We start from the raw sequence: 113132 nt of genomic DNA, 5'->3' as shown, positions 1-113132 counted from the left end.
TAAAAATCAGTTCAACTAAATGTCTTTATTATGAGAGGAATACGGTGAAAATAAATTTTGTGGTTACAAATTTTTTTAATTAAAAATTAGTTTTTTTTTCCTTTTTTGGCTTCCTCGCATATGATAATTCCTCATAGCCAAAATTCTAATACCATAGGCATTAAGGTTGGTTGAACCAAGTCAGTGGAGTTTGACAGTGACCCACAGCCACTTCTGATTTATTTATTACAAAGACAGTTGCCATCATACACTGTACATAAATATGAACCTCCTTCTGTCATTCCCTTAACCCTAATTTTTCTTTTCAGAAAAGAGGTCTCTTACTTTTATATTGACATCTCTATAATCAGCTTTTCCTTTTCAACAGAAAAGAAAAACATTTTCAAACGAATCAAACATGATTAAGAATATATAATAAGAATTAAAGAAAAGAAATTGATGCAAAGTTGAAGAGAAAATGCACTGAATAACACTAAAAGAACTACCTGATTCCTGCTGCTAAATTGGCTGAAGAAGCCAACATTTAATGCTAATCTTGTGGGCACAAAGTATAGGCTCAACAAGCCTATATAAATACATGGATTTGAAATTCAAGGCATGCACAAAAAATTATTTTTCCAGTTTTCTTGTTATTCCTTTTCAACGATAACAGCATATCTATATTTTTTTGCATATTTACAATAATTTTTTCAGTGTTTTTATGTGTTTCTCTCTTTTATTTTTCTTTTTCTATTTGGGGGTATCATGGTGCTTGAAAATCTGACTGTTTTGTAGTATAGGATTGGAAAGAAGATGGAAGAGATACCTTGCAAATAAGAGGAGACGAGAGAGAGAGAGGAGTAAGAATTCTATTAATTCACAATTCTAATTTTTGGTTCTTTAGTTTGTATAAGACGCTTGGACCCAAACATGCATTCGAATAAATTCCTTCTAATAGTAAGCAACTCCAAATTTCAATATTTTTTCCGCTTAGCTTTTAAGCTTCTGCTAAATTAGGGCACGTAACTCGCAGCTAATAGGTAATGAAATAAATGTAATAATGTGATAAAAAGCACTTCCGATATCATTTATGTTATAAGTTTAATCCTCCGCAATATAAATTTCCTCCGAATCAATCCCTTTTGCTTTCGAAAGCAATAAAGAGATTAATCAGATTTATTAAAGACCGTAAAAATAAATACAGGTCTAGACATCTCATGAAATTGTAAATAAAAAGTGTGGCCGGAGTCGTTTAAAGATAAAGGTAACATACATGCATATTGCTTTCTTATGTTAAATGCATTTCTGTTGACTCACACACAGTGTGAGTTTATAAAGCATAGGCAGGGTGGAGGTATCTGGAGACCTAAGGGTCCACAGCTCTCTAAGTAATTCATTTTTTTATATATATAAAAAAATAAAATCATTTATTTCACGCTCAGGTATATGGATTAACTCATACACCAAACTATTTAAATAATAGTTTCTTAGTTCAAATAATGTATTTATGATCGTTGATTAGATAAAATAATAACACTTTGAAAAAAAAAAAAAAAAAAGACTTACATCGATAAGCTTGGTATATAGATGATTTCATACATTTTGTCCAACCCTGCAAGCAAGTTTTATTCATAAAGAAATTATATCTTGATCCCTCAAAATATAAAAAATTATATTTGACCCCTGAAATTTTAAAAGATTTCATTTGGACCTTTAAACAATTTTTCTTAGCTCCGCCCTTGAGTATGTCAGTGCATTTAACCTGCATCAAGAGTGCTTCGAGCAAAATTGATTTATGCACTGTAAAAATAACTAGTCAATTTTTTTTTTGTTTGAAAATTAAAAATATTTATTCCACTGATCATACGGTTGCATGAATGATAATTATTATTTTTCATCTAACTAAAAAGATCTATAATTGATTTCAAAAGTTAAAATAATTAATTACGAAAGAAATATATTAATATTAAAAAATTATTTCACAATCAATTTTTTTTATGTTCACACATATATGTAGTAATGAGATCATATAAATACTAAAATATATCGAATAAAAAATTTAGTCATACTATAAATTATATATAATACGTGAAATATGGCGTGAGGGAGGAGTACTAAGGGTGACCCATACGAATTTTTTTTAAAAAATTGTGCATTAAAATACTGAAAATTTTTAATTTTACCTCTTAAAATAACGTATTTTTTCAATAATTCCATTAATATTTAAGGAATTACTTGGTGCATTAAACATCTATATATATGTAATAAGAAAACAATATATACAGCTAAATGCATTGAAAACTTTCCTCAATTACTCAGAAATTCATATATTTGACCAAATCAAAAGTCAGAAAAAGAGGAAATAATGTAAAAATTACCAACTTCTACGAATTTCCCAATCAAAGAAAGAAGGTGCATTGTATGTAATGAAGAAACCAAGTCATATAGTTGATTTAAGAATAGATATTTAAGGAAAACATTTATATAAAATTGAATTTATTATTTTTAACCACAAAGTTGTTGGGAAGGTAAAAACAAACCTTAACTATAAATTCCTGTCGTGGGCTGATTACTTACTAAAATGGACAACCTAATGAAACCAGCAATACACCAGAAGGAAAGGAATGTCAATGTCATGTCAGCTCTCATTAATTAACTCTGAGCTCTTCTCAGCTTTGATGCAATGGTTCTCTGACGTGCATCAGAATCGAGTACACATTCAGTATATATACTGCAAATACATGCATTTTACCACAAATTCCTCTGTCGTTTTGATCAAATATAGACTATAAATATTTAAATTATCCCCACAACAATATATGTATGTGTGTGTTTCATGTCGTTTTGGTGATGCATGATTTACAAATGCATGCAATTAGAAGTCGCAAATACATTATGCATTAATGAAAAACTAACTTCATATGGGGTGAAAAAACCAACTTTGAGGAGGAATTTCAATAACAAACTACCAACTTTTTGTTTTGAAGGCAACTTGATATATATAATTTCTAATTGGAAGGAAAAATACGCCCGAAATAGTCTTTCATAAACCTCACTCCATGGGAGAAAAAATAAATAAAATCACATGGCCGTTGCGTTGTAACCATTGGCACTATCCATGTATTAATTTGCTAATCCATATATAATTAAATTGAGATTAGTTGAATCAAGACATACACTTACAAAGTAAACTAATAGTTAGTCATTAACTGCCTTTCCTAGCTACCTATAAATCTAACCTGCTAATTCTCAGACTTCTAATTAATGTCTCTTTCGTCTTGTCACCATTCCCATGTAAGTTCTTTCTTTCTCTCTCTCTCTTTCTTGAACATTTCAATCTGTAAAACCAATGAAAAAGCTAGCCTATGAAGTTGACTCGTCATGAGTCATGACAAGGTGTAATTACTCAAACTCGATCATTATCATGGTTGTCTTCACGGTGTCGATTCTTGTTCTGCCTCTAGTTTTACCACCGTTGCCTCCGCCGCCGGGGATTGTTCTTTTTGTACCGGTCATGATCTTGTGCCTTCTTGTTCTCATGGCCTTCATGCCATCTCAAGTTCCAGAGCTTTCACTTTGATTTTTCTTTCCTTTTTCCTTCTCATTTTGTGGGCATATGTTTTATAGTAATGTAATTTTTGCTTTCTTTTAGAGTGTCTGTAGATGAATAAGATTGTCTGAGGAGTAGAGGTAGGTGTTCAATTTCTTGAGAGTATGTAAAGAGGTGAGCTTTTCTTTTTCTTCTTCCATGACTATAGAGGTAGACTTTTTCTTCTTTGTCAATTTAATTACCACTCCGTTCTTTTCCTTTCAATTTTCATGTATATACAGGAATTTTTGTTGACATAGAATATATACGATCAGACACCCAAAAGAATAGTTAAGAATAGCCTAGTAATAATGTTACATACAATGGAATAATAGACATTCAGAATTAGTTAGGAACTCTAATGATAAGTTTATTTATAATCTAATAATACATTCAAATTCGAATTTTCTCTGAATTCTAAAAAAAAGACATTGCAATAGGACAATGAGGCACCAATTGCCGTATAGAACTAAAACAGGATTGACTTGTTTCAAGGCGAAGCCAGAAATTTAAATTATGTTGTCGAATCTATGACCGTATATTAAAAAGGGAAAAAAAAAAATAGAGGTACCAGTTGTTGTGTAGAATAAAAATACCATGGGCAAACGAGCTATGAGTCAAATAAAATAACCGGTGAAAGATTCTTCAAATTGCTGCTTATTCTGTGGGAGAAGAGGCAAGTGGGGGTAAAAAAAATGGAAGATAAAAACAGAAAAATGTGAGAAATTTATATAAAGAGTAAATTCTTTTGAGATAATTTCCAAACCACATCCTGTTTTCCAGGGATTTCCATTTTGGAGGCTATAATTTTTTTTTTTTTTAAAGTAAGGTACATCTTTCAATAATTAGAAGGATAGCATAGAAAGGGTTTTCATCATATATGGACTTCATGAAAATGCGCAACTAACGTTTGTATTTCATCATATATTGTAATAATTTCTCGTAATGTCTTGAGCTGGATTAGACGGTTCTGGTAATAGGATCTGAATATCAGTAATTTATACCAAAAAATTATATTGTGAGGGATGAATTGTAAGAGAAAATTTTGATATTCAACATTATTTTATATCAAAATTAATGAGTAATAATAAAGATTAATTTTTAAAAAATTTGTTAAATTTTTATGAATTGACATACTGCTGCTTTATAATAGAGATTTGACATGTGAAGAAATATTTAGGGTATCAAGTCATAAACTTTAATTTTCAAAATAAGACTAGCCTCGTATATGAAAGTATGAAAATACTCATAAAAAAAACAAATATAGTCCTAAATGATTAAATACAATATTTCTGTCAATTTTTATACGTATGAATTTCTTTTTATTGAAAAGAAACATACAAAATAATTATTAATTTCAACAAACAAATCTTTTAAATTACCCTTTATTCATTGCTTGTGTGTGTATAAGTCAATCAACTAGATGATAGAGAAAAAAAATTTTCGAGTCACTCAAACAAGGGTAACTCAATTCTTTTAAGTTTGAGGAAAGATTTTTTATCAATTTAGTAAACGTTGATCTTTCTATTGATAGAAAAGCCTTTAAGTTTTAAGGGTGCGGCAGAATTAAAAAAAATCTGACGTACGAATTTTCATATGTAAATTTGGTACTTCATTTGAAGGCGTCACATCTCTTTTATTAGGGCTCGCACTTAAAGCGATATTAAAATTTATTGGTCCAAAATTACTAATTCGCTAAATCAGAATCGGGGATTCATTGAACTAACTCCCATAATAAAAATGTGTAGCCATAAATGTGACTAATGCTCAAACATGTAGAAATTAGACCAAACAGTATAGATGGTGTCGGTGGAAAAATACAATGGTATCGAATTCCTAAATTATAATTGGTTAAAAAACTGAAATTTTCATTTTGAGAACTCACCGGAATTGATATATTGGATTCCGATGGAAGCAATGTTGGAGAATGGATGGATCAAAAATCAAAACAAAAAGCTTAGTTAGTTTGGTTCAGATGGAAACTTTGGCTGCCCCTACTACCTAAATGTGAATCACATGTGGGTGAGTAAGAAGTTGTGGCAGCCTCCCAGGTAGGAAATGAGTTGTTTTCGACAATGGATTCCGACAAGATATAAGACACTCTTGTTCTTTACCATACATTGAATCTTGGACAAAGAAAAGAAAATGCGACGCCCACTTGCGTTGCTAAAATCAAACATCATCAATTTCTATTTTGTTACTAATTGTAGGCTCCAAGATTTGTATCTTAAATTCTTTGAAGACTTAAATAGCATAGATTTAACATTGTTAGCTATTTTGAGATAGTTCAACGGAACCGTTCTTTAACTTACAATTTCGGAAAAAAAAAAATTAAAATTGGTTCTTTAATTGTAGTCCAATTAATATAAGAGGATCTCTATTTAAAAAAAATTAATTATAAAATCATTAACTTATGATTCTGTTAACACTGTGGTCTTTCTGTCCGAAATAATCTTTTTTTTTTTAATTGTCAATCAATTGAGAAATTGATCCCTGTATTATAATTAAATTAACTATGGGGTTCTTAACTTATTATACCAATTTCGTTTAACGCTTTAATTTCTTTATTTTGTACGAAATGACCAAAATATCAACTATAATTTAAGGATTTTTTTTCCTAGTTTAAAAATTGCAGCCTTAAAACTTTCATTATTTATAAATTGTTCACAAATGAAATTAAATGTGTAAATACATTGTTTTTTACAAAGCATTATTTTGATCATAAATTCAATAATTCTTACACCATTGTCCTAATTGTTAACGTGGAATTGAGTGACTAATATTTTATCTTCAATCTCAAACCCTTTTCTAATTTTATAATTTCTTAGAGGCATGAAATTCTAAATGAACTTTGAAGAGTTAATTAGTAATAAATTATAATAAATTTAATTTTAATAGAGGGAATTATTTTATGTAAATCATTAATTAAAACTTATAGAAATTGGGATCAATAACTCATATTTTAGGAAATCTTTATCGGTTCTTTAGTTCATGCCTATTAGATGAGAAGTAAAATATTTCTCAATTTTATACTAATTAATTTAAATTGTAGTCTCCTTTTTTCCTAATAAATTTATTTTATTTTATCATTTTTTATAATTAATTCATTTTATTTTATCATTTTGTATAATTGAATTAAACCGTTATGAAATCAAACCCAAGAACCTAAAACCAAGGAACTAGAAAGTAGAAACTTCTAACTAAATCGAATCACAACCATTAGTTAAAAAGCTTGAATCGGACCAGATGTGACCCAAAAAATAAAACCCCACGCCTCTCCCCTCCTATCCTTTCTGGCCAAGCTGCCAATCGCCGAGCAACCGAACTCCTCCTCTGTTTCCGGCTAAAACTTGCTGCCAGAGCCACCAAGACCTTCCCTTCTTAGCTTAGCTTTGAGTTCCTCTATTCCTAGTCTTGCCGGGAGACAGAGAATCGAGGCAGTTTGATCTCCAGGAAATTCCTTGCCGTTTCTCGACTCCGCTTGACTAGGTGAGTTAGAAATCTTTCCTTTTAACGATACATTTTCCTTAAACAATTGCCAGCTTTTGTTCAAGAAATTGTTAAATTTTAAAACTAGTGATTCAAGACTACTGTTTATGTTTAAAATTTTGGGACTGGGCTACAATTAGCGATTATGTTATGAAAATAACAATGAATTTGAATTCCTTCTTCATTTCTTAGTAGTCACTGCACTTAGTTCAGAAATTTTTGTGAAATTATGAAAATTTAGGAATCCTCAGTTACTGTTCTTGCGATATAATTTCGGGTTGTTGCTAAATATAGATAGAATTGATACTATAAATGACTTCTCTACTAAGTAAAGGATCAAATTGATAAACATATTGTAAATATTAGCTAGAAATTTGAGAATTCCTTATGTTGGCAGCAGCCATGGAAGGGGACTGCGGCAACTTGAGTTAAAGCGACTAGATTTATTTCATATACGTACTAATTATTAACTCCTAGTCGAAATCCTATTAGATAAAGATTCAATCTGGAATTTTTTTTTTTTAAAAAAGAAAAACTGTCATGGTTTAAGTAGTTGAGATATGAAATAGTTAACGTAAGGGTGTATGCTTAAGCATAATTTTGATTTTAGCATATGAATGTAGTAGTGCTTAATTTAGAACTTGATATATATAAATAAGAAAGAGAGGGGGGGGGGGGGGTGTTGTTTCTACTTAAATTAAATGTAGATGATTGAAGTAAAACTGAATACCTGGTTCTTGGTTGTAAAATGTGATAAAATGATATTGGCTAAGGATAATCGTGTTTAGCATGAATGAAATAGAGGGTGGGAAATGGAGAAATAATTATTTTTGAAGAATCGACGGCGGATAGGATTCTTATTGAGATTGATTAGCCCGATGGATAGGCAATGTGCTTTTATATGTTGATTTCTGTGGATTTAACAAGTAGATAGTCCAGTTTTTAAGGGAGATTCTCCCCAATTTTTGACAGAACCTTAGAAACTTTAGTTGGAACTAGAAATTAGAATTCTGATTTTTGTGGGTGTGTGTGTGTGTATTGATTTATTTTCCTTTGACTTATTCCTATTCCTTCCTATAGATTGTCCAAATCCATAGTATTGCATTCATTGGCAACATTCTTAGGATTGGACTTGAATGAAAGGAGTTTAATATCTGAATTGTAATAGGGGAAACTACTAATTTGAGAGGACAAATTGAAGTCTAGGGCAAATGGGAATACATGGCATAGTCATTTGCAATCTGAGGAATTTTATTTCTTTCTTTTCTTAGAATTATATTTCTTTTGTTTTTCCAATTCATTCTGAGTGAACATCAATTGTAAATCTATTAATATCAGTCTTTCATCTGTTTCTGGTTCATTTAATGCATGTGTTTATTCCTCTTCTGTTCTCCTCTATTTGAGCTTTACTGTTTTTCGTTCTTTGAAGTTGTTCACTGCTTTTTCACAAATGTAGGATTTCATTTGTACCAAGAATGCAATTGTCCTTATGATCTGCCTACTAGCATTTTCACTATTGATTGAGTTGGGAAATGCTATGATGCATTCTTATGATCTGCCTATAACCATATAATTTGGACTCATGGTTCCCAATAAATAATTTATAGGCCAGAATATTAAATTGTTTTTAATTAACACGAAGAAAAGGGCTGTGCATTATTAATTTGTGCATTACCAAATTGTTGCTGGTTTTTGGTCTATCCAGTTTGGTTTATTTCTTTTTTAACTCTTATGGGCCTAAAGTTCTTTATAAATGAAACTTGATTTTATAAATGAAACTTGATTTTTCTTGTCTCCTTTTAACTTGATGGATTTTGGTCCAGAGTGGTATTTTGGGTGATAATGAATAAAGGTGGAGTAGCAGGAGCTGGGGTTGCTGGAGCAGGAAGTGGGCCAACAGCAGCAGCAGCTGCGGCAGCTGCACAGAAGCAGAAATCCTTGATGCAGCGGGTGGAAACAGATATTGCCAACATCGTTGACAATTTCACACACCTTGTCAATGTTGCTAGGGTATCCTTTTATTCTTTGCTTTTGTTTTTTTCTACCTAAACCTCTCTAATTGCTTCGTGACACTGTTAATTTCCTTTTCTTTTTCATTCCTTTGCTTATTTTGAACAAAGACATCTTCTCTTTTGTTTTTTGAATGAATTAATGTTGCTTTTGTACTGCTTCTTGCTAGGATATTTTAGTTTTCTATTACTGAAATCTTTTGATTCCGATCCATCTGTGCCTCCCTATCTTGTTTAATCTATGAATGATTCGTTCGTAATCATTGAGAAATGAGCTTAAATCAATTGTGGGCTCTTAATCTTGTATGCTTGTTAATGGGCACATTTCACTTGCTGACCTTAAATTGTAAAAAACGGCTTTATTTTTTGTGTGACTTAAGGTCCATTTGTTTTGCAGAAAATATTTTCCTGGGATTGAACGAGATGTTGCACTAGCATATAGGCATTTATATTGGTAAAATTTACATAAAAGCATGCTGTTGATTGCAGGTCAATGAGCTACCTGTTAGAAATTCACAAGAGGCTTTCATGATGGAAATGCGTGCGGCTAGAATGGTAGGAGCTCTCTCTCTCTCTCTCTCTCTCTCTCTCTCTCTCTCTATCTCTCTGATGCTTGTGTGCGCACACACCGGAAACAATGACAAACCATGTAGCATACTTGAATCTAATTGAGCATGTGCTTTTGCAATCTGGATGTAAATCTTTATCAAACTTGAAGTTTTATTTGATTGACCTTCATGAGATTTTTGTCGGATTTAAGAAAGTAAACATATTCGAGGATGTAAAGATGAACTTGGCATTACATAAAAAGCCTGTTGAGATATATGTCTAAATGCAGTGATGCATTGCTTTGTGGTTAATTTTCCTCTCATGTAAAAGTTTCATTTCGAGAGTAGTATTGTTGTTGATTGGAAGTTAAGGATTTACATCTTAAATTAATATGCATGTAAATTAGATTGTGGGTTGAAGACAAACTTTCTAAAACTACTATATTTATCATTCCTGAATACTTTCTACAGTTGTTAGGTTATTTGTCTTTAATGATTCTTCCAAAACAGGTTCAAGCAGCCGACTCTTTGCTCAAGTTGGTGTCAGAGCTTAAGCAGACTGCAATTTTTTCAGGGTTTGCATCTCTTAATGACCATGTAGACCAAAGAATAGTCGAGTTTAACCAACTAGCAGAAAAAACAGATGGTATGTTGGCTAGAATTGGGGAGGAGGCTGCCGCTAGCCTTAAAGATCTTGAATCTCACTACTATTCCTCTGCACAGAGAACAAGTCAAACCTTGCAACCTTGAAACTATGGGTCTCAATGCCTGAAAAGAGATAGATTGCTGCTCATCTACTGTCAAATCAGATTTTTTTTTTTTTTTTTTTTTTTTTTTTTTTTTTTTTTTTTTTTTTTTTTTTTTTGTCCATGTATAATTGTTACTGCAATTAGGTGTTTTCCAATCAGTTTTCTTCTGGCTAGGGAACTCCCATTCAGTTGACTGTATCATGTACCCAATTTTATAAGAAAATAGATATTCAAATTACTTTGTTTTCACCTACAAGTCTTTTATAAGCTCTCATGAGATTGTCAGAACTTCTTCAACTCAGCTTTTAAATGTTGTTTAAGGCTACTGAGATTGGTAGTCATTTGGAAGATTGTTTCTGTGATTTTAATTGAATAGTTCAATGCTTTCATAGAAATTGACTAATCAAATTTGCTTGTAAAGGATTATCTTCCCCCATTCCAAAATAAACTCTTACATTTACTGATGACGTATGAAGGTAAGCACCTGGTGAGGAGCTTTTGTGTTGGAAGATATGTTTTCTCCATTGTGAAAGGTTAGCAGAGCAGCACTTGTGAGCTTGTGAGCTATAGTTTTAGAGGTTCTTGTGGTTTTTGAACATTGGCTAGAACTTCCCAAAGGGGGCAGTTTATGGGGGCTTTGAGCTACAGTTGGGTTTACACTTGTCTTGGAGAAATATAATCTAATGAAAGATGCTCTTCGCTCTACATAATGAATTAATAATTCTCCGTTTTTCTATTTTATGTTCCCTATCACCCAGATTTGCAATAATAAAATCTTAGGGTTTGAGCAAAGTCTTTAAAGATCAAACCCGAGTCACCTCTCTCTTAGGTTCAACTCATAATTGGGACCAACAGGGGGTTTCATGGTTCGGGTGTGATGGTCATATGTAAAAAAATCAAATTAAACCAAAACCATGAAAAAAAGTACTCAAAGCTGAACCAAACATATAACGCAATTTGATTTGATTTGGTTCGATTTGGATAATATATATATATATATATATATATATATATATCACAAAGAATTTTAATTTGCATCAATTTGTAAACCTTAACAATAACAAGGATGGTCGTAGTCCTTCACATTAATGCCTCATTAACATTTGCATTTATACTCTTAAAAAAAAAAAAAATGCATTTGTTAAAATAATATTTTATTGCAAAAAACATAAAACATAAGAAATATGGGAGAATAAAAAATCTTTACGCTGTATAGCCGGAAAGAAATCATATCTCCTGATTATTTTATTATTTTATTTTATCAAATCACATAATTGTATTTATTAGTTTTTGTTCTTTTTCCCTTGTTTCTTTGCATGTGATTGTGAATATGAGAAACTTCTCACTTTAAACAAATATGTATGCAATTACAAAGTTTTTGCTTTCTTGTGTGTTTCTAAGTAGACGGTGTCCACTCATGAATTAGGTAAAGTGCACCTTCTGAAAATCATTGAAGCTTCGAGGGACAGTGACCCCCTTCTTGCCCCAACCCAACCATAATATCCACTCTTTTAAGAAGAAAAATCTAGCATCAGCTTCGTATCTTTTCTTTTGTTTTAAATGTCTTCACAAAATCTCTCTTTTTTCTTTTTCTTTAATCATGAAAATGGCTAAAGGACAGATGAATCAAATATATAAATTATATATCTCTCTAAATTATTATAATAGCTGACAATTCTAATGTGTAAAATCTAAATTCCGATTAATATCGAATATCGAATACCGGGTGGTTTAAAATATATATATATATATAGTAAATGTGCAACAAATTCAATTTTTTGGTAGGGGTTGGAGGGCAAATTGCCCACCTTACCCACATTACGTTTGTCTATATACGGCCAAACAATAATAAATATATTAACAATTTTATTTTGTATTTACAAAAAAGAGAATACTCAAATCACAAAAACATATACATGATATTCTTTACCTACCAAATCGAAACCAGATTATATTCTAAACAATGGAAATAATATAAAAAATAAACAGAATTCTTTTTTTATTTTTTTGGATTGAAAAAAAAAAAAAAAAACTCTTTATTTACCAAGGATTGTAAACAAATAAAGGAGTTAATTTCGCTGCGAAAAAGAGAAATGTGTTAATTATTTTTCATGTTTGATATCAGGAAAATTGTCAGAGAATGATGCAGTGAAAGTGTTTCCCTCCAGAAAGACATGCATGAACGAGAATGGAGACGCAATTTCATTTTGACACGTGTATAAGTGTGGGCTCCGGCCACGTTTAAAACGTGGGAAACGTGTGGGCTTCCCTTTGAAAATTCTATAGCTTCCGGCTATTTCGGTGGAGGAGGAAAGCAACCCCACACATTCTCCTATATCGCTGCTTTTGGTGCAGTGCATTTACTAATAATTTAATATCACCGCCGAATTTTTGACTCTCATGCAATTTGTGCGAAATTTCCTAAATAAATACATAAAATCTTTTAAGATAAATTTCACAAAATTTTATAAGATTAAATTAAATTTTATTACTTCATTTGTTCCAAAATATTTATCACATTTGAGAAAATAGTTTGAGAAAATAAGTTGTTCTAAAATACAAGTCACATTTGTGGTTTCGAGAAGTGATAAATATTTTTTTCCATGTTTACCCTTTTGTATATTACCAATAATTATTACTTCAATTTAATGATTTTCTTAGAGAATTAGTATTAAACTAAAGGTAGTATAATCATTTTTACTCAATAATTTATTGTGACTATACAAATTTAATGGTTTTCTTAAATGATCTAAAATTTCAAATGTAATCAATAAATGATTGAATTACTAAAAATGATGTATATTCTCATGAAAACTTTATCTGCAAGGTCAAAGTTTCGATATCTGTCATTGAGAGATTTGCACCTAATATCAATTCAGCCCGTGAAATATAAATATATACACTCAAAAATGAAAATAATACTAAGGCTATGTTCGACAATAACTTTTTAAATAGTTTTTTACGTTTTTTTTATAGTATTCAATAATGATAGTGTTATTTTTATAGTATTTTTAATATAATTTTTGTTAGGATTTTTTGTCACGACCCATTTCCGTGGGCCGGACCGGCACTAGGGCCCAGGTAAGCTTAAGGCCCCCGAGGCCCGTAGTAAGCCTGAAACACTAAAAATTTACTATCTCAATATAATATTAAACATTTAGTCCATATGATTATGAAAAATAAACCTCAAGATTTTATTAAATCTCGGCCCGAATTTATCGGCTACAACATTCCACAGTTCGGGCCTAATTAACAATGCATCACATTTACAATATGGATTCACATAATTATCTCGTCTATAATAATAAACGATTAAAAGTATACAAATCCTACAACTGCGGAGTCACTAACTGTTAGTATACATAGTAAAATAATTATGGATCTAGGAAAAATTGTTTATTGCCCTGCGCCGAAGAAACATAGCCTAAATCGGATTAAAGGAAAAACCTACTTCCTGAAAAATCAAACAAGACATGTGAGTTTTCTAAGGAGTAATAATTATTGCACAATACACACAGTCACACAAATGTGTACACATATTAATCTAGTCATCCGACTAGTTATATGCTCACGCAGCCAGTCACACAAATGGCATATCACCAGCACTCACAATCATAACATCTTCATATAATCACATCAAGTGGAAATTAGTCAGTGGCGCCACCTGAAACCCCAACGAGCCGTCCTCACACATGGCTCGCCCTCTCATACATGTGCACCAGGGAGCCGATCCCCCATACGGCCAACTGGTTTAATCCTCACTGACCAGTCCTCTCATTGTATTTCCATTCTCTCTTTTCTTTTCCATACCAACAGGAGGCAACCCGGTGGTCTCCATCCAATCTAGATCATCAAGTGCTCACAACAGGAGGCCACCCTGCGGGCTACAATCAAATCTAGATTATCAGGTGCGCAACAACAAGAAGCCATCCTGTGGTTTTCCACATAATCCATATCATCAGGTGCACACGGGGGCGCCGATCTCCCATTTTCTCGGCCGACGGTCAAATATCATATAATATTCGGATCCATATCACAAACCGTCCTCACAAACCCACGGTGGTCCACTTCATCCCAATTCCACACAAACAAAGCATAGCATTATCACAACACAATTAATCAAACATTGCAATCAAATGCAGACATATTAATCAATTAAACATCGTAATGCAATGCACAATTAAACATCCAAAATCAATGCAAATAAATAAATAAATAGTATTAACAATAATCAACAATAATAAAATAAATAACAATATTAACAATAATAATGAAAATAAATAAATAAATATGTAAATAATTAAATGAATAATAAAGATAGTAAATAATCAGAGCACTATATTTATTATATACCAAATTATAGAACTAATCTAAATAAACTTATTAATTATGTTGTTAAATAAAAATTTAGTCTAATTTTTATCAAAATTTCGGCAGCACCTCCCCTAAAAATTGAACTATCTACCTGCTCACATATCACAATATCATTATATCTTTATCAATCAATGCACACAGCCCATCCGTCGGGCAATCAATCAATTTAAAATCCCATCCTCCTTCCATAACAACAATATCAACACTCAACCAAAAATTTACAAACTAATTCTAATAATATCCATATAAGATCATTTATTAAGTCATTAATTAATTAAATTATTAGCTTTACGGTAACTAATTTGTTAAACAGCTAAAACATATTTTTAACCATCACTAATTATAACTACTACCTATTCAAATTCGATTTTTATATCAATATCGAAAATGGCTAGGCCTCCCAAATCTTAATTTATCAAATTTCGATTCTAACCGTTAACCAACTAAAATTCGCCTTACTTCTCTTATGCACAATCGGCTAGTTTTAAACTAATGGTTATCTAGTTAACTAATTAACTAATTCTAATTTATTCTTTCTCCTCAAATCACCTAATCATAATAATAATCATGTAATTTATTTGACAATGTTCTAAACTAATTTACAATTACATTATTCTAAAGTCCTAAACCAGTTAACAAATCATGTTCGCTATCCAAATACGCACACTAATCAATCTAATTTATTTACAAAAGACTATAAATGTTCATATATTTTTAAGTTAATCCAATAAGTTAATTTCTTGTTATTCAATTTAGTCTATTTAATAACTCAATTAAATTCATTAACCAATTAATTCTACATATATAAAAATTGAGAATTGAGTCTTAGAACGTACCCATTGGGAATCGGGCGACGATTCCATGATCAGCGCGAAGAGAAGAGGATTCTGTCTCTCGGGGCCTCACCGGAGTGCCGCCGGCCGGTCACCGGACCGCCACCGCCGACCGCCGTGCACGGTGGTCGGAAAATCGAACTTGCCTGAAACTGAGCACTCTTTACACCATTAGACTCGTTTTTCTGCCAGAAGTCCGATTCCGGCGTCGGTTGAGCGAGATCAGTTCCTCTCGTTGGTTGAAACGGCTCGCCAGGGCATAGAGTCGCCACCAACGTTGCTGCCAATCCATGGAAGAGAGTCGCACTCGCCTGAATCGCAAGCCGGAGAAGGAGGGAGTGAGATCAAGCGTGGTCTGTGGCGAACTCGATGGCGCTGAGTTATGGCGCTGCTGTCGTGATCGAAGGAAGAGGGAGGAGGGGCTGTTGCGATCGCAGCTTCCAGCGACAGCCTTTCGCGTTAGAGTTGAACGGAGAGGCGCTGTGACAAGACCGGACTTGCAGCGGCGAGGAGACATCGGCGAGAAGCTCAGGTGGCTGGATCCGGAAGGGAAGGGGAGGAGTCGCGCGCCTGGAGAAGAAGAAGGGAAAGAAAAGAAGGAAAAAGAAAAATCTAGGACATTCCGGTTTGATTCGGATCGGTTCGGTCCGATTTAGTGATTTGGTCTCATTTGTTTGGTTTGCAGGTTTTTTTTTTTTTTTTTTTTTATTTATTTATTTTTTTTTTCTCAAGCTGTTTGTGTGGTTTTCGAAAGGTCAATTTGGTTTTAAAGTCCAGTTCGATTTATTTTAATTATTTAGTTTGGTTCCATAATATTTTCTCCATTTACTCAATATTAATAATAAAAATATTAATAGTAACAATATTTGGTTTTAAGATAATTAATTCATACATATTCATAATAAGTTAAATTAAGGGGTTTCGTATTATTTCTCAAAAATTTTAATCATTCTCAAATCGACAATTCCGATGATGTATTTGGGCTTAGGCCCAACTCACAAACTTGGGCTCGAATTGAGATTGTTTGATATATATATAGCCCAAATAGTTGAAAGTCGATATTTTTGATTTATTAAAAATTCGAAAGTTTTCGAAAATAAAAATTCGGGGTGTTTCAATCTCCCCCCCTTAAGACAATTCGTCCTCGAATTGAAATCTAACAGGAGACGGTAAGAATGGATACATAGGGAATTCAAAGTCATAAGAAATTACTTCCATCACTAGGGAGATAGCTCAAGAGTGGATAATATGAACCGAGGAAAGAAAAATAGTCAGGTATTCTAATTGTAATTCTATCGCCAACCATCCTATTTAGTACCTCCTAGTTAAAACTTACAAGAACTTGAGTTCATTACCTAAATCTCCAATTACTATTTTCAGTCAGCTACTGAAATCTTTAGAAAATCTGTCTTTAAATAAAACTTTTACAATAAAACCGGATTTATCAAGAAGATGCATAATATATGTCATCTATTTTTCTTAAAATTATATAATTTCCTTTGAAGATTTAAATTTTCATTAAGCATTCCTTTATGAAAACCTAACATATAGTTTACAAATACAAAACGACTGAAATTTAATTTACTTATAATAATAAGATTTAACTCGTTTAATTTACATATATTATTACTAAAACTTTTCTTTAATCAAAAGTTCAGAAACCACTACTTTAATCCATAACTTTAAGAAAAAATCGTCTTGTAACTTTCATTGTCTATTAGTATCACAGGGCGACTTGGGCTCACTCTCTTAGTTCTACCTATATGTGTCTTGTTTTCCCTATAATATTCTTATTATAGATGGGTGCAATTATTAGATAGCTCATGATCTAATGACCTCACTGTACCGCCAGTTATCATGCCTCTATAAAGATTTTTAATGCTTTTAACTTAACTATCAATTTCGCTTTAACTTAATCTGTCAAGTTGCCCTAAAACTTATCAATAAAATTGATTTTCGTAATAACACCTTTTGCTAATTTACATTCCAGCTCTCTTAACTCTTTCTTTCTAATAACCCTCCTTTCCACCTATGTTGCTTATCAGTCCACTATGAAGATGGTAGAGTACTCTTATTAATTATTTCGTCTGTTAATTATCGTTAATCGTGATCCATCTAATCACCAACATTTCAATCTAAAACTTATTACTCACTCTCAATATACGCTTTCATCTAATACACAGCAATACTAATGTCTTAAGTCCTAACCTAATGCTATCCTTTCCATTTATTTTGCAACCTAGCTTCTAAACTAGAATTGTCTCCTCAAACCTTTCCAATGTTTATGTTCTTACTTAGCCACTAACTGTCTACTTTACTTAATATCATCATCACCACTTGTCTTATTCTTCTTTTCAAATCTTTCTAATTTTACTATCCTCATAATCATTTCATTTTATGATCTAATCCAATTGGCCCCGTGATATAAATAGACAACTTTTTAAAAATAATTTTCTATATGAATAATCAATTTCACATTATTTATCATAACACAATTTTGAATTCAAAATTAAAATGGGGTTTTAAATTTAAAATGTCAGGTAAATAAAATGAAAACAAAAATAAAAGGTTTATATTTTTTGAATAAACTCTAAAGAAATTCAGTAGCTGTGTTGAAAACTAGACACAAATTTCTAATTACCTCAAAGTTATTATTTATGTTCAGGAATCTACCATACCAATAAAAATCCTGCTTATTTTCTACACTATCCTACTCACTGACAGGAATAGAGTTCACATGAAAAGTGGTGTACTGGGTGATCAGGCCAATCCACCACCATCAGGTATTACTCTATTCCCTAGCCTAAGGGTTGATACCAACTCTAGCCCCTATAGGTATTGCGATGGATTTATCTTATTGTCTATTTTTCACTTCAAACCTCTAATTACTTCCTTCGTAATCATAGATCTACGCAATAAGTGTGGATTTTCCCACCTCATAGGGTCTAGTGCGTCCACCATCCCTAGGGAGGAAAGTCACAAAGTTTCCTTCCTTATGTTGGTTACGGCCGATCCCAACATAAAGAAATTTCCTATACTCCGCAGTTGTGTCCTAAAACCTTAACCTAAGCTCTGATACCAACTTTGTCACGATCCATTTCCGTGGGCCGGACCGGCACTAGGGCCCAGGTAAGCTTAAGGCCCCCGAGGCCCGTAGTAAGCCTGAAACACTAAAAATTTACTATCTCAATATAATATTAAACATTTAGTCCATATGATTATGAAAAATAAACCTCAAGATTTTATTAAATCTCGGCCCGAATTTATCGGCTACAACATTCCACAGTTCGGGCCTAATTAACAATGCATCACATTTACAATATGGATTCACATAATTATCTCGTCTATAATAATAAACGATTAAAAGTATACAAATCCTACAACTGCGGAGTCACTAACTGTTAGTATACATAGTAAAATAATTATGGATCTAGGAAAAATTGTTTATTGCCCTGCGCCGAAGAAACATAGCCTAAATCGGATTAAAGGAAAAACCTACTTCCTGAAAAATCAAACAAGACATGTGAGTTTTCTAAGGAGTAATAATTATTGCACAATACACACAGTCACACAAATGTGTACACATATTAATCTAGTCATCCGACTAGTTATATGCTCACGCAGCCAGTCACACAAATGGCATATCACCAGCACTCACAATCATAACATCTTCATATAATCACATCAAGTGGAAATTAGTCAGTGGCGCCACCTGAAACCCCAACGAGCCGTCCTCACACATGGCTCGCCCTCTCATACATGTGCACCAGGGAGCCGATCCCCCATACGGCCAACTGGTTTAATCCTCACTGACCAGTCCTCTCATTGTATTTCCATTCTCTCTTTTCTTTTCCATACCAACAGGAGGCAACCCGGTGGTCTCCATCCAATCTAGATCATCAAGTGCTCACAACAGGAGGCCACCCTGCGGGCTACAATCAAATCTAGATTATCAGGTGCGCAACAACAAGAAGCCATCCTGTGGTTTTCCACATAATCCATATCATCAGGTGCACACGGGGGCGCCGATCTCCCATTTTCTCGGCCGACGGTCAAATATCATATAATATTCGGATCCATATCACAAACCGTCCTCACAAACCCACGGTGGTCCACTTCATCCCAATTCCACACAAACAAAGCATAGCATTATCACAACACAATTAATCAAACATTGCAATCAAATGCAGACATATTAATCAATTAAACATCGTAATGCAATGCACAATTAAACATCCAAAATCAATGCAAATAAATAAATAAATAGTATTAACAATAATCAACAATAATAAAATAAATAACAATATTAACAATAATAATGAAAATAAATAAATAAATATGTAAATAATTAAATGAATAATAAAGATAGTAAATAATCAGAGCACTATATTTATTATATACCAAATTATAGAACTAATCTAAATAAACTTATTAATTATGTTGTTAAATAAAAATTTAGTCTAATTTTTATCAAAATTTCGGCAGCACCTCCCCTAAAAATTGAACTATCTACCTGCTCACATATCACAATATCATTATATCTTTATCAATCAATGCACACAGCCCATCCGTCGGGCAATCAATCAATTTAAAATCCCATCCTCCTTCCATAACAACAATATCAACACTCAACCAAAAATTTACAAACTAATTCTAATAATATCCATATAAGATCATTTATTAAGTCATTAATTAATTAAATTATTAGCTTTACGGTAACTAATTTGTTAAACAGCTAAAACATATTTTTAACCATCACTAATTATAACTACTACCTATTCAAATTCGATTTTTATATCAATATCGAAAATGGCTAGGCCTCCCAAATCTTAATTTATCAAATTTCGATTCTAACCGTTAACCAACTAAAATTCGCCTTACTTCTCTTATGCACAATCGGCTAGTTTTAAACTAATGGTTATCTAGTTAACTAATTAACTAATTCTAATTTATTCTTTCTCCTCAAATCACCTAATCATAATAATAATCATGTAATTTATTTGACAATGTTCTAAACTAATTTACAATTACATTATTCTAAAGTCCTAAACCAGTTAACAAATCATGTTCGCTATCCAAATACGCACACTAATCAATCTAATTTATTTACAAAAGACTATAAATGTTCATATATTTTTAAGTTAATCCAATAAGTTAATTTCTTGTTATTCAATTTAGTCTATTTAATAACTCAATTAAATTCATTAACCAATTAATTCTACATATATAAAAATTGAGAATTGAGTCTTAGAACGTACCCATTGGGAATCGGGCGACGATTCCATGATCAGCGCGAAGAGAAGAGGATTCTGTCTCTCGGGGCCTCACCGGAGTGCCGCCGGCCGGTCACCGGACCGCCACCGCCGACCGCCGTGCACGGTGGTCGGAAAATCGAACTTGCCTGAAACTGAGCACTCTTTACACCATTAGACTCGTTTTTCTGCCAGAAGTCCGATTCCGGCGTCGGTTGAGCGAGATCAGTTCCTCTCGTTGGTTGAAACGGCTCGCCAGGGCATAGAGTCGCCACCAACGTTGCTGCCAATCCATGGAAGAGAGTCGCACTCGCCTGAATCGCAAGCCGGAGAAGGAGGGAGTGAGATCAAGCGTGGTCTGTGGCGAACTCGATGGCGCTGAGTTATGGCGCTGCTGTCGTGATCGAAGGAAGAGGGAGGAGGGGCTGTTGCGATCGCAGCTTCCAGCGACAGCCTTTCGCGTTAGAGTTGAACGGAGAGGCGCTGTGACAAGACCGGACTTGCAGCGGCGAGGAGACATCGGCGAGAAGCTCAGGTGGCTGGATCCGGAAGGGAAGGGGAGGAGTCGCGCGCCTGGAGAAGAAGAAGGGAAAGAAAAGAAGGAAAAAGAAAAATCTAGGACATTCCGGTTTGATTCGGATCGGTTCGGTCCGATTTAGTGATTTGGTCTCATTTGTTTGGTTTGCAGGTTTTTTTTTTTTTTTTTTTTTATTTATTTATTTTTTTTTTCTCAAGCTGTTTGTGTGGTTTTCGAAAGGTCAATTTGGTTTTAAAGTCCAGTTCGATTTATTTTAATTATTTAGTTTGGTTCCATAATATTTTCTCCATTTACTCAATATTAATAATAAAAATATTAATAGTAACAATATTTGGTTTTAAGATAATTAATTCATACATATTCATAATAAGTTAAATTAAGGGGTTTCGTATTATTTCTCAAAAATTTTAATCATTCTCAAATCGACAATTCCGATGATGTATTTGGGCTTAGGCCCAACTCACAAACTTGGGCTCGAATTGAGATTGTTTGATATATATATAGCCCAAATAGTTGAAAGTCGATATTTTTGATTTATTAAAAATTCGAAAGTTTTCGAAAATAAAAATTCGGGGTGTTTCATTTTTAGTACTTTTAATTATTTTAATTTGTTTTTATTTAGTTTTGTTTATGTTTTTGTGTAAAACTTCTTTGAATTATATTTTAGTTGATATTGAGGAATTTTGTAGGATTTTTATAGAAAACCAGCTTAAATCCTATTTGGGCGCTGGGAGAGTTCTAATTGGAAAGAAATACAAAGTTTAAACAGTTTCGTATGTCCAAAAGATTTCTTTTTCAATAGAGATTCTCGCTTTCCTAAATGAAAACGAAGATATTTCACAAAGTCTATATAAATAGAGAGATTAGTCATAGACAAAAAAGATAATTCATTGTATATACCATCTTTTTGTTCTATTGTTTTTCTCTCTCTAAGACTTTTAAGAAGATTTGTGTCAAGATTCAAGGAAGCCGTCCACATTATTTGTTGACTAGTTTTCAATAACATAGGGTTTGAACTAGCTTTAGAAGTTAATGCAGTGTTTTATAAAAAAAAGTTAACTCATATAACATTTAGCTTTTAGCGTTTTATAAAAAACTATTAAAAAAACAACTAACAACTACCAAAACAACAAATTTTGGCGAGCTAAATCCTAAGTTTTAATTATCCTAATAGTTCATCATGTATGGTTTAATATTTGCTGTGAAGATTTTAGAAGTTGGAAATCTCACTATTTTTTTTCTATAGTTTATCACTCTATAATCTCAATAAAGACAGACTAATTGTTATAAACATGAAGAAAAGCAATGAAATTGAAACATTAACAGCCACCACATGTTGTAAATATAGCAGCAGTGTACGTTACAGGTTAACTGAACCAAGACATAGAAATAAAGTTTGAAACTAATTGGTCAGTAATTAGCCACAGCTAGGTGCAAATTAAGAATATTAATTGGAGATTTAATGCTTCCAAACCCTAATTACCTTTGACTGTAATGTGCTCTCTCTCTCCCTCTCTCTCTCTCTCTATATATAGCTGATATAGTAATACTATACCATTTTACAGATTCTCACCAAATTTTCAATTTTAGAATCAAAATATATCTACTGGGTTTCCCCTTAGGAGAATTTTATATATGTTTACCTTTGCTTCCATCCTTTTTATGTCTGTTTTAACAATGTTGCTTCTTGTTTTACCGTTGGTGTTGCCTCCTTTACCACCTCCACCTTTGATCCTTCTCTTTCTACCAGTTTTACTTATGTTCTTTCTCATTTTCTTGGCCTTTTTTTCTTCCCGAACACCAAACATCACACTCTACTCTCTTGACAGAACTCTCTCCCTCTGAACTTCTATTCTCGACTCAGGCATCGTGGCAATTACAGTAGGTTTAAATATGCATTGGATGAACTGAATAATCTCTGTTTTGTTCTTTCTTTATTGATATTGCAGTTAAAAGATTGTATATGATATGCAAGAAAAGAGTTTCTGTATATTTATAATTCTTTTTTTTTTCTTTTTTTTAAATGTTCATTGAATTTATGAAACATATTTCGTGTATTTTTCTTTTTTTTTTTTTTTTGGTACATTGGAAAGACTGTTTCATGTAATTGGAGACTTGTACAGAGATAGTAGATAGATAACTAAGTTGATTCAAGTTTTTACAGTTTAATTTTAAGTATATTAACTGTTCATTTTTGTTTTCTTTTTCTTCTTTTGTTTTTTTAAACTTTTGAATTTATTGATGTTTTTAGTTAAAAAGATGAACTTGACTTGTGTTGGCACATCGTATGCAAATTAATTAATTAACTTTTACATTGATTAGAAAGAGGCTTTCATTTCATAATCAAGATTTTTTATCCTATATATATATATATATATATATATATATATATATATATATAAAAGCAAAATGCAAGAAATTAAAACAATAAAAAAATAATTTAAAAAGAAAAAGAAAGAGAGAGAGAGAAAGGGAGGAAAAGTTGGGTTTTAACTCTTACGATGTTATATTACTAATCAAACACTCAACTAGTCAGCAAGAAGATAAAAAAAAAATTAGAGCTCAAATGTTTTTTTAAATAATAGTGAAATTATTATTTAAGATAAAACCAAAAAGACAAGTAGGATACTTGAGATTAGAGAGAGTGTTTAAATTAAACTCTATATAAACTCCATTTTACATTTTTTTTTTTCTAGAATTTTTGGTATTTTATATAATTCTTTGTGGTATTAAATGATAAATGATAATCGATAGAGGGTGATAATAATTAAAAGTTTAAGAGTTTTTTTTTATCTTTCTATTTCTTTCTTTTGAAATTTTTGTTTTTATTTTCTATTGAGCTAACTAGAATTTTTTCCATGTAAAATTGGATTATTTTATCCCTTTAATTTCTCTATCTATTATTATTATTATTATTATTAAGATTTTATTGATTTAAAATTATTACACAAATATCATATTTCATTTTTAATTCACAAAATTATGTAATTTTAATATTACAATAATAATTAAATTTATAATTTTTAAACTACACAATGCATGGACAAGTAACTAATATATAAATTTAAAATAACAGAAAAGCTGCCATTATTTCATAAAAAATATCCGTAATTTTTTTAAGAGTCTATATATATATATATAAGTTTAAATAAAAAAAACAAGGATGAAATGAGATTAAATATATATAAAAAAAATTTAAAAAACAGTCAATTGATCCTTTATATATATATATATATATATATATATATAGTTACATGATCACTAGGCACGAGATTTCGAGAAATCTCTTAATAAGCCTTCCGAGAGAATATATTCATGATTCAAGAACTTGACACACGCTCTAATTCAAAAATTTTACACAATAGGTTTAAAAATTCTTCCCACTTATATATATCTTACTAATTTTAATTTTTCTAAAATAACATATTTAAAATAGAGAATTAAAGTTGTTTCAAAAGAAAATGACGAAATAAGAAACTAAACTATAAATAAATTGCAAAAAAGATTATTGTGTAAAAAATTTATGAAGTATAAAAACGAAGCAGTTAAGGAATGAAAACTCAAAAATTTCATATATTGTTCAAAAAATAAATAAAAATAAGAACTCAAATTTTATCTAGCTAGGAAGAATTTTCACAATTAGTCACAATTTCACAATATAAAAATAGGATCTATCTAAATAAATTTGATATCACATAAATTTCTAAGAATATAGCAGCCTTAGGCAGCTTTGGTAATGCAAAGGCGGCTCCCTTGCTTGTTAGACTAAGGGGGCCAAGCCAAACTTACTTCTTCAATTTGGCCAAAATGCATTTTTGACCGTTGAATGGCATTCGAGCGTCCTTTGTTTTACCCAGCAGGAAGGAAGAAAGACCAAAAAAATGGAGAGATTAACCTTCTTGGAGCCAAACCAAATCAATTGGCAGATATTCAATAGAGGCATTCTAATAGACGTTGGCGAGTTGCCTAACCTGAATAAGTCCATTATTTTCTTCTTCCAAACCCATAGCTTATTTATAGCACTACAAGAAACATCACTGAGAGCTGCCTCTTGACCCAAATAAATAAAATATTGTTGGATATATAAAATTAATTATTAGTTGAGAAATCTAAAAAAGGGGCAATGACCAGTGCTTTTTATTAATAATGGTATTAGTTCAACAATTGACAGAAAAATCTGAAACTGGTTGAATTTTACATCTTCCGTCACAAATTACTATACAAATTATCTACCACCAGGGAAGCTGAATCCTTGTTGATCTGGGTGTTCAGTACTCACAGGTGAATGCCGTCTTTTTTTTCAATGATGAAGCCTTGTGTCACCCAAACAGTGAAGCATTTCGGATTTTATTCCCTGATAATTACTTAAATATTCCAATTCTCGAATCACATCTTGTATTTGACCTGTACACGTTGTCGCAGCGAATTTTTGGTTTTCGGAGCTGGCCATGGAGTTAGTTTGTGTTGATATCCCTAGGCAGCAGATTGCAAAGTCACTTGCCCTGCAACTGTTGCCTGATAATCTGCACAAGCTTCTGGAGTGTCTTCTTCACTAGGTGGAACCAATTGCCAAAATAGTGGTAGATATGTATCCCACTCCTTTAGAATAGCAGCACCTTTTCTGCTACCAGTTTTTTCCTTCACCAGAGATGCATTTAAAGTTAATAAAACAAAATGCTGATATAGCAGTTTTTAAACCAAGAAATAGAAAGAGTTTTGAGTCTATGGATAATAGCTTTTTGCAAATGGGGTTTTATGAACCTAAAACTGATTTTGAAAAAAAGTTCATATTGAAAACATTTTCCGAAATGTTAATAAGAAGACTATCGCAAAAAGCTATATCCATTGGCCAAAAAGATTTATCCTAATTTTTAGTCCAAGAACTACTATCAGCAGCACAAATTTTAAATAAGCTCTTAGGATTTTGCAATTATTTTGATATTATAAATAATAATTAGAAGTCTGCAAGATTGATTGACTGTATGAGGTCTCAGCATACTAATAACGTTTAGTTCAGGGAACTTACAACATGAGCTTCAATTAGGCTCTTTAGCTGAATTTGACCAACAGGAGCAGTCACTCGTTGGACCTTCACTATTTCTTTATTTACCTATTCAAAGAAAACAATATAAGATTTCTAAAGGGAAGATCAATCCCATGGATTTGAAAGAAAAAAAGTTTGTAGTACGATAAAGCAATTTAAAGAATATGATATGATATTGCACATGTAGCAATAATTTACAGCCATAATCATAATTTCTTTACATAACCAAAAAAAGCAAAAACAATCTGACTGCATATGCATGTCTGAACTTAAAATGCATAGCCACATAATATGAATAGCATAGACACAAAAATGAGATTAAACCCAGGCTCTATGTGGGATTTTGAGAGTGGGGATGCTATTCAAAATTGGTTTTGATTTTTTTTTTTTTTTTTTTGTTTAATGTTTTTAGAAACTATTTTCGGAAAACTATGATTTGGGAAAAACTAAAGAATCTAGCATTCCCTAAATTATAGTTTGCTAAGCCTTAAATATTCTAAATGTTGTTTAACTATGGAGGAGAATAAATACAACTGCCAGGACAAAGCCATGGGGTTCACCTCCCAATTGTCTAGAGTTTAAATTTTTAGCATCCTCTTTGAATATCTTAACACTACGAACCCTTTTGCATAAATAGTTGAAACATGAGAAGCAAAATTGCCTAGAGTTTAGATGTATAGCATCTTCTTTGAATATCCAAACACCATGAAGCCTTTTGCTTAAATAGTGTGAACATGCGAAGCAAATAACCAGCAGTTTTCCCATTGAAAAAGTATGCACACACACATTTTTATGTGATGTTTGCTTGCAAATTAGCCAGAAATATTGATCTACATGCCATCTTAAGTAGACTTGACTTGGACTACCTAAAATCTGCATGTTACTACATTACATTATGATAGATCCAGCTTTTGGGCCAGAAAAAACATAAGCATGTCGCATCTGTCTGCATGCTCACTTATGTATGATAATCAGTATACAGTTCCAATTTGGACCACTTGAAAGAATTCTAAATTACTATTGCAAAGACGCATGTCCATCCATTAAAAAAAGAAGCCTGATTTATGAGCTATGCTCCTACACAATTCCTAAAATTACTACAAGGAATTAAAATAGAAGACAATGGAAATTGGAAGCAAGATCCATTATCATGAGATCCCCATATATAAACCACAAATATAGTTAATAGTATTCTCAACTTTACAAGGGACAGACAAGAATTGTCTATCTCCTCAAGAATGAGTAATCTCTAGTTAAGAGGACTCGGGAACAAGGGCAAAAGACAGCAACTTAATCAATGTACCAAGTGCTTATCATACTAGATCACAATCTGCCATCACAGTATTGCTTTTGAAAAGGGTCCTCAAGCAGGTCATGTGCTTGGCCAGGCATAGTAAGACTCAGGCCCAGTCATCGATTAGTGAAATTGAGTTTATTTGACAGAAAGAGAGAAGCTAGCCATTAAATGGTTTGACTCAAAAGCATTGAATTATCATGCTCAGACCTCCTGTTTATTGTTTTTTTGGGACTGAAAATGTTCATGTGGTTCTCAATAAATTGATATAGAAGTTTCATTCTATATATTAAATAGTTCGGATTAGATAACTTTTGTACCACTTCTGACCATGAAAAAAACTACCACCAGAATAGGCCATTACATGATTTAAAGTCCACAGCATTCATTATGACACGTTGCAGACTACTTCACAATTAATATTGTCACCGGCTAGAATTAATGGAATCATAGAGTGCAAAAACGATATTACGGAGTGAGAAGGAAAGTATGGGTTGAATCTGTACAGACCTTGGGCATCAGTGTATCATCCTCATCAAGAATGTATGCCAGGCCTCCAGTCATCCCAGCAGCTACATTTCTACCTACTCTGTAATAAATAAACAAGACAGTGGCTCAAAATTCTAAACTGTTCCTATCTTTTGCTTGATCACAACAAATAGGCAAGGTAAAGAGTCACTCACTTTCCAAGAACAACCACGCAACCACCAGTCATATACTCACAACAATGGTCCCCTGTGCCTTCAACTACTGCTTCAGCAAGTGAATTTCTGACAGCAAAACGCTCCCCAGCTTTCCCTCTAACAAATACTTGGCCACCTGTTGCACCATACAAGCAGGTATTCCCAACTATAGTTGCATCCTCAGGGCAAAACCCAGTGTTCTCCTCAGGAGTTACAACAACCTCTCCACCAGCCATACCCTTACAGCATTCATTATTTCTACTATCAGAAATCATATTCAAATACTAGGCTTGACGGTTGGATAATAAGATTAGCATATCATTTCAGTTTGACTTTTATGACTGAAATCAATAACCAATTGGGTTCTGAATTTATATTCCTACTTATCAAACAGTGAATAGAGATAAATTTGATCAAACCTTTCCCACGTAGTCATTAGCCTCTCCAACCAGTCGAATGTTCATTCCAGGTGTCAAAAAGCATGCAAATGACTGCCCTGCACTCCCAGTAAACCTGATGACAAGCAAAGTACTCATTTAGCTTGCATTAAAACAAAGAAGGACTACCTGTTATGCATTCTCTAAATATTATGCCTGCTATCAAGAAGCCACTACTTACGTAATGTTCAGTTGTCCAGCAAAACCTGTGTCCCCATATTTCTTTGCAACCACACCTGCTACACGTCCACAAACAGCACGGTCCACATTGTATATCTTTATCGTTTTATTGACAACTTTTTCATTCTCAATAGCATCTGAAATCTGTAAAGATAAAAGGCATGTATCTTATAAGTTAGGCAGCATGTGAGCAAAGCATTTTGCAGAGATGCTAGCATGTTAAATGGTGAAAACTAATTAGCCATGAAGGTAGTTGACTGATTCAACAATTAAAGATAAACAAGCAACCCAGATAGTTGTGATCTTTTGCTTATTAATTGCATGCTTGGGGTTTCTCTTAATAACAAGTTCATTTCCTATTTTTAGCAGCAGGTTTGCTGTCCATAACAAAATAGAGGGGCCTTTAGCTTATTACATTAGGTCAGATCTGTAAAATAACTTAAAAGTCTAGGTTTTAACAATATATTTTCAGCAGCAGTGACAGAAATTCATGCAAGAAAAAACTATATTTAAATGACATCTTTCTATTACATTCTCCCTCTCAATGAAAATATCAATAAATTAAAGGTTTCCTGGAAAATAGCAACTTTACATAGCCATGCTAATGGTACTACTTGACTTCAGGAATTTCTCTCCCTCTTCTACACTGTAATCGCCACACCAAGGCACTCTCCACAAGGAGCAAACGCTATAAACTAAACACTTCCTGAATAAATTAGCAGCTTTGGTTTATGGATCTGTCTATATATATATATATATATAACTGCATTCATAAGGAAAAATTTTCCAAGATTGCTAAATTAGTAAAAACCTAAAATTAAATATTTATTACCTCTGGATCTGCAAGTAAAACATCATCCAAAACAGGACCATTACTATGAACAACTTGATTCCTGATTTCAGTGCTGCTCAATTTTGGTAATCCAACACTCTGCAAATTGAAGTGATATTACTGATTTGCAAGAAAAATGTCATCCCACAACAACAAAAACTGATCACAGTAAGATAAGGTAATGTTTAAATACTTACTGAAAGAATATAACCGAGATCAAGATGCTGAGTTTTCACTAGGGAAATATCACGGGGTCGCAATATATCTGTTCGTCCAATAATATCGTCCAACTTCTCATAACCCAACTGTGCTAGCATGCCTCTTACCTAGCCAATATAAGGAGTATAGATTAACTTGAAAGATAAGATTCAATGAAAATCAGGAGCAAACTCTGGAATTTGTTTATAAAATGCCAAAACTTGAAGGCCAAAAAGTAAACATCAGCAGATAGAGGAAGAACATCAGCAGAGAGATTACCTCCTCAGCAACATACAAAAAGTAATTAACAAGATCTCCAGGCACACCGGGAAAACGTGCACGTAGTTCTTCTCTCTAAAGTGAATTCAGTTCAAGGGATTAATTACTGGAGGAAAATATATATCAACTACAAAACATAATATAAGGTTTTGTTATTACCTGACTGGCAACACCAACAGGGCAATTATTTGTATGACAAATGCGAGCCATAATACATCCAGTAGCAATCATTGCAACAGAACCAAATCCATACTCATCAGCACCCATTGCTGCAGCCATCATAACATCAACTCCGCTTTTGAAGCCACCATCAACCCTAAGAATTACCCTTTCTCTGAGTCCATTTGCAATGAGAGTCTGTACAAGATTATCATTAATCAAAAAGCACATTGAATAAATCTATAGTGAACCACAGGGAGCCACATTTAATTCACACTACACGTGTAATAACCTGATGGGTTTCTGTAAGCCCAAGTTCCCAAGGACCACCAGCATGCTTAATGGAGCTTATAGGGCTAGCTCCTGTTCCACCATCATGTCCTGATATCTGCAAAGCCAACTCGAGATATCATTATTGGCCTTTGTGTATGCATGAAAATGCTTTTGGTGCTTCTTTTATTTTTGAGGTGTGTCACCTCCTTTTATGCCGAAATGCAAGTAATAGAGACAGATAAAGTACATAATCATTTTGAGGGGAAAAAGTTTCTTTGATGCAAAGGAAAAGGGATTGATGGAATATCCACACATAAACTTCTTGATGTACACCCTATGTTGAAAAATGTTAAGTGATAGGGCGGGGGAAAAAAAATAAAGTTATGAAAGAACTGAAAGAACGACAAAGTGGGATAGAGGTTCCTATTTACCATTTGCTTAATGAGAAACATTTTCTTTTTTGACTAAAATTCTTCCACTTTAACACTAAAAGTTTATTTTTTTGACTCAATAAGCAACATTTCCAAGAAAAGGAAAGTCGCTTCAAAAAGAAACTTGAATTGGAAGTTTAATGTATTCTCTCTTCATTAGTTACCAACAACTTATTTTACACTTGTCAAGACTAGAATATCTTGAGGTGACAAAGAGCCAATGATAACATATATTAGAGCTCCATAGAATAGAAAATAAATCATTAGTAGATACCTGTATAATATCGGCATTACCCTTGGCAACCCCAGAAGCAACTGTACCAATACCAGCTTCCGCCACAAGCTTGACAGACACCTTAGCCTTAGGATTCACCTATTTGTTTAGAAGATGATTGGATTATTACTGAAATTCAGGAAATGTAGTTTTATAATTAAGACAGATTCAAGATAGATCAAAAATTACCTGATGAAGGTCATAAATCAATTGAGCAAGATCTTCAATGGAATAGATGTCATGGTGTGGTGGAGGAGAAATAAGTGGAACCCCAGGTTTAGAATTTCTCAACCTTGCAATATATGCACTAACTTTCTTCCCAGGCAATTGGCCACCTTCACCAGGCTTGGCCCCTTGAGCAATTTTGATTTCTAACTGATCTGCATTGACCAAGAACGTCGGAGTGACACCAAAACGTCCTGAGGCAACCTGAAGAAGATTCAACCAGTTTCATAAAGCAATTGTCATACCAAACTTTCACATTGAAAAAGGCACTCACTTAACCAGCTTCAGTGCAGACTTCTTGCATATGACTATGTCAATCAAATGTTTTAGCCATAGACTTGCTATCATGCTAGCAATACTTATTTCCTACGAGTTGCATGTGGAGTTACAGAACTGATTCAAAACTCAAAAGCATAAGTTCATTGTCAAGACCTGCTTAATGGCACTCGTAGCAGTATCACCATTTTGAAGGCCCTTGAGATGTGGCAATGTCGGGGAATAACCATCAACAACATCTGAAAGTGGACTCCAACGAATCGGATCCTACATGAAAACAATACTGTAAATATCAACATCTGTGGAACATCAATATAATACAAAAAGGGGGAAAAAAAGAGTGATATTATGATTGTGCATTTAATGTTGATGCATATGCACGCATATGCATATATCCATAGATATAGCAGTGGCAGAGATAACCTAGTGCAGTGCCTCTGCCTATGCCCTACCCACCTTCTCCAGTTGCATTTACAATTTGCCACTCATAGGTAGATATACAGATAGATGGACAGGAGACTACCTCACCACCTTCCCCTGAATTAGACTTTCCACCTATCCTGTTCATTGCAATGGCAATTGCTTCATGAGTCTCCCTTGAAATAGCCCCAAGTGACATTCCACCAGTGCAAAACCGTTGAACAATGGAGGCAGCAGGTTCCACCTTTCCAACTGGAATTGGAGCCCGATCACTCTTGAACTCAAAAAGATCACGAAGAACCTGGCGACATGCTTAAAGATATCATTTTAATAACCATAAGACGAAGGCGGGAAAGGAAATAAGTGATAATCAGACAGGCCAAGCAATGAAAACAATTAATTTCATCTCACATTCACAGGTCGGTTGGCTAAATGCTGCTGATAAATAGAATATGCACTTTCACTCTTTTGCCGTACAGCTTTGTGGAGCAATTTTGACATCTCTGGGTTGTTTCCATGATACTCCCCTGTTACATATTAGCGTGGGTATATAGTCGTCAGAATACCTTAAGATTATTAAAATTAAGAGAAAGAAAATTTAAAAATACCATTAACTTTTATTTTAATTCTAACAATTTAGATATCAGCAAATATAATTGCAGCGATCTAGTGAAATTTAAAGATATATGAATCACTACTAATATTTGTTTCCATAAAACATGACCTAAAATTTCAACCAGGTTTTCAGAACGAGAGTTTCAAAAAATAAGCCTTACTCCTAACTTATAACCAAAAATGGAGTAATCTAAGGCCGATTTGATAATAAATGAATTCCATAAAACTATGTATTCATTTGAAATTTCACATTTTCATATTTGGTATGAAAGAAGATGCTCATTTTGCTCCTCTAAATTCAAGTTTATTGAGTCCAACATAACTGAAAGACTCTTATCATTTATGACTGAATTCTATTCTTCAACTTCCTTTATACCAAAAAAAGGGATTTATTGTGGAACGCATTTCTCAACAAGCATACCTCCAGGCCTAGATTGTATAAACCCAAAATTTTCCAGTCTTTTGGCTGTATCCTCAGAGAAAGCCTTCACCCAGAAAGATAGTGACTCCCTTGCCAACTATAAGAAAGTAAAGATCCAAAAACATTAAAAATAAAATAGAAATACAAAAAAAAAAAAAATGCTAAAATTGATGGAAATAGAATCTTAATATCTAAACTTAATTTAAAAAATGAGCTACTGACAAACAATTCCAAAACCAAATATGCTCTTCCATTTGTGGTCACTTTTGAACTTATCAATAGTGTTTCTCCCTAACATGTGATCTTGATATCATGTTATGCTCGTATCAATTGATTTACTTTTTATGCAAATTAGGACAAATCAAGTTTATTAAATCTTCTAGAAGTAATTTCCTGTAGATTTTAATAATTTGAAATCAATCTTGATTTTCTTTTCTTATTATACAATTTAAATTTTATTATATTTATGACATTCTAATATAAATTGGAAATCTTTGTGTAATTATTATAAGGAAAAAGAAAAGGTGAAAGAAATCTCTTTCTGTTTGGTTATCATATCACCATAAGCATTGACATAAGAGAGAAAAATCAATTAAAAATTTTACTAAAAGTTAAGCCAAGTTTTACAGACAGTTGATAATTAATTAAAAAAAAAAAAAAAAAAGTGGATGAAATTTCAAACATGCATATATTTTTTTTGGTCATTGGACCTCAAGAATCTACAATAGCATATTACATGTAAGCAAAAAGATTACTCTCGAATTAACAGACCTCACGGCCGTGAATTCAAATTAAAAGCCCATAGTCTGCACATGATCCTCATACATAAACTGCACTATCAAGCTTGTGTCCATATGTAAAGCAAAGTGCAGTGTTTCCTGATCAGTAATTCTCCTGTACATTAAACCAAAGGAACTAGAACCTATTACCTCTCGAATCTAGGAACCTAAAGAGAAGTGTTTTATATGACCAAAAGGGTATGTCCTTCTACCAAAGATATCAAATTCAAATCAGGCATATATAAGTTCTGATGACATGCTGATAGTCCTGGTATTGCAATCCACTTATCTACCTTTATTACTGTTATTTTCAAAAGTTAACATAAACTCTTAAGGGTTTTTAGAATCTGCACTCAGCTGCAAACAACAATTCAGTACAGTATTTTCTTTTTCTCAAAGTAGTTGTACCACACTGATAAACTCTATCCCCCAAATCAGCATAAATATTTCACAATCATGAATGTAAAGAAAAGAAATGTACGACTCTTAAAGGCATAAGTTCACATCTAGATTCTTAATCGGGATATGAATGGGGGAAAAAAAATAAAAGCAGCAATTTGGTAAATCTTATAAAGAGTCCCCAGTCTATGACTTAAGATTTGATTGCAAGCATAAAATTCAGAACATCATGCAAATGAGAATCTATATTGGTGATACTGTTAGACATGAACAAAATTCTTTGTTTTTCCTACCTCATCAAAAGTTGCTCCTCCAATTTTGGACACACTCCCACAAAATGCTAGATCAACAACCTCCTTCCCTAATCCGTAAATCTCAAATATCTGAGCACCACAATAGCTGAATATAGGAAATAAAAAAAGTCAAACTATGGAAAATGGGCATATCTGTAAATTGATAGGAAAAAAGAGATTCATAGAATATGAAATTTTCAAATTGTACCTTGAAAGCAATGAGATGCCCATCTTGGAAAGGATTTTCAGAAGACCGGATTTAACTGCCTGGAAGCATAAAGAATAATCAGTACAATATACACCACATATATTAATGTTAAATGCAGAGCTGTATCACACTTTTGAAGCAGAAATATAGAGTCCTAAAGGAATGCTGCTGAAATCCTAATACCCTGCATACCTACTTATCAATCCCATAGTACATATCATTTGAATAAATCTTAGTTCCAAATTATATCAATAACCATTAGCACACCAGGAAGGCTGTAAACAATTCAAAATATCAGTTCTAAGTTATATCAATAACCATTGGCACAACAAGAAGGTTATAGTAGAAGAATATTGAAGTTCTGTAGTTCTTATTGCCTTCAGACTTGTTAGGAAATATACTGTAATATTAACAAAAGTACTTAGTGAACAGAACAAATTACAATGAAGTTAAAGAACTGTTTTAGGCACTGAAGCTTGGTTTGAACAATGTAAATACCATTATTTGATGGATTTTTATGCTCAGCTACATTTATATCCTATTACAATGATCATTCATCAGCCATTACCAATAGAATAGCAAAACAGCTGCTGCCAGTATAAAATAGGCTCTCTTTTTGGCTGGCTTTTCCAGCTTTTATTGCTAGAAACTCCCACTTCTGCAGCCATCATTTCTAATGTTATTTCTCATCATCCTCTAGCTAAATCCCCAAACTTTTTTGCTGCAAGAAATCGCAGATTGATTTCACTTTGGAACTGTAGATTTAATGTGGGAAAATATTTTTCTGTGTTTGATTCATCAATAGGGACACATATATATACACATACAAGATACTATAAACCTATTAAGAATCTAACTCCTAATAGAGTTCTATTTACAACTCCTAATAGAGTTCTATTTACAACTAATCCTTAACACTCCCCCTCAAGTTGGAGCATAGATATTAATCATGCCTAACTTGTTACAAAGATAGTCAACCCGGGGTCCGTTTAGAGCTTTTGTAAAGATATCCCCTAACTGTTCACTTGTTTTAACGTGTCCTGTAGAGATAACACCCTGTTGTATCTTTTCACGAATGAAATGACAATCAATCTCGATATGTTTTGTTCGTTCATGGAATACTGGATTTGATGCAATGTGAAGAGCAGCTTGATTATCACACCATAACTTTGCAGGCAAGGATGACTTGAAGCCAATTTCCTCTAACAACTGACGAATCCAAATTAATTCACAAGCAGATTGTGCCATAGCTCGATATTCTGATTCAGCACTCGATCGTGAGACTACATTTTGTTTCTTGCTCCTCCATGATATCAAGTTTCCACCTACAAAGACACAATATCCTGAAGTTGATCTTCTATCAACCTTCGAACCTGCCCAATCCGCATCTGAAAAACATTCAATGTTCAAATGCCTATGATTACTGTAAAGCAGGCCACGACCTGGATTACCTTTCAAGTAGCACAAAATCTGTCCCAAAGCTTCCCAATGGATAACAGTAGGAGAAGACATAAACTGGCTCAAGACGCTCACAGAGTAAGCAATATCTGGACGTGTTACGGTAAGATAATTCAATTTGCCCACTAACCTTCTATACATCTCAGGATCATCAAATAGCTCACCACCAATTGAAAGTTGCATATTTGGAGTCATTGGAGCACTGCATGGCTTGGCACCCAACTTTCCGGTTTCCTTCAGTAAGTCAAGGACATACTTCCTTTGAGATAAGAAGATGCCTCTCTTACACCTAGATACTTCAATACCCAAAAAATACTTCAACAAGCCTAAGTCTTTTGTCTGGAACTGGGTCTGGAGAAATGATTTGAGTGATGTAATGCCGGCTGAATCACTCCCTGTAATAACAATGTCATCAACATAAACCACAAGTAGAATCAAACCAGTCTTAGTACTTCTGAAAAATACAGAATGATCAGAAGTACTCTTCTGCATGCCAAATTGATGTACCACATTGCAAAATCTACCAAACCAAGCTCGAGGACTCTGTTTTAGGCCATAAAGAGATTTTCGAAGTTTACACACTTTACCCGACTCCCCCTGAGCAACAAAGCCTGGTGGTTGCTCCATGTAAACTTCCTCCTGAAGATCCCCATGAAGAAAGGCATTCTTAACATCCAGTTGATGTAAAGGCCAGTCAAAAGTAGCTGCTAATGAAATAAATAAACGAACAGAAGACAATTTGGCAACAGGAGAAAAAGTATCAGAATAATCAAGGCCATAGATCTGAGAATAACCCTTTGCAACTAATCGAGCCTTGAGACGAGCAACAGTCCCATCAGGATTCACTTTAACGGTGAAAACCCACTTACAACCAATAGCTTTCTTACCTGCCGGGAGAGGCACAAGATCCCAAGTACCATTAGTATCTAAGGCAGCCATCTCCTCTTTCATTGCTGCACACCAACCAGGATGGGACAAAGCTTGGACAACAGTTTTAGGAATAGAGACAGAGTCTAAGTTACTTACAAAACAACGAGATGAAGAAGAAAGATGATCATAACTAACAAAAGAGGAAATAGGGTAGGTACACTTGCGTTTACCTTTTCTAAGAGCAATGGGAAGATCAAGGTCTGACTGGGGAGTGGATGGCACAGGCTCAGGTTGAGTGGAGAGAACCGGATCTTCTGTTGAAACGGCAGGGGGAGGAAGTGAGTCAAGAGTTCCTGGTCTCCTGGAATAAACCTGTTCAAAACGAGGGCGTGTAGATGCTGGTGCAGGAGCGGGAATAGGAGCAGCAGACACTGGAGTAGGAGCAGGAGCAAGGTCAGGAATACGAGCAGAAGCAGGAGAGTTATGAACTTGCTGGATAGCATAGACTAAAAGGTCATCATCCTCCCCCTCACTCTTATATATAGAAGAAGGAAAAAATGGAGTATTCTCAAAAAATGTGACATCTGCAGAAATAAGATAACGGTCAAGATCGGGAGAGAAACAACGATACCCTTTTTGATGCCGAGAATACCCAAGGAAAACACAACGAAGGGACTTTGGATCTAATTTGGAAACCTGCGGACGAACATCACGAACAAAACAAGTACAACCAAAAATACGAGGTTCAATGGGGAATAGAAGTTTAGAAGGAAACAAGACATTATAAGGAATTGCACCATTAAGCACAGAAGAAGGCATGCGATTAATCAAAAAACATGCAGTAGAGACAGCATCAACCCAAAAATGTTTAGGGACTTTCATTTGGAATAAAAGTGCCCTAGCAACTTCAAGAAGATGTCGATTCTTTCTTTCTGCAACCCCATTTTGAGAAGGAGTATCAACACAAGATGTTTGATGGAGAATACCATTTTGTGACATATAAGATTGGAAGGAACTAGATAGGTATTCTTTAGCATTATCACTGTGCAATATGCGAACAGAAGAATTAAATTGAGTTTTAATTTCAGCACAAAAAGAACAGAAAATAGAGAATATCTCAGAACGAGTTTTCATTAAAAATAACCAAGTAACACGAGAATAATCATCCACAAAAGTTACAAAATACCGAAAGCCAGTTTTAGAAATAACAGGACATGGACCCCAAACATCAGAATGAACTAACTCAAAAGGGGATGAAACCCGTTTATTGACTCGAGGAACTAAAGGTAAACGATGATGTTTGGCAAATTGACAAGATTCACATTCTAAACTTGATAAAGACTGAAACTGCTGACACAACTTCTTTAAAGTAGACAATGATGGATGACCCAAACGACAATGAACCTCAAGAGGAGATAGAGCACCAGCACAAGCCAGAGATAATGAAACGTGTTCATCCAGAAGATAAAGGCCACCAGACTCACGTCCTCTACCAATAATCCGCTTCGTCAAAAGATCCTGAAACACACAATATGTAGGATAAAATTTGACACAACAATTCAGCATACGAGTAATTTTGCTAACAGATAATAGATTAAACGAAAAACGAGGCAAACAAAAAACAGAAGACAATGGAAGAGATGGAATGGGATTGGCAGTGCCAATACACTTGACAGGAGATGTGGACCCATCAGCTAGAGTAACATGACGATTAAATTGTTTAGATTCTTTTAATGAGGATAAGAGACTAGGGTTACCTGTCATGTGATCGGTGCAACCAGAATCAATGACCCACTCTGATGAGGTAGACATAAGACAAGAAGGAGGAGTACCTAAGTTGGCAGCAGCAGCAATTGAGGAATTAGTAGACTTAGAGGAACGGTATCTAGAGAGCTCAGCATACTCCGCAGCAGAAATTGTTACATTATTGTCAGAAGAAGTAACTGCATAATCTTGATGTGCCATATTTACCCTTGGTGGCTTATTTATTAGTTTCTTGCAATATCGTTTAGTGTGACCAGGTTCATGACAATAATGACAGATAAGAATGCTTGTCGCCCGAGTGATTGGTCCATTACCACGGTTATTTCCTCCTCTTCCTCTGTTTCCTGGCTGTCTAGCTACCTGATTATGACTCACAAGGGCACTATTATCAGAAGGGGAAGGTGTATGAGAACCTTCAGTACGGAGCAATCTAGCAAAAGTCTCCTGAAGAGAGGTAACATCACTGCCTGAAAGAACTTGTGATTTGGCAGTTTCAAAAACTGGAGCAAGACCTGCAAGAAAACTCATCACAGCCATTTGTTCTCGCTGCGTTTGTTGAACCTTAACATCGGGACTAAAAGGCAATAAAACATTAAGTTCCTCGTAAATCTTTTTAAATTCCATGAAATAAGCTGTAAGGGTCATATCTCGTTGGTTAGCCTGATAAAATCCTTTGCAGACCTCATACATACGAGACAGATTACCTTTTCCCGAATACAAGAATTCAAGATATTCCATTAATTCTTTAACAAACTCACAATGATTGATTAATCCAACCACTTCACTGTCAATAGAATTGCGAATCAGTAGGAATAACTTAGCATCTTCCCTGAGCCAACGTTGCCTAGTGTCATCAGTTGGTGGATCATCAATTAAATGATCATCTTTTTCAACGCTTCGCAAATAAACTCGAATTGTCTTACTCCAATCTAAATAATTAGTTCCTTTCAATTTATGTTCTATGATCTTATTCATTGCTGGGATTAATTCAGTAATAGTAGTTTTAGAATCTGTAGTTGGAGGATCCATTATTAACAAAAACTAAACACCCTACCAGCAACCCAGAAAGAGATACCAAAAAAAATAGCCTTTCAAAAGCAAACAGGAGCAAACAGTAACCTGAAAACGCCAAATTGACAAAAAAACTGAGAACGCTCCTACCAAAACTTCGCCGGATCGGAAAAACAACCACCTGAGTAGATTGCTAAAGTTGAAACGAAGCCAGAGAACTATTTCCGATCGCCGGAAATAGCCGGACGCGCTGCCACGCGCCGGCGCGTGGTACTGTAGCAGAAACACAAAAGCGGCGCGTGGGGCCCACGCGCAGGGAATCCGGTGACCGGATTTGGAGGGAACGCCGATCGGCAGCTGGGGAACCTTCTGAGGTAGGTGGTGAGACAAAACGGTGACCCTAGAACTGTCACCGAGACCGACAGCCGCTGGAATTTCAACGCAAACGGAAAAAAAAAAGGTTTAACGAGCCAAAGGCTCTGATACCATGTAGATTTAATGTGGGAAAATATTTTTCTGTGTTTGATTCATCAATAGGGACACATATATATACACATACAAGATACTATAAACCTATTAAGAATCTAACTCCTAATAGAGTTCTATTTACAACTCCTAATAGAGTTCTATTTACAACTAATCCTTAACAGGAACAAAGTGAAAATCAAGCCAAGACTCAAGACCCAATTAGACACTTTCGTTATGGTGATAATATAGCTTGGCATCAGCAATAATGAGCATTATATGATGACAATATATTAGCTATTGTACAATACATTAGCTGCAAACTCAACTGCCCAACAAACTTTCTTCTTCTCCTTTTCCATGTTTTTTAAAGTATGATCGTGAAAAATAGCTTAAATTCTCTGGTTAACTAAAATTCTAACCAGATTAATGTGAGTCTTATAAATGATCAATGAGCCTTAAGACTTAGATTTAAGCTTGTGACTACAATAACAAGAAGTAAGCCTTAGTCCAGATTAGTCGAGGTCAGCTATATGAATCCTTTGTTTTCAATATCAGCTCGGATCAAATTTATCAATGCAAAGTAAAGTATAAGTCGGAAAATAAATTTCAAGCAAGAAAAATAGTCAAAATCACCAATTCTCTTTTTGAAAAAAAAAATCCACAAATTGTTATTAGAATCCTCTAGTTCTCTGCATCAAGCAATTCTACATTTCTATCCATTAAGCTCGATAGCATTTCAGTTCCAGGCATGACTGTACCCACATGCTCTGTAAACAAGCACCCTAATTACTGAAAAAAAAAAAAAAAATCCTAAGCACACACCACATGACAATTTTCAAGAACGCATTCGAACTGCTAGATATCTAGTCAAAGAAAATTACAAGACTCATATTACTAAGCAAGATACATCCTAGTATCTAATTTATCGTTTAATCAAAGAGATAATTTAGTTGTTAAATTCTATTGCCATTTTCCTGAATCATGATTGAAATGAGCATAAAATGGTAGAAAGAAAAGAAATATATGTTCCAGGGAAAAGAATCATTTCTCAACACTACTAACCTTGCAAAAGTTCTTTTGAGCCTGCTCAATTGTTACAGTAGGCATCTTTCCATTCCGCATCAGATTCACAGTTTTATTACTCAGCCGCCACTGCCGGCAAGTCTCCAATGCCAAGTATGGACATACAGCACTGAAAGATTATTTTAACATCAGATAGCTGTTCATTTTGCATGACAGCCACTAGCAAGATAGTAACTCTAACTGCAATATTGCTAAAACAAGAAAGGAAAGTGCAGGAATAATACAGCAACATCAAATTTTATGAAGATCAATACAGAGCCTCACAAGATCTTGCTGCAGAATAGATGAAGTTTCAGAAGAAGTAAAATAGAAGCAATTTTTGTTATGATCAAAATATACAAGCTCCAACAAAGCATAACCAAGTCCCAGTGAAAAACTAAATATTCTCTCTTTCCCTTAGTAAGAGAAGATATTGTGAGAATTGGCCTCAGGTCATAGTATATGTCCTCAAAATAACTTTGAAAGCAGTTCTATCAACCCTCGTTTAGCAAAAACAGAATTCAAAGACCATGATAAAACAATCATTTAGAAAGGTTTCAAAATAAAGAGGAAATATAACCTTGCACCATATCCAATCAAACAGGCAAAGTGATGAGTACTGAAGCACTGAGCAGTATCTGCTATGATAGAAGTTGACATTCGCAAACCATTCTGAATAAGATGCTGATGAACAGCACCAACAGCAAGAAGAATTGGAATTGCAGGCCGAGTTGGCTCCTGAAAAAGGGAAAATAATATATCATTCAGTATTGGAAATACCATGTTAAGTAAACTTCCTTACAGGGTTAGGAGAAGGAAAGAAGGATCAACATAGATCAACGTCATTGTGAAATCTTCAAAGAAGAGAAGACCACAATGGCAGTCACAAGTGATATTATAAAGCATCATATACTCCTCAATCTGTGTGCAGAGAGAGAGGAAAGCATGAAGATAACATGATATAAAGAAAAGATGCATCTGGCCGTTTATGGTGCAATGAACATTTTATACTCAATAAATTGAAAACCACACAAATTCACCCTGGCAAACAAGTGACGCGTAATGATATTACTAATGTTTCTGGATAAGCAAACGTAGCATTCAACCTTCCAATGTTGCAGATAGCAGAGCAATTTAAGAAAAAAAAAAACAAGCACCAGCACCTATGTGTACCCAGCCTCCATTTGTGCACACACAACAATGAAAATAGATTGCTCTTGCAAAATTATTCTCCAATGAATGCTGAATGATCAATGAACAAAAAAAAAAAAAGGTTGATAGAACTTAAAAATTCAGCAAAAAGCAATTGATAGATAAAATGAGCATGAGTGACAAATGGACAAAAACCAAGTACAAGAAACAGCAATTGTTAAACAATCATTCAATCACTTAAAAGTATGCTCTTATTCTGATAGTAAATACTGTCAATATTAACTTATGAATAGGTTTGCATATTGAAAAATACTGGAAAGTTTGTGAAGTTACAGAGAAAAGGATGAACTGAATGGAACTCACCAGCTCATCAGACCGATCAGATAGAATAAGCAGTTGGGAACCATTTCTAACAGCTTCATCAGCAGCTTCACAAAGCCTAATTAATGTTCGTTCTAAAGTACCCTCAACACCCTTACGTATATCAAAAAAAATGGGTAAGACTTGAGGTTTTAAATAGGGATCCTTAAGGAGTGACTCAAGCTCTCCTTCATTCAGTACAGGACTAGATAAGATAACCTGATATAAAACAATAAATTATCAATTACATACCCAATAGAGGAATAGACAAGCAGTTTATTTCAACAAAAGCATTATGACGGTCATTAAATTAACCATGAGGTAGAAAGGATAATACAAGCATACCTGCGAAGCATTTTCTGGACCAACTTCCAAAATGTTTCCTCGCTTCCCAATATTGACTTCAAGAGACATGACTAATCCTTCCCTAAGAGGGTCTATAGCAGGGTTTGTAACCTGTGCACATCCAGTAAATCACATGAAAAAGAGGAACCGGTTTGAAATAGTTTAAGCTTGTATGGACAGCTTGTTACATTCAAAACCAATAAATAGAAGCAAGACTTCTCAAGAACAGGATTATATGTGACTTATTAAAATTTGCAAAAAGAAGTGCTATCCTAATTATGAAGAAAAATAACTCAAGGGATAGATAATTTATAGTGAACTTTGTTTTGAAGAAATATGGCATATCTTATCTTTCAGTGGATTTGGAAGAACAACACTCTATCCACAGTTCCAATCAAATTCTCAAAAGACTTAGTAAATGAGAATAACACAGATCAGCGAATTATGTGTGCTCAGATGCTCAATCAATGCTTTTATATATGCTGAATTATAGTGGCAGGTGGCTGTGTCTGAGAATTTTAGGGAGAGGATATTACAATAATACTTTGAGCAGCAAATAAAGATACATTAAGTTAGCACGTGTATAACATAAGTCCTTAAAAAATTTATCCTCAACATCAAGTAAGAAAAAAACACATTTTTAAGTTTTTGAACAATTTGAAATATTTTACCAGCAAATGTAAAAGCATTTAGGAAAAGGGAAAAGCAGGAATTTCGAAGAAACCTGTGCAAATCTTTGTTTAAAATAATCATAAAGCATATGAGACTTTTGGGACAATATTGCCAATGGAATGTCATCTCCCATGCAAAATGTAGGCTCCTTCCCTTGTGCAGCCATAGTTTCAATAACCATTTGGACATCCTCACTAGAATAGCCAAAAGCCCTGTACCATGAGAGTACAAAATAGTGAGCACTAAACAAGATGGTAAATGTAACAGTAAATACATACACTACCAATATACAATGCTTAGCAAATAGCCACTGAATGCTTGAAGATCTTTATTAAAGATATTAAAATATGGTGATGACAAATTGAAAAAACAAGGACCATCACTGCCTCTCTTTGTGAGATATAAGTTCACATTGCATTTGGCTCAAAAAGTGCGAGAGGAATAAGGGTATGAAAGTGAGAATTGTAAGTTCAGTTTACAAAACTAAGAGAGGGGAATTCTTGTGTCCAACTACATGGAATGTGAAATAATGACAAAGAAAATAAATCCAAAGACAAATCAGATGTGAATGCCCTTAGTATCACCAAAAATTATTGCTGACTACTAAATTATTCCATAATGAATTTTTATGCTCCACTTAGGCTTTGCTTGGATGAGGTGAGGAAAGGTTTATTAAAGGTAAAGTAATATAAGGTATGGTAAAGTAAGGTAATGGAGTGTTTTATATTTGAAAGAAAGGTAAAGTAAATGAAGGTTTAATAGTGTTATGTTACTTAGTTTGAGATAGTAAAGTTACATATGAGACAAAAATACCCTCCCATGAAAGTTGTCATTTTAGATATATAAATTGGTTAGAACAACATCTTTTAATAAAACATTAATTTATGATTATTAAAATAAATCTTCTCGAATTAAATTTCCAATGACATTAAAATAAAAATATTTATTGAGAAGAAATATAAAGAGCACGATTAGGAATTTTTAAAAAATAAATATAGGCAACTTGGGAAACAAAAAATTTTAACCCTTCCCACCAACCCCCCAATTTGGTGGGTCGAGAACTTGAACCTTATGGAGGTTTTTATCACCTCGAATAACCATGAAAATACCTCCCCCTCCTCAAACATTAACCTTACTTTACCATACACTCAAAAACCTCCAAACAAACCCTTAGGTTCTTGGGGGAAAAAATTGCTTTTTATTAGGCTTAGTAGATACTAGGTAAATAGTGTTGTGCCACCATCAATAACAAAGTGACTATTTTACTATTTTATTTGTTTAAATTATATCTCAAAAGAAAACAATTCCAGCATAAAAACTTACTATATCTAGCACATCTCAAAAAAGAAAATGAAGCAATTAAACTTACTGTTGGTGACGCAAAATTGCTTCATTGTCCATAATTGTTGCTGAGAGGAAGTTTGCAGGCTTTAAAGATCGTAAATTTTCACTCACCCACTTCCCATATGGATTTGATAAAGCCACTTTCTTTTTTACTTCAGTATTCTCATAAACCTGCAAATTCAAACCCTTGAGAAATTAAAATAAATATTTGCAGCCTACTATCCTTCAACCTTGGAGATAATTCCAGAGGAAAATCAAACTATAAGACTATGTAACCCTTGTTGCCTTTTGAAACATCCAAGACTGAACTGTTTAGAATCCAATTAGATTAGCACTAAACAAATAATAGAAGCTTTAACCTATACCAAACAATTTTCTACTAAGCTTAATGTGCTGCCACCAACTATAACAAATGAGAGCATGCCTATACAAAGGGATACTAGAGCCCAATTATTTTCCGTCCTGCAACACAATTTGTGTCATTACAGAAGCACCTAAAATGTTATTCTGGGGATGAGAGAGCCAAAGCCCGAGTAATGCAGGTGAATTTGATGCAGTGTGATGGTTCACTTCTTTAAAATGATCAATTGATTCATATCACATCAAAGTAATGTGCTCAAAGATATTCCCTGTATGATCTTTCCATCCTATCACTTGCACATTGTACTCAATAACAGCATATTTACACTCCCAGAATCAAGAATAAAAATGATTTCAACACTGAAAAATAGGTGATAATAGGACCGCATGTATTTCAAAGGCTAATGAAATATAAATCCATTTCATTTTGAACAATAGAAAAAAAAAAAAAATTAAAAAAGATGCTCTAGAAGCTGTAGGGGAAGGTCGGTAAAACAGACATAATGGTCATAAAGACAACTAAAACCCACCAGAAGTGCTTCCAATGTTATTACCTCATAAATATGCCAAAAATTAAAAAATAAAAAAGAGGCAAGCAATACAAACCTGACCGCCAAGCAAATCCACGGTTATCATCATTCCTGGACCTAGACGTCCTTTCATAGTTACTTTTGATTCATCCATTGGGATAACACCAACCTTGACAACAAAAAGTATGGTCAATGCCTGAACTACAAGGACTGCGAGATGAAGGGAACAGCTTTAAAATAACAATGAGAAAGAATAGTGATAGGCAGTTTATTAGAACCACATAAAATGCATAATAACAAAATATTAAGATATCTTTTCCACAGAATCAATCTCACAGAGGGAGCACAAAGCCAAATGGATTTTTCCTTAAAACTATTTCATGTTCATATAATTTCCTAGCAATTATTTCAAATGTAATAATTCCCTAGTTTAAGAAATCAAGCAACGATGAACCAATTCCCAACCCTTTGTTTGAAATAAATGAATTTGAAGTATAGAATTCATTTATAAAATGATAGAATTTTGTTTAGTTATGTTGAATTCCAATTGAAATTATGGAAGTAGAAGGAAATTTTCTTTCATACCAAACAAAAAAGCATGAATATTGTGGAATTCCATTATAAAAAACATAGCTTAAAAGTCAATTTGTATTCAAAACAAAGCTCATTTTATTCCCAGAAGATCTGTAAGCATTGCCCATATAACCAGCACTGTATTAAGTTATGTTAACCTAGCCATCTGTGTAACAGATTTGGAACAAATGTAGGCAACATAAAAAGCACTTCAAAAGCTGTAATATAGCTAAGCCCTGTACCATTCTCAACTGGCATAAACATAAGTTTTAGTGATGATATATAACCAATAAGAAATTTAGTCTGATAAAATTGTACAGATAAAAGACCAGACCTTGTCTGGGCTTCTAGTAAACCCAGCTCAAAATATCCAAAACCCAAAATAAGTGAATGCTGTGAATATCAGTCGTAAATAAATGTTGAAGGGATCATAGAACTACTAGAGCAAAACAATATAATTTAGGCCCTTATAAATTGACCACTAAAAAATTTTATAAAAAAAAAATTCAACCAATTTTAAACTAACTAATATAAAACAACATAATCACAGGACCACAAGATAAAATTCAAGATGAATCAAAAGCATCAAGAGAAGAAACTTGAGCTCCAATAAACACTATAATTTGGAGCCGGTTTCCTTCAAATTCACAACACATAAAGTAATTATAAGTCAAACAAGAAATAGAACACACCTCAGATGCAACATAGACAAAATTGTCTACCGTCCGCCAATACCTAGCAGGACGAAGTCCATTCCTATCAAGACAAGCGCCAACTGTTTTTCCATCACTGTGCCATTTAGAGAGAATAGCAACAATCAGAAAGGGGAATGACACCTGGGAAAACAAATATGCAACTAAACAACAGAACTTCTTGAAACAGATTAGCCTTCTAGGCCACAACATACACATGCACACACATAAGCACATGCATGAAAACTATACATATACATATATGTAGGCGTCTATACATATGCAGTAATCTGTACAACTACACCTGCGTAAGTATGAAAAATAAGAAGAAGAAGAAAAGTACTACTTAAAATTCTAGAGAATAAGACTAATGTTTTGTTTGGATGGGTGTAAAATATGGGTGGATGTAAAATAAAGGGTGAAAATTTCTTGGGATTATCAAAATCCCTTGTTTGGTTTGGGTGAAAATATGAAGGAGGGTGTAAAATAAATTTATTTTACACCCACTTTAGCCTCATTTTCGCTCCATTTTGGGAGGAAAATGAATAGTGCCATTTTACACTCTTATTTTACTTCCTCCCGCTGCCCAAACGTAGCATAAGCATTAAAGTATATCATTGCTGATCCCAAGGTACTTGCATGAGCATTCTTACCATGCACCATTATACTAATAAAAATGTATAACACCTCATTGTACAAGAAAGAAGAATGTAGCATGTGTTCTCACTTGATTGTTATAGAACAACGAAGAATACATTATATTTGACACTTAATTTCACATATGAATTTTCCCATATGCACTTGAGCAATAATATACATGTTGTAAATTTAATGTGGAAAAATATTTTCATCTATTTGATTCATCAATAGGGACACATATATATACACATACAAGATACTATAAACCTATTAGGAATCTAACTCCTAACAGAGTTCTATTTACAACTAATCCTTAACACGTGTAAATCCATCCATATGAGCAAAGTTTGTTAAACTTGCTTTTTCAAGTAAAATTGGCATGGGGTCCATAAAATCGAAGACCTAGTGTTTTAAGGAGACCACTCCTTCTAAAATTCCATGGGAAGCACTTTGCGATTTTAATGATTTCATCCATTTCACAAGTGATTTTATGTCGTCACAAATTATTTGGAGTGATTTTAGTAATCTGCGATTTTATGCACGAGTTAGCTCGGTTTAGGCAAGTGGGATTGCAAACTCGTACGATTGTACGAGTCAAATCGCGATTTTTGATAACCTTGCATATGAGCATAAACACATATCTCAACCTAATTTAGCTTAAGACGGATGAATTCAACCATGATTGACTTTTTATATTAAGATGTTCCCAAATTGTAATCCACTGTAATGGTAATTATACCCACAGGAATACATATTAGAACCAATATGTAATGGTAATTATCCCCCAGTCTTCAAGAGTCTTTAAAGCTAAAGTACACCAAGCACTTTTAACAACATTGAACAATTTCAACTTGTGGTTAGACCCCTCAAAAATAATATTTTTGTAGTGTCAAGAACAAGTCGTTAATATCACTTAACAACCTAACAACAATCACTTCCACTATCATATTGAGAACTTAGAACTACAAGCAAGCCCGATAAAGTGTTACCTAAATAAGAGCAATGCAGGTCCATCCCAAGCTTCCATCTGACCCTTGTAATAGTCATAAAAATCAACAATCTAGGGAGAAAAAACGATTCAGTATTCCCATATGTAATTGCTAAAAAATAATGAAAAGGTATAATTTAATTAAAATCAGCAAGAAATGCATTTTACATATTAGATAATACTAAGGAAAAAAAACACAGCAAGGAACAATTAGATTCAATTTAAAAACAAGAGAAAGAACCAACAATAAATAGATTAACATAGCAAGAAAATAAATAAAGGCCAAAGATCTACAATTTGGTGGAGCTAAGAGAATGAGAAGGGATCTTTCAGCTAAGCCAAATAGATGATTTTATGGTTTAGCATTTAGAAAGAAAATTTGAAAAGTAACCAAACAGATTCATCTGATTAGAAGAAATATTAAGAAGTTCACCAAGACAGGACCTTCTATCCAAATTTTACCTCAGGATATTTGATCATCAAAGTTGGATGATTCTTATATGCCTCTGGGACAAGTATCATTAGAGCCTCCTCAGGATTACGGCCACTTCTTATTAATAACTGAAGAGCAAAAAGTAGAAACAAGTCAAACTTAAAAAGCGATATGAAATGATCAACAAAAAGATATCATAGACTTACTAACCCTATGTTACTAAAGTAGACTGCAACCTCTCTCCCTTTATTGTGGCTGCAAACCCCCGCATGTAGTGTTAATAGTTAATTACCCTAGTGATTTGATCTATTAAGCATACTCTGATAGGAAATGAAATAATTGATTTTCATCGACCAACTATTTATCTAGTATGTCTACAAGTAAATGTTCAAATAGGTGTGGTCAAGTTTACTTCTCCAAAGTACCAAAAGTAAGGAAAACTCTTTTATTAACATAAAATTGTGAAGCATTGAATTCTAAAAAGAGTTTAAAACAACTTAAATGGGGTATGCTGGCTTCTTATGGCCTAATTCTTACTATGTTTTCCTCATCCAATTGTAATATCTAATAAAGCATATAGATAAAACAACAAACAAGTTGCAGTCCACTCATGCTACTGAAATATGTAGGAAATTAGATAAGTTTTCTTAAGCAAACACAAATAAGAATAACATTAAATATAAAAGCAGTAGGCCATACTTCTGCTGTGCTATCTAGATTTGCCGAGTCTGATCCCTTTGGGTTACCAAAAGGACGGATTTCATTCTCACGACCATGCCAAACAGGAGATTTTAGGGAGCTTTCTCGAGATTGCATCCAGTTCAAGTTGCCCTGTGTATACATTTTATAACCAAAATTAGGAGACTTGCATGAGTTGTAAATTTGCCAATTCTGATGACTAGTCTAGAAAATTTTTATAACCTGTATGGTATTGATCTCTCCATTATGACCAAGAAACCGCATTGGTTGAGCAAGTGGCCATCTTGGACTAGTATTTGTGCTATACCTTCGATGGTATATGGCAAAAGGTGATTTATAAAGATCACTCTGGAGATCAGAATAAAAAAGTCCAAGAACTTCTGAGCGAAGCATTCCCTTATATACAATTGTTTGATTAGACAAAGAACAGATGTAAAGCTCATTCCCCCAACTTTCTGATGTTGCAGCCCTTTCAATCAACTTCCGACAGATATAGAATTCTCGTTCAATGTCATCAACATTCTCTTCCTTAATAACTCTAACAAATACCTGCTGTATGTTGGGCATGGTTTCCTTTGCATAATACCCAACCACAGATGTATTTACAGGAACCGGCCTCCATCCAAGCACCTCTAGGCCTTCTTGTTTAAAAATATTTACAATAACTACAAAAAATTTAAATTTTACAATCAAACAACAGATAATAGCCATGGAAGAAAGGAAAAGATGCAAATTATACTTCAAAACACATATACCGACCACATAATGAAGCAAATACATATATTACTTATAGATTTTGCATATTAAGGAATACACATACAAATTTTTTATACTTCCACACATTAAGGCACACCAGATTTGGCTGCCAGAGACACTTGTCATCGCCTGAAAGATGGTCCTTTAGGAGTAAGGTTCATTGATAAAAATATATTACATTGACACAGGCAACAAGACTCACATATCAAGAAGAAACAGAAGTGAACTTCGAAACAAAACCAAAGGAAAACGACATGCAAATAAAAGTAATAAGAGGTATATAAAACTAAACCAAACCTAACAAAACCAAAGGAAAATGACATGAAAAGAATAATAATAAGACGTAAATAAAAGTAAATCAAATATAAGGTTTTATTAAACAAAAATTAGAGGAGATATACATCAAATAGGGATTTACTGCACATGATATAAAGCTAAAGTCCGCAACCTATGTCAAATTGGAAGGAAATAACTACTATTAATTCACAAATGTAAAATTGACCGGGCTCAAACCTCTTTATATAATCACCTTTTTTGGCTTCTTTCATAAAGTTATCATCCCTGGGCAGGAAAACCATCCCGACACCAGTGTGCAATCTATCAAAAGAAGCAATCCCTTGCTTGTCAGCCCAGTTATTAAATAGATCCCATGGAATTGAAGTCATCACACCTGATCCATCACCAGAGTCATTGTCTGCTCCACAACCGCCACGATGTTCCATACAGCCAAGAGCTGTAAGGGCATCCTTAACAATTGCATGTGATGCTTTGTTTTCCAAATTAGCAATAAATCCAACTCCACAAGCTCCTCTTTCCGATATTATGTCATCTAAGTTAGCAACCTGAAGAGAGCAAAAATAGAGTAAACAGAAGCAATGAGCATTCGTCATGCAAATATTACAAATGGATAATTACCATTAAATAAAAGAAAACCAAAATCACATCACGATGGAAGATTGTGACAGTAGTAGTAGAAAGTTTGCTTTCATGGCATTCATGTTTTACAATTGTTCTTGAGATAATTATATAATTTGACATTGTTGCGTTATTATCTCTTCATAATATAAGTTATCAAATGATTCTTTAACAATTAATCTCTTATTCAATTCCATAATCGATTTTTTTACAATATTAAAAAATTAAAAACCAGTTAAAGTTTAGAGATACTCCAAAAGTTTCATGGAACACTTAGATACACCTAAAATATATAAAAAATACAAAGGTTTTCAAAATTTACAATGAAGACTATACTTAAAAGTCGCTTTGTATTTTAAATTTTAAGGTAAACAGTTAAAAATCGATTAATATTTAGAAATACTTTGACAATTTTAATGGGGTTACTTTAAAAATTTCTATGGGGTCACTACTTAAAGAACTTAGAATTTGTGTATGGATTTCCTCGTCAAAATGGCCAAGGTTGAAATACCTTCTTAGAAGTGTTATTTCTGTCCTGAATAGGAGTATCAGGAACATGTGTCTCTGTAGTATACTGCTTAATGTTTAATCATAATGCAAGCTATTAAGCACCATATTTTGCTTTTTCTAGTTGTAATTGGCTAGATTCATGCAGCTTTCACTATTGTTCTAATATTTCTCCTCAAGAAACATAATTCTGGACTAAACCAATTACAGAATTTAGCAACTAACTTCGCATCCCACGTTCAACTATAACCCTGATCAACTTCATTCAGCTTTTATTTAAGGTCAAAATTTCTATCATCTGTTGAATTAAAAATCATCTTTTACTACTTCAATCTACACCATTAGATCTATCTCTCCCTTCTTTTTTTTTTTCCATTAACTGTGTAAAGCAAGGGGCAAAGCCTCTATGACAGCTTCCCCCGCTCCTTTCTGAGGAGAGAATCTTTACAATACAACATTCAATTTCATCTAGTTGAATAGAAGGTAAAATAAAACATGATGCACTAACACACTAAAGCTTAATGCATAAAGTCCATTTTGGTAACACCTATTTTTGGTCCCTAAACACCAAGGTTCAATATTCAAGGAAGTTATTAGCATTCAACACTCTTAAGGCTCAAGTGGTAAATGCCATGGCAGGGTCATATTGTTATAAACTTTTAATGAACATAGTCAAGAATAATTTCATCTCCTATTTTCTTTTTCTCGTATTCAAGGGATAATTTTCAAATGTAGAATCTACTCCAACTTCAGCCACTTCCTTACTGCCTAATCCAAAGAATGGAGCAACTAACTTGTTGTAGTCATACATATGCACTACTTCACTCACTTCCCTCACTCTTATAGTTCATTATAAACCAAAAGTTTATGATGAGTGTATTTTTATTTGCTTTATGGAAAGCTAGTAAGAACTACACACACAAACCCCATGATTGACAAAGATCACCTCCAATCAATGAACCATTCAAATCTTAGAATTTCTGTTTCTTACTTTACAATCATAACTTTCACCCCTTTCGCAACTGAAAATTATAAAAATTAAAAAATAAAAAATAAAAACTTGCAGACCTAGAATAACAAAATATAGTTCAATAATTTCACCTGCACCACTCTCTATTTCTACACTGTCAAAACAGTCACCAAAATTAAAGTACTGCAAATTCTGGGATATACCGTCTGAAACGCATATAACTATGTGAATTTGCTATTTGACAGCAGTAGCTGAAACCTTATGATATTTGGATCCTATAGGACTGTTTGGTTAGCATTTTTGAAGTAAATACATTTCTTATCTTTAAAAGCAAAACGTGTGAATAAAAAAATAAAAAAAACTCTAACAATCTTCACTTCCAAAAGCACACATAATGCGTCCAAAGTACAAACCAAACAAAAGTCATTGCATAAGAAAAGGAAAAAAAAAACAGGTAAAATTCTGAAATATTTCCGGTTCTAAATGACATTAAAAGAGCTCCAGACATTAATAAAATATACAAATAAATAAACGTGTAAACGAACAATTCCAATTCATGTCAAAGCTCTCTCTCGCATGCAAAATATTTTTAAAGAAAAGCCATACCTTCGGTTCCAAATCAGGTGGAGACACCGATTGAGTACCAAGAATCGCTTTAACTGAAGACGATTTTTTACTAACAAATCGAGATAAACTCGTTGGCGCAATTGAAAAAGAAGAAGAAACACCAATTCTCCTTCTACTTCGTCTGGATTTAGAATATAATCCAACAAAATCAACGAACAAGTGATTTTTACTATTATTATCATTAGTAGAACCAAGAACTGAGCTCGGCGACTTTGCAGAGTAGAAAAGAAGCTGAGGAATGGGAGAAACGGAAGACGATTGCAGAGCCATTATCAAGATAGAGATAACAGAGGCTTTTTTTTTCTTTTTTTCTTTTTTTTTTTTTTATTTAGAGAAAGAGAAGGAGGGGAAGAGGGATAGAGAGAGAAGAGGATCGTGTGGAGAAGAATGGAAATGAGTATTATAGAAATGGATGGATGGATAGAGGACTGACTGGAACCACCCGCCTCTGTTCTGGCGTCTATTTTCCTTTTGTTTTTGGTTTGTTTGGCTCTCCCTGTCTGCTTAACACTTCTTTTTTCTACTACTCGTAGTTGTTTAGGAGGGACTCTGAGGCTGTGATCCACTGTGTCATTGTCAACTGCTAACCTCTTGCACTTTCAGTTTTTGGATTGGCTATTTCTTTGTATGAAAGGTTATTTTTAGTTTGCTAAATTCTTTTTTTAAAAAATTTTTTTGATTTTTTTGTATTCTTTCTTTTTTTTTTTTTTTGGTCAATTATTTTTATAATATTAATTCTTTTTTTAATTCACTCAAGGCAAAATTGACTAAAATAACTCTTAGGATGAACAAGCTTTGGTTTGGTTTAGTTATTTTTTTGTATAATTGGTTTCATTTTGATTTTTATAATTTTAATTTGGTTTGATTTTTATTAAATTCAAATATTTTCAAAGAGACCTAAAAACAAATTGAATTAATTCAATTTGATTTTATACATTATTCAATCCGATTTATATTTTTAAAAGTTTTTAGTTATATGACTGTTAATTCATTTGCTTCAAATATATTCTATTGAACGCTAACAAAGAAAAGAGTTTAGATGATAGTACAACATAAATTTTTACCTTTGGTAAATTAAAAAATACAAATTTATTAACATAAACCATATATCTAAAGTTAACATTATTCACTGAGAGAAGATAATTCTTCGGCCACAAATAGTTGAACCAAACGGATCATATGTTTTAAAACTTTTTGGTATAAGTTTATAGCTCATTTGTATTTATATTATATTTAAACCTTGTGAATGTTATAAAACTTGTCAATTATTTTACACGTTTCGTGTGGATAAAAATAAAACTAATTGAATAATTTTTAAATAAATCTTAATGAATAGTACTAATTAATCCTTGTTTTACATTTAAATAACATGTCTTTTTTCACTTTTCCAATTTAAGAAAAATAAAATTTGAAGAGTAGGTTTTTTCTTTTCCTACCATTCCAAAACTAGCTAGTTTCTTCTCAATTGGTAATCTTCAAATAACTTTTTGCCTCAGAATTCAAAATTTTCTCCATTGATTATTCAATTATTAAGATTTTTTTTCTTTTTCTCATAGTTAGAGCTATTATCAATATTAGAGCTACTATCTACATTGGAGATTATCTCAAGAAAAAAAAAATTCTCATCAATAATATCTCAAACAATAATCACCTACATACAATCATAGACTAATAGATATGGACTCAACCCTACAAAAATATCAATATTGTATAAATAAGCTATTTATAATATTGTATAAATAAGTTATATATAATACACATATAGTGTATATTCTAAAACAAAGCCATAGCAGTACACGTGACTACTTGTGCTTCTACTTAATGTTAGTTCGCTATGCTAGGAGGCTAAGTGCATTGTAGGTAATAACGCTAACGTCAATCCTTGGTCTCAATCATAAAAAACATATAGTTGATAACTGATAGAAGTTATTAATAACTCAAGAATTAATAGCTAACATGAGTTCAATCAGTTGTTGATTCCATCAATTATATATATATATATATAAGCTAGTAATTGTTATTTAGGGCTAGTTTAATTTAAGTATTTAAATTAGTTGATAACTGATAGAAGTTATTAATAACTGGCAACTGGTGGCTAACAGTGGCCAGTTGATGAATGTTAATATTTCTTAAATTTTTGATAGCGATTGCAATTTAAATGTAAATTGATTGTTAAATCTATAATTATTTTCATATGTTATGATGTACAATGTATACATCTTTAAATTTTTTATGGTAAATATATTATTTTTATTTTAATCCACTATATAAATAAAAATATTAATCAATTTCTTTAAGTTATTATTTTTAGATAACTATAAATAAAATGATAAAAATATTATTTTGAAAAATAATTTTTATAGTAATTATTTTTATGAAATTAATAAAATTCAAATATAATATAATGAAAAAATTAGCTATCAACTCATATGCAAAAACTCCAAAACATACATAGTTGATAGATTCAATTGAAGAGTTTTATCAACTATTGATTATTGATTAAAAAACTTACTAAATATATGCAACCTAGCTATTGGTTGTAAATCAGTTATCAACGGCACGAATCAATTGAACCAAATATCCTCAATATCGTTGCCAAACACATATAACATAGTTGTTGGGAATAAATCAAATATCAATTCTATGAATCAGTTAAATCAAACATCTTTTCAGAATAAGAACCGACTATAATAAAAAAAAAAAAAAGAAAGCCCAAGAACAAAAAATCTACAAAATCCGTTGCATTTAGTTTATCCCAATTTATTGTTTGAAAAAATTGGACTTGTCAATTTCAAAGACGAGTTCATTCTAACCCCATTCGTGAACTCCTCTCTCTCACTCCTCATCCACCCCATCATTTTCTCCTTTGTTTTTTTCTTATTATCACGAGTATTCATATATTTTAGTTGGTAATATATTGCATAGACATCACATGCTTCGGTTCACAAATGTAATATTTTAATAGTGGAGAGTATTGAAAAAAAAAAAAAAAAAGGTCGACTTAGAACTGTTTGGAAGGAAATTATCACTAAGGATCTACGGTATTTAGTCTTTGGATATTAATAAGGATATAGCTACAAACAAAATAAAATGATCGCAAAAGATATATGTTGCATACCTAATTATTTGTTGTATATTTCATGCTTTGTTCTATTATATTAATATATCAAATGATTTTTAAATTGTTTTTCAAAATTTTTTTTCTGACATATTTTGCTTTAATGAGTTATTCATGTAGCAAACCCTAATTAGTTTGGACACAAATTTTGATTGTTGTTTTTGTACTGAGGCTATGACGTTACAAAAATCATTTACAGAATTCTAATGTAGCTTCTTATAAATATTCTATTTTTTCACCTAATTTTTCCTCAAACGATCATAAAATTTGTGTTTTATTTAAAATTCATGACAACTTCATTTCAAGGTTTAGAATAATGAAAGCCCTCAACATTTTAAATTCAAAAAAGTGGAAAAGAATTTTTTTTTTTTTTTCTTTTAAAGCAATGGCAGAAAAAGGAAAAATTACAGCCAGTGTAATTGCCAAGAACTACTAAAAACGACAGCACTATCATAGTTGGAAGGCCTGCTGGAACTGGACCTTTCCTCTTTAATATCCCTTCGAAGAATTAAAATCACATGTGTTGCATCTCACAATATAAATTTGCATCTAACGTCGAATCGACGTTTCATTTAAGATTGACTGCACGATCTCCTAGGATTTACAGAGACCACCATAAAATTCTCACATGATATATTTCTCTCGTCACTAATTATAAAAGAGAGAAAGTAAAGCGACTTTTTAGGACGGGACATTGATACGGGAATCAATTGTGGCTTGTCAGTGTCGGGATGTATTAAAAATATATAATTTGCCAATAAAAACAGGACTTATGTAATATTCGGTTGAACCGAACTGAAGCAATAGATAGATTAACCATTATATTTCTTAGTTTCTTGTAGTAAAAAAATAGTAACGAAAAATATTTTTATTGTGAAAGCAAAATAATAAAATTTTCGAAGTTAAAAAGACCCGTTTGAAATAGATAAATTCCATGAAATTTTGTGAAATTCATTTAAAAATTTAAAATATTGTGTTTGAAATGACAAAAAATACAGATTTAAATTTTATGAATTGAATTCCGCGGAATCGAGTGTGTCTAACTCAAATTGATGAAATTTTTAAATGAATTCTATAAATTTGACTATTGAAGTATTTATTGACAAAATTACCCTCCACTATATACTCAACTATTTTTACTTTTTTTTTTCTTTTTATTTATTTTCTTTGGAAAATTCCAAACTATAACAATGTTTTTTTTTTAAATCCAATAATGAGGTTAGTTTATATTTTTATTTTATTTTCTTTTTTTATTTTTGGAAAATTTCAAACAAGTGACGTTTTTTTTTTTTTTTCTTTTTGAAGTTTAGTGATAACGTTAATTATTATTACTATGAAACTATAAAAACTGAGTATCAACAATTGTTTTCAAATGCAATTAAAAACAATAATAACATTCTTAATGTTTTTTTAGTTTCCAAATTAATTACTTAAATCAACAATATTTTTTACATCAATTAAAAATAATTATCATGATGAATGTTACTGCTTATATAATTAATTAATTAGTGTGAAATATTAGTGTACTTATTTATATGAAATTTATTCTTTATATTTTAATAAAAAATGACAAATTATTATATTGTTGTCACGACCCGTTTCCATGGGCCGGACCGGCACTAGGGCCCAGGTAAGCTTAAGGCCCCCGAGGCCCGTAGTAAGCCTAAATTATCCAATATGTCTACCTATCTTTTCCAATTTCATCAAAACAGTAAACCCATATACAAACATCTGGCCCAAACTCAAATAACACATAATGTATAACCAGGGCCTATTCACAATAAATTATAATCACGTTATGGGCTTACTGGTTCACCTGCAGCTAATTACCTAACATTTAATTTATAGTGTAGTGCGAACAATAAGTCCAATATTAATACACAACCCTATAACTGTGGAGTCTAAAAATAATCTGATAACGGAATAATTTATACATCCAAAATTAAATAACATGAATATAAAGTTTACATTTGTAACTCTGCGGAGAAGATTGCAGAGCTTCAGTCGAATCAGCTGCTTCCTAGTACCTGGGAGGTTTGTTGGGGGGGTGAGTTTTGCAACTCAGTGAATAATAATAAATAATACACACCACATACAGTCAAGCAAAATGCACCCTAGTATACTGAATGAACACACAACAGTCAATCATATGACATTACATCAGCACCCACAAACAATATCACCTTCAAATAATCACATCACGTGGAAATTAGTCAGTGGCGTCACCTAAACCCCCGACGAGCCGTCCTCTCAAACAGCCCATCCTCTCAAACATGTGCACCCGGGGAGCCAATCCCCCATATCTGGCCGACCGGTCTAATCCTCACTTGACCAGTCCTCTCAATATTTTATTTTACATTCTCTCTTTTCTTTTCCATCTCATCAACATCATTTCATCAATTCATCAGGTGCACACGGGGGCGCCGATCTCCCATTTACCCGGCCGACGGTCCAATTTCATCAGTTCATCAGGATCCATATTTATCGACCGTCCTCACAAACCCAGGGTGACCCACTTCATCCTAACTCCACACAAACAGAGCACAGTATATACACAGCACAAATAATCAAACAATTCATTTATCATAATACACCAATTTCATCCAAATGCACAATTATGCATAAGTATAATTATAGTGATCATAACATAATATATTTGAGAAAATACAATATGTAAATATATAAAAATGTAATGTTATGCAAATGCAGTGTTGACATGCATTATTTATTATTACTCACAGTGATGGAGAGCGAAGTTCTAGCTTTGATTCTGTCCTGGAGGAGCACTAGATGGACCCGGGCGATCTAAGAAAAAGAAGGACACAGCAGAAAATAATTCTATCAGACAAAATATTTCTTTACCACTCTAAAATTTTTATTTTATATTCTAACTCTTCTACGTAATTTAATCTCGAGATTTAATTTATTTTCTATAATAAATTTATTTTTCTACCGAACACTATTTTCTTTATTTTCTTTTGACTTCTATTTTATTTCCTACCGAAATTTATTTTATTTATTTATTTTTTTTTATACCGAATTTATTTTATTTTTCTACCGAAATTTCGGCAGCATCTCCCCTAAAAATTGGACTATCTACCTGTTAAAATATCAACAATTTCACAAATATTCAATCCATACGGCCCATCCGTCGGGCAATTAATCAAACAACAGTTTCCCATCCTCCTTAATCTCAACATCACCACACAATCCAATTTATACATTACAATAACATTATATCTAAGCTACCTTAATTAAATCAACAATAAAATTATAAAGCTATTAACTACTCACATTTACCAAATTGAATTAACTACAAATAATAAGATTAATTTCATTATCTAACATTTCTAACATTAACTTAGCTAGATTAATTAATTACAAATAATAAAATTAATTTCATTATCTAATATTAATATCTAATACTAATTTAATTAACTAATATTTCATTATCTAAATAACATTAACATTAACACAATTAATGTTAATTAATTAACTACTAATAACATTAACTAAATAACATTAACTAAATTAACGTTAATTAATTAATTATTGCTAGATCGAAAATTCTTACGCGTGTCGGGTTAAAAAGCAGTAACTGCCGGTGGTCGAACTCGACTGGCAGTGGCGGAGAGAGGTGGAGACGACCGATCGGCGTGCTGGAAAGACGGCAGAGCTGCTGTGACGCCGGCGGAGGCCCGATCTGTAGTGGCAGCGACGGCTTGACAAGGCTGTGCTGCTGCTGTAGGCGCGACAGAGGAACAGCAACGCGATCTGGCCGAGGAGACGAGGAGCTGCTGCGTTGCCGAGCTGCAGTAGGGGCGGTGGCCGAGTGGCAGTGGCGCGCGGCTCTGCTGCGTTGCCTCTGTCTCGCCAAGAACGCAGGCACAAGGAAAGAAAAAGAAAGAAAAAGGAAGAAAGGAAAGAAGAAGAAGGAGAAGAAGAAGAAGAAGGAGAAGAAAAAGAAGAAGAAGAGGGAGGAGTGGCGGTGGCGCTGTGGTGACAGTGGCGATGGAGTGGAGGTGCGCTGGTGAGGGGGAGTGAGTTTAGCGTTGGAGATAAAAGAAAAAGAGAATTTTCTAGATGGTTTGGGTCGAACCGGTTCGATTCGGCCCAAATCATCGATTTTTAACTGGTTTTCAAATTTTTCAATCGGTTTTTGGTTCGGTTTCTCATAGTAGTTGCACTAAAATATTAATATTAATTTCCAGGCTGTCGGTTCATTAAATTTAATTGGAAAAATTTTGAAAATAAAAATTCGGGTTATTTCAGTCTCCCCCCCTTAAAAAAATTCGTCCTCGAATTTTGAAAATAACAAGAAACTAGGATGCAACAATTGTTTACGACAATGGTGGCTGTACTTCTCACATAATGCTGTTGAGCAGATAGAAGGATGAATCAAGAAGATGAGATAAATATTTTTAAGTTCGTTAGTCAGACCAGTAGAATTAATTTTTATTAAATTATGAAGACAAACCAATGGGAAGAAAATTCAATTTATAGGGAGGGTAGGATGATTATGAGATGAATCTAGCCCCAAAGTTACCTACCTTATTACCATAGTTAATTTAAACTTGAGTTGTACTATATCTATAAGTCGTCAAGTCAAGTCAAATATTCATTACCTAAAGTACAGATTCGACACTAGTATTCACCTTTACACGTAAGAATTTTAATCACTTATAACCTCTGCTTAAGTAAGGGTTATTAATCTCATTAGCTCTAAATCATGTGTCCTTACATTGATGTATCGTCATTTATTCGCTCACTAGCTATCATAGGCAAAGATCATCGCTCCATAAGAAACTCATACACAAACCAAGTATTTAACCTTACTTATATAAGAATCCGCATATTCAATCAAATTTACTACTATCTCAATTTGGACTCCTTATTTTAAAATTCAAAACCTACATGCTGACTCATCCATTTTCCATCAACTCCAATTCCATATATTTGCCCTCATAATCATTGACGTTGTTCATAATTAAGTAAGATGATTGCTGCCAATTCAAGAAAGTTTTCGATTCTTATCAAATTCTGCTATTAAGTACTATTTGATCATTTCCAATTAAAGAGAACAAATTCTTGCCACTACTACAAGCTTATTTCAAACAAAATCATGACATTTCTCTAGCTAAGTAAGAGATCAAGAATGTTAAACCCATAATTCAACTCCTGATTAGACTATGTCCTTTGTCTTATGTTTATTCTTAATCTCATGAATACCTATGAATATTCAGATAATAATATCATTGAGTTATTCCTTTTCTCCAAGTCTATCATCTCCAAGATTTGTACAATTTATACCTTTACGTTCTACTAAGGACATAAATATAATTTTCCTTCTTTATCCAATAAAACAAGTAACTTGCAAAAGTTGCACTAATTAATAGAATTTCCTTATTTTAATTGCTTTACGTCAAGAGATTAAATTTATTCACATTCGTTGTCATCTCAAGCTAAGCCCCCATGATCTTTTATCAACTCTTATTCCCAATCATTACTATTTCCCAACTAGATGCTATCAAATTACATAAGTCAAAATTTTCTTATCTCTCTCTCCAGTAGAAAGTCTATCTTTCTGAATATAAGTACTAAGTTCTTTCATCATCGGGATTACAATCCTTAAATCATTATCTATTTGTATACCACCAGACATTCAATAACTTCCTACCTTTGATCTCTTTTTAGAATATGAATTTACTATATATGAACCACAAAGTTCTCAAAACTTACCTTGCAAGGACCCGATTAACTCAACTCATAAGGTTGGTTTATAACATTATCAATTATTTATTTAATATTCTATTAGAATTATCACCGATAGTGATGACTATTTTAAACCTAAAAGCCATTTCCCTACCTTCAATAGTATACATGTTCCATCTTTCTACTTTTAATAATATTTCACTTCTTTTTGTCTAACTACCTATTCTTAATTACTTATTCTAAAGCATCTTTTGAACTTTCTCAACTCTTTTTTTTTTTTTTTTTTTTTTTTTTTTTTAGATCTTAATTTAATTACATCATAAAATTACTATTCATGATCATTTAATTTCTTAACATTCACATTCTCTCTATACTCCAAGAGATAACAAGAAACTGTTTAATTATACAAACATTATTCTCCTCTGTTCTTTATATTCAAATTATATTCAAGCTATAATTTTCCTAATATAATTATCATCGAATATAATAGCATTTCAATCCCAAAACCACTAATTTCCTTTGCTATCTTTTACTTTTATTTTATTATACTTGGTCCATAAGCTTAGTCTGGCTTATTAAACATTCTACATGTACTAAGATCTTAATTATATCACACATGGATCCATAACTCTTTCATGACTGTAAACCACAATTTTTCTACACTCATGAAATCCCAAAATATAGAGGTCTTTATCTTAAATCCGCTGATGTATCATTATTTTTATTTTCATCGAATCTTGTTACCCATAATCCCTAATTTATTAAACCTCTAATTACTGACTATCCTCATTTAACTCACATTAATTCATACTCTTCACGTTTCTACAATTGATTCTTTTCTTAATATCCATACAATAACAGGACTAGATCCATCCTTACTTATCTAATTTACTAGTATTATATCAATTAAATAATTGGACAATTATCTCTCCATGTCCGATGTCATTCACCAATACTCTTAATCATCATAGCCCAATATTTACATAACGTAAGTACCTTAATTCCCTTATGGAGTCCTCAGATCATAGAATCTCCCATTAAACAAAATCATTGATTGTAATTCACATACCATCGAGTGTGCAACAATTATTTTAAATATCAAAAGCTAAATACCATTAGATTTAATTCTTACTTGTACCATATTAAACCATAAGATGCCACAATCCACACAATATCCATTACTAAATGCATACAGAGTAGAGTAATTTGTCTCTTACTACGGATCACAATTTACGTTTCTTATAACCACAATAATTTATATGATTCCCTATATTCATACACTTGAAAAGGAATAGTTGATGAATGCTACAATACACTTTACTCCACCAAGCAGTAATTACTTCTCATAATTAAAAATCACTTGGTATAATAATTCCACCAATATTATTCTTTATGAAAAATACTCATCTCCAATTATTATAGCAAATCACACCAAATCCTTCAATATTTAAATCTTATAAAAAATCAGTTATGTACTTATACTAATTAATGTAATTATTCCATCCAGAAAATATTTACCCCAATAACTATAATAAATTCCACCAACCAACATCATGTAAATGTCACCAAATACATATATTAATTCAAGGCACCAATTAAATATATTCTAATGTCCTCAAATCCGAATCGTTTAGTTCTCTTATTAAATAAAACTAGCAACTAATTCTCAATTCTGCAGGCACACATATACACGCACTCATGCATCTTTTTTTTTTTTTATATGTATTCTACATTCAACACATATTAAATAAAATAGTACACTTACAGTATTTGACTTCAATTTATTATTCATATGCAACTTATCTTCTTACATACTTAAATTATATATGACTATTATTTATTCCATAGAAGGATTTTTGTTTAAACCGTCTCCTAGCATCATTAACTAAATCACATCTCTAACGAACAAGGATGCAAATTTTAATCATTAAACAACTTGACTTTAGTCTGGTTGCGAACAACGCTGAAGGGAAAAGCAAGGAGGACAATGTCAAGACATGACAGGAATTACTCCGCAGTTACATCTAAACTTATAAACTTACGCTCTGATACCACCTTTGTCACGACCCGTTTCCATGGGCCGGACCGGCACTAGGGCCCAGGTAAGCTTAAGGCCCCCGAGGCCCGTAGTAAGCCTAAATTATCCAATATGTCTACCTATCTTTTCCAATTTCATCAAAACAGTAAACCCATATACAAACATCTGGCCCAAACTCAAATAACACATAATGTATAACCAGGGCCTATTCACAATAAATTATAATCACGTTATGGGCTTACTGGTTCACCTGCAGCTAATTACCTAACATTTAATTTATAGTGTAGTGCGAACAATAAGTCCAATATTAATACACAACCCTATAACTGTGGAGTCTAAAAATAATCTGATAACGGAATAATTTATACATCCAAAATTAAATAACATGAATATAAAGTTTACATTTGTAACTCTGCGGAGAAGATTGCAGAGCTTCAGTCGAATCAGCTGCTTCCTAGTACCTGGGAGGTTTGTTGGGGGGGTGAGTTTTGCAACTCAGTGAATAATAATAAATAATACACACCACATACAGTCAAGCAAAATGCACCCTAGTATACTGAATGAACACACAACAGTCAATCATATGACATTACATCAGCACCCACAAACAATATCACCTTCAAATAATCACATCACGTGGAAATTAGTCAGTGGCGTCACCTAAACCCCCGACGAGCCGTCCTCTCAAACAGCCCATCCTCTCAAACATGTGCACCCGGGGAGCCAATCCCCCATATCTGGCCGACCGGTCTAATCCTCACTTGACCAGTCCTCTCAATATTTTATTTTACATTCTCTCTTTTCTTTTCCATCTCATCAACATCATTTCATCAATTCATCAGGTGCACACGGGGGCGCCGATCTCCCATTTACCCGGCCGACGGTCCAATTTCATCAGTTCATCAGGATCCATATTTATCGACCGTCCTCACAAACCCAGGGTGACCCACTTCATCCTAACTCCACACAAACAGAGCACAGTATATACACAGCACAAATAATCAAACAATTCATTTATCATAATACACCAATTTCATCCAAATGCACAATTATGCATAAGTATAATTATAGTGATCATAACATAATATATTTGAGAAAATACAATATGTAAATATATAAAAATGTAATGTTATGCAAATGCAGTGTTGACATGCATTATTTATTATTACTCACAGTGATGGAGAGCGAAGTTCTAGCTTTGATTCTGTCCTGGAGGAGCACTAGATGGACCCGGGCGATCTAAGAAAAAGAAGGACACAGCAGAAAATAATTCTATCAGACAAAATATTTCTTTACCACTCTAAAATTTTTATTTTATATTCTAACTCTTCTACGTAATTTAATCTCGAGATTTAATTTATTTTCTATAATAAATTTATTTTTCTACCGAACACTATTTTCTTTATTTTCTTTTGACTTCTATTTTATTTCCTACCGAAATTTATTTTATTTATTTATTTTTTTTTATACCGAATTTATTTTATTTTTCTACCGAAATTTCGGCAGCATCTCCCCTAAAAATTGGACTATCTACCTGTTAAAATATCAACAATTTCACAAATATTCAATCCATACGGCCCATCCGTCGGGCAATTAATCAAACAACAGTTTCCCATCCTCCTTAATCTCAACATCACCACACAATCCAATTTATACATTACAATAACATTATATCTAAGCTACCTTAATTAAATCAACAATAAAATTATAAAGCTATTAACTACTCACATTTACCAAATTGAATTAACTACAAATAATAAGATTAATTTCATTATCTAACATTTCTAACATTAACTTAGCTAGATTAATTAATTACAAATAATAAAATTAATTTCATTATCTAATATTAATATCTAATACTAATTTAATTAACTAATATTTCATTATCTAAATAACATTAACATTAACACAATTAATGTTAATTAATTAACTACTAATAACATTAACTAAATAACATTAACTAAATTAACGTTAATTAATTAATTATTGCTAGATCGAAAATTCTTACGCGTGTCGGGTTAAAAAGCAGTAACTGCCGGTGGTCGAACTCGACTGGCAGTGGCGGAGAGAGGTGGAGACGACCGATCGGCGTGCTGGAAAGACGGCAGAGCTGCTGTGACGCCGGCGGAGGCCCGATCTGTAGTGGCAGCGACGGCTTGACAAGGCTGTGCTGCTGCTGTAGGCGCGACAGAGGAACAGCAACGCGATCTGGCCGAGGAGACGAGGAGCTGCTGCGTTGCCGAGCTGCAGTAGGGGCGGTGGCCGAGTGGCAGTGGCGCGCGGCTCTGCTGCGTTGCCTCTGTCTCGCCAAGAACGCAGGCACAAGGAAAGAAAAAGAAAGAAAAAGGAAGAAAGGAAAGAAGAAGAAGGAGAAGAAGAAGAAGAAGGAGAAGAAAAAGAAGAAGAAGAGGGAGGAGTGGCGGTGGCGCTGTGGTGACAGTGGCGATGGAGTGGAGGTGCGCTGGTGAGGGGGAGTGAGTTTAGCGTTGGAGATAAAAGAAAAAGAGAATTTTCTAGATGGTTTGGGTCGAACCGGTTCGATTCGGCCCAAATCATCGATTTTTAACTGGTTTTCAAATTTTTCAATCGGTTTTTGGTTCGGTTTCTCATAGTAGTTGCACTAAAATATTAATATTAATTTCCAGGCTGTCGGTTCATTAAATTTAATTGGAAAAATTTTGAAAATAAAAATTCGGGTTATTTCAATTGTACATAATAAATATAATTGGTGTTTGTTATTTATTTTTGTTAAATTATTATGTCAAGGGTTATAAGAAATAAAGACAAATGCATTTTCATTTATGAATTTATTCCACACATATTTTTGTGGAATTCAATTGAATTTCTTATTTTAAATTATAACTGTAACACCCCTTCCCGGTCCACCCGTAAACCCGAATGAACCGGACCGAGACGCTACAAACTGGTTGACTGTATGGCCTGACATGCTGAAATCATAATGTATGTTGAATATAATAGCATGCTGATACTGTTTACAAAAATAATGTACTTTATATTTACAAAACATGATACTAGTTTACAAAATGGAATGGGCCCAACTGTGTGCCCTGTACATGCCATAAAAAGGAGAGACAAAAGGTACACATTAAAATGAGTAGCTACCCTGAAGACTGAGTCTTCTACAGATGAACTGCAGCAGTTGTAAGCTGACTCTCTATGGTCCAAACTCAAAACCTGCGAGTTAAACAGGTAACTCGCTGAGCAAATAAAGCTCAGTGGATATCTCAACAGATAAAAAAAACAATTAAACACATACATGTATAGAAAGAACCATGTAAACATATATGGCACATATAAGCTCACACATCATGATACTTTCATGATACCTTAATTATCTTTTGTACTGTTTATAATACTGTATAATTCATGAAATGTTATGTCAAGATATCTGTATGGCTCCATAAGGTTATAGTGAAACCGAAGTGATAAGAAAAACTGTATGAAACTGGATGAATACTGTATGCTTGGCTGCTATGGCCCATATATAATCATATCCACTCAACGGCCTGTAGCCGGAGTATCAAACTGTATGAGGTGCAGATCTGCTATCCTATGTCGCGACATAATCTTATCTACATGGTTTCTACCTAACCTCAATGGAGCATAATGTTGGTATGTCAATAATATCACACAACATCATAGTCATAGTTCATAACTTCATAATTCATAATGTTTATTTGGTTTCACATCATTTGCATGCTTGAATGTTGTTTTGATACATGTTCTAATGTTGTATTTGATGTTAAAATGATTGGAGGCATATAAGTGAAGCAAAGGAATACAATTGCATTGAAAAAGAAGGCCAAAAATGCATGAAAACACAAGTCGCGAGCGCGCTTTGCAAGGTCGCGAGCGCGTAATGCACTAGATGAGAGATAGTGAGTTATCGGGCACAAGTTGCGAGCACGTACCTGGAAGTCGCGAGCGCGAGAAGTGCCAAATGAGAGACAGTGAGTTCCCAGGCCAAATTCGCGAGCGCGCGATGAAGGTCGCGAGCGCTTACAGGCCAAGGGCCAAGTACGCGAGCGCGTAGTTCAAAGTCGCGAACGCGAGAAGTGCCAAATGAGAGTCAGAGACTTTGCGAGCACAAGTCGCGAGCGCGCACTTGAAAGTCGCGAGCGCGAGAAGGCAACGCGAACTCGTCATGCAATTCGCGCGCGCGCTTCTAGCCTGCACTGTCTGTACTCTTTTGGTCATATCTCTCAATATACAACTCCAATTTGCATGATTCAAAAACCCATGTAAAGCTAACACATAGAGGAACAAATAACTCTTTTATGACACTTCCTAATTCCATCAATAAATGGGGTCAAAATCAAGATGAAGTTACTGGTAAAATTTCCAGCAAAACCTGTGTCAACATAAACTCAATATTCACTTCATTTAGTCACTTCCTCCCCTGTTCTCCCCTGTTTCTCACCATTACCAGTCCTCCCACTCAACATGAAGCAATATATGGTCTCACTAACAACACACCACACAATTCTCATGCAAAGAAAATGGAAAATAACAAGAGATATCAAATCTTTGCTCCAAAAGCTTGAGCTCCTCTTTAACTTCTTTTTTCTACACTCCTTGAACTCCCTTCACCTATAAATAAGAATTCTTATGAATTCTAATACAATAGCACCAAATGATTCAATTATGAACTTCAAGAAGGTTTACTTACTTGGATAAAAGAGAAGTTGAAGTTAAGGCTTGACTACCATTAAAATTGAAAGTAAGGTGGAAGAGGAAAGGAAGAAGATGAAGATAAACATGAAAATGGGAAAGTGAAATGGGTATGCACGGGTAGGCTATCAAAAATCAAAGGATTTTATGTAAAACTTCCTAAATGGTACCTCAATTGTAAACAGGCTACAACTTAATACCCAAGCTTGATCTTTTAATGCAAATCACTCCTCACCCATATGCTTTGATCTTTTCTCTCTATCAAGTAACTCCACTTAATAACCCATTCTACCCCAACCGGGTTGATTCAACTCGACTCAACTCGACTACTCGACTTGGAGTAGGATGTCACAATAACATACCAAACATGACAAATTCATTTATAGCCATGATTCATTTGGTTCAAAAGAGCTGTAAGGATTTGCTTTTTTTAACTTTGTTTGGAAAATATCTTATATTAGGGAAAAATATTTTTCAAGTCATTTTATTTTTTATTATTTTATTATAATATTAAAATTAATTAAAATATAATAATTATATGTGATTTGTTTGAACTTCTTAATTATACTTAGAGTGGGAGGTTTTAGGTCGAACTTCTCAACCACGAGTTTTAATAAATTTAGTGAGTAAAAGAGAGGATTAACCATATTGTGTAGCCTATAATGTTCTTTTGACTCGTTAAACTTCTCAACGGATAAAAAAAATAATTAAAATATATTAAAAATTTTAATTTATAAAACTATAAAAATATTTAGAATAATTAAAATTTTATAATTTAAAATTTATTATTAAATATGAAACAATGTTGCTCACTAAATTAGTGACCGGTGGAGATGGTTAGTAGGGATCGGTGATTAGTAGTGGTTGAAACTAAGGGTATAAATGAGTCGGCCGATTCCAAAAAAGTTCGGCACAAATTGAACTTGAGCTTGCTCGTTTAGTAATCGAGCCGAGCTCGAGCCTGACAATGTTCGGCTTAAAAGCTCATCGAGCTTTATCGAGCTTTTATCTATACATATATGTAATATCATTTTAGATTAGTGGAGTCTCGAATTGAGCTTAAACTTAAAATTTTTCAGGTTGAACTTGAGTCTGAAATTAAACTTTCATCGAGCTCTTTTCAAACTCGTTGAATTTCAAGTTGAGCTAAATTCTATCGAGCTGAACTTCAAGCCTGCCAGTTCGAGTTCGACTTGACTCAACTCATTTACACCCCTAATTGAAACCACTTATTAGTGAATGAATAAATAAATGTGTATTTTTAAAATTATAACAAATTTATAAATATCTAAAAAATGTTTCCCTTTTTAAAATGGAAAGTCTTTTCTTTTAAAATAATTTAGTTCTCTTTGGAGTGAAAAATATTTTTCATTGGTTGATTTTTCTGAACAATCTTAATATTAAAAAATCAGAAAAATATTTTCCAAATAAATTATTTTGTAAAAGCAAATGGAGGCTCAAATAGAAATTATTGTCCGACATCTACATGTACGACCTGACAATAATTCAGGTTAGAATTCCCCTACGGTGATTAAAAAAAAAAAAAAAAATTGAATGACGTCTTGAGTTGCTATTGGTCTACTATCCCCTTGTAATTACAAATAATAATAATGCATAGCTGTCCATGTTAGAATAAAATTAAAAAAGAAAAATAAATTAGTTCCACATGTACAACAGAATTGAAAACACAATTAAAAAAAAAAAAAAAGAGAGAGATTCCTTGTGGTAATTTACTCTTTCAAAAATAACAAGAATACATGCCACTATCCATGTGTTTTCCCTTCTCAATTCCATATCACAAATATCATAGCTCTTGAAGATGCACATATAAGTTCATAAATCTCCCATCTAACCAGCAATTACTTAAATATGAAAAGTTTGTAAAGCTCACCTTCCTGCTCTCAAATGTGTACTGTGAAGCAAATTGATAAATGTGTGTTATGGATCAAATTAATAAAAAAGACAGAAATGTGGATGGGGACATCCCATCTAGTCAATAATCATGCACCTTATTTTGTGTTATTGTCTTTGTTTTTCATCCTTTCATTCCCCCAACCAAATCTGCATGTGTATGTAATGGTAATTTTCCACTAAACAAAAAGGGTTTTTATAACAATGTAAATCAACTAGTTAATAAAAAGAAAAATTGAGACAGTGAATAAAAAATAAATGAAGATATATACATATAGAATACATGTGGTTTAACTGTTTGAGATTAGTTGACAGCTACTGATAACTAATGGCCGGTAGCTATTAACTATTCATCAAAGCCTTTGCTTGCAATTAACAGAACTTACAATCATGCAATGACATCAACTTACCATTGATAAGAAAAGGGGTGAAAGGCTTTTCAAATTTCAGATAAGGATATGCCTTGTTGCCAAAAAATGAAGGCTCGCCGTGTAACATATAAGATCCTTATTGCCCATCCACCAATTCTTTTGTAGTAACATTACAAAAGACACAGATACTAGCAGCAACCCATGTTGCTCAGAAGTCTCGTTTCAATCAAATTACATGCTGTTCATGAATCCTGTATGTCTCTTCTCACTCTAACTCTCTCACCTTTAAAATGGATATACTTCCATCTACCCATATACTTCTTAAGAACCAAATTTTGCTTGTCTTGCTGGTCCAAGTCCTTGAAGGCACGCGTGACTCTCCTAACAGTATCTTCATCTGGCCTTACACCCAATTCTTCCATGTCTGCAAATACCTGAGTTCCTCAAAAGTTAAATTTAAGTTCGATACCATTTAAATGAAGAATGTATAAAGTTTTCATTTCTTATTAACTAGTTTAAATGAATGAATTAGTTACACAGAAAGGTGTCAAAAATATTAAAGGGAAAAGGCTGAGATTTTATAAATACCTCTATTATGTCATCTGGCATGTTATGGTGATCATACAAAGCAATCATCCTTGAAAATAAGCGCTTTGAAATAGAACGTGTATGAGTGTGCAGAATCATATTCCATAATGATTTGGCTTCATCTACTCTATTGTCCACATCAAATGCCAGCAGAAGGGTATCATATGTTCCCATTGTGGTTCCTTGACCTTTGCTTAACATCCATTTTGCTACCTGAGTACTACTAGAGGTTACAAGCCAATAGAGTCATGTGCATCCAACATCATAAAAATAATGTTAAGCATTTAATAGTAAACTGGCAACAGCTGATTTAAGAGGGGAAAAAAAACAAGTGGATAAAATTCTCTGAAATGATATTCAGTAAGATGGCCCATGCATTTTCTTTCACAACAATATATTCATAGTGTCATACTTGAATTACACGCAGCCATTGACTCCTTTGCCTCAATATTTTTAAAGCTTTAGCTACAGCAATCAATGGAAACTCTGTCTCCCAAGCAGTCCATTTATCTAGTGCCCCGTAAACAGCCTCTTTCTCCTTAGGAAGTTGAGAAACCTATAATTGTTAACATACCAAGAAATATAAGTTTTCCGACAGGATGCTGTAACTCCTTTCTTTTTCAATCCTCTTTTCTCTCCTGTCGAGGTTTTCAATAAAACTCATTTAAATGCCCAAGCATGTCTTCTCATGAAAACTTCAAATGTGAAATATGAAAATGATTAGATAAACTTACAATTCTAACAAGATTCAGTGCCTTTTCTCCAGATTTAGCAGAGTCTCTTTTCTTCCACAAGTGTTGTGTTACTTTTCCAGCCTTCTTTACTACTTTCCTGCATTTATGCTGGGATTTCTAAGTGAAACAATTGTTACTACCTAAAACAACAATTACAGCAGCAACAGGACACATTCCATACGAGATAGTCAATCAACCACAGAGCAAACAAGCAAGGTAGTGAAAAGAAAAGCAACCAAAAAGCTAAACCAGACACATGAATAAAGGATAGTTTGTGGATGAGAAGAAATGGAAATTACCTACTCTTATCAGCTTTGGAATCAGGTTTTAATTGTCTACCTTGATTGGAAAAGTTCTTGACATAAGGAACAACTCTTTCCTGCTCATAAGAAAGTAAAATATTTAATGGGGCGCGTCTTCCTTAAATAAACCACAAAAAAAATTTTAATTTGCTTTTGCTGCGACGCTAGCAATTCCTATTTGTCTTCGAATTCACAGAAAAGCTTTCTCTCGTGTGCAAAACCTTCTAAAGAAATTACAAAGAAAAGAAAAGAAAAGAAAAGGAGTACCTTGGATGTCAAATCAGGTGGTGAAGCCGAGCGACTGCCACGGGTCTCTTTCACTGAAGGTGGTTTCTTACTTACAAACTGAGACAAACTCGTTCGCGAAATTGACGAAGAAGAAGAATAAGAAGAGATGGCAACAATTCTCCTTCTAATTGGCTTGGATTTATAATATAATGCAACGAAATCAACAAACAAGTTATTCTTATTTTTGTTATTACTATTAGCCCAACCAAGAACTAATCTTTGTGATTTTGCAGAGTAGAAAAGGAGCTGAGGAATGGTAGAAACTGACGATTGCAAAGCCATTTGTGAGAGAGAGAGAGAGAGAACGGAGGAATGAGTTTGCAGTGAATGTTTTTAGCTGGTCTAATTTAATGGGCTCAAGTAAGAATGTTTAAAGCAGGCCCACTTTTGACCTGGCCCAATTAAGGAAGGAAGGACGAAATCCAATCAACTACCCTAAATAGCTGTGGGGTGAGCAATAAAGTTGAATCGAAGTGATTATAGAAAACCACCTCACTTTCTGTGGTGGTCGATCACCGTATATAACTAAATTTACTTTTTTACGCCGAAAATAGTTAATTTAACTCGGGATAACCGAATTCGAATTCGAATCGAAATCTATTTAGTTTAAGTTTGCTTAGTTTTTACTCTCCATCCTAAAAATACAGTATATCTTTCTTTTTTGGTTTGTCTTCAAATATAGTTCATTATTATTTTTTGTATTGTAGTTAGTAAATTTTTGAATAATCTATTATATTCTTATTAAATTACCTTATTTTCAATAACTCTTATTAATTATTAGTTATTATTTCAATACTATGTGTTATTTAAAATGGAAATAGTAGAAAAGTTATATGAATAAAATTGTCGTTTAACCATATTTCTTAATCTGTGTGAAAATAGAGAGTTGACTATCTTTTTGGAACGGAGAAAATATACGATTTGATTTTAAATATTGATGCTATAAAAAGAATTCAGTCAAATCGAAATCGAATTGATTTGATTTGATTCGGCTCGATAAACCCAATGCTCACTTGTAACAAGGTTGAATTGTCTAAATTTCATATTCTATTACAAACTTGTAAGTTGTAATGCGAAAATGTTCAGAAACTTGAATCAAATTTATTTCCTTATTATATACAACCAACTCAAAAGATGCTAGAATGTTAGAGAAGCCTCTTTGATCTCCTCTGAAGAACAGAGAAGAATACAAATTCTAATACAAATATACATATATAGTTGACATTATATGCATGCACTTCTCCTCGCTAAAACATTTAACTATATATAATATCATCTATAACAATCATTTGAAAAGAAAGTAAATGAATTGAAAATAATAAACAAAATCGACCCCAAGCACTCAGAAAATCAGGAATTTGTTACTGTTAGCGATTTCTTCTTCAAGTTTCTTCTGTAAAAATCTTGAATATAAAATCGCGAAAACGCCTCGAGTATTGCTTAGGATCAACGGCTGATATCGAAGTAGGATCATATTGGATGGACTTGTATGCATGTTCAAGCTTCTTGCTAATGTCATAATCTTGAAGTATATCTATGATACCAAAAAACATTATAACATCATAGCACTCTCCAGTTAGTTCTCCTACCAGTTGAAGCTCACAATCTTGCCTTCTTATAGTTCTTTCGACTCGCGCTGGCATGTTTACGCCTAATCTAATACGAGCCCACCTGCATTTCTCAATATGTAAAGTTAAAAATTAAACATCAAAATGGGTATTCTCAGATGATCGTCTATCATAAGTAGCCTTTCTTCTACCTTCTGTGAAATGCCTATTTCTATTGGAGTTATCTTTTTTACCTGGCTGGGTCAAGAAGAAGATGATCCATATCTGCTCTTGAAAGGCGAGGAGCATCACTATCAATTTCACCTATATATATATATATATATATAGACAGATAGAAGAAAAAGATGATTTTGATTCTTGCTTGTTGATATATACACAATATAATGAAATTTGATGTGTGATATAACCTGCAGAAGAAGCTCGAGAGGCAGAAGGAATCAAATCCCCATTCGGTGATACTTCTCTAAAGTGAAGACCCACCAGTAGACTATAATCCATAATTCTTTCTTGTTCAAGAAGCTCACAATCCCTATCTACTTGCCTATAGAAGCAATTAAATGCAATCAATAGGTTTTAAAGAACATTAATTTGGAATTGTCAAGAATTTTCCAAGAAAGAGAGATAAAACTATATGGACCTGCAAAACTCTTGAAACCATGCTTTCTGTAATCTAAATATGAAATTTAAATCCAAGTCTTTGAGAATAGTTGTTGATTCAAGTTCAGATTCAGGTTTGTCCGTTATACGGCCCAAGGAAGATCCTTTCAAGTCGAAACGTCTATGAATGGTGTATTCAGAACAAAAGAGATTTCCCATGATGATGAAACGCACCTGAAATTTAAATTCCAGTCATTTCATGTTTAATTGCCATTGATCTTTGAGCTTTATATTGATTTTTCCTGTCATTTTGTTTGCCCTTTAACTATATAAATGCTAGTCTATACCTTCTTCTGGGCAGGACCAGTTAACTTGACACAATGTAAACCAAAAAATTTGGTAACTAGAGTGTTTTCATAGGCTTTAACATGGTTGAAATAGGCAGAAAGCATCCTTATAAGCACCTATACAACAGGAACAAAGAAAAAGGTTAAACATTGTAAGTATCAGGCAAGACAAGATTGATATTTTACAAATATATAAAGCTCACTTTAACTTCCGCCTTCTTCATTGTCTTTATCATATAGCGATCATCATTTGTCAAGTAAAAGAAGCTACCACTTTTTCCAGGAGAAGAAAGCTCACGAAGAGCATCATTTCCGCATATAGATAACATGTAATCTGCTGGATCCACCTTGAACAGCTTCCTCAGAGTCCTATTCATTAACATCAACAAAGTGCATTATCAAAATGAGACATTTGCCAATGACGAATTGCATAAAGCTGAAGCAAATCCGCCTGACAACCAGAATTCTAACGTAGTACAAGGTTGTCTAACCTGAAAACCAAAGGGCAATAGTCCTTCCATTTAAATTCAGAAGATTGGTGAGGTGGAGTGTTCTTGGTTCCTTCAGGAGGAAATCTTGTCCATACTTTCTCCTTGGGATCAAAAGCTGAAGGCTTCAAATCAAGAGATGAAACTGGAGCTGATCTTCCAACAGCATGCCTGAAAAATTACTCCACATGTCAATAATTATACAATTATTAGAAAATTAAACGATTTAAAACTAGTAAGTTATGCATATAATCAATATATACCTGATTCCCAGTTGCAAATTGAGCATAAGGTCATAATTCTTATGCCCTTTGCAAATCGTTTCTCCTTGTCTCTTCACAAGTTTTGGTACTTTGATTGGAACAGACTTATTACAAAGCCCTTCTTCAAGATTTAAACCTAACAAATCAGATTCCAATGGTTTCCCAACCGATGAATTTCCATCGCTATAATCATCCTCTCCTTCCCACATATTCATCTTATCATATGCTCTCTCTACCCCAACACTTACCCTCCCATCAACAGACATCCTTCTAGGCTTCTCCCCACTGCCTTTCGAGGAATTCCAAACTGCAAGTCGTTTTTGTGATGGCAAAATTGAAACTTTCTCACTAGGACAAATTTGACTTTCAGATAAATGAATGTTATAAACATCTTGAGGATCCCATTGAAGATTTCCTTCTGGTGATGATCCAGAAGGATAATAAGTTCCATTTTGTTCACTAGCATCTTTACTCCAATTCCCTACATAAAAGCTCCCATCTGGCCATTTAAATGTTCCATTTCCTTTAGGTACACCATCTTCCCAATTCCCATCATACCTATTTCCGTTTCCCCATACGAAGGACCCTTTACCACAAATCACTCCATTTTTCCACTCACCAATATAATGATTCCCATTTGTCCATTGATATCTTCCATGTCCTTCTTGCATTCCCCGGCGCCATTCTCCATCATATAAATCTCCATTAGCGAAACTCTTTATTCCATGTCCATGTTTTAAATTCATAACCCATTGTCCTTTATATGTATCACCGCTAGGTCCCGTGTATAGACCAGTACCATCCATATACCCACTCTTGAATTCTCCTTCATAAGTAGCACCAGAGGGCCAACTAAATTTTCCTCTGCCCATAGTTTTCCCTTTCTGCCATTCACCAACATACATACACCCATCTGTCCATAAATATTTGCCTTGTCCACTGGGGAAATTATCGTACCATTGCCCAGTGTAATAATCCCCATTTGGTAAGATCTTTTCTGCATGGTAAGGTTCTAATGGAACATTTCCATTATGATCATTATCTTCTTCACCTTCATCGTCTGCATGAGCAACAGACGTCGTGCCAAATATGCTATTGGCTCGCTTCTTGGCGGCCTGAGTCTTGCGAATTGTGGCCTCCCATGCTTTTATAACTCCGCTTTGTTCTTTGCTCATTTTTCTATACAATATCTCTTTGAGGTTCTTCAGCTTCACATACTATTGCTGTTGGATTTTGTTAGTTGTTTTTGAGATCAATAATCATGAACAAACCATATCAGAGAAATGGGTTTCTGTTTTCTTTGTTTATTTGTAAAACCAGAAAAGAAAAAAAATTCAAAGAATGTTAATCCTAGAAAAAATTATGTTTCTCTCTTTCCTTTTTTTTTCCACTTTTTTTGGTTTCTTTGAAGGGAGCGAAAAGAGCGATTGAACCAATGAGTCCCTTTTTCTTCTCTAAACAGAACAAACGTTTGTGTTTGTAAAATTTTTGCCTTTCATTTTTTTCTATTCTTGAACATTATTTTCATACAACTGTTGCTGTAAATATAACATTTGGATCAACTTCAATCAATGGAAAATAAGACCGCCGTATATTATCTTTTTTACTTTAATTTCCACCTCTTCAACATTATTATTATTATTATTATTATTATTATCGAAACTATGTTAATCTTTTGCATAAAAAACTATACTAATTTTGATAAAATATGCGAACTAAATTTATTTTTTAAAAGAAAAAATTATATTAAGTCTCCAATAAATAAGGTACTAAATCTTTGAACTCTGATTTTTTGAATAACGAAACAACTTTGATATTTTCCATGATAAAATAGATTCTCAATAATTGGATTAATAGCTCAAAGTGTACAAATTTATTTATTTTTAAATAAATTAATTAATGTCGAAGGTATTTCATTCATATTAATTATTATTTAGAGAAATTGTTCTGTGCATTGCTCTAAATCAACATTCTTACTTTTGGTAATGCTATATTTATTAAATTCATATGAAATTCTTTAATTTCAATTACTAATACAAAACTATTTGTCAGTTATATTAAATGGGAAAAAAAAGTTTTAAGGCTACTCATGAAATATATTTTTATATTATTTTTAAAAATTCTGCAAATGGTCTCCTTGTGTCATAACCCTATCTAAATTAAGGTTAGGATTTATTTTTCTTAGACAGAATTTTGACAAGCCATGAATTGTTCATCTCCTAAAACCTCTAAGCACCTTGAAAATTGGAGGACAGGAGAAATTAAGGGACCTTCCGTAAACTATTTATAGGTTCATCACAAAATTAGATCTAAGCCATGAAAATTGTTTTTGTCTTGCCCTTGTCCCAACATTTCTTCTACAAAGCAATATTGGATAATAGATAATTAATTACTTGTGTGTTGATATTATTTTTAAAATTTTAATAGTCATACACATGCCATTATAATTAAATATATTAATTCCATTTTTTTATCCTCAAATAAATTTATTTTATTAAATATATTCCATTAAATTAAATATATATATAGGTCATATTTTGTTTAGCTTGGCAAGGAGATAAACAGTAGCAGAGGTGACTCCAGGAATAAAAACATCATTAGGGACAGCTTTGGGTGCGACCCTTTGCTTGATAAACAAGGCAGCTGCTGGAATTCCAAAGAGAAAGAGAAGAATATCTTTTGATCCAAAACCCGTAAACCCTGAATGGATTATTATTTCTTGAAGGATTTTCTGAAACTCTTCTTTCGTTACTTGATCTCTTCCTTTACCTTTGTAATGCTTCTGCAAATTATAATTATATGTTATATAATTACAGGTAGAGATCTGAAAAGAAAAAAAAAAAAAAAGAGAGAGAGAACTTACTTCATACACTTCAGTGAGCTTTTCAACATCTGGAATGCGAAATTGTGTGCTATTAAGCTTCTTGTTAATTTCTCTGTTAAATAAATATTAATGTTAATTAGTCTTCTGTGTTAATGAAATTAAAAAATTAAGGATTAATTGCATGTAATTAAAGAGTATATGTAAATGTAATTACTCCACAGTTTGGCAAATTGCATGGTAGAAATCAGCTAAGGTCCATTCCTTTGTGGTGTCTGAAAAATACTTGTTATAACATTCTTCTATTGTAGGTCCTATCTCCTTCTCTTTGTTCTGCTCGCTCCCTGCATTATTTTCAAATTATTATTATTATTATTATTATTATATAAAGAAAAGTGAAGCAAAATAGACTATTGAAATAAAGAGAAAAACATCAAAATTAAGATAAAAAAAATGAATATTGTAGAAGACCACGAAAAATTAATTCATTTTAATATTTTGGCAAGAAATTCCAATAAAATACTATTAAAACTGAAACAAAAATGTAAATTATCGACATTAACACTCAATTGACAAAAATAATAATAATAAAGTTGTTACAATAAATTAAAAAATACAAAAGATGAACGAAATTCAGTCATCAATCCTTATTTACAACAAGCAAAATAGAATGAATAAGAAGAGGAAAAAAAACCTGGGGCTAATTTCATCAAGGATTGACCCATCTGTTATCTCTTCCTTCTAGACAAATTATGAGAAAGTGGGTGGAGATTGGAGATTGGCTGGTTACAAGAGAATTTGTATATGCATGTCGTGTGATCTTTACTCTATCGGGCAATGAGACTTGCAGGATGGATATGAGTATATTGCATTCTTTCTCCCTAAGCAAAACTTCAAGAAGCTTACATATATATAGGACAACCACAAATAATGGAAGAAGGAATTTTGTTAAGGAACCTATGAACGATAAGCTAAGATAGCTTTGCTCTGGCAATTAAACTCTACGCTCATGATTGTAAGAGTCGATATCATGAGAATCGCTTTCAATTCGAAAGAATTCGTCTATTCTTCTGTTGATTCAATTTTCTTTACACAGAAAAAGTAATTTTTTTAGGAATACATTTTTTCAGATAAGTGTAATAAATTTATTAATTTATCCTGTTATCTATATACGTTTCAATTTATATTACGATACCATTATTTTTTTCAACTTGAGAGTAATTTACTTTTTAAGAAATTGAGTTATATATTAAACACATTCAAACTATATTTGGTAGGAATACATAAGCGTTGGACATCTACAGAAAAAACAAAGGGTTTTAACGGTTATTATTATGTTTGTCCTGGTACAGCACATGCCCTACCACCATACGTGCTTTTACACCATACGTGCTTTTAAGGGGCACCAAAAACATTATTGACAAAAGAATAAGTTGAGGAAGAAAGAAATTGATTAATCAATCAATCATCTCATCCACGCGTGAGGACTGTAACCCTATGATGTGGATGACATTATATATATCCAAATGACATGAAATTGACATCTCAATGTTTGTACTTTTTTAAGCATGCTTTTTTTTTTATATATAATTACGAGATTTAATTTTATGCGACCGTAAAGTTTCAGTAAAATACGTTTTTTGAGAATTGAATTTTTGATTTAAAGCATGTTGTTTTAATAGTTGAACTATGGTGATATTTTCTGTTTAATTCCTATTAAAAAGAAGATTTTAATAGGATTTATATTTTTATTTATTAAATAATTTAATTTATAAACTTTCTTGTATGAATATTTTAAATTGTATAAAATTATATTTGATCGAATATTGATAATATGAATATCATTATTCAATATCTTATGTTCAATAATGCATAGAAATTTACGTATTAATACTTATTAGGTATTTATTAACAAGGATTGATTGAGGAAGTGATTCAAATTCCTTAAATAAGATGTTGAGTGTCCGATCATTTTGAATAGAGAAAATCCTGTTTGGAGTGCTTGTCCCAATGGACTAGGACATAAAAAAATAATAAAAAAAAAAAAAACTTATTAGGTATTTCAAAAATAAAGCTTTTTTTTAAGGTATAACCAGAGATGTAATTTCTATCGAGCCGTAGAACGTAAAAGTTTTTTATCACCTCAACAAAGTGTACTTTTCGGAGATTGAACTTGTGTTCTCATCTTTATAAGGATTGATATTGCTTACCACCTCAACCAACACTTTCTTAGCTTTTATAAAGAAGAAAACAAAGCTCTTTCATTAATACCGAAAAGTTAAAAACTCGTAGAAGAGAAAAATAACCGAAAAAGAAAAAGAGAGGACTGCATTCAAAAGAAAAATGATCTAAATTTTTGAAAAAAAGAGCAAAGAAAATTCAACAAGAAATGATGCAACCTCCAATGATTTACTTAGAAGGGCATAAAAGAGAAGGGAGATATATATATATATATATATATATATATATATATATATATATACTCAAAACTATATATTATGTTTTATTTTATTTTAAGAGATCGCATATGTTGATCCATTAATAAGTATATATATTTTTTAATTGATTAGGTCGAATTGGTGAAATTTTGTATATGGAAAGGACTCGATCGGTCTAATTCAGAATCCAACCCAAAACGATTTTCAGAAAATCTAAAATCAAAACCTGACCCAAGAGACATTAAATCATATTTGGAGTCTGAACTCTGAACTAGTTAATGGCCTCACATAAGATAAATACAGAGTCCAATAAATATAGGGATGAGGATTTGTATTTACTTAAAACTGTAGAAGATAATATAGATTAGGAAATAAATATACATATATTAACAATAGATCCATATCCTAATCCTAACATTTCGGGCATAATAGATTCCTATTTGTTAACCTTATTTTTTTATTTTGATTTTCAATTATAATGCATAAAAAAATAAAAATTATGAGTGATGCAAATATTTTACTTTTTAAATTAAGGGATATTAAATAAAACATGGAAAGGAATTAAATACGTACCATGTTCTTGAAAAATAATTGCTGTTGTTTCCATTTTTTACATATAGTAATAATCTCATAGCACCGAATTTTTTGCCTTTATATATAATAATAATAATAATAATAATAATAATAATAATAATAAGGTTTGAGTTCTGCCGGTTCACTTGGTCAATTATCGGATTTGATTATTTTAAAACAAATTGAATTTGACCAACTCGAGTTTAAAACACATATTTTTTGCAATTTTTGTCAATTTTTTTAATTTTATTAATGGATAATACCTTGTAGTTTATTGTGTCTTGTTACGAATAATAGACCGTTAGATTGTAAAATTAGTGAAAGGTAAGAATTCTTTTTGTGATTTTTGGCAGCATTTTTCCCCCTCGCGCTCATTCTCTGCCAGAGGAACAAGAAAGACGAAACAAAATCATACACGAAACTGCCCATGCAATTTGCAGCCTGGTAAGTGACTAGTGGAGTGCCAATCTTGGCCACCCAAAACCTCTGCTAAAACTGAACCACAAAACACCAAGGACAACAAACACATGCAATCTGTTTCCAAGAAAGCAACATTCACCACTTTCCAGAAGCTTACATTACTATATTACGCCACACTCAACCGTCGCATCCCATATATATATATTTCTCTCTTGGGTTGCTTTGTTTTTTTCCTTCTAAATAAGCAGCTAAAACAAGCAGTGTTTAATGGCGGCGAACGATAAGGAGAAAGAAACGTCAGAGTTTTTCTTGGAAGACGGCGATGATGATTTTGGCAGAGACTTAGAAGTAAACAAGGTTGAGATTGGAGGCCGGAGTAGCAGTAACAGTAGCAGTAGCGGTGGTGAAGAGGCTGATAGTGCTGAAGGATGTGGAACTTTCTCTTCTCAGCAATGGCCGCGGAGTTTCAGGTAATTTTTTATGTATTCATGTAAAGTTTCGTGCTTTTTCAATAATGATTTTATCTCTGCGGATGTTAATTAAGCGTTTTTGGGCGTTCCTTCTGGATTTATGAAATTTGATTTATGGGTTTATACTTTATAGGATAGTCAATTTGGGATCCTATTTTAATTTATTATGGTACAAAGGACGCAATTAAGTTCTCAGACTTCTATTTGCTTCCTAATCTAGAGGTAGAAACATTGAGGCTGGTTATTGAAATGTGCAATTATGTTGCCAAATTACTAACTGGTGTTCTATTCACTCAAATAGAATGTGGAATGTGCAATTGCTTTGTGTTATCTCATTTGGAAGAGAAATATGCTTTGAAATACAGGGAAATTTTGCTTCCAAAGGAACTTTATTTAAATCCAGCAATTACAGATCACTTGACTGCCATAGATGAAATATTCTTGCCCCAAGGAATAAGAACTCGATTGAAGCACAAAGACAGCAAAGTTTATATTTTGTTGTTATGCATCTTGTGGATTCTCTGAATTGAATGCCTTAAAGTGCTTAAATGTCTTACCCTGCTCCTGTGGCCCCTTTTTTTGGCAGAGAAACAGTGGATTCTTACTCAATCTCGATGTCACCTAACTTTGGGTTTCTTGGACGTGGACAAAGCTACCAATATTCAAGTCTTGAGAACCGTAGTAATAGTATTTTAGAAGAGGACGCGAAGTCCCCTTTACTGCCTGACCAAGAAAAGAACGACCAGAAGGAAGGCTTGGATAGGATCTCAACAGCACAATTGTCATTCTCAAAAGCTTCCTTTGTCAGTGACGAATTACCCATTGCTCATGGATGTAGCTTCACACAAACTGTGTTCAATTGTAAGCAATAACCATATTCTGATTTCTTTGAGTTTCTTCTGATTCTGCCTTTTAAAAGTTCCAATATTGGTTTTGTTCATTGTTAAATGATGTAATCTTACATGTTGATCTCATTTTACTTTTATATATTTCTATTTATAAGAAACAGAGGAAAAGTGGATGAGGAAAAAAAATAGAAGGTTCGTCATTTTATTAGAGCTTTTTTTTTAGGCAATTTTGTAATTAGAACACTTGTGTTATTTGAATTTACTCTTCAGTATTGAGGTTTGTTATAAAGCATTCATTTGGTTATTTTTGTGAAACGGCATTAATTTTGTGAACTGCATCACTTTCAAACAGCGGTTAATGTAATGGCTGGAGTTGGGCTTCTTTCTACACCTTCTACAGTGAAAGAAGCAGGCTGGGCAAGTTTAGTAGTACTAGCTGGTTTTGCATTTGTGTGTTGTTATACGGCCAATCTTATGAGACAGTGCTTTGAGAGCAGAGAAGGCATTGTAACCTACCCAGATATAGGAGAAGCTGCTTTTGGGAAATATGGACGTCTTGCTCTATCTGTGAGTTTCTTGCAACTTCAGTTGTGTTGTATGACCTAGCTAGTTCAGTATAACACTGAAATATCAGTCAGCCCAGTTTGAGTGCTGGATATTCTAATAATACTGTGTTTTCCTGAATCTTGATTAGCATGAGTGGCTGCATTTTGCTCTTAGGTTGGTTCATTGAGCATTTCAAAAACCGATAGTATGATGAAAAATATAATTATTATCTATAGTATATTTTTAGGAGGTTCAAAAAATTAATGTCTTTGGTGACAAAAGGTTGTACATGTAGGTAGTTTAACTTTTGCTGTCAATGCTTTATATTTTATCATTCTGATAAAATTTTATTCTTGGTTCTTGATGCAGATAATTCTGTACTTAGAGTTATATGTAAGTGAAGAGCTGGTTCTGATTTTGTTTTATTTTTCTCTTCTTTATGCTAATATGGTAGATTATTGGAAATTCTTTTTAATTTGTGCAGTCATATTGTGTGGAATTTATTACACTGGAGGGTGATAATCTCACTAAGTTATTTCCTGGAACATCCTTGGATTTGGGAGGCTTGCATCTTGACTCCATGCACTTTTTTGGAATCCTAGTTGCTCTTATTGTTCTGCCAACTGTTTGGCTAAGGGATCTTCGAATCATTTCATACCTTTCAGGTGCTGCAAACTTATGGTTTGAAGTTCTTTCTCGAAGAGGCATACTTATTGTTTGTAGTTTCTTAACAGCATGGAAGTACTGAAAATGTGAGTGGCTCAATGCACTTTCTCTGATCCTTCTTTTCATTTCTGTTTTGCAGCTGGTGGAGTTTTAGCAACAATTTTGATTATTCTTTGTGTGATTTTCGTTGGTACGGCAGGCGGAGTTGGGTTTCATCACAGTGGTCCGCTGGTGAAGTGGAGTGGCATCCCATATGCACTTGGTGTGTATGGGTTCTGTTATTCTGGGCATTCAGTTTTTCCAAATATCTACCAATCGATGGCTGACAAAAGAAAATTTACCAAGGCAGCAATAATATGGTAAAAAATTCATTCTTTTTTTTTTTGGTTCTGATACATGCACAGTTACCTAGCTGATATTTCATAATTTATTGTTTGCCAGCTTTGTGTTGTGCTTTCTGATCTATGGGGGCATTGCAATCATGGGATTCAGCATGTTTGGTCAAGATACATTATCTCAAATAACCTTGAATATGCCACCACATGCCTTCACTTCAAAAATTGCCTTGTGGACTACGGTGAGTATGAGATTTGATCCTTTTTGGAGTTACTATAATGAGATGTTAATGTGCAGATTATCCAAATAAACATTGTAATGTCATCTGATAATTTTCATTTTCTTATCTTTTACAGGTTGTCAATCCACTCACCAAATATCCTTTGGGAACTAATGCTGAGTTATGAAAATACAATTGGTAGAACATGATTTTCTCACACAACTTGCTGTTAATTCCAGTTCTTAAATTAAATTGTTGAGGGGGAAAAAATCAAATGACTGAGCTAAATTAGATAAGAAAGGCCTTCTACTGAAACTTGATTGGATTGATTTATTGAATCACTATTCATTTTCTCCTTAACAATGAACAAGTATGCACTGTTGATGAACCCATTGGCGAGGAGCATAGAGGAGGTACTGCCGATGAGAGTATCAAACAGCTTGTGGTGCTTTGGTTTACTAAGAACAGCCCTCGTCTTTTCTTCTGTTTGTGTAGCCTTTCTTCTTCCATTTTTTGGTAAATCCTAAAACTTGCCTTCATTAGCTTGACATGCTGTAAAAAATATATTGAACTTGGATGGATTGTTCTTTTTTATTACAGGTCTCGTCATGGCTTTAATTGGTTCAGTCCTCTGTCTACTCGTGGTAAGAATGAAAGGAAATTAGTTTCTACCTGTATTTCAGATTGATAATTTTTATTATTCAACTTTTTTTAAACTCATGACAAATTTTCATAGATGAAAATTCTGTTTAACTCTTTAAATTTGGTTTTATTTCAGGCAGTAATAATGCCATCCATATGTTTTCTGAGGATCAAGGGGAAGAAAGCTACAAGAACACAGGCAAGAGAAGTTAACTTAAATATTATTTTTACTCGATGTATAATCAGGATGCCTAGCTTATTCTTTGTTTATGCATTTAACCTGTAACCAGATTGTTCTGAGCACCACCATTGCTGCACTGGGCATTATATGTGCAATCCTTGGAGCGTACTCTTCATTGTCCGAGATCATGAAGAAATTCTGAAGTTGGTATTCGAGAGTCATACTCACCGCATTGGTAACTCGGACTACAATGTATACAAACATTACTAGCAATTGCAAACACCAGTGATGAGATTTTTGATTGTTTAGGTAGTAGTTTTATTTGCTTCTTTATGTTCACCCTGCAACATTTTTTTTTTATTTATCACAAGTTGTTTTTGAATGTAATTGAAGGTAAAGAAGGAAGATTTCGTGAGACTTAATAATAATGAGCAGCAGCTTTGAAAAAGCTCCCATGGGGAAGGAGTATGCAGGAAAAATAAGAACCTATAAGGGATTATAGTGTATGAGAGATTAAAATAAATAATTTAAAATCAATAAGGTGTTAGTAAGGATGATAAACTATTCCAATTCTATAAGGGTGAGAATATAAATTTGATTTTCTAAAAAATACACTTGCTTTTTATTATTAAACTTGTAATCTCTCTTAATTATACGGTAACATAAGTTTTTTAATAGATTTTATAAAAATTACATACATTAATTAAATTTTTTTTTTTTTACAATCCTAATTTAAACCGAACGGTAGCTAATATTATTATAATATTACTTTTTGTTATTTTAATTTAAATAATTATTTTTAACGAATCGAATATTTTTAATTTAAACCCAACACGTGCTAAAAAAGCAGCTTATATCATCGGATAGACACAAGGTATAGACTGAGCTAGCGCCAGGTCGGCAGGGCCGATCGGCGGATACGGACATTTGCCAATTTAATTAATTGGTTAATTAATGAATTAATTTTAATTTTGATAGACAACTAAATCAAGTCTGTAACTATCTCGGCTTCTCTCTCTCCCAATTACCGCACAGAGCTAACAGATTTCTATGTATATTATATATCTAGCTGACTCTTTCCACCCGACACAGCTTCCGCCCGCCCCCACCGTTCTGTTCTCCACTCTATTCGCTTCTCTTTTTTGCAGAATCTGACACTGACCACGACTGAATTTTCTCTGGCTTTTACTTTTATTTTTGGTGGTGACGGTCACCGGTTGAGACTGTTGGCGGTGGTGCATGTAGTCGGAGATAATGCAAAAGAAACTGGAAGCGGCAAAAGCAGAATTGTAGATTTTGAGAGAGAAAAGATGGTTGAGATTGGTTCGTGCTATTATTATTATTATTCTTTCAGAATTGCAAGGCTATAACGAAAGAAAGAAAGAAATTAATTTATTTCTCCAATGTCTGAATTGGTGGCTCGCACGGGTCGCCACCAGCAGCGTTATGACTCCGGCTGCCGCCTTGTCGCCGGGTATTTTTACATTTGCTGTTTTGGATTATGATCGTAGTATATGTTTTTCTCATTTTGATGATCGCCATTTGTTTTATTTTTATGTAGAGTTGTTCATTTACATTCTGCTGTAAAATTACAAATCAATTCTATAGACTTCGCATTTCCTATATATTTAAGATTTAACCAACAACGAATAGGGGAATTGATAGAAAGTAGGAATTTTATGGAATTGACAAGCTTGATGATAAATACACATTTGAAAGTTATCGTGTAATTGGTTTTCCTCATAATAATTATTTTGCATTTAAAATTTGAAACAGAGAGTTAAGAATCTATTCTGATCCTATTCTATGAAACTTTCTGATGCGACAGGATAGGAACTTTTGAGGTTAAGGGAGCACTTTTACTCTTGCAAAATCATTTGTTTTCCCTTTTGTTGGTTCTGTCAAAATGTTGCTTAGTAATAGTCATTTTACCTTTGCATCTCAAATTCTTAGGATTTGTATTTTCTGCAGCACAATTTTTTTTCTCCGAAGCCCTGCAGGTATGCTGCATTGACAAATATTACAGGGTGATGATTCCGGATTCAAATTTCAGTTCTTTAATCCTTTGCAAGGCAAATTCTTAGTTGTGATGATATCCACCAGGGCCCTTACAATGCAAGTAATTTGGACATCGCTGTTATACTCAGGAACCTTATTTGAAACAACTTGTTTTCATGCATATTGTACGACTTACCATGAAAAGGAGAGTTTAGAGTACCACGAACATGATGCATTCTTTATTGCTAGTGAATCAGATCTTGTTTGTTCTATTTGAATTTTCTAATGATACAGATCTTGTTTGTTTTATTTAAATTCTAACTGGCATATTAATTGGCAGATGTATTCCTTTTAAATATAGAAGTTGTGACAAAAATGAGGATGGCACTTGTGAGAAGGTTGTTGAGGTACTAATGATCAACTCAAATAGTGGACCTGGTCTTCTGTTCCCCAAGGTATATGCTCTCTCGGTCTCATTTTGTTTGCTTGTTATTTCTTTTTTGGATGTCCCAAAATGTTTGCAAGACTTCTAAATTTAGACATATGAACAATTATTTTTTCCATATAATCTTTATGATCATTCATTAAACGAAGAACATTTATTAATATCTTCAATGAGTTAAGGATAAAAAATGGCAAAATAACTTTTGTGTTTTGTCAAACCATGCAAACAAATTGGAATGGAGAGAGTATTAAAAATTCACTTAAAGATGCATACATTTAAACTGTGTTGTAATTATTTTCTTCATTATACTTTTTCATTAAGCTGAACAGTATCTAATGTGAACAGAAAGGGCTTCGTGGTTCTAGATTTATTTTTATAATTTATTCCCCTTTTGTCCACTCTTTGACTAACCAGAATCTACATTGAAGGAAATGATGCTCTAAAACTCCTTTTGTTCACTGGTCTTGTATGACACTATTGAACTCCACTAAATCAAGATAAGCACACATACCATGCACATGCATTCTAGTCTTTGAACACTTCAAATAGGACTATTGGTGTCTGATTCATTCGCACCTGGAAACGATAATTGTGAATTCTAGTGTAGAAATACCAGAAAAAAGTGTCATTTGGGACAGATAATTCAAATTGTTACAAGCACTAATGTGACATCAATAAATAAGTAATATTGCTATCAAGCTACATAGAGGTCAAAGCCATGGATTTTCCTCCATGAATCGGCCATTTTTACTCATTTGATAAGCGATAGCTGATAATGTTATTTACTAATTATAATTGGACGGAACTAGTTGATCTCCTCTTCTGTTATACAAGTCTCATCCGGCACAACAAATAGATTAGTTTATATTTAATTCTGTTATAATTGCAATTGCTGTAATAGAGACACATTTTCCTAAAATTATTCATATTTCATTGTAAGGTAATACTTTTATCTATAAGTTTATATTTGTCCCAAATACAGGGTGGCTGGGAAAATGATGAAACAGTTGAGGAGGCAGCAGCACGTGAAGCCCTAGAAGAAGCTGGAGTTCGCGGTGATTTAATGGTAAGAAAAGCCTGATTTTATTCTCTTCTTCATGTGCACGCCTTTGGCCTTTCAGATGTTATCCAAATCTCATTCAAGTGGTTGAAAGAAATTTTGATTTATAAAGTTGGTGAACTCGTATCTGTATAGCGTGCACCGACATGTGCATGCGCGTGTCCCCTTTTGTTTCTTTGTTAGTTGAGTTGACTCTAATGGTAGTGGTGAAGTCATACAGTAAAACTGGAATGAACAGCTACACCTTCAGTAATCAATCTGAATGCTAGGAATAATTACATTAGTTGATAGCCATTACAAAAGAAGATGAGAATATAACTTTTTTACTGTTACGCTGGTATTAAATTTCTGTCTAATTAATCAGTTAAATAATAATGAGAGCACTATTCTACCTGCAAGAAAATTTAGGAGAGGACCTTGAACCATTGAACTAGATAAATTCTTCAAGACATTAGAATACTTCAATTTCATCTTCTAGCAGCAATCCAATTGTTGTATGGCAATTGGTTTTATTGAAGGACAGTGGTTTCCTTCTAGCATTTATCTAAAAGCTGCTAACCCTCCCAATGCTTTTTTGAAAAATATACAATCACTCTATTGAATAGAATATCCTCAATTTGTATAAACTGCATTTCCTCTGAAGAAATCCAAGTAATAATAGGCCCAAACGGTTGGGGCTTGGAATAACACAAGATTTCTAGATCGACTTTGAGATGAAAGAATAGTGGTAGATGTTTGAACATATTCAGACATCACAATTCCGATCATGGTGATGAGTGATATTATTCCCATAACTATTTGTGAACTTTCATATGCATTTAATTGCATTCAATTTAACTGTAGGATGAAATTATGGGAGTGTTTGGATTTGCATCTACGCAATTGGACATCTACTGTATGCCTTTGGTTATTTTTGATAGATGTAGTTGGGTTGATAATGATGTAACTTTGAGCTCTTGGTGCTTCTTTGATGTCTTAAAGAAGCCAAATAATGAGTTCGGGTTCTTATGAAGCTGATTGTAAGCAAGATATAATGGGTTTGGATGCCAACCTTTCACAAGTCCTCTGAAAATTTCATGATTTGTTATTTGCTCCTGAGTTGTCCATTAATGAGGTGAATTTCTTATTTTTGAGGAGCAGTCGCCTTAAAATGCTTGTCATTGTGTCTTTTTGTGGGATGACTACTATTGTTTTCTTGAAGCGCCACATGAGCCATGCAGTAGTTTCTCTTATTACTTCCAATTTTTGTACCTAGTTATTTCTCTTGTCCTTTTCTTGATAGATCATAATTCCTAAGGCAAATAGTAAAGAATGAGGAAAAGCCATATAAGAAATGTGCTAGCTGACTTTCTTCGTTTCACTTTAACATTTTTATTTTCTTCTCTCTCCGCTATCTCCTACCTTTCTTCTCCCCTATTCTTAATTGTATATGTTATTCTTCAATATCCCATAATGTAAAGTGGAAGGGAGTAAAGGAAGGATTATTGAACCTCTAGAATATGGTGAGTTGAAAAGAAATCAATGGGAGAAGGGGACTTAAGCTAAGAAATGAAAAATTGATCCTGGAAGTTTATGGCAATTGTATGTTGTAGGCGCCTGTTCGCTGGATTGTAATAGTTGTCACGATTTTTGTGCAAATATCATGTGATAAAGAGATTGTTCGGCTCTTAGTAATGATTTTTTGCCATGTTGTAAAACTACTTGTAATTCAACCAGGTGAGAGCAAATTCAGGATCTTCTGTTGATGACTTTTTCAAAAAAGAAATTGGCCACCTCCTTGTGTTCATTTTCTTGTTTTTACTATTTTTCTTTTCACTAAACATTTGATGTTTAGTGCTTCGAAATGACAGAGAATGTTTCTAATAGACAAAACCTAAGCCTTGTTTGGTTTTTTTGAATAACATGGAACCAGGAAGAACCGAGGAAGTATAGCAGTTATTACATGTAGAATAACTACTTGATTCAAATTTAGATTTGCAATAATTATTCTATGAAAGTAGCAAATTTATGATCTTAAATTCTAGTTGAAATTATAAATATATGTGATTTATTTTAAGTTTTATTTTTTTATTATAAATAGTAATGAAATAGGTATTCTATTTCACAAAAACCAAACAAGACCTTATATTTATAAGTTTTCTTTCCTGTGCATGGTGACACTACTAGATTTCTTTTCTTTTATCATGCAGATTTTGTATTTTATTATTATTATTATTTTTTTATGATTTTGGTCGTACTGTGATTCCATGGTGTTAATTATTAGGGTCTTTGTCCATTCCAGCATTTTCTTGGACACTACGAATTCAAAAGCAAAACCCTTCAAGATGAGTTTTGTCCAGAAGGTTTGTGTAAAGCTGCCATGTTTGCTTTGCTTGTGAAGGAAGAGCTACAATCTTGGCCAGAACAGAACACTCGCCGTAGAAGTTGGCTAACCATTCCTGAGGCTAGAGAGTGCTGCCGTTATAAGTGGATGGAAGAAGCTCTCGAGGAAGGTTTCATAAAATGGCACAATGAACAAATCATAAGCACCTCAAGAGAAGAGCAGGATTGATTAGTTTCGTGATGCTTAGCCACTTAGGAGGTACCTTCTTGCTTTTCTCTGGGTTTTTCTTTTGCTCTCTCTCTCTCATTTGATATTTTCTTCATTAGTTTCATATTACTGACAACAGAAAACTCTGCTTTACTTGATGGAGGAAAGCAAGAGTTAGATCACCATATTTGAAAAAACAGAAATTTAGAATGAGTTATACTCGTGCATAATTTGTACTCAATTTGAATTTTAGATCCTTGTTTTAGCAACTTTTTGTTTTCTACTCGTTCTTGGCTTTTTTTTTTCTTATTTCACCATTCTTTTTTTAATCAAGGAATGGATGTTGTGTTCTTACACCACCAATTCTTCAGTCAAAACTTCTATTTTTCATTACTCTTTTAATTGTACCAAAACACAATATTGAATATTTTGATTAGATATTGTTGAATAGTAAAAAAAAATTATTTTAAAATAACTTAATTTCTTGAAGAAGACTAATGTATGGGCGGGCTTACTTGAACCTGCTCTGTTTTAGACACGAGTGATAAAATATGATCTGTACTGTCTTGACATTATGTTATATTATATATACTAAAGTTGAAACCTCTTTTTTGCCCTTTTTTAACTATTTAAAAGACTATAGTACCCTTATTAATTAACACTCCACCAACCTTAATAGTAAATGTCATTTGTTTTCAACCAAGGATTACAATTGACAAATATTAATTATTGTCTGGTACATGTGAATGAACGTCATCATTTTTTTTTTTTTTTTTTTATGTTTTTTCCCTTTCTTTCTATTTCTAGAATTTACGTCAAAACGATTTTTAAAAAATCATTTCTTTAAAATAAAATTCAATATTACCCTGCAAATTTCTATTTTTGGTAAAAATGTTTTGGTTAATAGTATTATTAAAAGTTTTATTTGTTCTTTTATTTCTGTGGATGGGTTTACTATTCACAAATGTAAATTTTTAAAATTATTATAATAAAAAGTAAATTACATTAAATATAACAACATACACAATCCATTGTATTTCGTGAAAATTGAACAAGTTAAATAACGCAAATTAAAGGTTTATTATTAATAATTTCCATATAACAAACTTAATTTGAATAAGGCAATACTATCTTTTTAATCAATTAAAACTTTTTTTATTTAAAAGAATTGAATTTAATTTGAATTTTTTTTATTCATAGAAACAATGATTTTTGGCTCTAATACTACGATTTTGCTCTTCTTTCTTGTATTGTTTTATATTCTAAACCTCATTGTCTTTATTCATCTTCCTACTATGAATAGAATACCCATGATAATTATAGAACGATAAGAAAATTCATAGTGGGAGGATAAATTACGACCACACGCCACCTTTGTGGGTCATAAGTGGTCTATGTATTATTGTTATTATTATTTTTTTTAATAAAAAGAGAGCAAACACTCAAAGAAGTCTTTATTATATATGGGAGATTGAACTGAAATAACGCTGTAGACTATATTTATAAATTAAATATAATATGTCAGAATATTATTCATAACTATTTTAAGTGAAATTAGTTTTATACTAATAAAATATAATTTTCAAGTAAAAACCAAACATAATTTTACATATATAAATAATTTTTTTAATAAAATAATAAAATAATATTGAAGAAGAGAAGATAGTAATAGGCCCGCAACATAGTGCGGGTAAAGTTTACTTGTTTTACTTCTAAAATGAAAAAGACCTAAATACCCTACAAACCAGCCCAACCAGGTTGGTTCATTTTTGGTTGTACTTTTGATCTGTCTACCGACACACGCTACAAATACGACAAATTGCAACATACCACTATTGAATAGCATTAAAGTGGTCTTAATGCAAAAGAAGAAATATCAAAAGAAGAAAAAACATTATGAAAAGTTATATTTTGCCCCCTCCAAAAATGCAAAATTTCGTAATCTCAACAATTTTTTCCCGGTTCCCCCCTGGTTCAAACCAAATTGAATCAGTTCTTATAACTGAAAATCAGACCAAACTGAGTATAAAATCAAGTCAAATCAGTTTGATCCAGTTGGTTTAATTTGATTTTTAACTATTTTTGAGAGCATTTAAACCTATTTTTTAGGTTTAGCAAAAATGGAATCAGATTAAACAAATTTTATTTTTTCTAAAATTAAAATCAAACCAAATGTATTAAAAACCAAATTGAATCGAGCCGGACTAATTTAATTTGGACTTTAAGAATTATGCTATGCCCTATTCCCTACCAAATTACAACTTGACAGATATATCATGTCATCATGTGTTCATCCTTATACTATCAATGTGTTATTTTCCTTTACTGTCACGTTAGGATATTAAATATTATGCAAAAAAATTTAATAAAAAATAATATGTATTACGTAAATAACTATAAAGAAAAATATCATTATAACATTTATGGAATTCTTTCTTTTTTTTTTTTTTTTTTTTTGAAAAGGTTTAATTTTTCATTGTTGCAATTTTGTATTTACTAATTATTAATATAGCATCTATTTAGAATTGACATTACACTGATAAGTACTGCTGGCCAATAAGTAGCATTCATAGCTAAGCTTCTTGATGTACAGAATTGATTATTTTTGTATGCATGCATGCATATAATTAAAGGCAATGTACCCCGCAAAATAACTCTATTTATTCTAAAAAAAATTTAGATTACTTTTTCTTTTTTAATTTAGTTGAACTCATAATATATATATATATATATATATATATATATATATATATATATACAGCCAGCGTTTGGTTGCAAGGTTAGGATTATACTCCTATATGGCTTAGCTAACCTGGCTACTTAGTTTGGCCAGAGAGCTTATACTTCTTTGTGTCTTCTGCTTCAATTTCACTTGACATATGAAAATTCTTTTAATTATAAAGGTATCTAGAATCCAAAATTAGATTGCATGGAGAAAAGTTTAATTATTATTAATTAGTAATTGCGTAAAGAAATTACCAAACATGATTATAATTAGTTAATTAATTAATTACATATGGCAAGTACAGGCCAGAGAGAAAAGAAAAGAGAGAGAGAGAGAGAGAGTGCTTACTCAATTTAGGGTTCTTAGCAAATCCACATGAGTTGTTGTAGTAGTAGCAGAAGCAGAAGAAGATTCATAGAATAAATTTGATGCCATTAACCCTGAAGAGGAATAATTCTCCAACATTTGGGGAATGAAAATATCATCAAACAACTCCAATGGAGGAGCATCAGGATCTAGTACTACTCTTTCAAGTTGCTCCTGATCTTTAAGATCTAAAGCGGGGACCACCTCTACCAGTTCCTGATCATCATCATCATTAGTTCTTGATGAATCTAAGTCCGTTAGATTATCGCCACCGACGCCATCATCATGATGATAATGATCAAGAAACCAGCTAGTTGGGTCAGCAGGCAGTTCAGAATCTTGGCCAGTGAGTTCTTGCACCAAAGCCCTAAATTGAGAAGCACTGGTTTTGAACTTGATAGGGTTAGAAATGTAAACAACTTTCGTTGGCCGTTTCTTGATTTTTTTGGTTCTTTTGGTAGCAATTTTCTTGTTTTCTAGCACAGTAGCAGTAGTAGCAACTATTAGACTATCCATGGGTAAGCTTTTTTAAGCTGAGAAGAGAAGAAACAAACAACTTGCATAAATAATGATAATGGTCGAAAGCAAGTTGAAGAAAGAGAGAGAGATGGTTCTGTTCTGAGGCTGCAAAGAGGTTTTCTGAGAAAGAAAAAGGTAAGATGGACAGCAGAAAAATGGGGAAACTTACAAAAGTGAACGTTTTGATTAGGGTAATACAAGAAAATGAGAAATTATAGATTTGGGATATACTTATCCCAGCCGCACTGCAATGCGCGTCTTTTTTACGCTCGTCCTCAAATTAACTGATATTCCAAGGAATTATTCTGGTTCTCTTCTTGTTGTACTTGTACGAGATAATATTATCCTTTCACTCACTTGTACTATTATTATTTTATAATATAATATTTGGAAGACGACTAATAAATCCTCTAAATACTTTATTTTAATATTCTTTATAATTGAAAAAATTCTTATTTGCTATATAATCTATTAAAAAATATTAGTATTTGAATAATTAATTTCAAAAAATAATTAAAAAAAGATACTAATTACCACAAAAAAAAAAAATAACGTAAGACTACTTATTTTTATTTTTTGAGCGGACAGGACGTTTAATGCTTTGAAATGTTTAATTTTTTTTAAGAAGAAAGGAAACTTTATTTATAAATCAGAATCAAGAACAGTTGCAACACTTTGAAATGTTTAATTAATAGCGAAACAAATTAATTTTTAACCAAGCATTTTTATGTTAATTAAACACCATATATAATACTTTTTCAAATTAATTATCCTTAAAAATTGCAGGTGTTTTTCAAATAAACTCAGTTATCAATGGCCGTTCGCTAAACAAGGAATAACTTCCATGTTTTATTGCATCCTACTAACAACTTCTTGTACCTATAAAAGGCATTAACACAGAAGGGAAAAGCAATAATCAGTGAAAAAAAGAAAAAAAAAGGAAAAAAACGAAAAAGAAAAAAAGAGTGCCTTCGCAATGGCGATAATTTTCAGACATTTATTACTTCTTTCTGTGTTGTTTGTTTCTGTTTATGCTCAAGAAGAAGCTAAAGCTGATGCTAAGGTGGCTGATGCTAAGGTGGCTGGTGCTAAGGGTGAGGTTAAGGTGGACGATCCTGCTGCCGAAAAAGCTAGAGAAGAGATAGAGGCGGAGTGGTTAAAGAAAGACGCTTATAAAACGTTCAACGAAGAAAAAGTATTAGGTCCTCATGAAATGTTCGGAGACCCTTTCGGTAATCCGAACGATTTCAAGGATAAGAAAATACCTGACGATTTTGGTACTCCAACAACCGCCGATGTGGCTAAAGTAACAGCCGATGCAGTTGCTGCTAAAGGTACTCCTAATGCTGTTGATCCTGATTATTGGGATGAGGATGCTGTTGATATGGTTGAGGGGCCTAAGGGGTCGGCTGCTGCTGCGGGGCCGGGTGCCATTGATATTAATGTCGCTGCTGAAGATGATGGTGGCAATGCTGAAAATGAAGGTGGCGCTGCTGGTTCTGTTGCTGGTAATGCTAAAGGCGGTCGTGCGCCTCCTGCTTATGCTATGCCAGTTGAACTCGGATATAAAGGGAAATGGGAAATTGTCTCTGAAAATTCTGGCGTCTCGTCTATGCATGCAATGTTGCTTCCTAAAACTAACAAGGTTTTGATGTACGATGCTACTATTTGGAAAATTTCAAAAATTGAATTGCCTAACGGAAAATGTCGTGTTCTTGACCAAGCCACCGGTGAGAAAGATTGCTGGTGCCATTCTGTTTTATTCGACATTAACGATTCAAAACTTACCCCTCTCGAGGTATTAATTAATTAATTTGGTGTTTCATTTCAATAAATTTTATTAATTGCCTATTTTTTTAATTCTATTATTTCTTGGTTGCAGCTCAATACCGATACCTGGTGCTCATCAGGAGGTCTTGACATTGAAGGTACCTTGGTAAGCACCGGAGGATTTCAAGGGGGTGCAAATACTGTCAGGTACCTTGGCACTGCTGAAGGCAGCGACTGGAGAGAGTACCCAACTGCTCTTGCGGATCGTAGATGGTATGTGAATTTGTACTAGATTTATGTACTAGATTAACAGAACGATCTCTAATATTTTGGGGCCAAAAGAACGATAAAAGATTTATGTACTAGATTAACAAAACTATGCTTAATTTTTGTAATGTCTCGTTTTTCAGGTACTCAACACAGGCAACATTGCCAGATGGCGCATTTATCGTCGTAGGTGGTCGTGATGCTTTTAGCTACGAGTACATTCCCAAGGAAGGACAATCCAATCCTAAACCTTTCGCCTTCGAATTCCTCCGCCAAACCAGTGATCCAGAAGAAAACAATTTGTACCCATTTGTCTATTTATCCACTGATGGCAATGTCTTCATCTTTGCCAACAGTCGTTCCGTGTTGCTCAGCCCTACTACCAACCAGATTGTCCGGGAATTCCCAGAACTTCCCGGTGGTAGCCGTAACTACCCAGCTAGCGGAGCCTCCGTGCTTCTCCCTATCAAATTCCATTCTCAGGATCCTAAAGAGATTGTTCCAGCTGAAGTCTTGATTTGCGGTGGCTCTGCACATAAAGATTCATATTCCAAAGCCGAAAAACAAATCTTCTACACCGCACTTGAAGACTGTGGAAGAATGAGAATCACAGCTAAAGATCCTGTTTGGAAGAGAGAGCTTATGCCAACTCCTCGTATTATGGCCGATATGATGATTCTTCCAACTGGCGAAGTCCTTATCCTTAACGGTGCTAAGAGAGGAGCTTCTGGTTGGGGTTTTGCTCGCGAACCTAATTTCGCTCCAGTTTTATATAGCCCAAGAGCTAAAATAGGAGCAAGATTTACTGAGCTAGCACCATCCACCATACCCAGAATGTACCATTCAACCTCCACCGTTTTGCCTGACGGAAAAATTCTTGTCGCCGGTAGCAACACAAATAATGGATACATTTATGATGCTATGTACCCCACTGAGCTACGTGTGGAGAAATACTCACCGCCTTACTTGGACGCTGCTGTTATAACCAAGAGACCAGAGATTGTGACCATCAATGAGCAAATGACTTATGCTCAGAATATTGATATTGAAGTCAAGATCGCCGGTGGGAAAGTCGACCATGGAGATGTGAGGGTTACTATGTATTCTCCTGCTTTTACTACTCATGGAGTTAATATGAACCAGAGACTTATCCTATTGCCAATGAGAGAGGTCGTCCCTGCCGGTGGAAACTACAAAGTTGGCGTCATTTCACCAATTTCTAACTTGGTTGCTCCTGTCGGGTATTATATGCTCTCTGTTGTTTTCCAGGGAGTACCTAGCGTCACCAGATGGGTTCAGATGAAGTGAAACAATTCTTCATGAGGATTTGTTTTTTTAAAAGTTGGGTAAATTGTTTTTGTTTTATTTTATTCTTTTATTATATTATCTTCTTTTATTTTACATTCTGCTGTAAAATTACAAATCAATTCTATAGACTTCAAGTTTCCTACATATTTAAGATTTAACCAACAAGGAATAGGGGAATTGATAGAAAGTAAGAATTTGCATGGAATTGACAAGCTTGATGATCACTACACATTTGAAAGTTATCGTGGAATTAATTATCCTTATAATAATTATTTTGCATTTAAGAAAGTTAAGAATTTATTCTGATCCTATTGTATGAACCTATCTGATGCGGCAGGAGAGGAACTTTTGAGGTTAAGGGAACATTTGCTTTCCCTTTTGTTGATTCTGTTAGGATGTTACTTAGTAATAGTGTTTTTACCTTTGCATCTCAAATTCTTAGGATTTGTATTTCCTGCAGCGCAATTTTTTGTTTCTCCGAAGCCCTGCTGCAGGTATATGTTGTAGGTGCCTGTCACTGGATTGTAATAGTTGCCTCGATTTTTGTGCAAGTATCATTGTGACAAAGAGACTGTTCGGTTCTTAGTAATGAACAAATCATAAGCACCTCGACAGAAGAGCAGGATTGATTAGTTTGGTGATGCTTATCCACTTAGGAGGTAGCTTCTTGCTTTTCTCTGGGTTTTCTTGCTCTCTCTCTCTCTCAGTTGATATTTTCTTTATTAGTTTCATATTTCTGACAACGAAAAACTCTGTTTTACTTGATGGAGGACAGCAAGAGTTAGGTCACCATGTTCGGAAAAAACAGAAATTTAGAATGACTTTATTCGTGCATAATTTAGCAGCAGTATTTGTTATTGTATGTATTGTGTAGCTGGTAGTGTTATTTCAGATTATTGGACCTTTTAATAAATAAATAAAAATTATTATTGAATAATACAAAAGAAATTATGTTGAAACAACTTAATTTCTCAAAAAAGACAAATATTCCTAAAAGTTACTAATCTACTTCTAATGCATGGGCTTACTCTTACGAGTGATAACATATGATTTGTACTGTCTTGACATTTTGCTTTTAAAATGGAAAAGACATCACTGCCCTACAAACATGTTGCCCACTCTTTAAAGAATTTAGCTACCGGCCCAACCAGACCAGGTTGGTTCATTTTTGGTTGTACTTTAGGTCTGTTTACCGACACATACTACAAATACGACATAGCAATGTACCACTATTGAATAGCATTAAACTAGCCTTCATTTTCATTTTTACCAACAAGGCAACAAGGTGGGCAGAGGGTGGTTTTTAAGGATAAGCATTCGGTTCAAACCAGCGGCGGAACTAGATCAACCCTGAGGGGTCACCGCACCCCTGAGAAATATCAAAAGAAGAAAAAAATTATATTGTCCCTTCCAAAAATGGCAAAATTGCATTTTTGCAATTTCTTGTATTAACTATTTTATACTTTTTCGTCTGTCACAAATTTTTTAATATTTATTGTTCACTTAAGTGATTAGATTTCAACCCATAGTAACCAATAATATTTTTTTTATATAATTAGAATGCATAATTCCCTCTCGAACCATAGAGAGTAAAGGTTTTTGACCCTCCAACAAAATGTACTTCCTGAAGATTGAAATTTTATGCTCATCCTTACGAAAATTAAAGTTGTTTACCACCTCAATCACTGTATCGTTGATAAGAAATATTAATATATAAATTACAAAGAATATTCATGAATTAATCTAATAATTGATTATTAAGAAAGCATCTATTTAGAATAGACATTAAACTGCTACATTTATTCTTCCTCGTCTCTGTTTAATGGAACTAAAGGTTGAGAAAGTGAAAGGACACTCCTTCCCCTACATGTATTGATGTGTATATATATATATATATATATATAAGAAAATGCATAACAAATATTTCTTTATTTATTATTATAATAAATGACTGCCTAATAATAGTAATAAGTGAAACGTACGTACTATTTTACTTGTATATCTATATTTGTCATGTATTCCCATATTCAATATCTTCACATGCATAAAATCTACCTTTAAAAATCAACGTGAGCCACTAATTTTGCTTTGGATCTCCAGGCTCATTTTTGCTCATGCTAAAATTTAATTAATACACAGCTAGTGTTTGGTTGCAAGGTAGGATTATACTCTTATATGGCTTAGCTAACCTAACCACTTTAGTTTGGATAGAGAGCTTATACTTCTTTGTGTCTTTTGCTTCAATTTCACTTGACATAGGAAAGATCTTTTAATTATAAAGGTATTGTTTTCAAATGATGAACAAATCATGAATTGAAAGATAGAATCCAAGATCAGATTGCACAGGGAAAAGTTTAATTATTGTTAATTAGTAATTACATAAGGAAATTACCAAACATCATATTATAATTAGTTAATTAATTAATTACATATCCAGAGAGAAAGTGCTTACTCAATTTAGGGTTCTTAGCAAATCCACATGAGTTGTTGTTGTAGTAGCAGAAGCAGCAGCAGAAGATTCATAGAATAAACTTGATGTCATTAACCCAGAAGAGGAGCAACTCTCCAATATTTGGGGAATGAAAATATCATCAAACAACTCCAGTGGAGGAGCATCAGGATCTAGTACTACTCTTTCAAGTTGCTCGTGGTCTTTAAAATCCAAAGTGGGGACCACCTCCACCAGTGCACGATCATCATCATCATTGTTTCTTGATGCATCTGGGTCCGTTAGATTATCACCATCATGATGATAACGATCAAGAAACCAGCTAGTTGGGTCTGCAGGCAGTTCAGAATCTTGGCCAGTGAGTTCTTGCACCAAAGCCCTAAATTGAGAAGCACTGGTTTTGAACTTGATAGGGTTAGTTATGTAAACAACTTTCATAGGCTGTTTCTTGACTTTCTTGATTCTTTTGGGAGCTCTTTTCTTGTTTTCTTGCACAGTTGCAGTAGTAGCAACCATTAGACTATCCATGGATAAGCTTTTTTAAGCTGAGAAGAGAAGCAACAAACAACTTGCATAAATAATGATAATGATCGAAAGCAAGTTGAAGAAAGAGAGAGAGATGGTACTGTTCTGAGGCTGCAAAGAGGTTTTATGAGAAAGAAAAAGGTGAGATGGACATCAGAAAAATGGGGAAGCCTACAAAAGTGAACGTTTTGATTACGGTAATACAAGAAACGAGAAATAATGGATTTGGGAGATACTTTTCCCAGCCGCGCTGCAAATCGCGTCTTTTTTACGCTCCTCAAATTAACTAATATTCGAAGGAATTATTGTGGTTCTTTTCTTGTTGTACTTGTACGAGATAATATTATCCTTTCAGTCACTTGTACTGTTATTATTTTATAATATAATATTTGGAAGACGACCAATAAATCCTCTGAATACTTTATTTTTTAATATTCTTTATAATGGAAGAAATTCTTAATTTCTATTTGGTCTACTAAAAAGTATTATTTGAATAATTAATTTGAAAAAATTATAAAAAATACTCTTAAAAGTTAAAAATTAAAAAAAAAGTGCTAATTAGTAATTACCACACAAATGCATGAAAAGATTTTCATAAATATAAATTTTAAAAAACCGTGTATCTATATAAATATATTTTGAGTCCTAAAAATTTATGTCGAATCATTTTAAAGTATTAAGATGTTTATGTAGCAATATTAATCTATTGTGTTGAAAATGATTTTTATATTTGAAATAATTTATTTTAATATTATTAATAAAAAAATTAATTAATATTATTAATATTTTTAGTTTTTAAATAAATTAATAAAATTAATAATATCATTAATATTTTAAAAACTTTTCACTTTCTTTTATAAATAATTAACAAATGCCATTAATATTTTTCTTTCATTTTCCTTTTTTTACTTTCCTATTTTTACGGAATTTGTATAAACATCTATTTCAATATAAATGAAACCATAAAAAAATTACATCATACTTTCAACAAAAAGATATGGATTCCTTGCAAATAATACAAGACTATTTTCATGGCATTTAATAAATTTGAGCTTGATGAGTGTGGTGATAGTGATGAAATTACAAAATATATTCAGTTCTCGATGATCAATTAAAGTATAGTTAAATTGATATGTATGTTTTTTCTTTTGTGAAGGAAGACTACGGTGTTTCTAGACCTATTTCAAATCAGAGCAAACTTTAATAAAACTTTTTATATATTTTTAATCTTTATTGAATTTATGCTCATATTTTAGACTATTTATTCAAAATGAATTCTATAATAATTTATATTTATGAAAATTATTTTAAAACCTAATAAAATATTTCTAGAAATAAAAAATTCAAGATTAATTATAAAAAATTCAAAATTCAATATTTCTAGAAACAAAGTAGTTTAAATTAAAATAGCCTTACTCGTGTCTGCTTAAACAAGAAATTAATCAACATTTTTATGTTAATTAAATAAAGTAAAAAAAAAAATCAAGTTTGAGAAATAATAGGAGAACCAAGTCTACCAGTAAAACTTTTTTAATATAATTATCCTAAAAAATTGCAGGTGTTTTTCAAATAAACTCAGTTATCAATGGCCGTTCGCTAAAAAAGGAATAACTTCCATGTTTTATTGCATCCTACTAACAACTTCTTGGACCTATAAAAGGCATTAACACAGAAGGGAAAAGAAATAATCAGGGATAAAAAGAAAAATAAAAAGATCTATTTCAAAAAAAAAAAAAAAGGAAAAAAGAAAAAGAAAAAGAAAAAAAAAAAGAGTGCCTTTTCAATGGCGATAATTTTCAGACATTTATTACTTCTTTCTGTTTTGTTTGTTTCTGGTTATGCTCAAGAAGAAGCTAAAGCTGATGCTAAGGTGGCTGGTGCTAAGGGTGAGGTTAAGGTGGACGATCCTGCTGCTGAAAAAGCTAGAGAAGAGATAGAGGCGGAGTGGTTAAAGAAAGACGCTTATAAAACGTTCAACGAAGAAAAAGTATTAGGTCCTCATGAAATGTTCGGAGACCCTTTCGGTAATCCGAACGATTTCAAGGATAAGAAAATACCTGACGATTTTGGTACTCCAACAACCGCCGATGTGGCTAAAGTAACAGCCGATGCAGTTGCTGCTAAAGGTACTCCTAATGCTGTTGATCCTGATTATTGGGATGAGGATGCTGTTGATATGGTTGAGGGGCCTAAGGGATCGGCTGCTGCTGCGGGGCCGGGTGCCATTGATATTAATGTCGCTGCAGAAGATGATGGTGGCAATGCTGAAAATGAAGGTGGCGCTGCTGGTTCTGTTGCTGGTAATGCTAAAGGCGGTCGTGCTCCTCCTGCTTATGCTATGCCAGTTGAACTCGGATATAAAGGGAAATGGGAAGTTGTCTCTGAAAATTCTGGCGTCTCGTCTATGCATGCAATGTTGCTTCCTAAAACTAACAAGGTTTTGATGTACGATGCTACTATTTGGAAAATTTCAAAAATTGAATTGCCTAACGGAAAATGTCGTGTTCTTGACCAAGCCACCGGTGAGAAAGATTGCTGGTGCCATTCTGTTTTATTCGACATTAACGATTCAAAACTTACCCCTCTCGAGGTATTAATTAATTAATTTGGTGTTTCATTTCAATATATTTTATTAATTGCCTATTTTTTTAATTCTACTATTTCTTGGTTGCAGCTCAATACCGATACCTGGTGCTCATCAGGAGGTCTTGACATTGAAGGTACCTTGGTAAGCACCGGAGGATTTCAAGGGGGTGCAAATACTGTCAGGTACCTTGGCACTGCTGAAGGCAGCGACTGGAGAGAGTACCCAACTGCTCTTGCGGATCGTAGATGGTATGTGAATACAACTCTAATATTTTGGGGCCAAAAGAACGATAAAAGATTTATGTACTAGATTAACAAAACTATGCTTAATTTTTGTAATGTCTCGTTTTTCAGGTACTCAACACAGGCAACATTGCCAGATGGCGCATTTATCGTCGTAGGTGGTCGTGATGCTTTTAGCTACGAGTACATTCCCAAGGAAGGACAATCCAATCCTAAACCTTTCGCCTTCGAATTCCTCCGCCAAACCAGTGATCCAGAAGAAAACAATTTGTACCCATTTGTCTATTTATCCACTGATGGCAATGTCTTCATCTTTGCCAACAGTCGTTCCGTGTTGCTCAGCCCTACTACCAACCAGATTGTCCGAGAATTCCCAGAACTTCCCGGTGGCAGCCGTAACTACCCCGCTAGCGGAGCCTCCGTGCTTCTCCCTATCAAATTCCATTCTCAGGATCCTAAAGAGATTGTTCCAGCTGAAGTCTTGATTTGCGGTGGCTCTGCACATAAAGATTCATATTCCAAAGCCGAAAAACAAATCTTCTACACCGCACTTGAAGACTGTGGAAGAATGAGAATCACAGCTAAAGATCCTGTTTGGAAGAGAGAGCTTATGCCAACTCCTCGTATTATGGCCGATATGATGATTCTTCCAACTGGCGAAGTCCTTATTCTTAACGGTGCTAAGAGAGGAGCTTCTGGTTGGGGTTTTGCTCGCGAACCTAATTTCGCTCCAGTTTTATATAGCCCCAGAGCTAAAATAGGAGCAAGATTTACCGAGCTAGCACCATCCACCATACCCAGAATGTACCATTCAACCTCCACCGTTTTGCCTGACGGAAAAATTCTTGTCGCCGGTAGCAACACAAATAATGGATACATTTATGATGCTATGTACCCCACTGAGCTACGTGTGGAGAAATACTCACCGCCTTACTTGGACGCTGCTGTTATAACCAAGAGACCAGAGATTGTGACCATCAATGAGCAAATGACTTATGCTCAGAATATTGATATTGAAGTCAAGATCACCGGTGGGAAAGTCGACCATGGAGATGTGAGGGTTACTATGTATTCTCCTGCTTTTACTACTCATGGAATTAATATGAACCAGAGACTTATCCTATTGCCAATGAGAGAGGTCGTCCCTGCCGGTGGAAACTACAAAGTTGGCGTCATTTCACCAATTTCTAACTTGGTTGCTCCTGTCGGCTATTATATGCTCTCTGTTGTTTTCCAGGGAGTACCTAGCGTCACCAAATGGGTTCAGATCAAGTGAAACAATTCTTCATGAGGATTTGTTTTTTTTTTTTTTTTTTAAGTTGGGTAAATCGTTTTTGTCTTATTTTATTCTTTTATTATATTATGTTAATTTGTATCTTCTTTAATTGATTTAATGAAAAGAAGTTTTCTTTGTTTTTAATTTCCTTCTGCAGTTGTCTGTGCCTCATATTCTTCTATTTAAGTACTTAAATATTTTTAATTACCTACTTGAAAGATGATTTTTTTTTATTGTAAATAAGAGTCTATGATGTATTTTTTCAACATTTCACTTGCTAAAATATTTTAAAAATAATATTTTTAAATTTTAAAAATTAAGGAAATATTCTTTCAATAATAATCTAAATTATCAAACAAATTCTATATATAACAACAATTAACATTTTTAAAATTAATAATAATTTAATCTTTATGATGTTATTTGAATAAGATGTTTTATGAAATATTAATGCTAATCATGCATAATATTCATATGACAACATAAAGATGTTTAACTTATTTTTTATTTATCATATGAAATGATGAATTTTTGCTCCTGTATATAGTATTCCTCTACCAGTAAAGACATTTGATTTCTAAGAATTATGCAATTATTATAATTTTGAATTCTGTAAAAAAATAACTTAGTACATATATTTATTAGTATTTATTAATAAATATATGTAAATTTTAAGTTAAGCAAATATTAATTTTGTTACTATTAGTAAATTTTAATATATTTATTTCAAACATTGGTTTAATGAAAATTGCAAATATGGGTTCTGTCACGCGCTTAAGAGGTTCGTTAAAGAGACCAAGTTAGAGGAAGTCTGAGTTGTCCGTTGCCAATAATTCTAAGCCTTCACCGAAAGGCTAGTTGGATTCCATGACGTCACCATTCGTCTACATGATGACGTCATCCCACTAAAGGTACCATCAAAGCCTGACTTAGCTCGAATCCACTCGGCTTGAATGAATGATCCAATGTGGATTAGCACCACCATGCATCATGTATTCATGATATCCGAGACATGAATACTTTACATAAATTCAACCATATCCTTGTCCAAGTTTAGTTTATGTACTCATGTATAAACTAAATAAATCAATTAAAATAAAAGCTTTTAAATTTTTTTTTCCTAGTGACCAATCGAAAATATCCTTGTTTCAATAAAATATTTTTTTAAGAAAAATTTATCTACACTTGGTTTATGACTTCATTTATAGATTAAGCAAATAAAATTAAAGATTTTCTAAAATGTGTTCCGACTTATCCTTTTTTTTATGTGCATGATCAGAAATATTCTCGTTTCAATAAAAATACTGATTTTTTTAGTTTGTTCCATATATGGAGACATAGACCGGATCTATATAAGTTTCCCATATTTTTAATTGGTTTAGTTCATGATGGACTCATAAACTAAGTCTCGACAAACTAATTATATAATTTTAACCATATGACACCTTAAATTTTGTGGATGAATTATCACATACTTGAGTTTGCAAAATTTAATAATGTCACATACGTTCCGCACTAACAACAATAATCTTAAGGTTTTAGCTTTTATATACAAATATTGTTTTAGTTTGTATTTACATTTTAAACGGATTAATATTGTTTCAATAAAAAGATCTTGCAAGATGAAAGTGTTTAATATGTTTAATTTAATAAGTTAATATTTAATAAATCAAAATAAAAATTGAAAGTGCCACAAAAATAAAGGGTGAATAAATAAATTCACTTTAAATTTTTCAACTTTAAGCTCGTGGCACAAATGACTTATTATACACTTGAATTTTTAGATGATGGCAATATTACACACTTTTCAATACTAATATTAATAATTTTTAAGATTTTTAGCTTTTATTTTTGAAATATCGATTTAATATGTAGTTAACACGACTTTTCAAATAATAATTTTCATAAATTTTAAAATTTTAATGAATGTTTAATTAATATAATATTATAAGTTAAAGTATTCAATAAAATAATTTTTTAAATTGAAATGTTTAATAGATTGTAATTTCATTAGTTGAAGTGTTTAATAAAACAAAGTAAAAATTGGAATGTCATATAATTAAAATAATAAAATTAAAGGGTCAATATATGTATTCGACACAAAATTAAAATAATAAAATTTAGAAGTAAATTTATATAATCGGTCAATTATATAAAGTTAGATACAAAATTGAAGTTTAATCCACAAATAAATTATGCATGCATAAAAATAAAACAAAAAAGATATTCCATCCAATTACTGTACATGATTGGCAAGTGGTTTTGACTTGGATTGAATTATAGTATCACTTGCAATATACCCGTGCACACGGTTAAAAAACAGTAAAATAAAATTGAGAGAATATATATATATATATATTTCAATGAAATTTCTTTTATTGTACTATTAAAAAATATTATAAAGATGTATCAATAGTGAAAAAAAAATATAGCATGATTTTTAATTATTAAAATTAAAATTAATAGATATAAATGTGTTCAGGAATATTGATTAAAAATATTAAAATTTATAGAAATAAATTAAAAAAAGTAAAATTAAAGGTGGTAAAATTCATTAATTTGATTTATTTTAAAATTAATGTAAAAATAATTATTTCATTATTTCATTAAAATTCATGAATAAATAATTTATTTTAAATAATTAATAGTTATATAAATCTTCAACTCATCATATTATTAATACTATAATTAATCGATTATATTTTACATAATCTAATTTAATACAAAAATTTTTTATTTATTAATATAAAATAATAACTGCCCATATCACTAAAATTTATAAGTTATGTAATTTATTTATATCATTAAAAGCTATATAAATTGTTATATAATCAATTATATTTAAAACGGTTTAATTCAATCATAAATTAATTTATGTTCAAATAAATATAAAAATAAACAATTAAGTCATACACACGTCATTAATTTAAAATCTTACATGGCAATACCAAGAAAAATTTTACATGCTATATATATATATATATATGATAGTTTACGGCTAGAGATGGCCATATTACGGTTCTGGGAACCGGAACCGTCGGTTCGAACCGGTCCGGAATAGGAACCGGGCCGAACCGGAACCGGCGGTTCCAGAGAACCGGTCGGAACCGGACTGGAACCGCCGGTTCCCCGGCCGGTTCGAACCGGCGGTTCTAGCCAAACTGTCAGGTTTTTTTTTTTAAAAAAAAAAAAATTTGTTGTGAAATCTCTTAATTATGTTCAAGTCTTTAAAAAAATAAATTTAATTGAAGTATTTTTTAATTTTTTAGATGTATCTTTTAATTTTTTATGTTCAAATATATTTTTTTTTTAAATCGGTCTTCAAAATTTAAAATTATGTTCAAACATTTTTAAACAAAAAATAAATTCAGTTGAAATTTTTTTTTTAAAAAATAATTATGTTCAAGTCTTTAAAAAAAATAAATTTAATTGAAGTATTTTTTAATTTTTAGGTGTATTTTTTAATTTTTTATGTCAAATAATTTTTTTTTAACCGGTCTTCAAAATTTAAAATTTAAAATTATGCGATTAGCCGGAAAACCGATCGGAACCGTCGGTTTTATAATCGGATCGGAACCGGAACTGGAACCGTAACCGTACGGTTCCAAACCGGAACCGGAACCGCCGGTTCTGGAACCGTGGCCAAGCCTATTTACGGCTACAAAAACATGTTAAATAACCTTTAAAAAAGGAGGGAAAAAAGTTTAAGTAAGAACTACTAACCCCATTAATGGAAATAGTTGAAATGTAGAAAATTTTGAACTTAAAAAAAATAATATATTTAAAAGCAGGAATCAATATACTTTTGTCAAAAATACAAAAAAATATAATGATACAACTTATATATAGTACTAAAAAAGTTAAAGTGTTTATTGAGGGTAAATAATTTAAATTTTTTTTAAAAAAAGTGCATTACTATATTATTTGAAAAATAATAATAAATGGAAATGTATAGATGGAAAACATTGAAAATACATTAATAGTTGTTCAAGAAAAAGTTTATTATTTTATAAATTTGAGAGTAAATATTTATTAAAAAGCAATACATTGTTACATTAATTGAATAATTTGTTATTATTAAACTTTATCATTTTTTAAAAAATAATAATAAATAATAATTACTTAAAATTCATTAACACATTAAATAATTAAATCAAATTAAATTAAAAATATTAATTTAAAATAACTTCAAATCAAATCAAATAAATTAATATATTAATTCATTAAATAATTAAATTAAATCGTGTCAGTACCAAATTGAAATGACAAGTTCCATGTGTCACATGTCAGTAACAGTAATAGGATTAGGAAGTTCGTTCCTTCCGACTACACAAACAACTGTCAGTGGGCAACACTAATAGTAACAATATTATATAAAAGTCTGACCTTATTTGATTGTGATATGACGTGGAACCGTATTGTCTTTTCCTTGGAATATCATTTTTTGGTGTTTATTATTCAGTAATTTCGTGCCTACCCTACGCACTAACTTCAAATCGTCCGATCTATAAATTTTTTTTAATACCACAAATGTCCCCAATATTTTGGATTAAGAATCATGTTGGTACCGCATCAGATTTATAAGGAAAAAAATTTTCTGCCACTAGAGAGAAAAGGGGTACGCCTCCTAGTTTCAGAATTTAATAATACCATTTTCACAAATTATCAATTTTAATATATATATATATATATAAATTTAGTAGGTGTTTGGTTTCATGTTTTTGTTTCCAATATAGCTATTTTCTCATCTCCTTTAGGAAGTTGAAAAAACATTAACAATTCGTAAATTATATATGAACAATTCGCTATCATAAATAATTAAATAAAATGGACTTTTAGTCACTCTTACCCTCGACAGAATTTTTAATTTCGATCGAATTTATTAATTTTAACCAAATTTATTAAATTTTATATAACCGGCTAAAATTAGAAAAAAGCAACAGCCTAATTAGAAATTTAATTTATAATTTTTCTAAAATGGTCCTGTTTTACAATTCTTGTCTCCCTGCTCATTCCTTCTGTCATCTTATTAGAGTCTCTTTCATTAGCCTTTAATTAAGTCCATCCAAATATGTAATTCTCTGGAACCGGTAATCCTAACCCATGTCCTTTCATCACAACAATTTGTCTATTTTCCATAAAAATATCACAATCAAAATGATTTTCAAATTTCATTTATCTATTTGAACAGAATAAATCTAGTTACCAAAGAAGCTAAAAGTAATATTTTCATTTATAAATATAAGTTATTTAAAATTGTTTCACGGTGGTTAGAAAATAATCATTTTTTCTAATTGTAATTAAATGTTGAATAGTTAAATTAAATTATTTTTTAAAAAAATTATGGAAATAATTATTATATTTAACATAAATAAAGATAAATTTGAAAAAATTTTATTAATTACTCTCATATATTCTCAATATAAAATATTCAATTTCCAACACAAAATGGAATGTTCGATGACTACTATTGGGCCTATAGATGGTTGATCAATTTAGGAAAATCCATATACCCCAGCTGCCCAAGCCCAATTTTGATCAAGTGGACCTAATTGAGAAAATAGAATCTAAAAGAATCAGGTTTATTTTTTAAAAAGATTTAGGTGCAGTTT

At 32.8% G+C, this 113132-nt stretch overlaps 11 protein-coding genes and 1 long non-coding RNA gene across 19 annotated transcripts; 5 read left to right on the top strand and 7 right to left on the bottom strand.

The window, feature by feature from the left end:
* The first annotated feature begins 6808 nt into the window (after positions 1–6808).
* LOC105642371 (mediator of RNA polymerase II transcription subunit 22a) lies at positions 6809–10612 on the top strand. The gene is made up of 4 exons (XM_089717335.1): positions 6809–7057; positions 8881–9067; positions 9556–9621; positions 10125–10612. The coding sequence occupies exons 2-4, from the start codon at positions 8900–8902 to the stop codon at positions 10362–10364; spliced, it is 474 nt and encodes a 157-aa protein (XP_089573461.1). The 5' UTR covers positions 6809–7057; positions 8881–8899; the 3' UTR covers positions 10365–10612.
* A 14858-nt stretch (positions 10613–25470) lies between these two features.
* GLU2 (glutamate synthase 2) lies at positions 25471–54795 on the bottom strand. Its single transcript, XM_089717370.1, has 33 exons — positions 54255–54795; positions 51786–52098; positions 50723–51165; positions 50501–50632; positions 49831–49929; positions 49370–49440; positions 47742–47838; positions 46553–46645; positions 45612–45757; positions 44295–44454; positions 43571–43681; positions 43229–43444; positions 42294–42451; positions 41714–41843; positions 35081–35139; positions 34873–34978; positions 33402–33498; positions 32777–32892; positions 32469–32666; positions 32102–32212; positions 31634–31873; positions 31445–31543; positions 30759–30854; positions 30467–30664; positions 30308–30382; positions 30028–30156; positions 29831–29929; positions 29000–29142; positions 28801–28894; positions 28382–28620; positions 28209–28287; positions 26387–26470; positions 25471–25998 (listed from the first exon to the last, which is right to left on the bottom strand). Exons 1-33 carry the CDS (start codon positions 54543–54545, stop codon positions 25834–25836), a joined length of 4887 nt encoding a protein of 1628 aa, XP_089573496.1. The 5' UTR covers positions 54546–54795; the 3' UTR covers positions 25471–25833.
* Positions 54796–59061: 4266 nt separating this feature from the next.
* Positions 59062–67684, bottom strand: LOC149498024 (uncharacterized). Of its 2 annotated transcripts, XR_016319646.1 has the most exons (5): positions 67152–67684; positions 66317–66382; positions 65546–65604; positions 60133–60198; positions 59062–59420 (listed from the first exon to the last, which is right to left on the bottom strand). It is a non-coding gene; the product is annotated as an uncharacterized LOC149498024 (long non-coding RNA). The 2 variants fall into 2 exon arrangements; XR_016319647.1 differs by lacking the exons at positions 65546–65604; positions 66317–66382; positions 67152–67684 and adding an exon at positions 60968–61498.
* Positions 67685–71994: 4310 nt separating this feature from the next.
* On the bottom strand, positions 71995–74349 carry LOC149498023 (Pentatricopeptide repeat (PPR) superfamily protein). Of its 2 annotated transcripts, XM_089717426.1 has the most exons (6): positions 74009–74347; positions 73739–73818; positions 73440–73536; positions 73118–73261; positions 72706–72918; positions 71995–72551 (listed from the first exon to the last, which is right to left on the bottom strand). In XM_089717426.1, exons 1-6 carry the CDS (start codon positions 74309–74311, stop codon positions 72360–72362), a joined length of 1029 nt encoding a protein of 342 aa, XP_089573552.1. In that variant the 5' UTR covers positions 74312–74347; the 3' UTR covers positions 71995–72359. The 2 variants fall into 2 exon arrangements, with proteins under 2 accessions (XP_089573552.1, XP_089573553.1); XM_089717427.1 differs by lacking the exon at positions 73118–73261 and having other exon boundaries at positions 74009–74349.
* A 759-nt stretch (positions 74350–75108) lies between these two features.
* On the bottom strand, positions 75109–78718 carry PIP5K5 (phosphatidylinositol- 4-phosphate 5-kinase 5). Its single transcript, XM_089718593.1, has 8 exons — positions 77293–78718; positions 77033–77200; positions 76745–76910; positions 76542–76658; positions 76235–76428; positions 76005–76138; positions 75831–75900; positions 75109–75700 (listed from the first exon to the last, which is right to left on the bottom strand). The coding sequence occupies exons 1-8, from the start codon at positions 78465–78467 to the stop codon at positions 75412–75414; spliced, it is 2313 nt and encodes a 770-aa protein (XP_089574719.1). The 5' UTR covers positions 78468–78718; the 3' UTR covers positions 75109–75411.
* Positions 78719–79733: 1015 nt separating this feature from the next.
* On the bottom strand, positions 79734–81000 carry LOC149498021 (uncharacterized). Its single transcript, XM_089718594.1, has 4 exons — positions 80808–81000; positions 80331–80457; positions 80156–80228; positions 79734–80074 (listed from the first exon to the last, which is right to left on the bottom strand). The coding sequence occupies exons 1-4, from the start codon at positions 80836–80838 to the stop codon at positions 79823–79825; spliced, it is 483 nt and encodes a 160-aa protein (XP_089574720.1). The 5' UTR covers positions 80839–81000; the 3' UTR covers positions 79734–79822.
* Positions 81001–83487: 2487 nt separating this feature from the next.
* On the top strand, positions 83488–87901 carry LOC149498020 (Transmembrane amino acid transporter family protein). Its single transcript, XM_089717646.1, has 12 exons — positions 83488–84014; positions 84601–84875; positions 85215–85429; positions 85778–85801; positions 85893–86073; positions 86214–86433; positions 86516–86651; positions 86767–86786; positions 87001–87146; positions 87231–87274; positions 87409–87471; positions 87563–87901. Exons 1-12 carry the CDS (start codon positions 83812–83814, stop codon positions 87653–87655), a joined length of 1620 nt encoding a protein of 539 aa, XP_089573772.1. The 5' UTR covers positions 83488–83811; the 3' UTR covers positions 87656–87901.
* A 356-nt stretch (positions 87902–88257) lies between these two features.
* On the top strand, positions 88258–93769 carry LOC149498019 (nudix hydrolase 16, mitochondrial-like). Of its 3 annotated transcripts, none has more exons than XM_089717649.1 (4): positions 88258–88927; positions 89813–89906; positions 90879–90962; positions 93220–93769. In XM_089717649.1, exons 1-4 carry the CDS (start codon positions 88857–88859, stop codon positions 93505–93507), a joined length of 537 nt encoding a protein of 178 aa, XP_089573775.1. In that variant the 5' UTR covers positions 88258–88856; the 3' UTR covers positions 93508–93769. The 3 variants fall into 3 exon arrangements, with proteins under 3 accessions (XP_089573775.1, XP_089573773.1, XP_089573774.1); XM_089717647.1 differs by having other exon boundaries at positions 88289–88927; positions 89792–89906; XM_089717648.1 differs by having other exon boundaries at positions 88319–88927; positions 89792–89906; positions 93238–93769.
* On the bottom strand, positions 90795–97476 carry LOC149498018 (uncharacterized). 4 transcript variants are annotated; one of them, XM_089717652.1, is made up of 2 exons: positions 96560–97476; positions 90795–91221 (listed from the first exon to the last, which is right to left on the bottom strand). In XM_089717652.1, exon 1 carries the CDS (start codon positions 97091–97093, stop codon positions 96560–96562), a length of 534 nt encoding a protein of 177 aa, XP_089573778.1. In that variant the 5' UTR covers positions 97094–97476; the 3' UTR covers positions 90795–91221. The 4 variants fall into 4 exon arrangements, with proteins under 4 accessions (XP_089573778.1, XP_089573776.1, XP_089573777.1 ...); XM_089717650.1 differs by having other exon boundaries at positions 90795–91214; XM_089717651.1 differs by having other exon boundaries at positions 90795–91181.
* A 525-nt stretch (positions 97477–98001) lies between these two features.
* Positions 98002–100585, top strand: LOC105642360 (aldehyde oxidase GLOX1). The gene is made up of 3 exons (XM_089718305.1): positions 98002–98894; positions 98979–99139; positions 99277–100585. Exons 1-3 carry the CDS (start codon positions 98073–98075, stop codon positions 100439–100441), a joined length of 2148 nt encoding a protein of 715 aa, XP_089574431.1. The 5' UTR covers positions 98002–98072; the 3' UTR covers positions 100442–100585.
* Positions 100586–102779: 2194 nt separating this feature from the next.
* On the bottom strand, positions 102780–103599 carry LOC105642361 (uncharacterized). The gene has a single exon (XM_037637067.2). The coding sequence runs from the start codon at positions 103416–103418 to the stop codon at positions 102894–102896; it is 525 nt and encodes a 174-aa protein (XP_037492995.1). The 5' UTR covers positions 103419–103599; the 3' UTR covers positions 102780–102893.
* Positions 103600–105095: 1496 nt separating this feature from the next.
* Positions 105096–107664, top strand: LOC149498017 (aldehyde oxidase GLOX1-like). Its single transcript, XM_089718517.1, has 3 exons — positions 105096–106005; positions 106090–106250; positions 106356–107664. Exons 1-3 carry the CDS (start codon positions 105199–105201, stop codon positions 107518–107520), a joined length of 2133 nt encoding a protein of 710 aa, XP_089574643.1. The 5' UTR covers positions 105096–105198; the 3' UTR covers positions 107521–107664.
* The last annotated feature ends 5468 nt before the right edge of the window (positions 107665–113132 follow it).

Source organism: Jatropha curcas, chromosome 2 (genome assembly GCF_041381405.1).
Source record: "Jatropha curcas cultivar XTBG-Jc1 chromosome 2, XTBG_Jcur_1.0, whole genome shotgun sequence".
Classification (NCBI taxonomy): Eukaryota; Viridiplantae; Streptophyta; class Magnoliopsida; order Malpighiales; family Euphorbiaceae; genus Jatropha; species Jatropha curcas.
Note: the sequence above shows the minus strand (reverse complement) of the source record. Positions and strands in the feature narration are given on the sequence as shown.

Coding starts and splice junctions, on each gene's coding strand:
- LOC105642371 (XM_089717335.1), top strand. CDS start 8,900: ATGAATAAAGGTGGAGTAGCAGGAGCTGGGGTTGCTGGAGCAGGAAGT. Junction 9,068..9,555: donor ACCTTGTCAATGTTGCTAGG/GTATCCTTTTAT, acceptor TGTTGATTGCAG/GTCAATGAGCTACCTGTTAG. Junction 9,622..10,124: donor AAATGCGTGCGGCTAGAATG/GTAGGAGCTCTC, acceptor CTTCCAAAACAG/GTTCAAGCAGCCGACTCTTT.
- GLU2 (XM_089717370.1), bottom strand. CDS start 54,545: ATGGCTCTGCAATCGTCTTCCGTTTCTCCCATTCCTCAGCTTCTTTTC. Junction 32,667..32,776: donor TAGCCAACCGACCTGTGAAT/GTGAGATGAAAT, acceptor GCATGTCGCCAG/GTTCTTCGTGATCTTTTTGA. Junction 29,930..30,027: donor ATCTCGGTTATATTCTTTCA/GTAAGTATTTAA, acceptor TTCAATTTGCAG/AGTGTTGGATTACCAAAATT.
- LOC149498023 (XM_089717426.1), bottom strand. CDS start 74,311: ATGGCTTTGCAATCGTCAGTTTCTACCATTCCTCAGCTCCTTTTCTAC. Junction 73,537..73,738: donor TCCAAAGCTGATAAGAGTAG/GTAATTTCCATT, acceptor GCATAAATGCAG/GAAAGTAGTAAAGAAGGCTG. Junction 72,552..72,705: donor TGCCAGATGACATAATAGAG/GTATTTATAAAA, acceptor TGAGGAACTCAG/GTATTTGCAGACATGGAAGA.
- PIP5K5 (XM_089718593.1), bottom strand. CDS start 78,467: ATGAGCAAAGAACAAAGCGGAGTTATAAAAGCATGGGAGGCCACAATT. Junction 76,911..77,032: donor TATTGCCCTTTGGTTTTCAG/GTTAGACAACCT, acceptor GTTAATGAATAG/GACTCTGAGGAAGCTGTTCA. Junction 76,659..76,744: donor TGAAGAAGGCGGAAGTTAAA/GTGAGCTTTATA, acceptor CCTGTTGTATAG/GTGCTTATAAGGATGCTTTC.
- LOC149498021 (XM_089718594.1), bottom strand. CDS start 80,838: ATGGGTCAATCCTTGATGAAATTAGCCCCAG. Junction 80,229..80,330: donor GCAATTTGCCAAACTGTGGA/GTAATTACATTT, acceptor TTTATTTAACAG/AGAAATTAACAAGAAGCTTA. Junction 80,075..80,155: donor AGCTCACTGAAGTGTATGAA/GTAAGTTCTCTC, acceptor TATAATTTGCAG/AAGCATTACAAAGGTAAAGG.
- LOC149498020 (XM_089717646.1), top strand. CDS start 83,812: ATGGCGGCGAACGATAAGGAGAAAGAAACGTCAGAGTTTTTCTTGGAA. Junction 84,876..85,214: donor CACACAAACTGTGTTCAATT/GTAAGCAATAAC, acceptor ACTTTCAAACAG/CGGTTAATGTAATGGCTGGA. Junction 87,147..87,230: donor CTTTCTTCTTCCATTTTTTG/GTAAATCCTAAA, acceptor TTTTTATTACAG/GTCTCGTCATGGCTTTAATT.
- LOC149498019 (XM_089717647.1), top strand. CDS start 88,857: ATGTCTGAATTGGTGGCTCGCACGGGTCGCCACCAGCAGCGTTATGAC. Junction 88,928..89,791: donor GGCTGCCGCCTTGTCGCCGG/GTATTTTTACAT, acceptor ATTAATTGGCAG/ATGTATTCCTTTTAAATATA. Junction 89,907..90,878: donor CTGGTCTTCTGTTCCCCAAG/GTATATGCTCTC, acceptor TCCCAAATACAG/GGTGGCTGGGAAAATGATGA.
- LOC149498018 (XM_089717652.1), bottom strand. CDS start 97,093: ATGGATAGTCTAATAGTTGCTACTACTGCTACTGTGCTAGAAAACAAG.
- LOC105642360 (XM_089718305.1), top strand. CDS start 98,073: ATGGCGATAATTTTCAGACATTTATTACTTCTTTCTGTGTTGTTTGTT. Junction 98,895..98,978: donor CAAAACTTACCCCTCTCGAG/GTATTAATTAAT, acceptor TCTTGGTTGCAG/CTCAATACCGATACCTGGTG. Junction 99,140..99,276: donor GCTCTTGCGGATCGTAGATG/GTATGTGAATTT, acceptor CTCGTTTTTCAG/GTACTCAACACAGGCAACAT.
- LOC105642361 (XM_037637067.2), bottom strand. CDS start 103,418: ATGGATAGTCTAATGGTTGCTACTACTGCAACTGTGCAAGAAAACAAG.
- LOC149498017 (XM_089718517.1), top strand. CDS start 105,199: ATGGCGATAATTTTCAGACATTTATTACTTCTTTCTGTTTTGTTTGTT. Junction 106,006..106,089: donor CAAAACTTACCCCTCTCGAG/GTATTAATTAAT, acceptor TCTTGGTTGCAG/CTCAATACCGATACCTGGTG. Junction 106,251..106,355: donor GCTCTTGCGGATCGTAGATG/GTATGTGAATAC, acceptor CTCGTTTTTCAG/GTACTCAACACAGGCAACAT.